Raw genomic sequence first — 144,179 nt, 5'->3', positions numbered from 1 at the left:
TTTGTAACAGTTATATGAGAAATATAAAGAACTGTTATATTTTTATACTTGTTCGAAATATTTATACAATTGTATCTTTACTGGGCAACAACACATTTACAACAACTCTTATAGATTTCGTGCGATTATACACAGTTTAGTCTTTTGCACTGGCTAATCGAATAGTTTTAGAAATTAAACTATCCTAATCGGGACTAGAAAGCGAGCATTGATCATCTTTTAACTTTTATCAAGGTTAATTATGGGGTAAAAGCTGTTAGTAGGACCTAATCGGGGCTAATCGACCCTAAACGAGGCTAATTTCCATGTATAAGTTGCTAATTAGGCTTAATATGGCCTAATTTTAAGCTAAAGTACGCTAATTGGTCTTAATCGAGGTTAATTGGCCCTAATCAAGGCTAATCAACCCTAATCAGGGCTAATTAATATGCGTAAGTCACTAATTAACCTTAATTTAGGCTAATTATGAGCATAAATAAGTTAAACGACCCTAATCAGGGCAAATTATATCACACAAGTCACTAATTAACCTTAACTTAGGCTACTTATGTGCAATATACACTAATCGGCCTTAATAGGAGCTAAACTTCACTAATCGGCCCTAAATGAGGCTAGGTTAAAAATCTGATTTTTTTTTAGTTTTAGCCAAAAAAAATCCATAAAAGTCCCAAAATTTTGCCCTAGGACATTCTGGACCGACTAAGACAACCTCCTGTAGGGGTCCTGGTCGGCTAGAAGCAGTTAGCCCCTCTTGAGTCTTGGTCTTGGTCCCGACCGGCCGGGACAGCTTGGCTTTGGATGTCCTCGATATTTTTTTTAGAGAGCACCCGAGTCGTCCGGGGGAGGAGTCGGCTCCAAGGTGTCTTTGACAGTCCAACCCCTCCATGAGGAGGAGTCGGCTCCAAGGTGTCTTGATCGGAGACTTCTTTCATGGACATTCTAGTTTTGACAGAGACGTCTTTGGTGGATATTCTAGTCTTTACGAGACTCCTTTCGTGGACATTCTAGTCTTCACGAAGCTTCTTTCTGTGGAAGTTATAGTCTTCACGAAACTCATTTTCGTGGAAGTTCTTGTCTTTAATAAACTCATTTCCGTGGAATTTTTAAGCTTCATCGGGAGCATCCCTTGGTTCCAGCTCACGATTTTTTTAGAATCTTCACTAAGGGGCTGCCCATATTGGTTATAGACATCTTTGGATGTTCTTTCGAGGACGTTGTAGTCGGCTCCAACCCTTCCATGTGGAGGAGTCGGCTGAGAGGAGTCTTGGTCGTCCAAGGGACTCCGTCCTAGAGTCCTTGGTCGACCTGGGCTTTCTTGCCTTGACAGAGATTCCTTCTGAGAGTTCTATGGCCTTTCAAGTCCTAGTTCTATGGAAGTTCTTGAACTTCAACCTTCTCGTTATCAAGTCGTGGCTATAGATGGCCATGAACGTTAGTTTAAGAATTAAAGTTTGCTCTTATCATAATATTTTGACTAATCACTATGATTAGCATAATCAACTTGGATTAAAACTAATGCCTTGGCTTTAGCTCCCTTAAACTTTTCTTGGAGGACTGATATGATATCCGATATATTGTATCATTTTATTCATTTATTATGTCCTTTCTTTTCTGTACTTGACCATTTGTTGGCCGTTTTATCGCTATTTTTTCGAATGCTACCTGTTAACGCAAACCGAGAAGTGTTTGTTAGGTATGAACTGCACACAGGGTGTTAGGTCACACACACTTTAGAAGGGGGTTGAATATAGTATTTAGTACAATCAAATCGAATTAAGAACACAAGTATGAAACACAGAATAATCTTATGAATGAAACAGTATTATAATGGAACCGTTCTCTCTCAGTGATGAACAAATATCACGAGAGCTGCTAGGGTTACAATGAATAATATTTTCGATTAAGATAACACTTATAGTGTAAACCCTATGTTGTGTTTATATAGACGCACATTTACAAGATAATCTTCTAATTGATATCGAATATGATTCTGCATCCTAAAATATATCAACTAGTTATCTTTTCTTCCAAGTTTTCTATTCTTCATAGAATTCTTCTCCATGCATATCTCTTTTTATTTTAATCTTTGATCTTCTTTCCTTTCAATTAGCCGCCTTCCTTATCTAAAAGTATCCTTAAGTCCTGATATTATCTCCTGATAAATATCTTCTGATAACTTAAGTTTTGATATCTTAAGTTCTGACTTCAGTATAAGTACTGATTTCCAGTTAAGTCCTGATTTGTCCTGTTAGTTAAAATCTGAAAACTAAACACAAATCATTATTAGACATGACATGACAAATATATCTAACAATCTCCCCCAACTTGTAAATTATCATAATATACAAGTTCAACAGATATTTGATGATGTCAAAAATATTAAGTACAAATGCATGAGAATTTGACTAGATAACTATAAATTACAGTCCTTACAGCTTTACCATCCTTAAAGTCTGATATCAGCTTCAGTCTGTATACACTTTAGAATTTAAGCAGTTGTAGATCTTTGATTTGGCTTCAATTTCCGATCTCTTTGATGTCAGGAGTTGTTCTGTGATAGTTCTTCAAAAGTGTTCTCTGAGCATATTCAAGTTCATTGACCATCCTCCTTTTAGCATTTTTCAGTTCAACTATATCTTCACCAGTTTGAAAGATAGCAGCCCTGAGATCATTTATTTTAGCTTTTCTTATATCCTGATCCAGTCTGATGATATAGGCTTTATCAGACTCTAGATTGAATTCAAGTCCCTTAATACCAGAAAATATAGTGATGATTTTAGCAGTATTAGGCTTTATTTCAACAATATCTCCACTGTGAAATCTGTACTTAGGACAGTACGGGCTGTCAGACTTTACAGAGTAAAGCCTCTTCTGTCTTTGAATATTTGATTTTAAATAACCTGCAGCACCATCTGTTGATCTGTTTTTCATTTGAAGTAGAAATAGAACATGTTCCAGTTCTTCAAAATACTTTAATGGAATAGCATTCTTCCTGATCTGGAATACCCTCCCATCTGTCATAAAGTATAACATGATATCTTCTTTCAAAACAGAGTGGTAAACCATTTGTACAGATTCAAGTTGATTCAATCTTTCAGGAGTTGCTCCTACTCCTGGTTCACTTAAGGAAGTTGGATCATTGGTAGTGTTGTGTATTCTTCTTTCATCAGAACTACCCAATCCTGATTTGTCTCTTGCTTCCTTTCCTTGAACAACTCTTGCTTCAAAACCACTTGATGTAGTCTTCAAAGGTTGAGTCTGTTGAGCTTTTGTGAATCCTGGTAGTAGCATCTTTGAAGGTTTAACATGAGCAATTTCAGAGGTTTCATTTTCTTTATCTTCTGATATCAATCCAACTTGAGCTATGTCAGAGGTTGCTTGCTTCACTGTAATATCATATTTTACTAAGTCCTGATCTTGAACAACATGAGCTCTGTCAAAGGTTGTTTGAATATCCTTTTTCTTCAAAATCAGACTAGTATCTTCATCATTAATTATTTCTTCATGCATGATTGGCATGTATACCTTTACAGGTTCATCAATTTTTGCTTTGTCCTTGGATCTTGGATCTACCTCCACTTGTGATTTGGCTTTGGTTGCCTCAGAATTTGTCTTCTCCTTAATCACAATACCCTTAGGCTTTGGAAGTTTCTTTTCAACAATAGAAGCTTTAGATTTGGATTTGACATTTTCTGCTTTAAGTCTGGCTTCTTCTTCCTTTAGACTTTCAAAGTCCATTCCTGGATTTCTTTAAGAAATAATCTCTTTGAAATTTCTTCATCCAGCTTCTGTAACTTAGGGTCTTGATAGTAAACTGTTATTTCCTTCCCCTTAAGCTTCAATGTCTGCATAAACTTCTGTGATTCTTGACTTTCACCCTGTATAGGAACATCAGGCTTTGTCAGAACTTGTTTACCAGAACTTATTCTTCTATCAACATCAGAGCTTGATCTCTGTGTAGAAGTTTCAGCTATCCTTGATGAAGTCCCTTTGCCTTGACCATGACCTCTACCCTTTTCAGAGTTTTCCTGGTCATCATTTCCATCATCTTTACCCTTCAGTACTTGACTAGATTTGCATTTGGACTTAATCACTTTCTCCCCCTTTTTGGCATCAGCAGGTAGAAGAAGAGAGACAGGTAATTCCACTGAGGATTGGATCTCATTGAGTTGGGTTTGCTGAGAAGCTTGATTCTTTAGAATTTCAGAAATCTGATCTTGTTGCTTCTCCTGAGTCTTTTTAATATACCCAATTCGGTCAAAGGCTGGCTTACAAAATCTGTTCTTTTCCAATTTTACATTCATATCTTGCTGGATCAGTGATTCTTGAATTTTGTTCACCTTGTCATGAGTTATTGAGTGTTGACCTTGAAGGTGCCTGGTACTCAATGCAGTAACTCTAAGCTATGCCTTGAAATCATCATTTATCAGCATTTCATCAGCTTTGGCCAGGTGCTCAACAAGAATTTTTTCAGTAGGAACAAAATTAACTTTGTTCCACTCCTTAGTCTACTCCTTTCCTCTAGGAGTTTCACTCCAAGGTACTGGTGCATCCTCTCTAACAAACTTCTTTGATTTGATCAGCTTTGCATGGAGCTTGTTGAGGTGCATGTCCAGATAGACCAGCTGCATCAGCATCTACATTTGTAGCAGCTCCACCAGTAATTTCAGCATTATCAGCATCGGAACTTACAAACCCTGCAGTATCAGCATCCTCTGATAGAATAATAGTATGTGAGGCTATAGAGGTTTCAACATCATCCTCTAAATTCTGATATGTAACTAAGTTCTGATCAACATCCAAATTTTGATGCCCACTTAATCTCCGATCTTCATCATCTAGATTCAGAACTGGTGTTGTTGGAATATTTGTATTGAAATCAGCATCCAAAAGTGGTGTTGTTGGTGGAGTAACTTTAGTGGGTGGAGCTTCCAAGTATAGAACATCAGGTAAAACCAAGTTGTGAATATCTATTTCATCACTTGTACCTGGATCTTCAGCATGTACTGGATCATTAATAGGAGACACAGGAGGTATGGGCACTTGCTCTGGAATATCCTCTTGTTCTTGAATAGGAGACTTGTGAGCTGATTCAGCAGTGGGAAGTAATTCAATTACGATCGGTACTGTTAGGATCAGAGATTCCTGACCCCCTTCCTTAGCTGCTGCTTCCAGGATTTCTTCAGAGTGTGATGATTCACTTACAGCCCTCCCGGCTCTTTGCTTTTTAAGTCTCTTTACTGAAGTAGAGACTTTGGGGGCTTCATCATCAGAATTTAGCTTTCTAAGCCTTTTGAGGGGCCTAGAACTCCCAGTTTCAGTATCTTTCTGAGAAGTGATCTTCTCAGCTTCTACAACAACATATTCTGATATTGGAACATATTCCTCATTATCTGACTCATCTCTCAGAACTATCCTCCTTCTTTTCTGCTGTGACTGAGGTACTATTTTAGTCCTCTTTGCTCTTGAAGAAGAAGGCTTCACTGGATGTGCTGAAGGTTGTAGTTGAGTTTGAGGTTGGTGAGAGATGGTATGTTCTGATGGCTATTGTGTTGGTTATGATGAGTTGGTGGGTTGAACATCAGGATAGACAGTTGTATAAGTGTGTGGATCAGCATTTACCAAGATTTGTTTTACTGATTGAGGAATTTGTAAGGGTCTCAACACCTGTTTCTTATTATCAGCATTTAACAAATCATTAAAGGCCCTTTTTGCAAGCTTAAAAGGTGAAATTGAATCAGTGGCTAGTTGGGGTTCATCAGCACAACAATAAGTATATATAAGCTGGCAGAATCTAGCAAAGTATACTACATTCCTATCCTCTGTCATCCTATCCCCTATAAAACCTAGCATAGCACTTGCAAAATCAAAATGAGTTTGATGGATAAGGGCATACCCGATTTGCTGACTCATGATGGGAATAACATCAAAGTTGGTGCATTTATTAGCAAATGCCTTGGTGAACCAGCAGCAGCACCATTATCAAAAAGCCCAGTTCGCCAAAATGCCAACACTTGTTTTCTTGAAATAGTTTGAGGTTGGGCCAGAGCATACCCAATCTCACTATTAGATAAGAAATCTTGTACAAAGTGCAGATCTGATGGAGCTTCAGCCTTGTTCAAGATTTTAGAATAGTTATTTGGTACGAACTTGGCTCCATCAACAATTAAATCATTGGGCGCCATCAGAAATAAGTGAGAAATAAGTGTGCCTGAAAGGGGTTTGATGAAATATCTGTATAGAAAACCGTCAGAAAATGTGAGAGAATAAGAAAAAGAGAGAGAATGAATAGAATAGATATGTGAATAAAAGATTTGAAGATCTTTTATCTCTTTTACTTAGACAACCCACGTGACAATAGTTATTGAGAAGTGGAACAGACCTTACACCTGTCAGCCATGCAGCAGTTAAGACAAAAGTTAATGGGCACGGTAAATAAGTAATGATTACTTTGCATGTTCAGTTTTTCTGAAAGAAACTGTTCCAACTAAATAAATGATTATTACTGCTTTATCTCACATAGTCCAATATTCTGAAAAATATAACCGTTCAAGTATTGACTTAAAAGTAAACCAAGTAAATAAATACTGCCACGTCAGCATCAGAACTTGATTATTATCAGAATTTAAAAGTCATCAGAATATGGCTTCTTAACTCGAAAAGTGAATGTTTATTCCTGTAATTCTTCACACAAATACTGATTTGGTTTCAACAGAACTTAATCATCAGAACTTCCATCAGAACTTGTCCTCAGAATTTATGCAACTGACACTTAGACTGTTCATCTAAAACAACATTGATCACCATAGTAATTTTCATCATTCATATGGAGTGTAAATGTGTGCAATAAGCTAAATATCAGACAAAGAGTAAAGTCTGATTCACTTCACTACATCTTAGAAATAAGGCATAACTAAGAACTTTGCTTAAAATCTGTCATTAGTCTAAAGCCTACTATAGAGTGAGTTCATGCATGAGTCCACCTCAACTGTTTTGTGCTCATTTTATGCATCTTTTGAAATTCCATTTTACAGTGGCTTCTCAGTGTAAGTGAGTTATGAATGCTTATCAGAATTTATGTTGTTATCTGAGTATTTCTCCAGTAATCAGAGAATGTGAAAAGTCACCAAGAAAATTTTATTTTGCTTTTCTAATGCATATTACTTAATACCAGCAATGCACTTGGGTCTCCCTTCCACATATATTTTTCTCTAGATCTCAAAAGAGTACCTGATATTTATTTCTTTTCTTTTTCTTTTTCTTTTTCTTTTGATAAGTGAGGCTTATCAACACTTAGTACATCCATAAGGTTTACCAACATCAGAACTTAACAGATAAAAAGCATTATTCTAGTTTTTGACTTAGTAATAAGATACACAAAGTAAACCTAACCAAGCTCAGTATAAGAATTTGCTTGTGTTAAAAGATTTCCACATAAACAATTACTTTAAACATGGGATCTTTAGTATATTAAAAACTACTAGGTCAACATCTAGCACAGTTATCCTCATTGGATTAAATAGTCACAGAAACATTCATATCACTATCAGAGTTTAGAAATTCATATCAAACAACAATCAGCACTTAGAAAATTTCAATTTAAGCACATAATACACAAAGATAGTAATATCTATAAATACTGATCATAAAGTCTGATGTATCAGAACATAAACTAAGCAGATTTAGAGAAAGAACCTGAAACCATTCCAAGTTCATTTACCAATCTTGTAAAAGTAGCTTCACATAGTGGTTTTGTGAAGATATCTGCTAGTTGTTGATCTGTTGGAACAAAGTGCAATTCCACTGTACCCTCCATCACATGTTCCCTTATGAAGTGGTACCTAATGCTGATTTGCTTTGTCATTGAGTGTTGAACTAGATTACCTATCATAGCAATAACACTTGGATTATCACAATAAATAGGGATTTTAAAATATGTTAATCCATAATCCAGTAATTGATTCTGTTAGTCCCTTAACAATATAGCAAGAATTACAGAAGGGGGGTTGAATGGAATTCTTGAACATTTTTCTTGAAATAAAAATGTTCAACTCGATTATAGATATATTTGTTTGATTAGTACAATGCGGAATGTAAACTTAATTGAATCAAAACATAAGTAATTAAAAACAAGAGTCTTTAAAAACTTTCTGGTGGATTTAAACAATTCCACCAGAGATATATATAATATATCGAGAGGACTCTGTGTGCAGAAATGCTCACAGCTGCTTACAAATGGAACTACTGAGAATACAAGAAATGCTAATGATTCTGCTTACAAAGATTTCTCTGTTTTGTGTTTCTCAGCTATCTCAGTTGTTTTTCTATTTGCTACTCTCTTGGTTTATATAATACCAAGATTACAAAGTCAAAACGACTGAACAAATATAAAATCTAACAGTCTTAAGCTTTGCTACTTTTCGTCCTCTATTACCCAGTTAATGGGCTTCCATAGTGTGTTTGTATACATCTCGACGGCTGTGTGTCAGCTTTCACTGTTCAACTGCTGTTTGAATTCTTCATATGATCATCCGTCGACTTTCAGAACATCCGTTGATGATTTAATTGATCATCCGTCGACTGCTATATTAAACATCCGTTGATAGTCATTTGATCATCCGCCGATGGCTTTGTTAATCATCCATCAGTAGCTCTTTTGGCACTTGACTCTATATCACTTATGCAGAATTACAAGACATCATTTATGTACAATTAATCAACCTATTCTGCATATCTAGTGAAAGTCAACATGACTTATATGCTACTACACATTCTATACAAAGGTGCATACATAACTGTGCTACAAACTTATTATTACATAAGCTACTCACTCGATGGATAATAACTTAATCATCCGTCGGGACTATAATGAGTTATCCGTTGGGACTATAATTCTTATCCGTCGAGTGCTACATAATTTCACTAAGTAAAATCTACTTAGATGTTTTGTTTATGAAATCATCAAGTACACAACATATGCACAACAATCTCCCCCAATTTATGTCTACTGGAATTGTAGCCATAAATTAAGAGATACTTGATGATAACAAAACATCCGGAACATATATCTTTAAGGATAAGTAGATAAAACTGAAAGTGCTCCAATTAATTAAAATGAACAAGGTTCGGCTCACAGTCAATTCAAGATGCTCCTCTAGCCTGAGCAGATTTTTCTAGTTCCTTGAAGGTCTGGATCTTCTTCCAAGCTTTCTGTTATTTTCTTCAATTTGATTCTGGAGCTGCCTGTGGAATTCTAGTTCATCAGATTGTGAGAGATCTAGCTTTATTTGCATTTCCAAGAGAGTCTCATTGCTAGAGATACTCAATTGGTCTTCTAATCTGAAGAATCTTCTTACACCCTTGTCATCCATGAATTCCATCAGCCAGTAGGGCCTTAGATGCACTCTTCTCCCTGTGTATGGGATGATTAGAGTCTTTGGGAGTGCATCTTTAGCTCTAACACTCCTCAGCTCTTCAATCTTCTTCAATACTAGTCTTCTTGCAGTTACATTGAACCCAAAGTTTTTCTTGAAGGATGAATACACTTTAATCAGCACAGCTTGGCTTTCTTGAAGAATCCTGTGAAGTGGCCACTGAATCTCCCTTCCTCCTTTGTACTTGAACACCAACCTTTCAGGTAGGTTTCTGTATGCATCAATTGCCCTTACTTTATCCAGTTCATCCAGATAAAGATTTAGATCTGAAAATTCTTTGATGTCACACAAGTACAAGTAGTCTCCCCTGTTGACCTTGGGTTGAGCTTTAACTACTGACTTGGATTTGAGAGGTGACAACTTCACTTTGTTGACTGCCCTTGACTTTGTCCTTTTTGGTTTGCTAAGGATTGGTAAGTTAAAGTCAGGAATTGGTACTTTATCCCACTCTATTGGCTCATCCTTTGGAACAATAGGTTCACCATGTATGTTCCTGTAGGGATCCACCACCCTTATGTCTTCAAATACCACAGAGGGCTTTGATGCTTGAGTTGTAGCTGGAGTGGATTCCTTAGGATATTGATTTTCCAATTCCTTGTCAACAACATCCAGTTTCCTTTTTGTTCTTCTAGCCAATTCTTTCTTCCTTGGGGATTTCTTCTGTTCTTCAATTTTCTTCTTTGATTCAGCAGCTTCAGATGGTTGAGAGGGAATTTGTTGAGAAGAGTTTACAGCCCGTAGCTTGGCCAAGATAGCAATCTGTTCTTTCTTTTGTTTAGACTTCTTTGCATCTAGAGCAGCTTGCCTCTTTTCCTGCTTTAATCTGGCTTTTTCTTCTTTCTTTGCTTGAGCAAATTGTGGATGTCCAGCTACCACACAAATTTCCTTTCCATTTCTGAATATCTTAGCAATTCTCCTTTTTGAAGCTGAATCAGCTGGATCTTTATAGAAGACAATAGATCTTGACAGAAGCTTCTTTTCATCAGGCTTGGGTGTCTCATACACAGTGTCCATAGGGTTCTTCCAAGATGATTTTGGATAATTTGCCCTTGGTTTAAGAATTGTTTCAGCCTTTGTAGACTTGATGCCGGAAGATTGTCCTTTTTCCAGATAGTTCATGCTCATCTCATTCATACTGATTGGCTTGACATGAGAGTGATGGATGGCTAACTGAACTGGCTCCTTGACTAGTTCAAACTTTTTCTATATCTCCTCATCAATCTTATTCCAGTTGATCAAACTCAACTTTCCTTTTTCAGCAACTTTCAAATTTGTTGCTGCTACTTTAATTAGATCTATACCATCTGCAACTGTTGGCTTGAAGACTGTAATTGAAGGTACAATTACTTTACTGATTTGTACTTGAAGTTTCTCCCCCTCAGTTGTTCCTTTCTCCCCCTTACTTGATTCTCTCTCCCCCTTTTTGTTATCATCAAGTTGAGGAGTTAGGCCTTGTGCTTTAGCCAGTTGCATGAGAAGATTTGTCTGAGTCTGTTGATTTTGAAGAAGGATAGCCACTGAATTCTCAATAACTTGAACTCTGTTTTCCATCCTGGCTAGCTTCTTTTCAGAATCTGATTCTCTCCTCAATCTTAGTAATAGATCTTGCATGGTACCATATGGCATTACTGAATCCAGCTTCTCAGAATTATATGTCTTCAAGTCATCTATATCTCTTTTTAGTTCATCCACACTCATATTCTGTCTTAAGTGCTGGATCTTCATGAGATGTAGAGAGTCTAGGTGAGCTTTAAGAATAGCCTTGGTACCAGCATCTGAAGTTTCCTGAAGGGCCTTTTGAATAGCCATCACTTGCTTGACCAAAGACACATCAAATTGTCCTGGTGTAAATTCCTTTGTCCATGCTCATCCAGGTAAATTTAAAACAGAACTTGGGCCTTCATCTCCCCTAAGTTCATGCTTCCATCCAAAGAAACAGAGTCATCATCATTAGAATTTACTCCAAATTCTTCAGATGGCTCACTAGCTTGAGAATGCATCCTATTGACATCAGCTTTATCTCTTTGAAGAGATTCTGAGGTGTGTACTAAATTCAAAGTATGTTCTATCTCCACATTTCCCTGAGCAGCCAACAATTGATAGGCTAACACAAGATGAGTAAAAGTGTCAGCATCCAAGGAAATGTTATCAATTTCAGCTTTGTAATGTTGCTGAAATTGTCTTCCCTTTTCAGAATCATCCACAATCATTGACTCACTAGCAATGGCTGGATCCACCCTTATTTCTCCTGTACCTGCCTTTCTCTCATAATCTCTCTTTTATTGCATCAGGGTTTCACCCTGGCTCCCCACCCTCACACCCTCACCTTCACCTACTAAGGTGGGACTCCTCTCACTCACTTTTTCCAATCCTAAATAAATGGATTGCTGAGATTCACTCTTTTCCTCTCCTTTTGCCTGGGAGCAACCCAGCCTCTCACTCAATGCACTCTCCTCTCTCAGTCCTAAGAGTGACTGTATTACCACTAAATCTGCTGCACTAGAAATAATTGAAGTTTGAAGTTGTGCAGAGACACTCGACGGATAAGTGATATCCATCGGGTGAGTGGTAAAGCTATCCGACGGATAACTGCTGTTAAGCTTATCCGTCGGGATACAATCACTACTCGACGGATGAGCAATATCCATCGAGAGAGTAGAAATGAATGAGGTGGGAAGAGAAACTATTGTTGACTCTGTGTTGATTGAAGTTATTTGAGGCACATATGTCACAATAGTATCTGAAAGAATTGGCAAGTGAGCCAACAAATCATCTAAAAGATGATGCTCACTTGCACTAGATTTTGGCTTCCCCAATAGAGTTAAAGAAGGGGAATCAGGAATTTAAGTGTTTATCATATCCACTTCCAGAGAGTTTGTTGGTGAGTATGGTGTTTCAGAGGCTTCTATTATAAGAGATTTTGGCTATGACTCCACATTTATTGGAGCCACATCAAACTGAATTTGAGAAAGTGCAGGGACTGTGTCTTTAGCACCAGTTTGCACTGTGTGTGTGCCCTGTGCATCCCCAATGGTTTTGGATTTCTTCTTTCTTGTATAAGTTTGGGGTGAGCTTGTGTCCCTAACCCTTTTGGCCTGTGCTCTTGGCTGAGAGCTTTGTTCAATAGCCACATCCTTTTGGGATGATGCAGCCAGAAGTGAGCTTTTGTCCTTTTTAAGCACTGCGGTTTGTTGGGAAACTGCAGTGTGGCTAGGCTGGGATTCACTCAACTCTCCAACCTTATCCTTGGGGTTTCTTTGATGTTCACCCCTTCCCTCACCTAACTGACCCTCCTTCACACTCTCCTCTTTGGCTTTGGTAGATTTTTCAACTGGTACCTTTTGAGAGATACCAGAGGGGGTTTTCTTTGACTTGGATTTAGAAATTACAGTTGTTTTGGCAGCTTTGGTAGGCAACTATTTGGTCATTGTCACAATTGCCATAGCTACTCCTGAACTCAAAGAAATTGAGGAGATTGGAATAGTTGAGGGTATGGATGAACTTACCTCAGGGAAGTAGAACATTAGTACATCCCTATGATGGTTGGCTCTGTTCAAATCTGCAATGATTCTTCTCTCTTGAACCCAACAAGCTAATTTGTTGTTTGGGTTCTCAAGTACAATCTCTTGACAAAGATGGTTAACCAATAGCATAAAAAATCTAGCATAATATACATTATTTCCCCTTTTGGCTAACTCACCTAGTTTAAAACCTAACTCATACAAGACAAGGTCACTGAAATTGTAAAATTTATCTGTAACTAGCATGTATAGCATGTTAAGCATGGAAATGTTCACAGAATCAAAATTACTGATTTTTCCAGAGATAACTTTAGTCACAACATCACACATGAAACTCCATTCCTTCCTAAGACCTAATCTTCTAATATCACTTAGCTTAGTAGTTGGAAGTGCATAATGCATGGAATTAAGCATATTGATAATATTAGTGTCAGTGTGTGGTGAAGTTACATTATCATCAGGAATTTTGAAATATGCTTTTATCACATCACTATTGATATAGAACTCATTACCTTTGATAGTTAGAGTGATGGTTTTGTCAGTAGAGTTGTAGATTGCAGAGGTCCACATCTCTTCAACAACTTCACAGAAAATTGTGGGTGATTCAAGCATGGCATAACTTAACTTGCAGTTCTTCACAAAGTCCATCATCTTGTGATAGTCTTCTGATTGCTGAATACCCTTATTGACCAAAGCAGTGAAGTTGTTCTTCTCGTAAATGAACCCAGTCTGAGACATAATCTTTACTACAGGTGCCATTGTTAGAGAATGAAAGCTTGAAGAGAAAGAGAATATTTGCTTGAGAGAGAATGAAATAAAAGCAGTTGAATTTGAGAATGATAAAAGAAAACAATTGAAATGTAATAAGCTTTTATACTATCTCAAAAACAACGGCTGAAAATAATAAAGAAAAATAAATTACCCAATAGAAATTGCCTAAAATAGCCGTTTAAAAATTAACTGTAAAAATTCCACCCATTATCCGTCGTGTAATGCTTACAAGCTGTAAGTATACTCGATGGATAATGTTCGGGAAATTAACGGTTAAGATTTAGACAATTCGACGGATGAGAATAAACTGTTATCCGTCGAGATTTAAAAGATTCCAGAAAAGTAATTGATTTTTATTTGCAAATAGTATATCGACGGATGACTCAACTCGATGGATAATGGTCATCCGTCGAGATGCAAATTTTGACTTAGCCAAAATTTCATCCATGACTAAAAATCAGCTAAATTTCTGGCTACATTTCAACTTGCAAAATAACTCAGATAAATTCAAGAGTAATTAAGCATACCTAACTCACTTACCAACCTAGAAAAGGTGGATTCATCCAGTGGCTTGGTAAAGATATCTGCAAGTTGCTTCTCACTTGGAAAAAAATGTAACTCTACAGTACCATTCATTACATGTTCCCTTATGAAATGGTACTTGATGTCTATGTGCTTTGTCCTTGAATGTCGCACTGGATTTTCAGTGATGGCAATTGCACTTGTGTTATCACAGAAAATAAGAATCCTCTCAACTTGCAAACCATAGTCTAGCAATTGATATTTCATCCATAAAATCTGTGCACAGCAACTACCAGCAGCAATATATTCAGCTTCAGCTGTAGAAGTAGAAACTGAATTTTGCTTTTTACTGAACCAGGACACAAGCTTGTTTCCTAGAAATTGACAAGTTCCTGTTGTGTTTTTTCTGTCAATTCTGCAACCTGCATAATCTGCATCTGAATAACCAGTTAGATCAAAACCAGAATCTCTAGGATACCGAATGCCAAGTTTTGGTGTTCCCTTGAGATATCTAAAAATTCTCTTAATAGCTATTAAGTGAGACTCTCTAGGATCAGCCTGAAATCTAGCACATAAACATGTAGCAAACATTATATTTGGCCTACTAGCTGTTAAGTACAAAAGTGAGCCAACCATGCCTCTATAGCTTGAAATATCCATAGACTTTTCAGTAGTGTTTAGTTCAAGCTTAGTTGCAGTGGCCATGGGAGTTTTTGCAGATGTGCAATTCATTAGATCAAACTTCTTTAAAAGATCAAAAATATATTTAGTTTGACTAATGAATATTCCATCACTAACTTGCTTAACTTGTAAACCAAGAAAGTAAGTTAGTTCTCCCATCATACTCATTTCATACTTACTTTGCATCAGTTTGGCAAACTTTTTACAAAGTTTCTCATCTGTAGAGCCAAAAATAATATCATCTACATAAATTTGAACAAGTATGCTAGAGCCATTAACATTTCTGAAAAATAAAGTTTTATCTACAGTACCTCTTGTGAAGTGATTTTCCAAAAGGAACTTTGATAAAGTGTCATACCAGGCTCTAGGTGCTTGCTTCAGTCCATAAAGTGCTTTCAGTAGATAATAGACATACTCTGGAAAATTTGGATCTTCAAAGGCAGGAGGTTGACTAACATACACTTCTTCCTCCAAATCTCCATTCAGAAACGCACTTTTGACATCCATTTGATAGACCTTGAAATTGGCATGGGCGGCATAGGCTAAGAAGATTCTGATGGCTTCCAGTCTTGCAACAGGAGCAAATGTTTCATCAAAATCTATTCCTTCTTGCTGGAAATAGCCTTTAGCAACCAATCTGGCTTTGTTCCTTACTACTATACCATTTTTATCCATCTTGTTTATGAATACCCATTTGGTGTCTATTGGATTCTTTCCTTTAGGCTTGGGTACCAGCTTCCATACTTTATTCCTTTCAAATTGGTTTAGCTCCTCCTGCATAGCTAAAATCCAATCAGGATCTAACAAAGCTTCTTCTACCTTCTTTGGTTCTTCCTTTGACAAAAAGCTGTTGTATAGACATTCTTCCTGAGTTGCTCTTCTTGTTTGAACTCTAGAAGAAACATCACCAATAATCAGTTCAAAGGGGTGATCTTTTGTCCATTTCCTTGGTTGAGGTAGATTAGCTCTAGATGAAGAGACCTCAATGTTGTCTTGATGTGTGATTGAGTTTTGATTGCTAGAAACTCCCCCTGAGTTTGTGGATCTTTGATTTGAGAAAGGGGTACTTTCTATGGGTGATCTGCCTTGACTTCCTGCTCCTTTTAATAACCCGACGGATGGTGAATTTTGAGTACCGACGGATGAGGCAGGTTGTCTACCGACGGATAACACAGATTGTCTTCCGACGGATGAAGCATTTTACAACTCGATGGATGTTGAGTTTTGTGCTTCATTGGTGATAGATTTGTCTGCATTATCCTTAGACACTGTTTCTTGATCACTCTCATCATCACTTCCATCACTGACCATCTCAACATTGTCGAATTTGAGGCTCTCATGGTAATCTCCATCTTTCAGTCCTTCAATCTTTTTATCATCAAACACAACATGTATAGATTCCACAACAATGTTGGTTCTTAGATTGTAGACTCTATATGCTTTACCAACAGCATATCCAACAAAAATTCCTTCATCTGCTTTAGCATCAAACTTCCCATTTTGATCAGTTTGATTTCTCAGAATATAGCATTTACAGCCAAAGACATGAAGAAAGTTTAGAGTTGGCTTCTTGTTCTTGAACAATTGATAAGGAGTCATGCATCTTGCTTGATTAATCAGAGAGATGTTCTGAGTGTAACATGCAGTGTTTACAGCTTCAGCCCAGAAATATGTTGGTAATTTTAATTCTTCAAGCATTGTCCTTGCAGCTTAAATAAGAGATCTGTTCTTTCTTTCCACTACTCCATTCTGTTGTGGAGTCCTTGCTGCTGAAAACTCATGCAAGATCCCATTTTCCTCACAAAATGCTCTCATGACATAGTTCTTGAACTCAGTTCCATTGTCACTCCTGATTCTTCTAACTTTGAAATCAGGATGATTGTTAACTTGCCTTATGTGATTGATGATGATTTCACTAGCCTCATCTTTAGACTTTAGGAAATATGTCCAAGAGAACTTTGAGAAATCATCTACAATTACTAGGAAAAATCTTTTCTTTGAAATTGACAATACATTGACTGGTCCAAACAAATCCATGTGAAGCAGTTGCAGAGGCTCTTCAATTGCTGAATCAAGTTTCTTCCTGAATGATGCTTTGATCTGCTTCATTTTTTGGCAGGCATCACACAGTCCATCCTTTGTAAACTCCACTAGAGAAATGCCTCTTACTAGTTCTTTCTTTACCAGCTCATTCATGGTCTTGAAGTTTAAATGGGATAGCTTCTTGTGCCATAGCCAACTTTCATCTTGACTTGCTTTACTGAGAAGACAAGTTACATATTCTGCTTTAGTTGAGTTGAAGTCAGCTAGGTACACATTTCCTCTTCTCACACCAGTGAGAACCACTTTGTTATTTTGATTATTAGTAACAACACAGGCTTCTTTATTGAAGTTTACTGAGTTGCCTTTATCACAAAGCTGGCTGATACTCAACAGATTGTGTTTGAGACCATCCACTAAGGCAACCTATTCAATGATGACATTATCCTTTGAAATCAAGCCATATCCCACAGTATAACCTTTGTTGTCATCTCCAAAAGTGATACTTGGGCCAGCTCTCTCCTTAAACTCTGTGAGCAGGGTAGAATCACCAGTCATGTGTCTTGAACAACCACTATCCAAGTACCAAAGATTCCTTCTGTTTCCTTGCACACATCAAAATCAAATCAAGTTAATTTTGGTACCCAAGTTTCCTTGGGTCCTGCCTTGTTAGCTTTCTTCTTCTGTTTCTTACGTCTTAACTCATTTGACTTAGGAATTTCAGATTCTTCCTTAGTCATTTGGGTTGGGCCTTTGAAACAATTTAATGCAAAAGAATTATCATGCATATTATGGCTAACAGGAAATGACATGCTTGGTGCAAACCTGTTATTCCAGTAAGGCATGATAAATGGCATTTGAGGCATATTGTATGCAGCATAATATGGATTAGGTGCAAATGGCATATTAGCAAACTGTGCATTCATGTTCTGTGTAGGCATAGCATTAACAGGCATGGGAGGCATGGCATTCATGTTAGGAAATTGAGGCAGAACAGACATGGGAGTAGGCATGGCAGATTTGCAATTAGCAGACAAATGATTTACACTACCACACTTGACACAAATTTTTCTAGGGGCATATTTATCAGGTGTATAGTTATTGTGTTTGTTAATCCCTACTTTACCATTCCTATTGTTTTTCTTTTTAGTATCTGTTTTTACCTCTATTTTCTCAAGTCTGTCACTTAACTGTTTGACAGTCATGTGACCAACATTTTCCTTTTTCCCTTTCTTAGCTTGACTTGACTCTCCTGAAACAAAGTTCTTGGAAATAGACCCATACTTATCATTTACCTTGATTAATTTGGCTTTGCCAATGGGTTTGCTTACAGCCGACGGATGAGGATTTTTATCATTCGACGGATAATACTTTTTGTTATCCGACGGATAGTCCTCATCATCCGTCGAGTCTACATCTGTCAGCAACCCATCTACCAAAATAGGTTCTAGTTTCTCTTTATTCTTTTTCCAGGCTTCATCACAAAAAGACTCAATTCATTGAACTTTGGTGATTTGAGCATGAACATCCCTGGATGTTTTCCATGCTTTAATCACCTTTTGTTCACGCTCGAGCCGCTTCTTCAAAATATCTTCCTTTTTCAAGGACTCAGTTAATTCCTCCTTGGCAATCTTACACTCAATTTTTAGTTTCTCAAACTCAACAAACTGAGACTCAAGCATATTATTCCTCTCACTTAAAAACAAGTTGTTTTCTTTGATTTTAGCATTTTCTTCAGTGAGAGACTTAAGTGTAACACGCAAATGATACAATTTTGTAGACATGTCATTTATTGCATCATTACACTCAGCTTTAGATAAATGTGCAAGGTTTGTAGTGATTACCTGATTGCTTGAGGAACTTGTCTCTGTTTTATCAGACTTGGCCATTAGGGCTAGATTGACGTAGCTGACATCTTCATCTTCATCCAAACCATCAGCTGCCCAGTCATTCTCTTGTGTAATAAAAGCCCTTTCCTTTTGTTTGAGTAGATCAAAGTATTTTTGCTTATAATCCACGGACTCAAACCTTTTCTTACTGGAATCTAACTTTCTACACTCATTTGCAAAATGCCCTGCCAAGCCACATTTGAAACATTTGAATTTTGACTTATCCACCATGTTTCTATTTAGCTTGGCTGCTCCAAAGTTCTTCTTAAACTTGAGCTTTACAAATCGTCTTGAAAGAAATGCTAGGTGCTTATCAATGTCCTCCATGTCATCTTGGCTCAATGAATCTTCACTTTCTGCAGCTAGCCCCTTACCCTTATTCTCACAGACTTTTGAAGTTGATTCTACAGCTTCCATCTTCACTTCCTTCTCCTTTTCCAGATCAGTAACTAGTGCAATTGATCCTCCTTTCTTCTTTCCTTTCTCCATTCTTTCATCCTGCTCTATCTCAAGCTCATAGGTCTTCAGAATGCCATACAGTCTCTCCAAAGTAAACTCCTTATAATCTTGTGAGTTTCTCAATGAGACTGTCATTGGTTTCCATTCCTTTGAAAGAGATCTGAGAAATTTTAGATTGGAGTCTTTAGTCTGATAGACTCTTCCATGCAACTTAAGAGCATTTAGTAGTTTTTGGAATCTACTAAAAATGTCAGTGAGTGACTCACTTTCTTCATTGTGAAAATGCTCATATTGCTAAATCAGGAGCTGCATTTTATTTTCTCTTAATTGCTCAGTGCCATCACAAATTATTTATATTGTGTCCCAAACTTCCTTGGCAGTTTTGCAGTTGATGATGTTATCAAACATGTCTGCATCAACACCATTGAACAGAATGTTCATGGCCTTTTTTATCTTTCCTGACTTGTTCAATGTCAGGATCAGACCATTCATGCCTTGGCTTTAGAACAGATGGCTCGTTTCCTGTTGTAGCTCTCATTGGAACATGAGGGCCTCTTTCTATGCAGTCCACATAGGCCTCATCTTGAGAAAACATATGAAGATGCATCTTTACCTTGCAATGATTGTAATTATCTTTATCAAGAAAAGGAATCTTGACTTCAACATCTTTCTTGTTCATCTTGATGAATTGTTTTGATCTTTAAACTCTTTGTAGATTAAGAGCTTGCTCTGATACCAATTGTTAGTCCCTTAACAATATAGCAAGAATTACAGAAGGGGGGTTGAATGGAATTCTTGAACCTTTTTCTTGAAATAAAAATGTTCAACTCGATTATAGATATATTTGTTTTGATTAGCACAATGCGGAATGTAAACTTAATTGAATCAAAACATAAGTAATTAAAAACAAGAGTCTTTAAAAACTTTCTGGTGGATTTAAACAATTCCACCAGAGATATATATAATATATCGAGAGGACTCTGTGTGCAGAAATGCTCACAGCTGCTTACAAATGGAACTACTGAGAATACAGGAAATGCTAATGATTCTGCTTATAAAGATTTCTCTGTTTTGTGTATCTCAGCTATCTCAGTTGTTTTTCTATTTGCTACTCTCTTGGTTTATATAATACCAAGATTACAAAGTCAAAAAGACTGAACAAATATAAAATCTAACAGTCTTAAGCTTTGCTGCTTTTCGTCCTCTATTACCCAGATAATGGGCTTCCATAGTGTGTTTGTATACATCTCGACGGCTGTGTGTCATCTTTCACTGTTCAACTGCTGTTTGAATTCTTCATATGATCATCCGTCGACTTTCAGAACATCCGTTGATGATTTAATTAATCATCCGTCGACTGCTATATTAAACATCCATTGATAGTCATTTGATCATCCGTCGATGGCTTTGTTAATCATCCGTCGATGGCTTTGTTAATCATCCGTCGGTAGCTATTTTGGCACTTGACTCTATATCACTTATGCAGAATTACAAGACATCATTTATGTACAAATAATCAACCTATTCTGCATATCTAGTTAAAGTCAACATGACTTATATGCTACTACAGATTCTATACAAAGGTGCATACATAACTGTGCTACAAACTTATTATTACATAAGCTACTCACTTGATGGATAATAAGTTAATCATCCGTCGGGACTATAATAAGTTATCCGTCGGGACTATAATTCTTATCCGTCGAGTGCTACATAATTTCACTAAGTAAAATCTACTTAGATGTTTTGTTTATGAAATTATCAAGTACACAACATATGCACAACAGATTCTTCATCCAAAGAATCTGTGCACAACAGCTTCCTGCAGTAATGTATTATGCTTCTACAGTTGATGTGGAAATTGACTTTTGTTTCTTTCTAAACCAAGAAACCAATCTGCCTCCAAGAAATTGGCAGCTTTCACTTGTGCTTTTCCTGTCAATTTTGCATCCTGCAAAATCTGCATCTGAGTAACCTATTAGATTAAAGTCTGATTCCCTAGGATACCATAATCCCAGATCAGCTGTACCCTTAAGGTACTTGAAAATTCTTTTCACAACTGTTAAGTGAGGTTCTCTTAGATCTGCTTGAAATCTTGCACAAAGACAGGTAGCATACATGATATCAGGTCTACTTGCAGTTAGATAGAGTAGTGAGTCAATCATACCTCTGTAATCAGTAATATCTACAGATATACCAGTATCCTTATCCAATTTTGTTGCAGTGGCCATAGGGGTGGATGCACTTGAACAGTCTTGCATTCCAAATTTCTTCAACAAATTTCTGGTGTACTTAGATTGACAAATAAAAGTTCCTTCTTCATTCTACTTGACTTGAAGGCCCAGAAAATAGCTAAGTTCTCCCATCATACTCATTTGATATCTTGACTGCATTAGCTTGGCAAACCTTTTACAAAGTCTATCATTTGTAGAACCAAAAATGATATCATCAACATATATCTGCACCAAAAGTAAGTCCTTTCCATGGTTGAGATAGAATAAAGTTTTGTCAATTGTCCCTCTGTTAAATCCACTTTCCAGAAAAAACTGAGCTAATGTCTCATACCATGCTCTTGGAGCTTGCTTAAGGCCATAAAGTGCTTTATCAAGTCTGTAGACATGATGAGGAAAGTTTGAATCTACAAAACCTGGAGGTTGTTCAACTTATACTTCTTCTTCCAATTCTCCATTAAGAAAAGCACTTTTTACATCCATTTGAAAGACTGTAAACTTTTTGTGAGCAACATAAGCCAAAAATATCCTTATGGCTTCCAATCTTACAACTGGTGCAAATGTTTCATCATAATCAATTCCCTCCTGTTGAGAATATCCTTTTGCAACCAGCCTTGCTTTATTCCTTGTAATTATGCCATCACTATCAGTTTTGTTTCCGAACACCCACTTTGTACCAACAACAGATCTGTTCTTTGGTCTTGGCACTAGGGTCAAGACTTTATTTCTTTCAAATTCATTTAACTCTTCCTGCATTGCTTGCACCCAATCAGCATCTTGAAGAGTTTCTTCCACTTTCTTTGGTTCAGTCTGAGAAAGAAAAGAGTGATAGAGACATTCATTTGATGTTGCTATTCTAGTTCTTATACCTGCTTCAGGATCTCCAATAATCAAGTCAGGTGTATGTGCTTTAGTCCACTTCCTTGCAGATGGAAGATTATCTCTAAAACTGGATGCTCCCCTATGATCCATGATGTCTCCATCAACATTTTCTGATGCTCCCCCTGAAATTATGCTCTCTGAGTTGGATCCTTCAGAATTTGAGTTTCTAGAATTATTAGAATTTGGCCCATCAGAACTTGATGAATCAGAATTCGAGTTTCCAGAATTATCAGAATTTGGCCCATCAGAACTTGATGAATCAGAACTTGAAGAGCCTGTTCTAGGCTCTGATTCTTCTTGAGATGTGGTTGTATCTTCAATATGCTCCCCCCTGCACATGTACATTTTCCTTTGACATAGTCACCATAGTTTCAATATCATCAGAGTTTAACCCATCAGAGTTTGCAGTATCATGATTTAGACTGTCAGGATTTAGAGAATCAGACTTTAAAACTTCATTCTCAAATCTCAGCTGATCATGATCATTGAAATCTTCAAGTCCTGTAATCTTCTTATCATCAAAAGAGACATTGATAGATTCCATGACAACCCTTGTTCTTAAATTGTAGACTCTGAAGGCTTTTGTGGAAAGTGGATATCCAACAAAAATTCCTTCATCAGCTTTTAGATCAAATTTGGATAGCTGTTCAGGTTGAGTCTTAAGAACAAAACACTTGCATCCAAATAAATAAAAATACTTCATATTTGGCTTCTTTTTCTTCACCATCTCATATGGTGTCTTTCCATGCTTGTTAATAAGTGTTGCATTCTAAGTAAAACAAGCAGTCTGCACAGCTTCAGACCAAAAGTAGGACGGTAACTTTGCTTCATCAAGCATAGTTCGTGCAGCTTCAATAAGAGTTCTATTCTTTCTTTCAACAACTCCATTTTACTGTGGAGTTCCAGGGGCAGAAAATTCCTGCTTTATTCCATGGCCTTTGCAGAACTCTTCTATAGTCAAATTCTTGAACTCAGTGCCATTATCACTTCTTAAAATTTTCACAGATTCTTTGACCAATTTATTCAGTTGTTTGACATGATCAATCAAGATAGATGCAGTTTTACTTTTTGTGTGCAAAATATACACCCATGTGTATCTAGTAACTCATCTACTATGACCATAGCATATTTCTTCTTTGTAATAGACATGGCATTCACTGGACCAAATAGATCAACATGTAGTAGGTGATAAGGCTCAAGAATTGAAGATTCAGTCTTGCTCTTGAATGAAGATTTTCTTTATTTTGCCTTTTGACAGGAATCACAAAGGCCATCAGGAGCAAATACTGATTTTGGCCGTCCTCTCACAAGATCTTTCTTGACTAGTTCATTTATATTGCTGAAATTTTAAAGAGAGAGTTTCTTGTGCCAATCCCAGCTTTCTTCAATTAATGCTCTACTTAATAGGCAGATTGCAGAACCATCAGAACTTGTTGAAAGCTTGGCTTCATAAATGTTACCATGCCTGTATCCTTTCAGAACAACTTTGCCAGTAGATTTGCTTACAACTTCACAGTGTTCTTCAAAGAAATCCACATGATAACCTCTGTCACAGATTTGACTAACACTCAGTAGATTGTGTTTAAGTCCTGAGACTAGAGCTACTTTTTCAATGATGACATTCCCAAGATTGATATTGCCATATCCCAGAGTTTTTCCCATGTTGACATCTCCATAAGTATCCCAGAGTTTTTCCCATGTTGACATCTCCATAAGAAACACCTGGGCCAGCTCTTTCAACAAAGTCTGATAGCAGGGCTTTATTTCCAGTCATATGTCCTGAACATCCACTGTCCAGAACTAAGATGTTTTTCCTGTTGCCCTACAATCACAAAGACCACTAATGATTAGTTTTAAGGACCCAGACTTGCTTGGATCCTTTGGCCTTATTAAGTTTATTAACATTTGCAGCGGATTTAACATCAGAGTTTATGTTAACATTTTTCTTATCAGAATTTACAGTATCAGACTTTGCATCAGAACTTACACTAGAAGGAATAATGCTAACTATCTTTAAAGAAGGTTTTATTTGATAATAATCATAGTACAAACTATGATATTCCTTACAAGTATAAATGGAATGCCATAAACTACCACAATGAAAACAAGGATTTTGTGGCCTATATCTAACACACTGACTCTTAACTCCTGATTTTGAAGGTATGTAGTTTATGTTTTTATTCTTCCTGCAAAAAGAAGCCAGATGGTTAGAATTTCCACAGTTATAACATTTCTTTCTAGGAGCATTAGGAACAGGCATATAATTATTGCTTTTATTCATACCTTCCTTTCCATTCCTATTTTTCCTAGGTGGCTTTACCTTGTTTACATTCTTAACATCTTTCAGGTTATGCTTAAGCTGCTTCTTTGTCATTAAGCTTATGTTAACTTCAGTTGCCTTATCCTGTTTTGGTTTGTCAGAAGTTAATTTCTCTTTAACTTCTGATTTATCAATATCAGACTTTACAGCTACAAACTTAATAGGATTTACCTTTGGCTTTTGTTTAACAACTATAGGCTCAATTTCTACAGTTCCTTTATTATTCTTATCATCTCCATAACCTAAGCCCTCTTTCCAATTTCCACTATTTAACAAATTCTGAGTTGTTCTGCCAGAGTTATTCCAAGTCCTGATAATCTCTCTTTCCTTTTCTAACTCAGTTTTTAGAGATTCATTCATTTTAAGCACTTAATCTCTAACATAGAAAGCATCATCTCTATCTTTCTGAGTTTGATGGAACATAACTAACTCTTTTTCTAAATAATTATTCCTCTTTTTATAAGCAAGATTTTCAGAAGTTAATCTTTCACATGTTAAAGTTTGATCTCTATAAATAATGAACATGGTTTTAAGATATCTTCTCAACTCAGTAATATCATCAGTATGAAAGGCATAAGTAGTTTGAGGTACCTTTAAATCAACAGTGTCAGAACTACTATCAGCATTTGCCATTAAGGCATAGTTTTCCTCATCTTCAGAATCTGAAGTGTCTGTCCAACTTTTCTTCTTTGTGACAAGAGCCTTGCCTTTGTCACTCTTCACTTTCTTGCAATCAGGAGATATGTGGCCTTTCTCACCATAGTTGTAGCATTTGACATTTGAGTAATCTCCTCTGTCAGACTTTCCTCCTTTGCCTTCAGATTTTATGAAACCTTTCTTATCAGAACTTGCACCTTTCCTGGAAAATTTCTATCCCCTTCTGAATTTCCTGTATGCAATCTTTGTGATTCCTTTCACCATAAGAGCACACAACTTCATCATCTCTTCATCAGCATCCATCTCAGATAGACTTTCAGTTTCTGAATCCTCATCACTATCAGAACTTGATGACTCAGTATCAGACTTTGTGATGAGAGCCTTTCCTTTGCCTTTCTTTGAGACAGCCACTTTAGGGGATTCCTCCTCAGCCTTAAGAGCAACTGTCCTTGACTTTCTCCCATGCCTCTTGCTTCTTTGATCCATCTCAAGTTCATGAGTTTTGAGCATATCATAAATTTCATCAAGAGCATAGTTGTCTCTTATAGTAGTTGCCTTCAAATCCCAACTTTCAGGAAGAGCTAAAAGGAATTTAAGATTAGTATCTTCAAGATCATATTCCTTATCCACCAGTGACAGATCATTCAAGAGTTTGACAAATCTGTCATATAAACCAGTTAATGACTCATCAGGTTTTGAGTTAAAGTGCTCATACTCTTGAGTGAGTATAGTCCTCCTGTTCTTCTTAATTGAATCAGTTCCCTGGCATCTTGTCTCCAAGGCAACCCATATCTCCTTTGCAGTCTTGTAGTTAATTACCCTATTTGACATGACATTATTAATGGCACCATGCAGCAAATGTCTTACCTTTGCATTCTTGGAAATATATGAGATATCTTCAGCTGTATATTCACTTTTCTCCTTTGGTACAGTCTGTGCTGGCTGATCTGCAACTACAACAGAGAGCTTGGTTGGCTTATGTGGTCCTTCATTAATTATGTCAAGGTATTCTGGATCTGTAGCTTCCAGAAACATAGACATCCTCACCTTCCATATGGGATACTCAGAAGGTTTCAGTATGGGAACCCTAATAGTCTCATATCGATTATGGATTTGAGTCTTTGGAGTTTCTTCAGTTTTGGTGGGCTTGGTTGGAGTTTGTGTTTCTTTAGACATGATTGTTTTTGGATCTTTACTGTATGTATGTTAACAGATAGCTCTGATACTACTTGTTAGGTCACACACACTGTAGAAGCGGGTTGAATACAGTGTTTAGTACAATCAAATCGAATTAAGAACACAAGTATGAAACACAGAATAATCTTATTAATGAAACATTATTACAATGGAACTGTTCTCTCTTAGTGATGAACAAATATCACGAGAGCTGCTAGGGTTACAATGAATAATATTTTCGAATAAGATAACACTTTGTTAGGTCACACATACTGTAGAAGGGGGGTTGAATACAGTGTATAGCACAATCAAATCGAATTCAAAGAACACAAGTAACAAAAAACAAACTTTATTAAACTCTGTTACAATGTAGAACTGTCCTCTCTCAGTGATGAACAAAATATCACGAGAGCTGCTAGGGTTACAATGAATAATATTCTCGATAATGATAACACTTATAGTGTAAACCCTATGTCTGTGTTTATATACTACACAGTTACAAGATAATTGCTAATTGATATGGAATATAATTCTGCTTCCTAAAATATATCAATCAAATATCTTTTCTTCCAAGTATTCTATTCTTCATAGAATTCCTTCTTCATGCATATCTCTTCTTGTGTTTATCTTGATCTTCTTTCCTTTCAATCAACCGCCTTCCTTATCTGAAAGTCTCCTTAAGTCCTGATATTATCTCCTGATAAATATCTCCTGATAACTTAAGTTCTGACTTCAGTATAAGTGCTGATTTCCAGTTAAGTACTGATTTGTCCTGTTTAAGTAAGATCTGAAAACTAAACACAAATCATATTAGACATGATATTATCAAATATATCTAACAATCTCCCCCAACTTGTAAATTAGCATAATATACAAGTTTAACAGATATTTGATGATGTCAAAAACATTAAGTACAAATGCATGAGAATTTGACTAGATAACTACAACTTACAGTCCTTAAAGCTTTACCAACTTTAACTTCTAATAACAACTTTAGTCTGTATATACATCAGAATTTGAGCAGTTATAGATCTTGACTTGGCATTAATTTCTGATCTCTTCGATGTTAGGAGTTGTTCTGAGATAGTTCTTTAACAAACATCTCTCAGCATATTTGAGTTCATCAATCATTCTCCTTTTAGCATTCTTCAATTCAACTGTATCTTCACCAATTTAAAAGATAGCAGCCCTGAGATCATTTATTTTAGCTTTCCTTATCTCCCGATCCAGTCTGATTAAATATGCCTTGTCAGACTCAAGATTGAATTCTACAGCCTTATAACCCAGAAAGGTAGTTATAATCTTAGCAGAGTTAGGCTTCATCTCGACAATATCACCCTTGTGATCTCTGTACTTTGGACAATATGTGATGTCAGACTTTACAGAATAAAGCTTCTTTTGTCTCTGAATTTGAATCTTCAAATAATTTGCAACACTATCTGTTAATCTGTTCTTCACTTGAAGTAAGAATAAAGCATGTTCTAATTCCTCAAAATACTTCAGTGGTATCGCATTCTGCCTAATATGGTAAACCCTTCCATCTGTCATGAAATATAACAAGATGTGTTCTTTCAAGAAAGTATGGTAAACCATCTGTACAGATTCGAGCTGATTCAATCTTTCAAGAGTTGCTCTAACACCTGGTTCATTTAAGGAAGTTGGATCATTGGTTGTGTTTTGCACTCTTCTTTCATCAGCACTACCCAATCCAGATTTATCTCTTGCTTCCTTTCCAGTAACCACTCCTGCTTCAAAACCACTTGCTGCAGTCTTCAAAGATTGAGTCTGTTTGGCTTTAGTGAATCCCGGTAGGAGTAGCTTTGAGGATTTAACATGAGCAATGTTAGAGGTTTCCTTTGACTTATCTTCTGATATCAAGCCAACTTGAGCTATGTCAGAGGTTGCTTGCTTCAGTGTCATATCAAAACTTACTATATCTTGACTCTGAACAACTTGAGCCATGTCAGAGGTTGTTTGAGAAATCTTACTTGAAACCAGAGTAAGATTAGCATCTTCATCAGATATTTCTTCATCCAAATTTTTCTTTGCCATTGAACCTTGGATCTATCTGTAATTGTGATTTGGCCTTGGTTGCCACATGATTTGTCCTTTCTTTTATCACAATGCCTTTAGCCATAGGAAGTTTCTTTTCAACAGAAGCTTCAGATTTGGAGATAACTTTTTCTAACTTAAGTATAGCTTCTTCTTCCTTTAGACTCTCAAAGTCCATTCCTGGATTTTCTTTCAGAAATAACTGTCTTGAAATTTCTTCATCAAGTTCCAAAAGTTCATCAGAACTTATCCTTTTACCAGTATCAGAAGTTATTCTTCTCCCAGTATCAGAACTTGTTCTATAACTTGTAGTTCCAGCTTTACTTGATGAATGATCTTTACCTTGACCATGACCTCCACCCATTCCAGAGTTTCCGGGTCATTACCATCATCCTTTCCCTTCAGTGTCTTAACAGGTTTGCATTTGGACTTAATTACCTTCTCCCCCTTTTTGGCATCAGCGTGTAAAAGAAGAGAGACAAGCAATTCCACTGAGGATTGGATCTCATTGAGTTGAGATTGCTGAGAAGCTTGATTTTTCAAAATTTCATCAATCTGAGATTGTTGCTTCTCTTGGGTTTTCTCAATGTAGGCAATTTTGTCAAAGGTAGGTTTGAAAAACATCTTCTTGTCCAGCTTGACAACTGTATCTTGCTGATTCAAGGATTCTTGAATCTTGTCCACCTTGGCCTGAGTTATAGATTGTTGACCTTGAAGGTGCCCTGTACTAAGTGCAGTAACTCTTAGCTGTGTCTTGAAATCATCAATGACTAGCATCTCATCTGTGGCGCCCTCCAAACCTGGGTCAGAAGTTTGGGGTCCACAACACATATACAACATATAAACCTGTATATGAAATATTATTTGCAATGACCCTGCTTTACAAAACCACAGATCACAACAGGTTACAGTATGAAAATAAGCCACAACCTTAACTTTTATTACAATGTACCAAATCCCAATTAATTTAACTTACATCTGATAATGAAATTATTCTTACAATCTTATTATCTCACTACCATATGAAGCTTCTGCTAGCTTGATCCAACTCAAACTGGAATCCTAGCTCGTACTTTGGACTGAGGAACTTCACTATCATCCATATTCTTCTTAACTGTAGAATATATAAAAAGATTCGCAAGAGTGAGCTAACTAGCTCGGCAAGTCATAATAACAATAACTTAGGTTAAACAATGATCAAACGAGATGATTCAAAGGAATCAATTTTCTTGTTAAACAACCAATAAAATTGGATATTCATTTTAAGTTTTTAAAACCAAGGTTAGGTTGCTGATCAGTTACGCACTAACCCCGAGCAAAGAACACATCACTGCTCTAACTACTGGGTCCAAGGAACACATTGGCCTAACTTGACCATCGATATGGTCTGACCACGAATCTGGTCCACATAAAGAAAATTATCCAATTCTAAAGCAGTTCAATATGATAAACAATATAATTCAATAAAACCGGATCATAATCAATAACAATAAAACATTTGTATAAGAGCATGGTGAAAATTTATGGGAACCGAAAGGGTATGTCAAAGTATATAAAAGAAGTGGCCTCCAGCCTGTAGGATAATTGGGTATTAGATGAATAATATTTTTACAAGGTTTTAGTGCTTTGATGTCACAAGGTATGGTTGAGTATAAAAGTTTCTGTATGTGTAAAGAATTATGTTCCAGTGTTTGGTATATGATGGATATATATTTATGGAGCAGCATCGTGTTTGTGTGGTTTAGTATCTGGTAAATCAACAAGAATGGTTCACAAAGAATAAGGCTTACGGCTCAAAGATCAAATGATGTGGCTCAGGTTCAAGGCTGAAGGATTCAAAGTACTTTCAACATAAAATAAAGCTATTTTGAACACTTAACAATATGTTACGAGAAAGTTTAGAAATATTTGCATTATATCTCGAAAAAGGTTTAGAAGTACTTCCCTTATCACAATCGATTCCAATTTCACTTGTATTCGTCAAATGACTCTCTTCAACAACCACTCGTCTACATGTCGATTCCATTTTCTGATCACCTGCTTCCCTTTCCTACGCCTTGCTTACTCTGCTAGGAATCATAAGTATCTATCAATATTTAACTCATACGTTTCTATTCGACATACATTTCTATCTACCCTTCATTTCACCCATTTCTGATTAACGGATTGAAAGTTACGCTATAAACAAGTAATCACCGAACATATAGACCGACAGCCAACTAACAAGTCACATGTAATACATAAGACGTCAAATAATCAATGACATATCATTTATAAAGGAGTCTCGGGTTATAAACAGGCTTTTGGGTATTCAAAATGATTTTTAAAATATTTTTCGGAATTAAAACGGATCGTTGGATCACTTTCACAGTAATAAATAGGGTTCGGTTGGCCAAATCTGGCTTCAAAACAATTTTCTAATAATTATCGAGCCTTAAAAACAATTTAAAATAATAATTTAAAGCTCAAAACTATTTTTCAGAATTGTTAAATTATTTTTAAATAATTAAATATAATTAAATAATTAATTAAAATCAATTAATAATTAATTAAATCAGTTAATCAATTAATGTTTGAATTAATTGACCAATTAATCAATTAAATACTAACTAAAATTAATTAACTAATTAATTTAGATTTATTTTTGAATTAAAAATAATTTTTGGAATTAAAATAATGATTTTTGGAATTAAAATAACCATTTTCGGATTTTTTTTGGAATTAAAAACAATTTTGAAAATAATTTATAAAAAGAAATCCGAATTTTAAAAGAATTCAAAACATGAATCCAGAATTTGCAAAGTTCTGGAAACTTTGGGGGCTAAAGTGCAAAAACAGGATTTCAGAAAATTTTCAGAATTAAAATGGATCGAAACCGGGTCAAACCGGGTCATGAATCCGGGTCACCAAGAACAGAAACGGGTCGCGAAGAACCCAGTTTCCGGTGACCGGAAAATACTCCGGTTAAGCCCGATTCCGACTCTGTTTGATCAGGGTTTTGACGGGAAATTAATCTATACTGTACTCACAACACAGAGACGTTAGCAATTAACACAAACAACCAACCACGTCGATTCTCAGGCGAACAGGAAAAATTCCGGCGAACTCAAACTAAGTCCGGCGAAGTTCGATTTAACCATTACAGAAATCGTTTGATGCTTTACTATGTACCATTCGACTGCAAATCAGGCTACGAACATAATCCAATCATCCAAAACTACTAATAACCCCTGATTCAAAAACGCCTAAATCGAATTGAAAATATTCAAACAATATAAACCCTAATTTCTTCAATCAGAGAATCAAATTTAAAATTGAACATTTTAATTGAACTCCAAATCAAGAGTATAATATACCAAAATCATCAGGAAGAAAAGATCTTTAACATGCAAGCATCAAATCATACAAACAACTTCTCGAACAGAAATTCCTAATTTAAATATCAATAAACTTGAATTAAAATAATTAATTATAGAATCACCTGATGTTTCTGGGTATGTTTTGATGAAAGATTATGATTCTTGATTTTCAGAGCTTCGAATTGAGTATAAGAGCGTCAAAATCTGATATCGATAACGCCTCCGAATTTGTATTTGATTACGAAGAACAGTTTATAATTATAGTATTTTCTCTGTAAAAACTCTGTAATACTGTTTGCAAATGATTTCTGATACAAAATAAAATACGGTAGAGGCTATTTATAATTATGGAAAATTAGTATCCCGTTGGATCATTCCGGATGTAAAACGGTACGTTTATTTATAAAAACTGATCCAAACGGTACCAGTTTTCGGGATAATTATCCAAATCAGTACAATTTGTACTACGGTCTTGGTCTCAACGCCTGGTTACACGTATTACAAGGTGATAATTGTAATAGTTTAATAAAAAGATCCCGTTTATCAAAAATACGAGTTTTATTGATTTACCGAAACGAATAATGTATCGAAAATGTTACGCTGGGACCCGCATAGGACAAACCGTACTCCGGATCGAAAAAGTCGAAACATGGCAAATGCTCGGAATATTACAATTAGGTTAGGAAGGAGTTTTCGGAAGAGTTTCGGGTTATAAAAACGTAAAAATGGATGACGTCGGTTGGTTCCCGATTGTATAAAATAGTTTTTAAATACTCGAAAAACAGATTTTATAAAATCTATATATTTCCTATAAAATCATAAATCATCATAAAAATAAATAGGAAGATATGCCAATTATTTATATTTTATTTTGGACATATAAAAATTAAAATACTCAATTAATATTATTTTTAAACATCCAAACACATTTAACACTTAACAAATATTTCACAGAATAGATACTGAACACATATAATAATTTTCTATTAGCAAAAACAATTACACGATATATCCCGGATATTACATCCTTCCCCCCTTAAAAGTATTTTGTCCTCAGAATCTTTTAAGAAAACAAATGAGGTATTTTTCTCTCATATCTTTTTCTAACTCCCAGGTTGAGTCTTCAACCTTTGGGTTTCTCCACAATACTCTTACTAACTTTACCACTTTATTTCTCAATATTTTCTCTCTTTCTTCTAGAATCTCTATGGGACTCTCTACATATGACAAATCTGCCTGAAGCTCTATTGGCTCCTACTCTAATACATGCTTGGAGTCTGGATTATACTTCCTAAACATCGATACATGAAAAACATTATGAATGTGCTCCATGTGCGGAGGTAACGCCAACTCGTAAGCTACTTTACCAAAGCGCTTTAAAATCTCAAAAGGTCTTGTGCTCGGTTTTCCTTTCTTTCCAAATCTCGTTAATCCCTTCCACGGTGATACTTTTAGTAATACCAAATTCCCTTCTTCGAATTCCATATTTTTCCTTGATTGATCAGCATACTTCCTTTGACGATCTTGTGCTGCTATCAATCTTTTCTGGATAACTTTAACAACTTCCTTTGTCTGCTGCACTAATTCAGGTCCAAGTATTTTGTATTCTCCTACTTCATCCCCATACACTGGAGATCTGCATTTGCATCCATAAAGGGCTTCGTTGGGTGGCATCCCAATACTAGCGTGATAACTGTTGTTGTAAGCAAATTCTACCAGAGGTAAATGCTTGTTCCAACTTCCTTTGAAATCAATATCACAGACACGTAACATGTCTTCGATTGTCTGGATCATTCTTTCACTCTGGCCATCCATCTATGGATGGTAAGCCGTACTCGTATTCAGTTCCGTTCCCAAACATTCTTGAAAATTCTTCCAAAATCTTGAATTAAATCTTGGATCTCGATCGAATACGATGGATACAGGAACCCATGACGAACTACGATTTCTTTTAAGTACATATGAACTGACTTGTCCAGAGAAAATCTTCCATTTATAGACAGAAAATGAGCTGACTTGGTAAGTCTATCCACTATAACCCAAATGGCATCATGATTAGCTTTTGTCCTTGGTAACCTAACTATGAAATCCATGGCGATATGCTCCCACTTCCACTCTGAAACCTCCAATGGCTGTAGCAATCCACTTGGTCTCTGATGCTCTACTTCAACTCTTTGATATGTATAACATCTGCTAATCCATTCCATAATTTCCCTCTTCCTATCTGGCCACCAATAATTTTCCTTTAAATCTCTATACATCTTGGTACTCTCTGAATGGATTGAATACCTTGAATTATGAGCTTTCTGTAAAATTTCATTCTTCAACTCCGTCACTGATGGAATCCAAATTCTAGAAGAAAACCTAAGAATACCTTGATCTTCCTTTTTGCGTGCACAATTCTTCACCTACCAAACTATATCCTGATTCATTACCTCTTCCTGACACTTTCTTATCTTTTCTAACAACTCCGACTAAAAAGTCATACTATACATTCTTACTCCTTTTTGGATCATGAACCCTAACTTTCAATTCCAACTTCTAGAATTCCGTAGGTAATTATTCTGGTACAGTCTCTATGTTCATCCTCTCTCCTTCTTACTTATCTCTTACCACTATATTTATTTTTCCTCGGGAGTTCATACTTAAAACTCTTATGGTCCGTATAGATGTTTTTCCGTACATATCGTATTTCCCAATCTCTCAAAGCAAATATTATTACTGCTAGTCCCAAATTATGAGTAGGATACTTATGCTCATAAGGTTTCGGTTATCTGGATGCATATACAATACTTTATTGTGCCACATCGACACACATCCGATTCCCTTATGAGAAGCATTACTATGAACTATCAAATCTCCTTAATACTTTCCAATTGATACCGACTAATAATAGAACTTCTTACTTTTGATGGTGCTTTTGGTCTTTCTTCATTCATACTATCTTTAAATTTTTCTACTGAATCCCCTTTTTGTCTCCTCCTTACTGACTATCTATGCTAAGAATTATACTTCCTGCCATTAAGGTTTTCACATGGTAAACTTTTCATACCGTTTCTTTCTTCTTTGACTCCTCAGCTATCATTGTATAGGTTGCATGGTTCTTCTTAAGTAACACAAGTACATCTTATCCAGATTCCTCCTTCAAGATTCTACTCATCAAATTTAAATATCACTGGTATATCAGTTCATCCAACTAACATTTCTAGAATTTTATAACAACGGTACTGAGTTCTGAAAATTATCTTTAATATGTCCATAAGTTCAATCTTCACTTGGCAATATACCCAATCTTAAATCAATCTTATGAAAATATTTTGCTTCCTTCATTTGATCAAATAAATCATTGGTGAGGTACCAGATATCTGCTCTTGAGAGTAACCTTGTTGAGCTTTCGCTAGTCAACATATAATCTCACACTTCCATCTTTCTTATTAATAAATCGTGCTGGTGCACTTTAGGGGGTACGCTAGGTCCAGTTGATTTCTCTTCTAATTATCTCATGCGTTTGCTCTGGTAACTTCTTTATTTTATCTGGTGCCATTCTGTGCGGGGCTTTGGATACTGGCTTCATTTCAGGTGCTAAATCAATTATAACTCATTTTCTTTATCTAAAGGAAATATTAGTAACTCGTCTGGAAACATATTTTGAAACTATAAAATCTTCAAGTTCTATGTACTCCTGACTTTTATTTATAATTGCCATAGCGCTTACATCTGGGTCACTATAACCTTAAATCATTCTTAACAAGTTCTTTACCTTCCTTTGCCTTCTAAACTTCTTCATGTTCTCATTTGGCGTCTTCAGAACTATCTTCCATCACGACGGTCTACCTGGGCATCACACTTGAATAGTTAATCCACTCCTTAGAATAGTGTCAAATCCTCTTATCTCAAATGATATCAATTTTTTCACAACTTATTACCAGAAATATCGATTCCGCCATTGGTACTTATTCAATAATTGCACGTTCTTAACTTGCTAGTCCTTTAGTCATAATCTTATCAATTCGACAGGGTAATTAATCTTATCAACAAAACCTTGAGAGATATACGATCAAACTTGTTCCCACATCTTTCAATATTTTAACGCATAAGGTATCCGCAATAATCATCCACGTCATCACATCCATATTTTAAATAACATATTTCTCAGAAAAATCACAAATTCTCGTTCTCGGAGACGTATTCCTTATCGAAGTAGATCCCCTTGACTCTTAGTGCAGCCCTGGCTAGGACTAGTGATTTGTAATTCTTGCCATATGCTCTTGTTTCTCCTTTCCATGCATGAGAGGTAGATGGGACTTTGCCCGCTTGGTGTATAATACGTTGACTTTTGTTTGAAAAACCCTTGCAAGGAACGACTGCCCGACGAAACAACTAGAAGGATTCACAATTTTAATGAACTTAGAGTTGAAAAGAAAGAAGAAGTAATGATTTGAATATGAATGAGACAACCATATTGGTACTTAAGATGGCCAGTCTTTCATACCATATGGCATACATCACATGATTAGGTGGCGTCCCACCCGATTCTTCGTCGTTCTGACAAAGCATCTCACCATAATACTGTTTGTCCTAATCAGAGAGCAAAACTTGAGGGGAACAATTAAATTTGAAAGGAATGCAACGTCCTCCTTTTTGATATCGTCAAAAAGAATTTATTAAGAAAATAAGTTCGTACATTTTTAGGAATTAAAAAGGAATATACGCTGTAATGTTAAGGACAAGAATGATACCATTGGTCACCATCCACATTTCACTTGTATTCATCTTTCGAGCTTGTTCAATCATATCCCAATTATGTTATATAATAACTTTAGAAAGTAGGCTGAAATGCCTTCACAATTAAGTATTATGGTAGATTCTTACTTGTTAAGTCTTGCGTCTGTAACATCATACCTACACGTATAATACTTTAATAATTCGATCATAATGGCGTTCTTATCAGATAACCTTGAGTTTCCTCTTTTTAATTTAGAATAACCATGAATCATTTAACATAACGATCCTTTTATTAATAATATTCTTCTTTTAGAAAAATCTAGAAATCTTCCTAATCTTCTTCGGTCATGCTCAGGCTTCCGTTAAATTAATGAATTCCCTGAACTCTGATAATCCCAGTAATTAGATAAATAGTTACTCCGTATGCTGGTTCTGTTGTCAATCTTATCAAACAATACTTGCACCTTACTATTAGGAATAATCAACTTCTTCATAATCGCAGGTTACCTCGTTCTCCGAATTAGCAATACTAAGTTTGAAACAGCATCCTTCCAGATAATTCGGGTCTTTTAACAAACAAGAAACTCAAGTAGTAACTTGACAACCGATGTTTAAAACTTATTTTATTCCAAAAAGGTTTTTAGAAATTTTTATAAGGGAAAAATCTTTTTCGAAAACTTGTTAAAAATGTTAAAAATCACACATCTAGTTGTCCTTACTGTATGAGTTGGTTGGTGTCCTTCTTATAACCAGATACCAAGTTAAAGAAACGATCACTCAAAGGTCCAATCACTTCCATTTATCTCCTCTCCTTCATTGGGTCTATTACCTTCCTTAATCGATGAAAACTTCAACTGTCGTGGCATATTATCTTATTCGTAGATTTACATCAAGGCTTCCATACTGGTAATACTCCCGTTAACAACTTTGCAATCGCTAGGTGGAATAGACTATCCAATAGTCAACAAGTCAGGTAATGTCACATCATCTTGTTAAAAAATATATCACATCATCATAACACCATTATCTAATTTCAAGAAATCTCCAGATCCGTAATCTCCTCTAACTCTCTCTCTTCAACACTTATCTACTCCATTCCACAAGCTAGTCATGGGTGGCCTAATTACTAATAGCTTCTTGTAACCTGGTAACAGCCATCCTCCGGAACACTTGAATCAACTCCTTCTCACCTTAATTTGTATCTCAATACTCACCATTTATTCCAGCTCCCGAATCCATCCTCATAGATATAATTATTTCATAGAACAAGTTTTAAACTGGGGTATAGAACAGGGTGTAGGGTAAATTGAAAAGACACACTCACAGCCGATGTCTAGTAAAACAAGAATAAACAGATGGAGGTTTCTTAAATAGGTCGTCTCATATCAAGAGGTAATAGAATAGCATGGAATAACTTGGAAAGGTGCAACTGTCTTAACAGAAGGTAATACCATTAATATCGATGCAAGAACAAAGTGCAAATCAAATTTAGAAGAAGATGGCGATCCTCAAACGGAAGGCTCCAAACGATCAGATGATGCAGGGAAAACAGGATTTGACATTGTCGTTGTCTGGAAATCACGTCGCAAGTTAAGAATCCCGAATCACAATACAAACCGTGCCGGAGACCTACTATACAATTGCACTCAACCTCACAACGTCTTATCTTTCTATTTCATATTCCTAGTCCTAACCCTTTACCCAATTAGGCTTGTTTCAGTGAATTATAACCTGTAGCTCTGATACAAAACTGTGGCGCCCTCCAAACCCGGGTCAGAAGTTTGGGGTCTATAACACATATACAACATATAAACTTGTATATGAAATATTATTTGCAATGACCCTGCTTTACATAACCACGGATCGCAACAGGTTAGAGTATGAAAATAAGCCACAACTTTAACTTTTATTACAACGTACCAAATCCCAACTAATTTAACTTACATCTGATAATGAAATTATTCTTACAATCTTATTATCTCACTACTATATGAAGCTTCTGCTAGCTCAATCCAACTCAAACTGGAATCCTAGCTCGTACTTTGGACTGAGGAACTTCACTATCATCCATATTCTTCTTAACTGTAGAATATATAAAAAGATTCGCAAGAGTGAGCTAACTAGCTCAGCAAGTCATAATAACAATAACTGAGGTTAAACAATGATCAAACGAGATTATTCAAAGGAATCAAGTTTCTTGTGAAACAACCAATAGAATTGGATATTCATTTTAAGTTTTTAAAACCAAGGTTAGGATGCTGATCAGTCACGCACTAACCCCGAGCAAAGCACACATCACTGCTCTAACTACTGGATCCAAGGCACACATTAGCCTAACTTGACCATCGATATGGTCTAACCACGAATCTGGTCCACATAAAGAAAACTATCCAATTCTAAAGCAGGTCAATATGATAAACAATATAATTCAATAAAACCGGATCATAATCAATTACAATAAAACATTTGTATAAGAGCATGGTGAAAATTCATGGGAACCGAAAGGGTATATCAAAGTATATAAAAGAAGTGACCTCCAGCCTATAGGATAATCGGGTATTATATGAATAATATTTTTACAAGGTTTTAGTGCTTTGATGTCACAAGGTATGGTTGAGTATAAAAGTTTCTGTATGTGTAAACAATTTTGTTCCAGTGTTTGGTATATGATGGATATATATTTCTGGAGCAGCATCGTGTTTGTGTGGTTTAGTATCTGGTAAATTAACAAGAATAGTTCACAAAGAATAAGGCTTACGGCTCAAAGATCAAATGATGTGGCTCAGATTCAAGGCTAAAGGATTCAAAGTACTTTCAACATAAAACAAAGTTATTTTGAACACTTAACAATATGTTACGAGAAAGTTTAGAAATATTTGCATTATAGCTCGAAAAAGGTTTGGAAGTACTTGCCTTATCACAATCAATTCCAATTTCACTTGTATTCGTCAAATGACTCTCTTCAACAACCACTCGTCTACTTTTCCTATGTCTCGATTATATTTTCTGATCACTTGTTGTATTTTCTACATGTCGATTCCATTTTCTAATCACCTGCTTCCCTTTCCCACGCCTTGCTTACTCTGCTAGGCATCATAAGTATCTATCAATATTTAACTCATACGTTTCTATTCGACATACATTTCTATCTACCCTTCGTTTCACCCAGATCCGATTAACGGATTGAAAGTTACACTATAAACAAGTAATCTCCGAACATATAGACCGACAACCAACTAACAAGTCACATATAACACATAACACGTCAAATAATCAATGTCATATCATTTATAAAGGAGTCTCGGGTTATAAACAAGCTTTTGGGTATTCAAAATAATTTTTAAAATATTTTTCGGAATTAAAACGGGTCGTAGGATCACTTTCAAAGTAATAAACAGGGTTCGGTTGGCCAAATCTGGCTTCAAAACAATTTTCTAATAATTTTTGAGCCTTAAAAACAATTTAAAATAATATTTTAAAGCTCGAAACTATTTTTCAGAATTTTAAATCATTTTTAAATAATTAAATCTAATTAAATAATTAATTAAAATCAATTAATAATTAATTAAATCAATTAATCAATTAATGTTCGAATTAATTGACCAATTAATCAATTAAATATTAACTAAAATTAGTTAACTAATTAATTTAGATTTATTTTTAATTAAAAATAATTTTTGGAATTAAAATAATGATTTTTGGAATTAAAATAACCATTTTCGGATTTTTTTAAATTAAAAAAAATTTTGAAAATAATTTATAAAAAGAAATCCGAATTTTAAAAGAATTCAAAACAGGAATCCAGAATTTGCAAAGTTCTGGAAACTTTGGGGGCTAAAGTGCAAAAACAGGATTTCAGAAAATTTTCAGAATTAAAATGGATCGAAACCGGGTCAAACCGCGTCATGAATCCGGGTCACCAAGAACAGAAACGGGCCGCGAAGAACCCAGTTTCCGGTGACCGAAAAATACTCCGGTTAAGCCCGATTCCGACTCTGTTTGATCAGTGTTTTGACGGGAAATTAATCTATACTGTACTCACAACACAGAGACGTTAGCAATTAACACAAACAACCAACCATGTCGATTCTCATGCGAAAACAGGAAAAATTCCGGCAAACTCAAACTAAGTCCGGCGAAGTTCGATTTAACCATTACAGAAATCGTTTGATGCTTTACTATGTACCATTCGACTGCAAATCAGGCTAGGAACATAATCCAATCATCCAAAACTACTTATAACCCCTGATTCAAAAACGCCTAAATCGAATTAAAAATATTCAAACAATATAAACCCTAATTTCTTCAATCAGAGAATCAAATTTAAAATTAAACATGTTATTGAACTCCAAATCAAGAGTATAATATGCCAAAATCATCAAGAAGAAAAAATCTTTAACATGCAAGCATCAAATCATTCAAACAACTTCTCGAACAGAAATTCCTAATTTAAATATCAATAAATTTGAATTAAAATAATTAATTTTAGAATCACCTGATATTTCTGGGTATGTTTTTATGAAAGATTATGATTCTTGATTTTCAGAGCTTTGAATTGAGTATAAGAGCGTCAAAATCTGATATCGATAACACCTCCGAATTTGTATTTGATTACGAAGAACAATTTATAATTATAGTATTTTCTCTGTAAAAACTCTGTAATACTGTTTACAAATGATTTCTAATACAAAATAAAATACGGTAGAGGCTATTTATAATTATGGAAAATTAATATCCCGTTGGATCATTCCGGATGTAAAACAGTACGTTTATTTATAAAAATTGATCCAAATCGTACCGGTTTTCGGGATAATTATCCAAATCAGTACAATTTGTACTGCGGTCTTGGTCTCAGCACCTGGTTACACGTATTACAAGGTGATAATTGTAATAGTTTAATAAAAATATCTCGTTTATCAAAAATACGAGTTTTATTGATTTACCGAAACAAATAATGTATTGAAAATGTTGCGCCGGGACCCGCACAGGACAAACCGTACTCCGGATCGAAAAAGTCGAAATATGGAAAATGCTCGGAATATTACAATTAGGTTAGGAATTTTCGGAAGAGTTTCGGGTTATAAAAAGTAAAAACGGATGAGGTCGGTTGGTTCCCGATTGTATAAAATAGTTTTTAAATACTCGGAAAAAGATTTTATAAAATCCATATATTTCCTATAAAATCATAAATCATCATAAAAATAAATAGGAAGATATGACAATTATTTATATTTTATTTTGGACATATAAAAATTAAAATACTCAATTAATATTATTTTTAAACATCCAAACACATTTAACACTTAACAAATAATTCACAGAATAGATACTGAACACATATAATAATTTTCTATTAGCAAAAATAATTACACGATATATCCCGGATATTACATCATCAGCTTTTGCCAAGTGCTGAGCAAGAATCTTTTCAGAAGGAACAAAACTGACTGAGTTCCATTCTTTAGTCCACTCCTGTCCTCTAGGAGTTTCAATCCAAGGTACTGGTGCTTCCCCTGTAACAAACTTCTTGACTATCTCAGCTTTTGAAGGAGTTTGTAGAGGTGCATGTCCAGAAGGACCAGCTGCATCAGCATCTGCATGTGTAGCAGCATTACCAGTATCATCAACATTTGCAGCATCAGAACTTACAAAGTCAACATTTTCAGCATCCTCTGATAAAAGAACAGTATAAGAGGCTATGGAGGCTTCAACATCATCCTCTAAGTGCTGATCTCCAACTAAGTTCTGATCAACAGCCATATTCTGATGCTCACCTAAAATCTGATCTTCAGTATCTAGATGCAGAGAAGGTGTTGTAGGCAATTCTGGATTAAAATCAGCATCAGGAATTGGTGTTGTTGGTGGAGTGACTTGAGTTGGTGGAGCTTCTAGATTCAAAACCTGAGGCACTTCCAAGTTATGGATGTCAATTTCATCATTTGGCCCCTGGTTATCAGCATGTACTGGAGATACTGAAGGTGTGGGAATGTGAGTAATTTCTGGCTCATGTAGTGGAGAGAGATGAGTTGCATGAAGATCTAGATCAGCACTAGGAGAATTGTGAGCTTCAACAGGGTCTTGTGAGATCAGAGATTCCTGACCCCCTTCCTTAGCTACTGCTTCCATTCCTTTACCAGAATCTTCAGGCCTTTTTGCCAATGATTTGAATCTTTTAGCTCTTGAGGAGGTTGTAGGAGTTGTATCATCAGAATTACACTTTCTAAGCCTTGTTAGGGGCCTAGAACTCCCAATATCAACAACCTTCTAAGAAGAGACCTTCTCAGCTTCTAAAACAACAGGTTCTGATACAGGAACCTGTTCCTCAACATCTGATTCATCTCACAGAATGAATCTCCTTCTCTTCTGTTGTGTCTGAGGTACTTTCTTAGTCCTCTTAGGTTTGGAAGATGAAGGCTGCACAGTAGGATCTGAAGGTTGAGAAGTTTGAGGTGGTTGAGTGGAGGTGGTAGGTGCTGATGGATGAGGTTCAGATGGTTGAACATCAGGATATAGTGCAGTGTATTTAACTGGATCGTAGGTTATTAAGGCTTGTTTGACAGATAAAGGAACTAAGAGGGGTCTTAACACAGCCTTCTTATTATCAGGAGATAATAAGTCATTAAAAGCTATTTTAGCTAGTCTGAATGATGAAATTAATCCACTAGCAGATTGGGGCTTCTTATCACAACAGAAACTATAGATAAGCTGACAGAATCTAGCAAAATAAACAGTAGTTCTATTTTCTGTCATTCTATCCCCAATAAAACCTAAGACAACACTTGCATAGTCAAAATCAGTTTGATTTATGAGAGCATACCCGATTTGTTGGCTGAATATGGGAATTGCATTAAAATTGAAACATTTGTTTGCAAAAGCCTTGGTTATGCAATCAAAGAATAAACTCCATTCCCTCCTTATGAAGGATCTCTTCAACTGGCCCAGCTTTTCCAATGTCTTCTCATATCCCAGACTGGCCATCATGTTTTGAAGAACTGGCTTTTCAACTGTAAAATAGACACAGTTCTCAGGTAGCTGCAGTGCTTGTCGAACCGTAGACAATGTCACAACATACTCATCCTCCCCTGATGAAAAAATAATACTTGGGGACCCTTGAGCACCACCATCATCATATACACCGCTTCTCCAGAACTCCAGTTTTTGAGTACCAGAGACTGCTTCGGGTTCGGTCAGAGCATACCCAATATCAGAACTAGCAAGAAAGTCCTGAATGAAGTGAAGTCCAGATGGGGCTTCTGACTTGCTAAGAATAGCGGAGAAGTTATTAGGAACAAACGTAGCTTCATCAAAAATTATGTCCTTGGGTGCCATGAGAAATACGTGAGAAAGAAAATTGCCTGTAAGGTGTTTGATAAAACGTCTGTATGAAAAATCGTCAGTAGATTAGAGAGAATAAAAGTAAAAAGAGAGAGATAAAATATGAAAGTAAATAAAAGATTTTACAATCTTTTCTCTCTTTTACTTATACACGGTAAAAAATAGCCGTTTGAGACACCTGTCAGACATGCAGTAGTAAAAGATAATTAATGGGCACGGGTATTCAGTAATCATTACTTATAACATGCAATGTTTCAAGGAGAAAAACCGTTCCGCTTACCAAGTAATCCCATTAATCAAGGACGTTCAGTTTTATTTTAAATTTTAAAACTGTTCCCACTAAATAATTATTATTACTGTTTTACCAATATCCTGTAAAAATATAACCAGTGAGATAATGACCATAAATAACCCAAGTAAATAAATACTGCCACATCAGAATCAGAACTTGATTTGTATCAGAGCTAAAAAGGTCATCAGGATATGGTTAGTATCAGGATTTAAAATATCATCAGAATATAAAACGACTCAGAGACAAAATCTTGCAAAAAGATAAAATTTCATTAATATATTAAGCAAATACATTTCATGAAACTTAAATTACATGCTTAACATTACAAGATTGTCCTAAGCTACAATGTCTAACATCAACAGCTTTAGTCCTAAGCTAAGAAGCCTAATGACTAACTCCTTCTGCTGCTGACGATGAGCACTGCAAGACGGATAATCCGTTCTTGCTGACGGAGATGGCGGAGATGAAGATCTCTTCGGACAGTCAACAAGTCATTTTTAATGATCTCGGGAAATTGAATCCAGAGATTATGAGGAATGTTGTTGATAGGATATGTAGTCGGAATTCCATTTTGAAAAACATGTACAGTTTCAGTGCCATAGTTGTAAAACCAACCAAACTCAACCATTTTTGTTGATATGAAAGAGAAGAGAGAGTGAGTTTGTGAGAAAGTGAGGAATATTTTGGCTGGAATGAAGTGTTGATTTAAATAGCCAATGGAATACCAAGGGACGGGAGGACTGGGCAACAATTCCAAGTAAAAATGATGACCCCTCGACTCCCTAGATTGATAAGTAATAACAACAGCCATTGGAAGCTTAAAACAGGAGTTAATGAGCACATGAAACAAGTAAAAATTAATGTGCATATACGAGTACCACTAACCCAAATTATGTTGACTGTTTATATGTCACCCAAACATATTCCGATTTTAAATATGACTGTTTCAGATTTTAACCACAAATAAGTCAAGTAAAGAATCAGGATTTAATATCAGAACTTAGACTTATATCAGAACTTAACAGTCATCAGAACATGACTCCTTAACTCAAAAAGTGAATGCCTATTTCTATAATTCTTCACACAAATTCTGATTTCGTTTCTTCAGAACTTAATCATCAGAATTTCCATTATAACTTGTCCTCATAATTTATGCAGCTGACACTTAAACTATTCATCTAAACCAACATTTATCACCACAGTAATTTTCATCATTCATATGGAGTGTATGTATGTGCAGTAAGCTAAATATTAGATTAACATTAAAGTCTAATTCACTTGAGTGCATCTTAGAAATAAGGCATAACTAAGAACTTTGCTCAAAATCTGTCATGATTCTGAAGTCTACTTTAGAATGAGTTCATGCATGAGTCCACCTCAACTGTTTTGTGCTCATTTTATGCATCTTTTGAAATTCCATTTTACAGTGGCTTCTCAGTGTAAGTGAGTCACGACTGCTTATCAGAATTTATGCTACTATCAGAGTATTTCTCCAGTAACCATAGAGTGTGAAAAGTCACCAAGAAAATTTTTATTTCACTTTTCTGATGCATATGACTTAATACCAGCAATGCACTTGGGTCTTCCCTTTCACATTTTTACTCTAGATCTCAAAGGAGTACCTGATTTTTATTATTATATTTTTTTTCTTTTCTTTTTTCTTTGAATAAGTGAGGTTTATCAGCACTTGGTACATCCATCAGATTTACTAAAATCAGAACTATAACAGATAAGAAGCTCTATTCTAGTTTTTGACTTAGTAATAAGATACACAAAGTAAACTTCAAGTAAGCTCAATATCAGAATTTGCTTATGTTAAAAGATTTCCACATAAACAGTTACTTCAAACATGGGACTTTAGTATATTAAAGACTACTAGGTCATCATCTAGCACAGTTATCCTTATTGGATTGAATAGTCACAGAAGCATGCATATCACTTTCAGAGTTTAGAAATTAACATCAGACAACAATCAGCACTTATGCAATTTTCAATTTAGGCACATAATACACAAAGATAGTAATATCTATAAATACTGATCATAAAATCTGATGCATCAAAACAAATTAAGCAGATTTAGAGAAAGAACCTGAAAGCATTCCAAGTTCATTTACCAATCTTGTAAAAGTAGCTTCACACAGTGGTTTTGTGAAGATATCTGCTAGTTGTTGATCTGTTGGAACAAAATGCAATTTCACTGTACCTTCATCCACATGTTCCCTAATGAAGTGGTACTTAATGCTGATGTGCTTTGTCATTGAGTGTTGAACTGGATTACCTGTCATAGCAATAGCACTTTGATTATCACAGTAAATAGGGATTTTAAAATATGTCAGCCCATAATCCAGGAACTGATTCTTCATCCAAAGAATTTGTGCACAACAGGTTCCTGCAGCAATGTATTCTGTTTTTGCAGTTGGTATGGAAATTGACTTTTGTTTCTTGCTAAACCAAGAAACCAATCTGCCTCCAAGAAATTGGCAGCTTCCACTTGTGCTTTTCCTGTCTATTTTGCATCCTGCAAAATCTGCATCTCAGTAACCTATTAGTTTAAAGTCTGATTCTCTAGGATACCACAATCCCAGATCATCTGTTCCCTTAAGATACTTGAAAATTCTTTTCACAACTGTTAAGTGAGGTTCGCTTGGATCTGCTTGAAATCTTGCACAAAGACAGGTAGCATACATGATATCAGGTCTACTAGCAGTTAGATAGAGTAGAGAGCCAATCATACCTCTGTAATCAGTAATATCTACTGACTTACCAGTATCCTTATCCAGTTTTATTGCAGTGGCCATGGGAGTGGATGCACTTGAACAATCTTCCATTCCAAATTTCTTCAACAAATTTCTGGTGTACTTGGTTTGACAAATAAAAGTGCCTTCTTCATTCTGCTTGACTTGAAGGCCCAGAAAATAGCTAAGTTCCCCCATCATACTCATTTTTATATCTTGACTGCATCAGTTTGGCAAACTTCTTGCAAAGTCTATCATTTATAGAACCAAAAATGATATCATCAACATATATCTGCACCAAAAGTAAGTCCTTTCCATGGTTGAGGTAGAACAATGTTTTGTCAATAGTTCCTCTATTAAATCCACTTTCCAGAAGAAACTGAGCTAAAGCCTCATACCATGCTCTTGGAGCTTGCTTAAGGCCATAAAGTGCTTTATCAAGCCTGTAGACATGATTTGGAAATTTGGAATCTACAAAGCCTGGAGGTTGTTCAACATATACTTCCTCTTCCAATTCTCCATTGAGAAAAGCACTTTTCACATCCATTTGAAAGACTGTAAACTTTTTATGAACAGTATAAGCCAAAAATATCCTTATGGCTTCCAATCTTACAACTGGTGTAAATGTTTCATCATAATCAATTCCCTCCTGTTGAGAATATCCTTTTGCAACCAGCCTTGCTTTATTCCTTGTAATTATGCCATCACTATCAGTTTTGTTTCTGAACACCCACTTTGTACCAACAACAGATCTGTTCTTTGGTCTTGGCACTAGGGTCTAGACTTTATTTCTTTCAAATTCATTTAACTCTTCCTGCATTGCTTGCACCCAATCAGCATCTTGAAGAGCTTCTTCCACTTTCTTTGGTTCAGTCTAAGAAAGAAAAGAATTATAGAGACATTCATTTGAAGTAGTTATTCTAGTTCTGACACCTGCATCAGGATTTCCAATTATTAAATCAGGTGTATGTGATTTACTCCACTTCCTTGCAGATGGAAGGTTTTCTCTAGAACTGGATGTTCCCCCATGATCCATGCTATCTTCATCAACATTTTTTGATGCTCCCCCTGAAACTATGCTCTCTGAGTTGGATCCTTCAGAATTTGATTTCCAGACTTATCAGAACTTGGCTCATCAGAACTTGATGAATCAAAACTTGAAGAGCCAGTTGTAGGTTCTGATGTTTCTTGAGATGTGGTTGTATCTTCAGTATGCTCCCCTGCACAGGTGCATCTTCCTTTGGCGTAGTTACCATAGTTTCCATAACATCAAAGTTTGCAGTATCAGGATTTAGACTATCAGGATTTTCAGTATCAAAATTTAAATCTTCATTTTCAAATCTTAGCTGATCATGATCATTGAAATCTTCAAGTCCAGTAATCTTCTTATCATCAAAGGAGACATTGATAGATTCCATGACAACCCTTGTTCTTAAATTGTAGACTCTGAAGGCTTTTGTGGAAAGTGGATATCCAACAAAAATTCCTTCATCAGCTTTTAAATCAAATTTGGATAGCTGTTCAGGATGAGTCTTAAGAACAAAACACTTGTATCCAAATACATGAAAATAATTCAGATTTGGCTTCTTTTTCTTCACCATCTCATATGGTGTCTTTCCATGCTTGTTAATGAGTGTTGCATTCTAAGTGAAACAAGCAGTATGCACAGTTTCAACCCAAAAATAGGTTGGTAGCTTTGCTTCATCAAGCATAGTTCGTGCAGCTTCAATAAGAGTTCTATTCTTTCTTTCAACAACTCCATTTTGCTGTGGAGTTCCAGGAGCAGAAAATTCCTGCTTGATTCCATGGTCTTTGCAGAACTCTTCCATGATCAAATTCTTGAACTCAGTGCCATTATCACTTCTTATGATCTTCACAGAATCTTTGACCAATTTATCCAGTTGCTTGACATGATCAATCAAGATAGATACAGTTTCACTTTTTGTGTGCAAGAAATACACCCATGTGTATCTGGTGAACTCATCTACTATGACCATAGCATATTTCTTCTTTGCAATAGACATGACATTCACTGGACCAAATAGATCAACATATAGTAGGTGATAAGGCTCAAGAATTGATTATTCAGTCTTGCTATTGAATTAGGATTTTCTTTGTTTTGCCTTCTGATATGAATCACAAAGGCCATCAGGAGCAAATACTGATTTTGGCAGTCCTCTCACAAGATCTTTCTTGACTAGTTCATTTATGTTGTTGAAATTTAAATGAGAGAGTTTCTTGTGCCAATTCCAGCTTTCTTCAATTGATGCTCTACTTAACAGACAGATTGCAGAACCATCAGTACTTGTTGAAAGCTTGGCTTCATAAATGTTACCATGCCTGTATCCTTTCAGAACAACTTTTCCTGTAGATATGCTTACAACTTCACAATGTTCTTCAAAGAAATCCACATGATAACCTCTGTCACAAATTTGACTAACACTGAGCAGATTGTGTTTAAGTCCTGAGACCAGAGCTACTTTCTCAATGATGACATTTCCAAGATTGATATTGCCATATCCCAGTGTTTTTCCAATGTTGCCATGTACATAAGAAACACTTGGGCCAGCTTTCTCCACAAAGTCTGATAGCAGGGCTTTATTTCCAGTCATATGTCATGAGCATCCACTGTCCAGAACTAGGATATTTTTCCTGTTGCCCTGCAATCACAAAGACCACTAATGATTAGTTTTAAGGACCCAGACTTGCTTGAATCCTTTGGCCTTATTAAGTTTGTTAACATTTACAGCGGATTTAGCATCAGAGTTTTTGTTAACATTTTTCTTATCAGCATTTGCACTATCAGACTTTGTATTAGAACTTACACTAGAAGGAACAATGCTAACTTTCTTTAAAGAAGGTTTTATTTTATAATAATAATAGTACAAACTATGATATTCATTACAAGTATAAATGGAATGCCATAAACTACCATAATAAAAACAAGGATTTTGTGGCCTATATCTAACATACTGACTCTTAACTCCTGACTTTGAAGGTAAGGAGTTTATGTTCTTATTATTCCTGCAAAAAGAAGCCAGATGGTTAGAACTTCCACAGTTATGACATGTTTTTATAGGAGCATTAGGAATAGGCTTTTAATTATTGCTTTTATTCACACCTTCCTTTCCATTCCTATTTTTCCTAGGTGACTTTACCTTATTTACATTCTTAACATCTTTCAGCTTATGCTTAAGCTGCTTCTTTGTCATTAAGCCTATGTTAACTTCAGTTGGCTTTTCCTGTTTTAGTTTGTCAGAAGTTAATTCCTCTTTAACTTCTGATTTCTCAGTATCAGACTTTATAGCTACAAACTTAACAGGTTTTACCTTTGGCTTTTGTTTAACAACTATAGGCTTAATTTCTACAGTTCCTTTATCATTCTTATCATCTCCATAACCTAAGCCCTCTTTCCGGTTTCCACTACTTAACAAATTCTGAGTTATTCTGCCAGAGTTAGTCCAAGTCCTGATAATCTCTCTTTCTCTTTCTAACTCAGTTTTTAGAGATTCATTCATTTTAAGTACTTCATCCCTAACATAGAAAGCATCATCTTTATCTTTCTGAGTTTGATGGAACATGACTAACTCTTTTTCTAAATAATCATTCCTCTTTTTACAAGCAAGATTTTCAGAAGTTAATCTTTCACATGTTAAAGTTTGATCTCTATAACTAATGAACATGATTTTAAGATATCTTCTCAACTCATTAATGTCATCAGTATGAAAGGCATAAGTAGTTTGAGGTACCTTTAACTCAGCAGCTTCAGAACTGCTATCAGCATTTGCCATCAAGGCCAAGTTCTCCTCATTTTCAGAATCTGAAGTGTCTGTCCAGCTTTTCTTCTTTGTGACAAGAGCCTTGCCTTTATCACTCTTCACTTTCTTGCAATTAGGAGATATGTGGCATTTCTCACCACAGTTGTAGCATTTGACATTTGTGTAATCACCTCTATCAGACTTCCCTCCTTTGCCTTCAGATTTTTTGAAGCTCTTCTTATCAGAACTTGCACCTTTCCTGGAAAACTTCTTCCCCTTCCTGAATTTTCTGTATGCAATCCTTGTGATTCCTTTCACCATAAGAGCACACAGCTTCATCATCTCTTCATCAGCATCTATCTCGGGCAAGCTTTCAGTTTCTGAGTCATCATCACTATCAGAACTTGATGACTCAGTATCAGACTTTGTGATGAGCGTTTTTCCCTTGCCTTTCCTTGAGGTAGCTGCTTTGGGGGATTCTTCCTCAGCTTTAAGAGCAACTGTCCTTGACTTTCCTCCTTTCCTCTTGCTTCATTGTTTTATCTCAAGTTCATGAGTCTTGAGCATCCCATAAATTTCATCAAGAGTTGTTTCTTCAAGATTATAGTTGTCTCTTATAATTGTGGCCTTCAAATCCCAACTTTCAGGAAGAGCTAACATGAATTTAAGATTTGAATCTTCAAGATCATACTCCTTATCAACTAGTGACAAATCATTCAAGAGTTTGACAAATCTGTCATATAAATCAGTCAATGACTCATTAGGCTTTGACTCAAAGTGTTCATACTCTTAAGTGAGTATAGTCTTCCTGTTTTTCTTAATCAAATCAGTTCCCTGACATCTTGTCTCCAAGGCATCCCATATCTCATTTACAGTCTTGCAGTTGATTACCCTGTTTAACATTACATTATCAATGGCACTATGCAGCAAGTGTCATACCTTAGCATCCTTAGCAATTGATGCGATATCTTCAGCAGTGTAATCACTCTTCTCCTTTGGTACAGACTTTGCTGCTTCACCTGCAACTGCAACTGCGAGTTTGGTTGGCTTGTGAGGTCCTTCATTGATTCTGTCAAGATATTCTGGATCTGTAGCTTCCAGAAATATAGTCATCCTCACCTTCCATATGGGGTATTCAGATGGTTTCAGTATGGGAACTCTAATAGCCTCATATCGACTATGGATTTGAGTCTTTGGAGGTTCTTCAGTTTTGGTGGGCTTGGTTGGACTTTCTGCTTCAGACATGATTGTTTTTGGATCTTAAAATGTTTGTGTGTTAATAGATAGGCTCTGATACCACTTGTTAGGTTACACACACTGTAGAAGGGGGGTTGAATACAGTGTATAGCACAATCAAATCGAATTCAAAGAACACAAGTAACAGAAAACAAACTTTATTAAACTCTGTTACAATGTAGAACTGTCCTCTCTCAGTGATGAATAAAATATCACGAGAGCTGCTAGGGTTACAATGAATATTATTCTCGATAATGATAACACTTATAGTGTAAACCCTATGTCTGTGTTTATATACTACACAATTACAAGATAATTGCTAATTGATATGGAATATAATTCTGCTTCCTAAAATATATCAATCAGATATCTTTTCTTCCAAGTATTATATTCTTCATAGAATTCCTTCTTCATGCATATCTCTTCTTGCGTTTGTCTTGATCTTCTTTCCTTTCAATCAGTCGCCTTCCTTATCTGAAAGTCTCCTTAAGTCCTGATATTATCTCGTGATAAATATCTCCTGATAACTTAAGTTCTGATAACTTAAGTTCTGACTTCAGTATAAGTGCTGATTTCCAGTTAAGTACTGATTTGTCCTGTTTAAGTAAGATTTGAAAACTAAACATAAATCATATTGGACATGACATTATCAAATATATCTAACACACTTATAGTGTATACCCTATGCTGTGTTTATATAGACACACAGTTACAAGATAATCTTCTACTTGATATCGAATATGATTCTGCATCCTAAAATATATCAACTAGTTATCTTTTCTTCCAAGTATTCTATTCTTCATAGAATTCTTCTCCATGCATATCTCTTCTTGTTTTAGTCTTGATCTTCTTTCCTTTCAATCAGCCGCCTTCCTTATCTGAAAGTATCCTTAAGTCCTGATATTATATCCTGATAAATATCTTCTGATAACTTAAGTTCTGATAACTTAAGTTCTGATATCTTAAGTTCTGACTTCAGTATAAGTACTGATTTCCAGTTAAGTCCTGAGTTGTCCTGTTAGTTAAGATCTGAAAACTAAACACAAATCATTATTAGACATGACATCACAAATATGTCTAACACAGGGGGTGAATTTGTGATTCTTGATTTTTCTTGCTCAAAATTAGGTTATGTGTTTGGCTTACTGTTGAACTTAACAAACTATGTAATATTTGCACTGATAATTAATTTACTGTAAAAGACATAGAAATTGCACTAAAATAGACTAACACATTTTCTAAAGTCCCTTTGTCTATTTCTATTTTAAGTACAACAAATCTGCATACAATCTTCTAGGTTTGTGATCCTCCTTTGTCCAGTTCATCTTAGCCCTTGATCTTGTACTTCTCAAGCTGCTTTTGTAGACTTTCCATTTTAATGATAAAACGGTGTTGACAGATAATCTTAAATCTTCATGGTTGATGTATTCTTTAATTTGAAACTATTATTGAGATCTTCATATTATATAGATATGTCTGTATCGATATGTAGAATGGCTTGTTGATATACCCACTTCTCTACATGTGTAGGTGACTTGTCGATATCTCCACTTCTCTACATGTAGTTTGACTTGCCGTTATCTCCTCTTCTTTATAGGTGTTCTGACTTGTCCACATCTCCACTTTTCTACATGCCAAATTGACTTATCAACATCTCCAATTATCTATAGGCCATATTGACTTCTCTACAAGTGAGGTGAATTCTCTATGGGCCAAATTTACTTCTCGATATACTTCTTAACATTCCTTAATTTGTGACTTCTTGACATTTGACTTAAACAATTTTTCAATCTACAACTTTATTCTTCACCAAATAGTTTATCTTCATTCTAAGGTATGGTCAGTCTTGATCTTCTTCCAGAGATTAATTCCTAGCTTGTTGGCTGTTTACTAAAAAATGCTCCAGTATAGTCTATACAAACATTTTACAGACTCAAGAATATCATATTAGATTACATAAGATTACAAGTTAACTAAATCTTAAGATTGCCAAAGTGACCTAGTCTTGTTATGTTAAGGCATTTCTTACACAACAGTGTTGTGACCTGCTGTAGCAGGTGCCCCTTTTACTATAAAAAAAGATGAGAAGTGTTCATTTTCATACCACCTTCATTTCTCAACTTCTCTCAAATTCCCTTTGTTCAAGAGCTCTCAATTTCTCAAGTTCTTATTCTTGCAAGATGGTCGAGAACCACTTCAACAGGCCTTCCCTCTCTGCTCAGGAGGCAATGAACAAACGTGCTACGATGCAGTCGTTGAAATATATGGCTCTTGTTTCTCCATTTTCTCTTAACCATTTTACGAACAACTTGAAAAGTATGCAAAATGATTAGCTGACAAGTACCCTAGTACTGTAAATCTTAATGCCTTTCAACATAAGAGCGTGCTTAGTCAAGATGATGTCGAGAAGATCAGGTCGAGCTACAATCTCCCTGAGTGTATCAAGGTTTTCAAAGACAAGTCTAATGAGAGGACTTGCAACTTGAGTCGTACTAGGCTGTATGTATACAAGGCGGCCTTGGAGGCTGGGCTGAGGTTTCCTTTACACCCCTCCATTCCTTTACACCCCTATCAGCTTTATCCCAATGAATGGGCATTCATCATCATGTTTATCCTGAGGTGCCACGATCTTGGCATTCCACTTAGTGTTATGATGTGCAGAAGTTTGTTTTTATTGAAGATTTTTTTTTTCTATGCCCGGCTGGGTTCAGATTCAACATAGGTCTCGGGTTCAACATATTGTGAACACTCACTCCCTTCATGATTCAATTCAATAATGAAAGCACAAATTCGTGGTCTTGGAATGAGAGGAAGGCGATTGGGGAGTGTATTTCTGACGCCACTTCAGTTGTCCTGTCGACAGTTCCCACTACATTCTACATCTCACGACTGAAGAACTTTATGCTCGTGACCTCCCTATCGAGGATAATAGCCAAACTCTTTACTGGAGATTTGTCACGGAGACGAAACTTGTGGAGACCGACATTAGAAGCCTCTCTAAAGAGGTATTTATTTTCATTCTATCCTAGACTTGGCCAATTTTATTCTTGTACCAATTCTTTCTTTGTTTTTTTAGCTGTGGAAGCTATGAATGCACAGAATGACAAGGGCAAAATGGTCACTTAGAGGATGGCAATGTAGGATGTTGAACAAGCGAACCGTATTCCCAAGGTCCCTGCATTCCTCGACGCTTCAGGTTCTGTGAATAAAAGAGTCAAGGGCTCATACGAAAACCCCAAGACCCCCTTTAAGCCTTTATGGGGCATCTCCACCCAGGACTCAATGTTTGGGAGCCCAGCTCCTGCCTTGGAGTAGTCTAAGCATTGCATCACACCTCCAGATCTCTTCCATGTCTCATCAGGTGAGAAGCTTCTTGAAGCAGAGATGCTTGGGGCTCACGCCTTATATCAGGTACTCTTAACTTGTAAAAATTTTATTCGAGAGCACCCTAGTAGGCCAAAGGTCACCATTTTTTAGGAGGTCAGCCCCCCCTGGTCGGCCGAGGCCTCTACCTTGAGGGATTTGTTGTCCTAAACCATTTTTGTGGATTTCATGGAGTTAGTTTTTATAACGTCTCTTTTTTTTTCTTTCTTTCTAGGCCAATGACTACTTCACTGCATCCTCTATCCAGAGTATTAAGATGGGGGGTGATTATGCAGCCTTACAAGTCTCGATGGAGAAGCTGGAGGTGTCTTTCAAGGACTGGGAGTCCAGGACACACAAGGCGGAAGAAAAAGCTACTCTCTTCAAGAAGAAGCACGCCAAAGCGATCAGGAGGAGAAAAATGGAATGGAGCACTCATGTAGATCAGTATCATGACTTTGAGGAGGTTCGCCAACTGATAGATTATCACGATGACTAGATCCCGTCAACCTGTCAATTGGGTGGAATATGGGTGTCAAGGATGTTCATATCAAGTATCTGGACATAGTTTATCCGAGCCTTCTCTCTTGCCCTTGGACGGCTTCTATGGTCACCCCTTCTGGTCAGGCATCCGGATCTGCACCCGAGGTTGCTCGCCAGCACTCTAGGTCCAACTCGAGCCGCGAATACTCCGCCACCAATGGGAAAGCTCCTTCAGAAAACCCCAACTGCAAGGGACCTCTCTATGTGAAGATCTGTGAGCCAGTGTTAGGGAGCAGTGGCTCTTCTTTCATGTCCGGCTCAGATGAAGATGATGAGGAGGAGGATGAAAATGAGGAGCACAAGGTCACTTAGAGAGTAGACAATCATGAGGAGGAGGATTCTTCAAATGATTGATTATGATGGCCTTGCATGGATTTATATGCCTCTTGTGGCTTTTTAATTTATAACTTCATTTATTTTCAGCCCTTTCTGAGCTTTGAACTCCTTGCTTTGTAACATAAGTGTCCTTCGGGACTGATTTCTGATCCTTCGGGATCTTATCTTATTTTTATGCATCATTAGTTCTATTCCATAACTGTCTTTTATTTTCAGAATTTGGTCCTTCAGGACTTGCATTCATTAGATGCTCGTACTTAAAATAAATTGATAGACAAAATGATAGAAATGAACTTTCATAAATAGGTGATATCTTTGGAAAATGGGTCCAACCCTTACAAAAAATGGTTTCGTCGACCTACTTTCTATTTCAACTGCTAAGTACTAGAAACATGTTCTTAACGTCCTAAATATAATAAACCTTTTGATTCGAAACGTGCCAAGTGCGAGGCACTTTATCACCATTCATGGCCTCTAACTTTTAGGATCCTCATCCTAATGTCTTCTTGACATTATAAGGTCCTTCCTAGTTAGGGGCTAGATTTCTTCTCTCTCCCACTCATGATGCCTCAATATTTCTCAAGACCAAGTCTCCTTACTGAAAGAACCTTTCTTTAACCCTTCTATTATATTAGAGGGATGCTCTTCGTTGATGCTCCGTATTTCCGGCATTGGATTCATCTCTAACCTCATCAATGATATCAATAATGAACCTCATGCCTTCTTCGGTGGTCTCCGGTTCGTAAGCTTTGACCCTAGGCAATCCATGGGTGATCTCTACGGGTACCACAGCTTCGGCTCCATAAGCCAACATTAATGGGGTAGCTTCAATTGTCACTTTGCAGGTGGTACGATATGCCCAGAGTATATGCAGTAGTTCATTCACCCAAGTGTTCTTTGAGCGTTCGACCCTCTTTCAAAGTCCATCAAGAATAATCCGATTAGAAACTTCCGCCAGTCAGTTTGCCTTTGGATGTGCAACCGAGGTGAATCGAAGCTCTACACTATCATCATTACAATACTCCTTGAACTATGCATTATCAACTGTCACCCATTATCCGTGACAAGGATGCATGGAATTCCAAACCTGCATATCATATTTTCCCACATAAATTGGGAAATGAGTTGGGTGGTTATCTTGGCTAGTGCCTTAGCCTCAATCCACTTTGTGATGTAGTCTATGACCACCACGATGACTTTCCCCTATCCCGATGCTATAAAAAACATAACAATTACATCCATTCCCAACATTGCAAAAGGGATAGGCGTGTTGATAGATTTAAGCCTCTTTGGGGGCTATCTTACTATGGGAGCGTGCCTCTGGAATCTGGTGCATTTCTTTACATAAGCCTTGGTATCGGCTAACATTATTGGCCAGTGGAATCCCAGTCGGATTATCTTATGAGCGAGGACCCTGCCCCCAGGTGCTGATCATAAATTCCTTCATGGGCTTCTTTAAGTACCTCCTCTGCTTCAAGAGGTCTCAAGAACTACAAGTATGGAATGACCAAAGATCTTTTGTAAAGAAGGCCTTTGATCAAAGAATAACTCAATGCCCTCACCGACAACTTGTGTGCCTTTCTAGGCATCATCAGGGAGCCATCCAGTCTCTAGGTGAGCCTTAATCGAATCAATCCAACAACTCGCCACACCGATTGGTGCTATGAAGTTTATGACATGTATGGTAGAGGTTATCATGACTTGAAAGTAGATACTTTTTGGGTAGTTCTCGACATCTGACGAGGCTGATAGGTCCCGTGTATGGGTAAGATAAGCTAGAAGGGAATTGAATAGCTTATCACCTTTTTAAAATTTAGAGCTTAGCTTTTTGAAAATTTCTTTTCTCTTCTTTTACTTTAACTATTTATATGCAAGTGTATTAAGTGCGGAATATAAAGATATGAAAAGAAGATAGACGAGACAATCGATTTTATCTTGGTTCGCGGTGGATGACTGCTCAATCAGAGTCCACTCACCCCTAGTCCAATCCTCGAGCTCCTACCAGGACTCGAGATTTTCTCTACTATAAAGTTACCTCTTTATAGCAGGCGGAGAAGCCTTTACAACTAACCACTTTCTATTTATCTTAGATCATTACACACATGTAACCTCCTCAAAATAAAATAGCTAAACTATATTACAAGAACTATCTCGGAGCGAAACAACCTAGTCACCTCCTCAAGCGCTTGCAATCTTTTTTGTAGCCTAAGTACTTCTACTTATTTATTGATCTTGGATCTTAGGTCTTAGATCTTGGGTCTTCACGGTGCAAAGGTGACTAACTCCCCATTAATATGCCTAAGCCTTAGTATTAGAACAAGGAACACCTCATTTCACTATCACGTCACAACAAAGAAAAGAATACAAGCTACCACCTTAACCTGTTTAAGATAAAAAAAAAGAATCAAACGTTATTACTCGTTAAGCTGGTGCATAAAATATTATAAAGGTTATCGGGATGTGTCACACGAAGGACAAATCACACAAATAAATGCAAGACAAGTAAGTAAATATGAATGCACTATAATGTTCTATTCGGCCGAATATAAACAAGGTAATGCCAAATAGAATTGATAACTCGTGGGATGACATCGAGTTACTATAATATTGCTCTTTACGTCCTTTGAAATATGAAATCTTAAAAGGACTATTATATACAATACTATAACTTGTTATAAGTACTTGATAAATAGATTTAAATTATCAAAAGCCGACCAAAGCGACTAATATTATAATTCGACTAAATGTGTTAAATCAAATGCTTTTCTGTCTCGTTTCTTTAAGTTCTTTCAAATAATGTTAGGTAATGAATACAACACAGGGGGTGAATGTGTTTTGGTTCTTTTTAAGGCTTTTTCCAAGTTAATTTCTTGTTTAACAAAGTAGATAAGAAATGCAACAATAAAATGTTAACTGAAAATAAACAGTGCACATAATATTTTAAAACTCACTTAATTTTGTATTAACTTTAAGCTAGTATCTTGCTACAAATTCTGGGTTCTTTGTAAGTAAAGAATTCAGCTTCTTACGTGAGAGAGTTACAAGAAATTTTAGATCTATTTAATATAATTAAAAGAAAAGGACCGGTGTTTAGTTTAAAGATTAGTAAAGACAGGTTTACAGCATGCAATAGAATGTACTAAACCTTAATAAAAGTAATCTCTAAAGCTTTCCATTTTGGCCTAGTGTATCTTTGCAAATCCTATGAATCTGTGACTTTCCTTTGTCAGTTAATCTTGGCCTTTGATCTTGCACTCTTCAAGCTACTTTTGTAGACTTTTCAATCTAACTGATTAGATCATTTGATGTTTGATAATCTTGAATATTGAACTTGTCTACATTCTGTACTTGAGCTTCAAATCGAGATCTCCAGTTTGTTGTATATAGAACTGACATCTCAATAAGTATAATGGCTTATCGAGATCTCTTAGTTCTCGACAAGTGTTTTGACTTGTCGAGGTCTCTGAGTTCTCTATAAGTAAACTTGACTTGTCGATGTCTCTGAGTTCTCGAATGTGAACTTGACTTGTCGAGTTCTCCAAATCTCTGCATGTAGAATTGACTTATCGATATCTCTGAGATCTCTATAGGCATTTTGACTTGTCGATATCTCTAAGATCTCTAATGAGAAAACTAACTTGTCGATATCTTCAATCTGCATATCTTCATTTTGGCTTGTCGATATCTCTGAGACTTCTCGATAAGTTATTCTTGGCTTCTCGATAAGTCATTCTGGAGTTCTCGAATGACTTCTCTATATGACTTGATCTATGACTTGTAGTTATCTTGACTTAGAATTTTTTTTCTTAAAACAAATTTATTCCACTCCAAGCTTCTTCATAATTTCTCTAAGGCATGAACAATATTTTGGCATGTCTTGCACAACAATCTCCCCCAATTTGTGAGAAGATTGCTTATCACAAATTTATGACTGGTAACAAGACTAACCTCAAGTTATAATGAACAATAGAACATTACATAGAAAATAGATAAAAATACAACTTTTATACATTAAGTGATTACTTTGAGTTTGAAGATACATTCATCATACAAATTTCTAATAGCCTGTTTCTTTTCTAATGAGGTCTTTTAAGTCTACAAGTACTTCCAGTTCCTCTATTATTGGTGTCCATCTTAGAGCTTCTACAAGCTTGAGCCACTCATATAATGAATAACTATTCAAGTCACCAACTCTAATTCTTGAGAATCTGCCAACCTTGATGTTTAGAAAATGTCCATCCTTGGTAATTCTGCTCATCCCCTTTGCCTTTAGTTCTTCAGATTATTGTATAAAAATTTATATCTCCTCAATATACTTTATTTCCCTCTCCTCTCTTTCAGCCTTTTCTCTTGCTCTTCTTTCTTCCCTTACTATCAACCATACAACCAATACATACCTCCATGCCATTGTACCAGTATCCTTATCCTTCAGTAAGCTTATTACCCTCTTAATCTCTGTGGTTGAAAATATATCTATTAAATTTCTACCAAGTAAAGTGTATGATCCATCTCTATAGTAGATTCTAACTTCCCTCAATGATACAAACCAAACTTTGACCATTTCTTCTGCTAATTGTTGAAAGTGGTCTTCATCTGTGATGCACCAGTTCAATGGTAGAAAATCTTTTTGATTAAAGCAGTTTCAGATGGCCCCTTCAGTAACTTGCATTTTCTTTGGTTTTCTTCCAACAGATTTGTAATGGGTTTTGCCTGGTGGCTTAAAATAAGGTAGGTTTGAGATTTTCTTTAGAAAAGTTTGGCTTGAGGTGATTGGTATTTTCAGTATGGTGTTAGTAGTGTGTTTGTACAAGAATTTAGGCTTAGAGGTTAGAAGTGGTAAAGTGTTTGAGTTTGTTGGCTTAGAGGTTTGAGTTTGATTTATTTGGATTTGTAGGGTATCTTTCTGTGGTTTTAAACCATCCCCCTTCTTCTTCCTTCTTCTCTCTTCTCCTCTTTTCTTATAATATCCCTCTCTCTCATCCTGCTTCTTTTCTTTGCTACCAGTTGCCTTGGAGGACTGACTTGGATTTGAGCCAGAAGGTTTTTGATCGACTTTATTCTGCTCATTATCATCTAAATCATCTTTATTAAATTGATTTTTGAGCAACTTGGCTTCAGGATCTCTCAAGTATCTCCCCAAAATATTTATCATCTCCATATCTTCATCTGTCTTATTCTTCCTGGTCTTCAATCCATTTTCTAGGGTCATTATAAGCTTCTTGTGTGCCATGACACAATGTCTAGGAACAAGAAAGTTCTTGAGTTCCTTGGTGTTTGGACATATGTAAGCCACTCCTTTGTATGGATAGATATATTCTTCTGGGAAAATAGTTTCTTGAGATTTTTGTAGTTCCCTAAGTAAGAGAGTGTCTTTACTGATTACTCTATTGACTTTGTCAATGAAGATATCCAATTCAGATGCCCTTCTTGGTGTAGGAAAATTAAGGGACACTTGTATGCATCTGTCTACACCTGAATCATTGATGTTTATCATAACTCTCTTTCCTGAAAATTACCCTTGGTCACCAAAATAACCCTTATGAAGGTTATGGTCTTGTTCAAAGCCATCTTGTAAGTGATGAAGTTGTTGTTGAGAGAAGACCTGAGAGCCTTTAGCAGATCTTCAAAATCATTGCTTAGACTAGGTCCCTCAGCTGCTTTAATAAGTCTCTCCATTCCAACATCAACTTCAACTATTTGAGATTTTCCTTTATTAGCAACTTGAGCTTGAGCTTGAACAAATGTAGATGTTTGGGATAATTTTAGTAACCTAGCCTCTATCTCCCCCTTAGTCTTATTGGAAGGCATGATAAGAGTTGTAGGGATTTCAGGCCTCATAGCTTCTAGAAGTGCAGGCAATTGAATATTTAGTGCACCCATGATGGCCACCAAAGACACATAATTCTACATTTGTAGATGCTTGTGGGAGTCCACCAAGGATTGAATATCAGCCTGCTGACTTTGAACCATTGATGTGAGTTGGGAGACTTGAGTTGTTAGAGACTCATTGGCTGATTGTAGATTGGATACTTATTTTTGAAGAGCTTAGATCTGCAAGTTTGTTGATGTAGAGATGGGTTGTTGAGAGCTTGAGGAGAGGGAGGTTCCAAAAGTGCCTTGAATAGCTTCTTTTATTCCTTCCATCAAAAGAATTGAAGGCTCATATCTGCTTTGATGAAGTTGGTTCAACTTGAGTTTGGTGTCAGTAGAATTTGCAATGCGCTGTTGAACCACCTCATGCAGAGCCACAAAAGATTGTCTTAGATTTTTGATATTTGTATCTACTAAACTCATATCAAATCTTGCCATTTGGTCAACAAAATGTTGGAATCTCTATTGGATCTTGATTTGAGAAGGAATAATTTCATCCATCTTCTCCCTTACCATCTTCCTGATCTTGTCTTGATGACCAGTCAGAGTAAATTCTAGTGCTTTACCAAATAGGTGAAAATCTTTGATTTGAGCCTTGTAGACTTCATTGACTGCATCATAAACTTCTTGTGGAGTCAAGACCTTGGCATTACTCCCAAAAATTGTAACATATTCCTCCCTGACTCTTGCCAAGACCTGATCCATCTCCAGTGTGAAGTCATTAGACAACCAGGCATCCATATTGCGATCGTGCTCAGTTTCATTCACTATTTCTGCTTTTACTTTTCAACATCTTCATTATAACTAGGCAGAATTGTTTGATAGTCATTATTTGTCATGTCTAAAGTGAGCAGATGATGTGAGATGTTGGAAATACCTGAATTTTGATCAACCAAAAGATCATCCACATTGCTTGGTTGATATTGAGCATTTTCCAACCACTGTTAGATTGGGTGAGATGGTTGTTGTGAAGGGTTGGATGTTGAAGGTTGTTCATTTAGATTTGAGGTGGAAGGTAAGATTTGAGTAGAACCACATGTGTCAGATGTCACAGTTTGACTCACAGTCTGAGTTGTGGTTATGACAGTTTGTTGTTCTCCACTTGTGATGGGAACCTCCATTGGAATTGAAGAGGATTTAACTAGGTTACTGTCATGTACTCTAGTCTCAAACCCTTGCTCATTTTGCAGTCAGCTTGCACTTGAATGTGCTAAACTTGCCTCCTATATAGCAGGATCATTGGCAATTGAATTCCTAGCTTCAATTATGAGTGCAATCTCAGCTAGGATTTTGAGGGGAGTTATTCGCCCAACAGGAACCTCCAATTGAATTGGAGAGGATTTAGATAGCTCCCCCTCAGGAGTACTACCCTCAAACCTAACAACCCATGAAGATTGATTTGCACATGAAGGTGCATTTGTAATTACCATAGGGTCTTCAGTAAAAAATGATGAAACCCCTATATTTGTGATGGTGTCATCAAGGTCTACCCCAGCTTGTAGCCTCTCACCAACTAAATGTGGTTCCTGGGTGGTGAGCATAGTTTCTTGAATCATGTCACTTAATGTTGGCAACTCTTAAGAATCATATTCAAGAGTTTGAATATATGAAGAAGAAATTTGAGATATAAGATTTTGAATGTCAGTGTTAAGTTTTGGCAGCTCCCCTTGAATGAATAAGGGAGCTTCAAGATATGTGCTCTCTTTGTGTGTGTCATCTTTATTTCTCATTTCATACACTTGAATTTGTTCAAGTGATGGTACAAACTCTTTACAAGGTGCATTAGGGTGGATGTTTTGTTCAATAGAGACACCCTGTTGAGAGGATGCCTCCAGAGTCTGTTTTAATCCCTGTTTTACAACTACATCCTTTTGGGATGATGCAGAGGTGGCTTGAATGGTCAACTTAGTTTGTTTTACCTTCTGTGGTTTTCTGACCAAGGGTGACTTTTTTCTGTTTTATCCTCACCACTCTCAGTAACTATAGCTAATGGTGCATGCTTTCTCTTCTTTTTACTCACTTCACCCTTTTGAGATGATGAAGTGGTAGGTTTTCTAGCTTCTAATGGTACAGAAGAAAGGGTCTCGGCATTGGAAGGACCGTGTTGGTGTTCCTGTGTTTGTTCTTCCACAGGTTCAGGAACCATTGTTGCACTAGATGTTGATGTAATTTGAGACTTCATATCAGGCATGGGGTAAGGGTAAGTCTTGAATCTCTCCAACATAAAAGGAGTGATTCTAAGACTTACAGGTACCATATTCTTTGTAGTAAGTGATCCAATTAGAATTTTGGGCACTTGCTTATAATTGTCTATTAATGGTCTATTAATACCATTAAGTAAATGAATGTCCTTAACCTTATGATTTAAAGTAGTCATTATAAACCTAAGAAAGAATATTTCTTAACCTCTTGTATATAACGACTCGTGTATTTTTATTTTTTGTTTTATACTTGGAGGTGTAATAAAAATTTAAGTAAATAAATAAAAGTTGTGTATTGATTTTGGCAGCGGTTACTGATTGTTATTTAATTATTTATGCTTTGTTGATATGTGGGATTGGAATTATGTGATTTATTGGTGAGTTATATGATTTTATTTCGCTTGTAAAAGTGATTTTATTGTAATTTTAATTCCATAAATATTTGGGTTATCTTTAAAAATTTGTTTTCTAATTTTATAATTTCAATAATTATTTTTAGGACTTTATAAAATTTAGAAATCAATATTCTGTTAATTATTCATTTTTAAATGATCTTCTGAGTGTGTTAAATGCTAAAATCCATATTTAATTATGGGAATCTTTAAAAAATTATGAAACTTATATTTTATTAAGTTCGTATTATTCTAAGAATTTTAAAATTATTTTGGAAATTTTCAAAAATCGTTTTAAGCGCGTGTTGTTTCGTTATCGGTCAAAAAGCGGGTATAAAGCGTACCTTAAAAATTGTTTAAAAATTTCGAAATTTACATTTTTATTTACTTCGGGATATTTGTAATATTTTAGCGCTATTTTCGTAATTTTCGGAGGTTGTTTTATTCGCACTTTATTCCGTTAATTTCGAATTTCAGGGGAAAAATAGACTATCAACCCTTCATATTTATCCCAAACTCTACGTGTCAGCATTTCAGTAAATTAGTACTACGTGTTGCAATTGTAGTACAGGAGGAAAAAAAATTAATAAAAACAAAAACACACCCCCCACCCCCTGTTCTCCCCGGCTTCACTCCACCATATCTCGATTGTCTCTCTCTCTAACAATCTCTCGGTTTCTCTCTCTCCTTATTCCTCCGTTTTCTTTCCTTCTTCTTCCTTTTTCCCGTCTTCTTCCTCCTTTCTCCATTTGTTTCTTGCTCGGCTGCGTTGTTTCTGTCACCGTTTTTCGGTATCTTTTCCGGCTACTCGGTTCTTGCTTCTTTGATACATGCATATGCACTTGTGTGTATATATCGTATGTATGTGTTACTTGTGTGAGTATATGTGTGTGGCTGTGTTTGCTGTTGTTGCTCTGATTTGGTGGATTTCGGCAACACGTGATTTACACGCGTGTGTGCGTGTGTTGTGCGCAGTCTGTGTGAAATTCTGTTATTAATTTACTAATTAATTTTAATTCTTTCCTTGTTATGCAGGAATTGTTTGATGAATATCCGTGATATTATTAATAATTCGTGCAGGAAATATTTTGGAATAATCGGTAGAATTTATTTGGATACCCGAATATTTTCGGGCACCAATAAATTTTGCCGCCGTACCGCGATGACTCGTTACGAGCGGACGGTGGACGGTGATGACGATGTTCCGAGTCCTAAATTTTATAAATAAATAAAATGATTTTTCGTAAAATATTTTCGGACTTAAATAATTAATTGTGATTGGTGTTGGGATGTAAGTTGTATAAAAGGATGAAGTAATATTGTGAATTGTGTGATTGATGACGTCGATTGTAATCGACGGGTAGTTTTATAAATAAATAAGACGTTGTCAAAATTTCCTAAAAATATATTCAAAAATATACATAATTATATTTTACATATTACCCTTAACAATATTTCCGACTACGTGACTATGTGATTACGGGTTTATGTGTATAATAATGATACGAGTCGAGTTATCGGATTGAGTTGTTAGAATTTAAGGATATCAAGCATGTCGATGTAACTGATTAGGATACTTTGTATTTGTAGATTCCGAGCGAATTTTCCCAGGATTAAAGTCAGCGTGAAAGCTACTTAGGGTTTGTAAAGCGTTGCAAGGCAAGTACCCCTGACCATTCTTTTATGGTTCAGTGCATATGAATAGGTAATTGCTTTATTCTCGTAATGGAACAGAAACGTTTTAAGTTACGTATCCCTATATATGAAAATGTTGTTTAAAATTGTGTTTTGGGGAAAAGTAACTTCTGAAAACACCTATCTCTAAATGTGATTTAATTAGAAAGAGAATTTGAATAGTATGCTGTGTCAGAATTGATTTTTGAAAAGAGATAGGTAAAAGTGATGATTTTGAAAACCGGATTAAAACGATCAGATATGGGATACAATGGGGCCAGAGTAGGCCTATTGAGTTGGCGTAAGAGGCTAATTCGGTTGCGCACACTGTATAACCGATTAGTCCAGCAGGTCAGAGACCTAGCTAGTCTCTGAGTTCCGGAACAGGTAATTGAAATGGCAGTTTGAGCCATGAATAAGATGGCAGTTGGAGAGCCGTCTAGTGTTGATAGCCTGATCAGCTGTCTTCACATATCCATTATGTATCTGATTTGGATTTTGTGATTTCCGTAAGAGTACGGGTAGTTGATACAGTGACTTTATAAGAGTGACTAGCATGCTAAAATTGGACTCTGGTGTTTTTATAGCACACTGCTACGTTGTTTTAATGAAGTATGCTAGTTAGTGATATCCAGTTTTTCTCTAACTTTTGTTGTATAATGTTGATATCATGAGTATAGTTTTGTTCCTATTATTGTTGCATTACTGATTTATCTTGTTATTCATATTTTGGTACTGCTGAGCGGTTATGCTCACCCTTGCAAACTGTTATATATATTTCGTAGATGCCTAGAAGATCAGTCAGACCGACCTATGTTCCCGCCCCTACTGGACCCGGCTCCTCTGAGGTAGTTTGTATCAGGCCATGAGGTCTGAGGAGTTGCTGAATAAAGTTAGTGTGTTTTATATGTTGAATAAAGAGTTTGTAATAATGAGAACCTGAATTATACTTGAACCTGGATCGGATCTTGGTTCGGGGTCGAGTTAGTATATTTTAATAATAATTCTGTTGTTTATATTTTTGGTAATTGTTTTTAGTGACATCAACTCCTGACCCCGAGGTTGAGGCCGTCACATTGTAGCTAGTGGCATTGTGAGCCTGGTGCTCAGTTCTTCAAGGATCAGCAACCCCGCATTCAAGTATTTGTTGTAGGCTATGAAGTGCACCAGCTTCTAGACAACACTTTATATGTTGTCATAGCCTGTCTTTCTGCAGGTGAAGGCACTTATGATTGAGTCAAATAAGAAAGACTACTCTCTCCTCAGATATTTTTTCTTGAGACTGGCCAGATTGATCTTCTCATTATAGTTGATAAAATCCATGAAATCATACAGATCCTGTTGAGTGGGAACCTCCACCGTGTTCTCAGTAGGGATGCCCAACGATGCATTCACATCTTGCTCATTGAACTCGATTTATTGGCATCCAATAGAGTAATTCACCAATATAGATACACCATTATCATGCATAACTGTCCTCACTACAGCTATTGTCCAAAACTTATGCAGAACATCTAAGTAGAGGATTGGGTTAGCAGTCAAAGCTCCTGCAAGATAGGACTCAAATATAAATTTCACAAACCCCTTGAAAATGTCAAGAGCTTGGTTAGCATCTGTGAAAGCAAGGTAGTTAGTTCCATTATTGGAGATTACAGCTCTTTCATTTTTTAGTGCCATTATGGATGAGTAAAGGTGAATGGGTAAAAAAATTAGAGAGAAATAACTTGAAACGAGAGAGAAATCGATTTAGATTTGAAAAATTAGGTCACTTAGAGTTCTCGAAGGCGTAAAGAGGTGTATGTCGAGATGTCTAGGTATTTATAGTAAAAGTGAATGACTTGTCGAGAACTAAAAATGGACGTTTGGAATTTGCTTATCGAGAAGTCATATTTTTGAAATTAGATACATATCGATATGTCATTTTATTGACTCTTATAGAGAACTAAAAATGACTTATCGAGATATCTAATAAATACCCAGTTTGTCATGAATGGACTAAGTTTTTCTAATTTATATTTGAATAAATCAAAATAAAATCAGAATAAATTTACCAAAAGTATTTCACTAAAATAATTTATTAATTCAAATTATTTTAGTTCTAAGTTATTGATAGGTCTAAAATATACTTGTAGAGAACTCTGTGAGTTAACACCTGTAGAGAACTCTACAATGACTTATCGATAAGTCATAATGAAACTTATCGAGAAGTCCTTCGAGAAGTCAGAAAAATAACTTATCGAGAACTCACTCAAGAACTGTCAAAATGGTTTGTCGAGAAGTCAATTAGACTTATCGAGAACTCAGTTCTCTATATACTTTTGTTGTTTTTGATTCTGCCTTGTGTTAATTTCATATATTGAAAATGAAAATCAACATTTAGGCAGTTTTCTTAGAATTGAAAAATTTCAAGATAAATTTGAATTTTGAAAATAAATATACAAATATTTCTGAAATATTTATAAATCATATTTCAGTTAATTTCCCAATTAAATCAAATTAATTTTGATTCATTTAGAAATTAATCCGCTGTAAAACATTTGGCTGAGTTCTTGCCTTTAGGATGAAGAATTTAACATTCCAATTTCACCAACAAGTCTGGTGAAAGTTGCTTCATCCAAAGGTTTAGTAAAAATATCTGCTAATTGTTTTTCTGTTGGAAAAAAAATAGCTCAATGGTACCATTTGCATCATGTCTCTAATAAAATGGTACCTTACATCAATGTGCTTGTCCTAGAGTGATTAACTGGATTAGCCACAATGGATATAGCACTAGTGTTATCACACATGATAGGAATTTTGTTCAACACTAGAACATAATCCAATAGCTGATTTCTAACCCAAAGCACTTGAGCACAGCAACTTCCTGCAGCCATGTATTCAGCCTCTGATATAGAAGTTAACACAGATTGTTGCTTCTTGCTATACCAGGAGACAAGTCTTTGTCCTAGAAATTGATAGCTCCCACTTGTACTCTTTATGTCAACCATGCATCCAGCAAAATATGCATTTATGTATCCAACAGTTTCAAAACCTGTTCCCTTAGGATACGATAATCCCAAGTTTGGAGTCCCCTTTAGATATCTGAAAATTCTCTTAACAACTATCAAATGTGATTCTTTTGGATTGGCTTGAAATCTTACACACAGACATGTTGCAAACATGATATCTGGTCTACTTGCAGTTAAGTATAGCAAAGATCCAATCATTCCTCTATAGCTTGAAATATCTACACTTTTGCCCTTTTTTATCTTCATTCAACTTTGTAGCTGTAGACATAGGTGTAGATGCAGGTGAACAATCAACCATACCAAACTTCTTCAATAAATCCTTGACATACTTAGTTTGGATGATGAAGATTCCATCACTTCTTTGACTGACTTGAACTCCAAGAAAGTAACTCAATTCCCCCATCATACTCATTTCATATTCACTCTGCATAAGCTTAGAGAATCTTTGACAAAGCTTTTCATTAGTAGATCCAAAGATGGTATCATCTACATAAATCTGAACTAGGATCATATCACCACCATGTAGCTTGTAGAAGAGTGTCTTGTCTATTGTTCCTCTAGTGAATCCATGTTTCAGTAGAAATACTGACAGTGTGTCATACTAGGCTCCAGGTGCTTTTTTTAGTCCATAGAGAGCCTTGAGCAACTTATATACAAAATTTCAAAATTCTGGATCTTCAAATTTAGGTAGCTGTTGCACATAAATTTCTTCTTCCAACTCACCATTAAGGAAGACACTCTTGACATCCATTTGATACACTTTAAAATTTGAGTGTGCAGCAAATGCAAAAAAAATTCTTATTACTTTAAGTCTTTCAACTGGAGCAAAAGTTTCATCATAATCAATTGCTTCTTCCTGTGAGTATCCTTTTAGAACCAACTTTGTTTTATTTCTGGTTATAATCCCATTTTCATCCATTTTGTTCATGAACACCCACTTAGTTCCAATTACACTTATGTTATTTGGTGCAGGAACCAATTCCCAAACTTTGTTTCTTTTAAACTGATTTAGCTCCTCTTGCATAACAGATATCCAATCAAGATCAAGTAGAGCTTCTTTATTTTTCTTTGGCTCAACTTGTGAAAGAAAACATGCATGTAGATATTCATTTGTAGTTGCGCTTCTAGTCCTTACCCCAACAGTTGGATCACCAATAATAGCTTCTCTAGTGTGACTTCTATCCCACTTTCTGATGTGAGTTTGTTGACTTGAGCTTTCTGCATTTCCTTCACCATTGGCATGACTTGCAGAACCTTATTTTCTTTCTCCCCCTGAGTTTGTGCTATCAAATTCAGGTACATGAGATGAGCTTCCATTCTCATGATTTACTTGATCAATAGACTCTTCATCAATTTTGTGATTTGTGTTGACTTCAGCTTCATCCTCAGAATCACTATCAATTTTGAGATTTTCAAATTGTAGGGTCTCAGCTTCATTTTCACTAAGGCATTCCAAGCCTGGACATTTGTCATCATCAAAAGTAACATCTGTGCTTTCCATAATTTTCTTCTGTTTAATCTCATAGACTTCGTATGCAGTTCTCTCCAATAAATATCCAAGAAAAATTGCCTCAAAAACTTTAGAGTCAAATTTTTCCGCATATTCAGAGTTGTCCTTTAGAACATAGAACTTGCTTCCAAATACATGAAGATACTTTACAGTAGGCTTACTTTGATAAGATTGAGTATGGTGATTTGCCAAGATTCTTGTTGATGAGATATATGTTTTGAGTGTAGCATGCAGTGTTGACAACTTCTTCCCAAAAAATAGTTGGCAAATTGGCATCTTGCAGCATTGTTCTAGCATCCTCTACTAGTGTTCTGTTCTTTCTCTCAACTACCCCATTTTGCTGAGGTGTTCATGCAGCTGAGAACTCCTAAACAATGCCCTTGTCTTTACAAAATTCAGTTAAGGTTGCATTCCTAAATTATGTGCCATTGTCACTCATCAATCTTTTCATACATTCTTGATCTTTAGCCTGCTTCTCAATCTTCTTGTTCTGTTTAATTATGATGTATGGGGTTTCATCTTTTGGGTGCATAAATTCTACCCATGTGTACCTTGAGTAGTCATCGACCATCACAAGTGCATACTTCTTTCTTGAAATTGACAAGACATTAATTGGTCCAAATAAATCCATGTCAATAAGTTGCAAAGGTACACTTATGGAATTCACAGTTTTACTCTTGTGACTTGATCTCTTTATTTTTCCTTTTGACAAGCATCATAGACCTCATCTTGAGAAAACTCCAGGTTTGGCATATCTCTCACTAACTCCTTCTTGAATAGAGTATTTATTGCTTTAAAATTCAAGTGAGACAACTTCGTATGCCATAGCTTGCTTTGCTCTACAAAGGTCTTAGTGTAGAAGCAACAAATTTCATCCTCATTTGCGAAGTCCAAATAAGCTTCCCTTCCTTTCTCCTTTCAGAGTAAATTCACCAGTATTTTTGCTGATAAAAATGCATTCTTCTTTGTCAAATGAAACCTTGAATCCTTTGTCTGCAAATTGACTAACACTAAGAAGATTCACTTCAAGACCAGCTACCAGTGCTACATCTTCAAAGACAATATTTTAAGAAATAATCTTTCCATATCCCAATGTGAACCCCTTGCTGTTGTCTCCAAAGGTTACTAATGGGCCAGCCTTCTCCTCAAATTGTGATAGCAGGGCATATCACGTGTCATATGTCTTGAGCATCCACTGTCTATGATCCATAAGACTTTCTTCCATTTGCCCTATACGCAATGAGTTTAGGTGTGTTTAGCAACCCAAGCAGTGTTGGGTACTTTTCTCTTGTTAACAGATTTGATAGAGGTAGAGTTTGATGATTCGGAAAGAATAGAATTTATTGAATGATGTGCATTGTCCTTTTTAGCTGAAGACTCAATATTGATTTCCTTAAGATCAACTCTCATCTTGTGGCAACTTGTCATTACTTTCATGTTGCAAGGTATGCAATCAAACTTGTCACAGAATGAGTAGGGATCTTCAGTTTTTGCTTCATTGTACTTGCATGGTCCCACTCCTGGCGTACTAAAAACCTTTTTACAAAGGTGAGTTAGATGATTAACAGAGCCACATCTTTGATATTGTTTTCTTGGAACATCTGCAGCAAATGCAAAGTTATTACTTTTGTTTACCCCTACTTCCTCATTTCTGTTTTTCTTCTTCTTTCCTGCATTCTTAGTTTTGACTTCCTTCATTGGTTTCTTGGGTGTTTGATCCACCATGGGCTTCTTCTCAGCTTTATGAGTTGTAGTTAATTTTGTGCATTTCTTCTCTTTGTCTTCTTCAGTAAGTTCTTTCTTTATCAACAACCCAAATTCACTAAAATTTGCTTTACATGCTTTGAACAAAGGTGCATCCACTTTCCTCAGCATAACTGGGGCATCTTCATCTACTTTGGTTTTGCCTCTGTTGTAATATCCGGGATATATCGTGTAATTATTTTTGCTAATAAATAATTATTATGCATGTTCAGTATCTATTTTGTGAATTATTTGTTAAGTGTTAAATGTGTTTGGATGTTTAAAAATAATATCAATCGAGTATTTTAATTTTTATATGTCCAAAATAAAATATAGATAATTGTCATATCTTCCTAATTATTTTTATGTTGATTTATGAATTTATAGAAATCATATGAATTTTATAAAATCTTTTTCCGGGTATTCAAAATCTATTTTATAAAAACGGGAACCAACCGACGTCATCCGTTGTTACATTTTTAGAATCCGAAACTCTTTCGAGAACTCCTTCCTAATCTAATTGTAATATTCTGAGCATTTTCCATGTTTTGACTTTTTTGATTCGGCGTACGGTTTGTCCTGCGCGGGTCCCGGCGCAACATTTTCGATACAATATTCATTTCGGTAAATCAATAAAACTCATATTTTTGAGAAACAGGAGCTTTTTTATTAAACTATTACAATTATCATCTCGTAGTACGTGTAACCAGGCGCTGAGACCAAGACCGCAGTACAAATTGTACTGATTTGGATAATTATCTCGAAAACCGGTACCGTTTGGATCAGTTTTTATAAATAAACGTACCATTTTATATCCGGAATGATCCAACGGGATACTAATTTCCCATAAATATAAATAGCCTCTACCGTATTTTATTTTGTATCAGAAATCATTTGCAAACAGTATTTACAGAATTTTTACAGAGAAAATACTATAATTATATTATGTTCTTCATAATCAAACACAAATTCGGAGGCGTTATCGATATCCGATTTTGGCGTACATATACTCAAAACGAAGCTACTGAAATCTAGAATCCAAATCTTCCATCAATTTCAACCTAGAAACATCAGGTGATTTCCTATTTAATTATTTATATTTGAATTTCTTGGTATTTAAATTATGAATTTTTGTACGGATGATTGTTTGATTGATTTGATGATTGTATGTTGTAGAGCTTGTTTTCCTGATCATTTTGGTATATTATACTTCAAATTTGGAGTTCAATAACATGTTTAATTTTAAGTTTGATTCTCTGATTGAAGAAATTAAGGTTTATGAATGCTATGAATGTTTCCAATTGATTTTAGGCGTTTATTCGTTAGGGGTTATTAGATTAAATGGTTTACATCAACAGATAGATCGTGGAATAAGGAATTGTTTGGTATATGCATGACTGACAGACGATAGCCAAAGAGCCCTCATCGGAAAAGGAGGTCGGGCGGCGGCGGATTTTTCCGTCCGTTCTCCCGGCCAATCCGCTATGTTTTTGAATGTTTTGATGCCACCAAATGATTCTTGCATGTCTGTAGTATATCCCCCGTAATTTAATCGTAGTTCTGGGCACAGTTGGGAGCCGCCGGAAAAGCTCCATGGCGGCGACCATGGAGTTCCGGTCGGCCGGGTGAAGGAGATGGGGGAGGGGGTGGTTAAATTGCACTTTGGTCCCCCTGGTTTACACAGTTCTGCATTTCAGTCACTGGAATTTCCGAAAATTATAATAAGTGGATTTCTGTTTTAGTTATTTTCAGAAATCATATTTTTAATTAGTTTATTTTTCGAAAATTGTTTTAATTATTTTAAAAAGGATTTAAAAATTGATATTTTTAATTCTAAAAATTATTTTTAATTCAAAAATAAATCTGAATTAGTTAGTTAATTAATTTCAATTAATTTTTAATTGATTAATTGGTCAATTAATTCAAAAATTAATTGATTAATTGATTTAATTAATTATTAATTGATTTTAATTAGTTATTTAATTAGATTAATTTATTTAAAAATGATTTAAAAATTCCGAAAAATAGTTTCGAGCTTTAAAATATTATTTTAAATTATTTTCAAGGCTCGATAATTATTATAAAATTGTTTCGAAGCCAGAATTGGCCAACCGAACCTTGTTTATTACTCTGAAATTGATCCAACGACCCGTTTTAATTCTGGAAAATGTTTTAAAAATCATTTTAAATACCCGAAAGCCTGTTTATGACCCGAGACTTCTTTATAAATGATATGTCATTGATTATTTGATGTGTTATGTGTTATATGTGACTTGTTGGTTGACTGTCGGTCTATATGTTCGGTGATTACTTGTTTATAGCGTAACTTTTAATCCGTTAATCGGATTTAGGTAAAACGAAGGGTAGATAAAAATGTATGTCGAATAGAATCGTATGAGTTAAATATTAATAGATACTTATGATGCCTAGCATAGTAAGCAAGGTGTAAGAAAGAGAAGCAGGTGATCAGGAAAATAGAATTTACATGTAGAAAATACAGCAAGTGATCAGAGGATAGAAGCGAGGTATAGAAGAAGCCGACGAGTGATTGTTGAAGGGGGTCATTAGACAAGTACAAGTGAAGTTGAAATTGATTATGATAAGGCAAGTACTTCTAAACCTTTCTTGAGATATATTGCAAATATTTCTAAATTCTCTTGTGATATATTATGAATATTCAAAATAGCTCTGTTTTATACTGTAAGCACTTTGAATCCTTCAGCCTTGAACCTGAGCCACATCATTTGATCTTTGAGCCGTAAGCCTTATTCTTTGTGAACCATTTCTTGTTGATTTACCAAATATTAAACCACACAAATACGATACTATACCACAAATATATAACCATTATATACCAAACACTGGAACAAAATTGTTTTAAACATACAGAAACTTTTATACTCAACCATACCTTATGATATCAAAGTACTAAAACCTTGTCAAAACACTATTCATCTAATACCCGATTATCCTACCGGCTGGAGGCCACTTCTTTTATGTATTTTGACATACCCTTTCGGTAACCATGAATTTTTACCATGCTTTTATACAAATGTTCTATTGTTACTGATTATGATCAGGTTTTATTGAATTTTGTTGTTTATCATATTGAACTGCTTTAGAATTGGATAGTTTTCTTTGTGTGGACCAGATTCGTGGTCAAACCATATCGATGGTCAAGTTAGGCCAATGTGTGCCTTGGATCCAGTAGTCAGAGTAATGTTGTGTGCTTTGCTCGGGGTTAGTGTGTGACTGATCAGCAGCCTAACCTTGGTTTTAAAAACTTAAAATGAATATCCGATTCTATTGGTTGTTTAACAAGAAATTTGATTCCTTTGAATCATCTCTTTTATTATTGTTTAACCACAGTTATTGATAATATGACTTGTTGAGCTAGTTAGCTCACTCTTGCGAATCTTTTTATGTATTCTACAGTTAAAAAGGATATGGTTAATAGCGAGGTTTCCCAGTTCAATGTTCGAGCTAGGATTCCAGGTTATGATTGATCGAGCTAGCAGGAGCTTATTGCAGTAGTAAGATAGTAAGATTGTAAGAATAATTTCATATCAGTTGTAAATGAAATTAGTTGGGATTTGATATGTTGTAATAAAAGTTAAGGTTGTGGCTTGTGTTCATACTTTAACCTGTTGCGATCCGTGGTTATGTAAAGCAGGGTCATTGCAAATAATATTTTATATGCAGGTTTATATATTAAGTATACGTTGTGGACCCCAAACTTCTGACCCGGGTTTGGAGGGCGCCACATCTGTCACCTTCAACCTTTTTGTTGATGTTCAAAGCATCATAATCCAAGCCAATAGCTATATTTGCACATGGCTTATTCTTTCCATGGTACTGACCTACTAACTGAGATGCATTCCTGAATGATTCCAGTTTCACCTCATTCTTCTCAATCTTCTCTCTTAACACAGCTTCAATCTCATAGGTACACTTCAGTTTGTTCTTTAGATACTCATTTTCTTGCTTGATTGCCTCAAGCTCCACAAGTAAGATCTCAAACTCCTGTTTCTTACTCTCAAGCTTCTCATTAGCCTTAGTTAGCTTACTGACCTCCTCAGTAGCTACTACCATGCTAGTGTGGATATGAAACATTTCTATGCTCATCTTTTTAAAAGTCTCCTTATATTGAATTTCATTTAAATCAATAGTGGTAAGAGTTGGTACCTAAGCTTTTGACGAGGATAACTCTCTTTGTTCCAAGGCCATGAGTGCATAGTTTCCTACTTCCTCATCATCATCATTGTCTGTGTTAGGTCACATACACACTGTAGAGGGGGTGAATACAGTGTATAGTACACTCAAATCGAACTTTAAGAACTTAAGTAACAGAAAACAAACTTTATTGAAACAATAAACTCTGTTACAGTATGGAACTGTTACCTCTCAGTGATGAACAAATATCACGAGAGCTGCTAGGGTTACAATAAATAATCTTCTCTAATAATGATAACACTTATAGTGTAAACCCTATGTCTGTGTTTATATACTACACAGTTACAAGATAATCGCTAATTGATATGGAATATAATTCTGCTTCCTAAAATATATCAATCAGATATCTTTTCTTCCAAGTATTCCATTCTTCACGGAATTCCTTCTTCATGCATATCTCTTCTTATGTTTATCTCAATCTTCTTTCCTTTAATCAGCTACTGTCCTTATCTGATTATCCTTCAGCACTTAAGTTCTGATATCTATCTTCTGATGATTATCTCCTGATAACATACGTACTGATATCCTTAAGTCCTGACTTCCAGTATAAGTACTGATCAACAGTTAAGTACTGATTTATCCTGTTCAGTAAGATCTGAAAGCTAAACATAAAACATATTAGCCATGACATTATCAAATATATCTAACAATCTCCCCCAACTTGTAAATTAACATAATATACAAGTTTAACAGATATTTGATGATGTCAAAAACATTAAGTACAAATGTATGAGAATTAGACTAGATAACTACAACTTACAGTCCTTAAAGTTTTTACCAATTTCAACTTCTGATAACAACTTCAGTCTGTATAAATATCAGAATTTAAGCAGTTGTAGATCTTCAACTTGGCTTCTTCATTTTCTGATCTCTCTGATGTCAGGAGTTGTTCTGAGATAGTTCTTCAACAAACATTTCTCAGCATATCTTAGTTCATCAATCATTCTCCTTTTAACATCTTTAAGCTCTGCAGTATCTTCACCAGTTTGAAAGATTGCAGCTCTGAGATCATTGATCTTTGCTTTTCTCAACTCCTGATCTAGTCTTATAACATAAGCTTTGTCAGACTCTAGATTGAATTCAAGTCCCTTAATACCAAGATACGTTCTGATCTGTGCAGTATTAGGCTTCATATCAACAATATCACCATTGTGATCTCTGTACTTTGGAACATATATGCTGTCAGACTTAACAGAATAAAGCCTTTTCTGTCTCTGAATCTGTTCTTTTAAGTAGTTTGCAGCAGTCCCTGTTATTCTGTCATCCACTTGAAGTAAGAAAAGTACATGCTCCAATTCTTCAAAATACTTCAATGGAATGGCATTTTGTCTTATATGATAAACCTACCATCTGTCATGAAATACAACATAATGTATTCTTTCAAGTAGGTATGGTAAACCATCTGTACAGATTCCAGTTGATTCAATCTCTCAGGAGTTGCTCCAATACCTGGTTCACTCAAGGAAGTTGGATCATTGGTATTGTTGTGTACTCTTCTTTCATCAGCACTTCCCAATCCAGTTTTATCTCTAGCTTCCTTTCCAGTAACTACTCTTGCTTCAAAACCACTTGCAGTAGTCTTCAAAGATTGTGTCTGTTTTGCTTTAGTGAATCCTGGTAGGAGTGTCTTTGATCTATTTTCTGATATCAAGTTAACTTGAGCTCTGTCAGAGGTTACTTGCTTCTTCTGAATATCAGAACTTACAATTTCTTGATTCTGAACAATTTAAGCCATGTCAGAGGTTGTTTTAAGAATTTTTCTTGAAGTCAGAGCAAGATCATCTTTTTCATCAGCAATTTCTTCTTCCTCAGGAGGTACATAAGCCTTGATAGGTTCACCAACATTTTCTTTACCCTTGGATCTTGGATCTATCTGTGGTTGTGATCTAGCCAATGTTGCTTCAGTATGTGTCCTTTCTTTGATCACAATGCCTTTGAGTTTTGGAAGTGACTTATTACCAGAAGCTTCAGATTTAGATGTGACTTTCTCTGATTTAAGTCTGGCTTCTTCTTCCTTTAAACTTTCCAAGTCCATTCCTGGATTTTCTTGAAGAAATAACTGTCTTGACATTTCTTCATCAAGATCTAGAAGTTCATCAGAACTTATCCTTTTACCAGCAGCAGAACTTATTCTTTTCCCAGTATCAGAACTTGTCATGTGACTAGCTTGTCTTGATGTAAACCTTCTACCTTGACTATGACCGCTACCCATTCCAGAGTATCCTTGATCATCATTTCCATTATCCTTTCCTTGCAGTGTCTTGTTAGTTTTGCATTTGGACTTAATTACCTTCTCCCCCTTTTTGGCATCAGCAGGTAGTAAAAGAGAGATAAGTAATTCCACTGAGGATTGGATTTCAGTAAGTTGAGATTGCTGAGAAGCTTGATTTGTCAGAATGTCATCAATCTGAGCTTGTTGTTTCTCTTGAGTTTTCTCAATATAAGCAATCCTGTCAATGGTAGGTTGAAAGAACTTTTTCTTATCAATTTTCCAAACTTGTTCTTGTTTGATAAAGTTCTCCTGAATCTTGTGTAGCTCTGCATGAGTAGTTGAATGAAGACCTTGTAGATGTTTAGTACTCAATGCAGTGACTCTAAGCTGGGTTTTAAAATCATCAAAATTTAACATTTCATCAGCTTTAGTCAAGTGCTCAGCAAGATGTAATGCATTTGGAACACATGAAACTGAGTTCCATTCCTTAGTCCACTCCTGACCTGTAGGAGTTTCACTCCAAGGTACTGGTGCATCCCTGATAACAAACTCCTTTACCAGTTCAGACTGAGGAAGAGTCAGTTGAGGAGTATGTCCTGAAGGACCTGCTTCATCAACATCTACAGTTGGAGCAGCTTCACCAGTATCTCCAGCATTTGCAGCATCAGAACTTAAAGAATCAGTATCTTCTGATAAGACAACAGTGTGAGTAGCAATGGAAGCTTCAGCATCCTCTAATTGCTGATCTGATACTAAGTTCTGATCAATAGCCATATCCTGATGCTCACCTAAAGTCTGATCATCAGCATCTTGATGCAGAGAAGGTGTTGTTGATAACTCTGGAGTTTGAATAGCATCAGTAACAGGTGTTGTGAAAGGATTATTTGCTGTTGGAGCTTCTAAGAAAAGTATTTCAGGCACAACCAGGTTCTGAATATCAATTTCAGCACTTGTGCCTGGATCAACAAGAGACACAGATGGTGAGTTAGCCTTGTCAGATACAGCTTCCTGAGATGGAGTTGATGGAGAAGAAGTGACTGGAGCAAATTCCTTGTCTTGTGAGATCAGAGATTCCTGATCCCCTTCCTTAGCTGCTTCCTCTTCATCATCTGAAACTGGCCTTTGCGCCCTCTGTTTCTTGTACTTCCTTATTGATTTGGATTCCTTGGGAGTTTCAGGAACTATCATTCGTCTAAGCCTCTTGAGAAGCCTAGAACCCCCAATTGCAGAATCCTTCTGAGAAACCTCTTTCTCAGCTTCAGAAACAACAGGTTCTCGAGAAGAAACCTGTTCCTCAGACTCAGATTCATCTCTCAATACAATCCTCCTTCTCTTTTGAGATATTTGAGGAATAGTTTTTGTCCTCTTTGGCTTGGAGGATGAGGGTTGAACAGTCTGTGAAGTAGAGAGATAGGATTTGAGATAATTCCTGAGGGTAGGTTGAGTAGAATGAGTGGTAGGTGCTGAGGATGATGGTTTTTGGGTGTTTGTGGTTGGTTGGAAATAAGTATCAGGATCAGCATTTACTAGGATCTGTTTTACAGACTGAGGAATCTGTAATGGTCTAACCACTTTTTTCTTAGTATCAGCATTTACCAGATCATTAAAATATCGTTTTGCAACTCTAAAAGGTGGGGTTGAGGAACTGACTAATTGAGGTTCATCAGTACAAAAAGTATATAGAAGTTGACAGAATCTAGCAAAATAGACAATATTTCTATTCTCTGTCATCCTATCCCCAATAAAACCAATTATTTCAGTTGCAAAATCAAAATGAGTTTGATAAATAATAGCATACCCTATGTGCTGACTCAGAATTGGGATAGCATCAAAATTCGAACATTTGTTCCCAAAAGCTTTGGTGATGCAGTCAAAGAAGAAACTCCATTCTCTTCTGATATTAGCCCTTTTTAACTGCCCAAGCTTTGCCAAACTCTTTTCATATCCCAAATCAGCCATTAACTCCTGAAGTGCTGATTCCTCTGGAGTTTAAAAAGTACAATTTTCTGGGAGATGTAGAGCTTTGCGTATTGTACCAGGAGTGACTACATAAGATGAATCACCCACTTCAAAAACAATACTGGGAGTGCCATGTTTACCACCATCATCAAAGTGCCCAGTCCGCCAAAACGTCAGAACTTATTGACTCGAAAAGACTTCAGGCTGTGTTAATGCATACCCAATCTCATTGTGTGCAAGAAGATCTTGCACAAAATATAAAGAAAATAAAAGATTAAAGAAATCTTCTCTCTGTTGTACTTATACTCTGAACAAAAATATTACCGTTGGACACCTGTCAGACATGCAGTAATAACGGACAGTTACTGGGCTCGAGAAAACAGGAATCATTACTTACCCAGTTGCCTAGTTTCAAGGAAAAACCGTTCCATTTATCAAGAGAAACAGTTTTAAATCAAAATTTAAACCGTTAGCACTGATTGAATTATTTTTCACAGTATCATTGATATTCTGAAAATACATCACATGAAAATGACCAAGATAAATTAGATATGTAAGTGCTGAAAATGAATCAGAACTTAATATAAAACAAAAGTTATATGGTCATCAGAATATCAATCAGGATTTATCAACACAAGATAAAATAACTCAGAGACAAAATCTTGAAGTAAAAACAATTTTCATTAATATATCAAGACAATACATTTATGAAATGGAAATTACATCAATACTTATACAAGATTTTCCCTAAGCTTCTAATCCTAACATCAACAGCCTTAGTCCTAGCTAAGAAGCCTGACAAAGCTGATGATGAAGAAAAACAGGAAGAAGACGAGATTAAGTCATCTTCTTCTTCCTACTCTCGACAAACAGAATGGCGAGTCTGATGATTCGCTCTTGTTGGCGGAGAGTTTCCAGCCTTTCCTCCTCCAATCGCTCCAGATGGCGATGGTAGTCCATATAGAAGAACAGGAGGCGTGTCAGTACCTCATGTGGGACAGAGTCCCATATCTCCTCAGGAATGGCTGTGACATGCCATTCCTGTTGCCACTCGGCACAACTTAGCTCCATGTTGAAGGTTTGGTAGTTCAAAAACATGTTGTATCTGACCATTGTGTTTTTGAAAGAAAAAGGAGGATAAGTGTGTGAGAAGAATGTGATGGAAAGACTGATGTGAAGTGGTTGCTTATATAGACAAGAGAATGCCAGGAGACGCAAAGAAATTGAATGCTGACAGGTAGAATTAATTCTACCTCGTCTCCCTAGACTTTGAAAAAGAATAACAGTCATTGGAAAGAGGAATCATGTTTTAAAACGCACAGGAAACAAGAAACAGTGGACTGTTCAAGGACGAATACCATTAATCCTAATCATAGTGACTATTAATCTTCCACTTCAACATATTCTAGTTCGAACTGAGACTGTTATTAAATTTTATTCACAGATAAGCCAAGTAAAGGATTAGACTGAGAAATCAGAACTTAGACCTATACCAGAACTTAACAGTCATCAGAACATAATTTCTGAACTCGAAAAAAGAATGCCCATCTTAGTAAATACTCATACAAGGTCTGAGTTATAGACTTCAGAACTTAATCATTAGAACATGTAACTAGAACTTGTCCTCAGAATTAGTGCAATGTGACACAATGACTGTTTATCTAAAATAACATAGACCACCACAGAAATTTTTATCATTCAGATGGAGTGGTTAGTGTGTGCATTAAGCGAAATAACAGACAAAGAGTAAAGTCTGATTCAGTTCAGTACATCTTAGAAATAAGACATAACTAAAATTTTGCTAAGGAGCTGTCATTGTCCTGAAACCTACTGATGAATGAGTTTATGCTTGAGTCCATCTCAACTATTTTGTGCTAATTTTATGCATCTTTTGAAATTCTATTTTACAGTGGCTTCTCAGTGTAAGTGAGTCACGACTGTTTATCAGAATTTATGCTATTATCAGAGTATTTTTCCAGTAATCATAGAGTGTGAAAAGTCACCAAGAAAATATTTTGCTTTTCTAATGCATATTTACTTAATACCAGCAATGCACTTGGGTCGTCCCTTCCACATTTTTACTCTAGATCTCAAAGGAGTACCTGATTTTATTCTTTGATCTTTTTGCTTTTTCTTTTGATAAGTGAGGTTTATCAGCACTTAGTACATTCAGCAGTTTTACTAGTATCAGAACTTAACAGATGAGTAGCACTATTCTAATTTGTGACTTAGTAATAAGATATACAAAGTAAACTTAACTAAGCTCAATTATCAGAATTTGCTAGTGTCATAAGATTTCCACTGAAATAATTACTTCTTACATGGAATCATTTGTTTATTGAAGACTACTAGGTCAGTATCTAGCACAGTTATCCTCATAGGATTGAATAGGTACTAGAACAGACATATCACTTATCAGAGTTTAGAAACATATATCAGACAACAGTCAGTACTTAAAGACATTTATCAATTAAGCACAGAATATACAATGAGATTAATTCTGTAAATACTGAGCATAAAGTCTGATAACACAGAACAAGTCTAAGCAGATTTAGAGAAAGAACCTGAAACCATTCCAAGTTCATTTACCAATCTTGTAAAAGTAGCTTCACACAGTGGTTTTGTGAAGATATCTGCCAGTTGTTGATCTGTGGGAACAAAATGCAATTCCACTGTACCTTCATCCACATGTTCCCTGATGAAGTGGTACCTGATGCTGATGTGCTTTGTCATAGAGTGTTGAACTGGATTACCTGTCATAGCAATAGCACTTTGATTATCACAGTAAATAGGGATTTTGAAATATATTAACCCATAATCCAGTAACTGATTCTTCATCCAAAGAATCTGTGCACAACAGCTTCCTGCAGCAATATACTCTGCTTCTGCAGTTGATGTGGAAATTGACTTTTGTTTCTTGCTGTACCAAGAAACCAATCTGCCTCCAAGAAATTGGCAGCTTCCACTTGTGCTTTTCCTGTCAATTTTGCACCCTGCAAAATCTGCATCTGAGTAACCTATTAGTTTAAAATCTGATTCTCTAGGATACCATAATCCCAGAGCAGCTGTTCCTTTAAGATACTTAAAGATTCTTTTTACAGCTGTTAAGTGAGGTTCTCTTGGATCTGCTTGAAATCTTGCACAAAGACAGGTAGCATACATGATATCAGGTCTACTAGCAGTTAGATAGAGTAGAGAGCCAATCATACCTCTGTAGTCAGTAATATCTACTGATTTACCGGTATCCTTATCCAGTTTTGTAGCAGTGGCCATTGGAGTGGATGCACTTGAACAATCTTGCATTCCAAATTTCTTCAGCAAGTTTCTGGTGTACTTGGTTTGACAAATAAAAGTGCCTTCCTCATTCTGCTTGACTTGAAGGCCCAGAAAATAGCTAAGTTCCCCCATCATACTCATCTGATATCTTGACTGCATTAGTTTGGCAAACTTCTTGCAAAGTTTGTCATTTGTAGATCCAAAAATGATATCATCAACATAAATCTGGACCAGAAGTAAGTCCTTTCCATGGTTGAGGTAGAACAGTGTTTTGTCTATTGTTCCTCTGTTGAATCCACTTTCCAAAAGAAACTGAGCTAAAGTCTCATACCATGCTCTAGGAGCTTGCTTAAGTCCATAAAGTGCTTTATCAAGCCTGTAGACATAATCTGGATGTTTGGTATCTACAAAACCTGGAGGTTGTTCAACATATACCTCTTCCTCCAATTCTCCATTGAGAAAAGCACTTTTCACATCCATTTGAAAGACAGTAAACTTTTTGTGAGCAGCATAAGCCAAAAATATCCTTATGGCTTCTAACCTAGCAACTGGTGCAAATGTTTCATCATAATCAATTCCCTCCTGTTGAGAATATCCTTTTGCAACCAGCCTTGCCTTATTCCTTGTAATTATGCCATCACTGTCAGTTTTGTTTCTGAATACCCACTTTGTACCAACAACAGATCTATTCTTTGGTCTTGGCACTAGGGTCCAGACTTTGTTTCTTTCAAATTCATTCAACTCTTCCTGCATTGCTTGCACCCAATCAGCATCTTGAAGAGCTTCTTCCACTTTCTTTGGCTCAGTCTGAGAGAGAAAAGAATTGTAAAGACATTCATTTGAAGTACCTGTTCTAGTTCTGACACCTGCATCAGGATTTCTAATTATCAAATCAGGTGTATGTGATTTTGTCCACTTCCTTGCAGATGGAAGGTTTTCTCTAGAACTGGATGCTCCCCCATGATCCATGCTATCTTCATTTTCATTTTCTGATGCTCCCCCTGAAACTATGTTCTCTGAGTTGGATTCTTCAGTATTTAGATTTTCAGCACTATCAGAACTTGGCTTATCAGAACTTGACGAATCAGAACTTGAAGAGCCAGATGTATGTTCTGATGTTTCTTGAACTGTGGTAGGATCTTGAGTATGCTCCCCCTGCATAGGTGCATCTTCCTTTGACGTAGTCTCCACAGTTTCAATAACATCAGAGTTTAATCCATCAGAGTTTACAGTATCAGGACTTAGACTATCAGGATTTTCTGTATCAGAATTTGAGTCTTCATTTTCAAATCTCAGCTGATCATGGTCAATGAAATCTTCAAGACTAGTAATCTTTTTGTCATCAAAAGAGACATTGATAGATTCGGATATCCAACAAAGATTCCTTCATCAGCTTTTAGATCAAACTTTGATAGCTGTTCAGGATGAGTCTTGAGAACAAAACACTTGCATCCAAATACATGAAAATATTTCAGATTTGGCTTCTTTTTCTTCACCATCTCATATGGTGTTTTTCCATGCTTGTTAATGAGTGTTGCATTTTGAGTAAAACAAGCAGTCTGCACAGCTTCAGCCCAGAAATAGGTTGGAAGCTTTGCTTCTTCAAGCATTGTACGTGCAGCTTCAATGAGAGTTCTATTCTTCCTTTCAACAACTCCATTTTGCTGTGGAGTTCCAGGAGCAGAAAATTCCTGCTTTATTCCATGGCTTTTGCAGAACTCTTCCATTATCAAATTCTTGAACTCAGTGCCATTATCACTCCTTAAAATTTTCACAGAATTTTTGACCATTTTATCCAGCTGTTTGACATGATCAATCAAGATAGATGCAGTTTCACTTTTTGTGTGCAAGAAATACACCCATGTGTATCTGGTGAACTCATCCACTATGACCAACGCATACTTCTTCTTTGCAATAGACATGACATTTACTGGACCAAATAAATCAACATGTATTAGATGATAAGGCTCAAGAATTGATGATTCAGTCTTGCTCTTGAATGAAGATTTTCTTTGTTTGGCTTTCTGACATGAATCACAAAGACCATCAGGAGCAAATACTGTGTTTGGCAATCCTCTCACAAGATCTTTCTTGACCAGTTCATTTATATTATTGAAATTTAAATGAGAGAGTTTCTTATGCCAATTCCAGCTTTCTTCAATTGATGCTCTACTCATCAGACAGATTGCAGAACCATCAGTACTTGTTGAAAGCTTAGCTTCATAAATGTTACCACGCCTGTATCCTTTCAGAACAACTTTGCCTTTAGATTTACTCACAATTTCACAGTGTTCTTCAAAGAAATCAACATGATAACCTCTGTCACATATTTGACTTATACTCAGTAGGTTGTGTTTAAGTCCTGAGACCAGAGCTACTTGTTTAATTATGACATTTCCAAGATTGATATTGCCATATCCCAATGTTTTTCCAATGTTGCCATCTCCATAAGAAACACTTGGGCCAGCTTTCTCCACAAAGTCTGATAGCAGGGCCTTATTTCCAGTCATATGTCCTGAACATCCACTGTCCAGAACTAGAATATTTTTCCTGTTGCCCTGCAATCACAAAGACCACTAATTATTAGTTTTAAGGACCCAGACTTGCTTGGATCCTTTGGCCTTATTAAGTTTGTTAACATTTGCAGCGGATTTAGCATCAGAGTTTATGTTAACATTTTTCTTATCAGAACTTACACTATCAGACTTTGAATCAGAATTTACACTAGAAGGAACAATGGAAACTTTCTTCAAAGAAGGTTTTATTTGATAATAATCATAGTACAAACTATGATATTCCTTACAAGTATAAATGGAATGCCATAAACTACCACAATGAAAACAAGGATTTTGTGGTTTGTATCTAACAGACTGACTCTTAACTCCTGATTTTGAAGGTAAGGAGTTAATATTCTTATTCTTCCTGCAAAAAGAAGCCAGATGGTTAGAACTTCCACAGTTATGACATGTTTTCCTAGGAGCATCAGGAACAGGTTTATAATCATTGCTTTTATTCACACCTTCCTTTCCATTCCTATTTTTCCTAGGTGATTTTACCTTGTTTGCATTCTTGACATCTTTCAGCTTATGTTTAAGCTGCTTCTTCGTCATTAAGCCTATGTTCACTTCAGCTGTCTTTTCCTGTTTTAGTTTGTCAGAAGTTGATTCCTTTGTAACTTCTGATTTTTCATTTTCAGACTTTACAGTTACAAACTTAACAGGTTTTAACTTTGGCTTTTGCTTATCAACAGACTTAATTTCTTCAGTTCCTTTATCTTTCTTATCTTCTCCATAACCTAAGCCCTCTTTCCAGTTTCCACTACTTAGCAAATTTTGAGTTGTTTTGCCAGAGTTAGTCCAAGTCCTGATAATCTCTCTTTCCTTTTCTAACTCAGTTTTTAGAGATTCATTTAATTTTAGCACTTCATTCCTAACATAAAAAGCATCATCTCTATCCTTCTGAGTTTGATGGAACATGACTAACTCTTTTTCTAAGAAATCATTCCTTTTCTTAAATGCAAGATTTTCAGAAGTTAATCTTTCACATGTTAAAGTTTGATCTCTATAGCTAACAAACATGGTTCTAAGATATCTTCTCAACTCATTAATATCATCAGTATGAAAAGCATAAGTAGTCTGAGGTACCTTTGTTTCAGCAGCTTCAGAACTGCTCTCAGCACTTTCTTTATCAGCATTTGCCATCAATGTATAGTTCTCCTCACTTTCAGAGTCTGAGGTGTCTGTCCAGCATTTCTGCTTTGTGACAAGAGCCTTGCCTTTGTCACCCTTTACCTTCTTGCAGTCAGGAGATATGTGGCCTTTCTCACCACAGTTATAGCATTTAACATTGGTGTAATCTCCTCTGTCAGACTTTCCTCCTCTGCCTTCAGATCTTCTGAAATTCTTTTTATCAGAACTTATGCCTTTCCTGGAAAACTTCTTTCCCTTCCTGAACTTCCTGTATGCAATCTTTGTGATTCCTTTCACCATAAGAGCACACAGCTTCATCATCTCCTCATCAGCATCAGTCTCAGGCAAGCTTTCAGAATCTGAGTCATCATCACTCTCAGAACTTGATGACTCAGTATCAGACTTTATGAAAAGAGCTTTACCCTTGTCTTTCTTTGAGGAAGCTGCTTTGGGGAATTCTTCTTCAGCCTTAAGAGCAACTGTCCTTGACTTTCCTCCTTTCCTCTTGCTTCTTTGTTCCATCTCCAGCTCATGAGTCTTGAGCATTCCATAGATTTCGTCAAGAGTTGTTTCATCAAGATTGTAGTTGTCTCTTATTGTCGTTGCCTTCAAATCCCAGCATTCAGGAAGAGCTAACAGGAACTTAAGGTTTGAATCTTCAATATCATACTCTTTATCAACCAATGACAAATCATTCAAAAGTTTGACAAATCTATCATATAAATCATTCAATGACTCATTAGCCTTTGAGTCAAAGTGTTCATACTCTTGAGTGAGTATTGTCTTCCTGTTCTTCTTAATTGTGTCAGTTCCCTGACACCTTGTTTCCAGAGCATCCCATATCTCCTTAGCAGTCTTGCAGTTGATTACCCTGTTTGACATTACATTATCAATGGCACTATGCAGTAAGTGTCGTACCTTAGCATCCTTAGCAATTGATGTTATGTCTTCAGCAGTATAATCACTCTTCTCCTTTGGTACGGTCTTTGCTGCTTCACCTGCAACTGCAACAGCGAGCTTGGTTGGTTTGTGAGGGCCTTCCTTGATTCTATCAAGGTATTCTGGATCTGTTGCTTCCAGGAACATGGTCATCCTTACCTTCCATATGGGATATTCAGATGGTCTCAGTATGGGAACTCTGATGGTCTCATACCGACTCTGAATTTGTGTCTTTGGTGGTTCCTCAGTTTTGGTAGGCTTAGTTGGAGTTTTTGTGTCCGACATGATTGTGTTTGGATCTTTAACTGTATGTATGTTAACAGATAGGCTCTGATACCAATTGTTAGGTCACACACACACTGTAGAGGGGGTGAATACAGTGTATAGTACACTCAAATCGAACTTTAAGAACTTAAGTAACAGAAAACAAACTTTATTGAAACAATAAACTCTGTTACAGTATGGAACTGTTACCTCTCAGTGATGAACAAATATCACGAGAGCTGCTAGGGTTACAATAAATAATCTTCTCTAATAATGATAACACTTATAGTGTAAACCCTATGTCTGTGTTTATATACTACACAGTTACAAGATAATCGCTAATTGATATGGAATATAATTCTGCTTCCTAAAATATATCAATCAGATATCTTTTCTTCCAAGTATTCCATTCTTCACGGAATTCCTTCTTCATGCATATCTCTTCTTATGTTTATCTCAATCTTCTTTCCTTTAATCAGCTACTGTCCTTATCTGATTATCCTTCAGCACTTAAGTTCTGATATCTATCTTCTGATGATTATCTCCTGATAACATACGTACTGATATCCTTAAGTCCTGACTTCCAGTATAAGTACTGATCAACAGTTAAGTACTGATTTATCCTGTTCAGTAAGATCTGAAAGCTAAACATAAAACATATTAGCCATGACATTATCAAATATATCTAACAGTCTGAATCATCCCAACTCTTTTTCTCTGTAATATAAGCTTTTCCCTGTTGCTTTCTTAGAAGAGCCTCATACTTTGCCTCCAATTCAAGATACGCCTTGTCCTTCTTCACCTTTTTAGGCTTTCTGCATTTTATATCAAAATGACCCAATTCATCACAATTGAAGAACCTGATCTTTGACATGTCTACAGATCCTGTTTTGTAGCCATCTTTGCTTCTAGAATTGAACTGTGTCTTTCCCTTCCCGTTGTTTTCTTTGTTGGATGTTTGTCCCTTATTTCTGAAGAACTTTGGCTTCTTCACTCTAATGTTAGAGAATTTCCTTGCTAAGTGAGCCATGGACTGATCTAACTCATCCAAGGTGCAGAATTCGCCCTTATCAAGTTCAAGAATAACTTGCTTCTGTGGTTCCTTATTCTTTTGCTCACTACTTGAAGCAACTGGAGTCTGGACTTCTAACTCATCATCAGATGACTGACTGTCATTTACAATTAGGGCACTAGAACCATCTACAATGTGTCCCTGACCATCTCTCAAAGATTTTCTTTGAATCATTTCCAGTTTATATGTTTTTATAATGCCATACAAAAACTTCCAATGTCATCCTGCTCAAGTCTCTCCCTTCTCTTATTGCTAAAATCTTCTGTTCTAAGTGGCCAGGAAGGGTGAACAAAAATTTCAAGTTAACCTCCTCAGCTTCATAGTATTTGTCATGAAACTACAAGTCATTTATTAATTTGTTGAATCTTTCAAAAATCTCAGTTATACTCTCATTTATTTTAGCCATAAAACCCTCATATTGAGAAACCAAAATCCTCCTTTGATTTGACCTAACCTCCTCTGTTCCCTCACTTAGAATCTCTATTTGCTCCCAGATCTATTTGGTTGTGTCACGGTTGATAATGTTGTTGTACATTACTTGTCAAGTGACTCTATTAAAATCAGTTACAAGCCACTATCCAGAGAGACTTTTTCTTTTTCAGGTATAATGTACATTGAGGGATCTTTAGGTGTATAATGAGCTGGGATGACCATGTCCCCATCTATAGATTCCTCAACTCTTACCATGGGAGTGAAAGGACCATTCTTGAGAATCTGAACATTTAATGGGTTGGCCATCTTTATAAACAACAGCATCTTCTTCTTCTTCCATAGTGTGTAATTAGTTTTGTCAAAGGCTGGGATTTTAATACTGCTAATCTTCAGTGTATTCATTCTTCCAAGATCTTTAATCTACTTGCTTTTATATTTTGCTCTGATACCAATTGTTAGGTAATGAATACAATACAGGGGGGCGAATGTGTTTTGGTTCTTTTTAAGGATCCTTCAAAGTTAATTGCTTAGTTAACAAAGTAGATAAGAAATGCAGCAATATTATGTTAACTGAAAATAAATAGTGCACACAATATTTAAAAACTCAATTAATTTTGTATTAAAATTAAGCTAGTATCTTGCTACAAATTATGGGTTCTTTGTATGTAAAGAACTCAGTTTCTTCCTTGAGAGAGTTACAAGAAATTCTAGATCTATTTGGTATAATTAAAAGAAAAGGACTAGTGTTTACTGTATATATTAGTACACAAAGGATTACACAGCATGCAATATAATGTACTAAACCTTACTAAAAGTAATCTCTAAAGCTTTCCATTTTTGGCCTAGTGTATCTTTGCAAATCCTGTGAATCTGTGACTTTCCTTTGTCAGTTAATCATGGCGTTTAATCTTGCACACTTCAAGCTTCTTTTGTAGACTTTTCAATCTAATTGATTAGATCGTTTGATGTTTGGTAATCTTAAATATTTAACTTGTCTGCATTTTGTACTTGAGCTTTATATCGAGATCTCTAGTTTGTTGTATAGAGAACTGACATCTCGATAAGTATAATGGCTTATCGAGATCTCTTAGTTCTCGATAAGTGTTTTGACTTATCGAGGTCTCCGAGTTTTCTATAAGTAAACTTGACTTATCGAGGTCTCTGAGTTCTCGAATGTGAACTTGACTTGTCGAGGTCTCCAAATCTCTGCATGTATAATTGACTTGTCGATATCTCTGAGATCTCTATAGGCATTTTGACTTGTCGATATCACTGAGATCTCTAATGAGACTTGTCAATATCTCCAATCTGCATATCTTCATTTTGGCTTGTCGATATCTCTGAGACTTCTTGATAAGTTATTCTTGACTTCTCGATAAGTCATTCTGAAGTTCTCGAATGACTTCTCTATATGACTTGATCTGTGACTTGTAGATATCTTGACTTAAATTTTTTTTCTTAAAATAGATTTATTCAACTCCAAGCTTCTTCATAATTTCTCTAAAGCATGATCTTCTTGATCTTCTTCCAGAGTTTATTCTTAGGCTTGAGACTCTTTACAGAAAAATACTCCAGTCTAATCTTTTATATTTTTACAGACTCAAGTGATACAATACAAAATACAAATTTAGATTATCATACAACTAATTCTTAGGGCTGTCAATTTGACTTAGTCTTGTTATATTACAGGCATATCTTGCACAACAAATGATAAATTCAAAATAGGGTCAAGGACTTAATAACACAAGACTATAGCTAGCTAAGTGCACTTGATAAATTATTCAAACAAGCAAGGAGAAACCGATGTACTTAACCTTGGAGTCGGACTTGCTTAGTTTGGTCGAACAAATTTTGAACTTGTTTTAATCAAGTTCGAGTGGTCAAGCTTGTTAGATTGTTGTTCAAGGTATTCACTTGAGAATCAAGAATAAATTAAAAAATCCAAGTCCAAGCTTACACTATATTTTTATTTACAAAAACCAAGATTATAATCACTTAAGGTAGATACGAGTTTTAGGGACGTTGCTTTGAATCAAAAATCGTTTAGTTGCCTTTTTCACTTCGAGCTTCTTGATTTGAGTACAAGGACTTATGATAAGTAGATCAAAGCTACAAAACTCTTCTCAAGCTTTAACTAAGACTTCAAAACTTACTAAGCTAATAAATAAAAAATATGTAAGTTTTATGCCAAAGTACACGAAACTTGTAACAATAAAGTGTAAAAAGGACAGATCTAGCAAGTATGGGTTCAAATAAACTTAATATACTCAAAATAATCTACTTATGACTCTTGACCTTACATAGGATCAAGTCCCTCAATATAGTCAAGTGGACGACAAGAGATACCAGAAGGATTCGAAGCCGAAAATACAAAAAATGATCCCCAGGAAAAGTCATTGAAAAATGGCCGGAAAAAGGGGATTACTGAATTTTAAAGGCTCAAATGGATAAAAAAAAAGCAGAAATATTATGGTATAAGGGATGTTCAAAGAAGGTTCCAAGTGGGTGTATGTTTGGTTGAGAAAAGGCGATGAAAACTAAGCCAAAATCAAGTTAAAAACATGAACTAAAGATGACTGGAACTTAATAAAAAAATTTGCTATTCAAGAGCAGTTCAAGAGTGTTTTCATCAGAAATAGGTTGTCTCACCAAGAGCTTGAAAGAATGAGCGGTTTAGATGCCTTTTTATAGCAAAAAATGTGTACTTTTTACCTTTAAAACTAAGCACAACAATTTAAAAAGAAAAGGCAAGTACAAGGGATGAGTTTCTAGGCTAACCAAATTCAAATTTGAAGATAAAAAGTGGTTTGGACGTTTTTATCTATTATGGATAAAAAACTAGAGTATATTATTTGTTGTATTTATTGCTAGGGTTAGAGAGCTCAAGGTCTTTTAATGGTTGCTCTCGTGTTTCGTGACTTAACTCTGCCTTTACGAGATGCCTACGTATCTTTGTGAACTAGAGAATCAAGCCAAAAAATGTAGTTCTGATTTATGGGATGAGCCCCTTTATATAGATGTTGAGAGTCTTTGAATTGGACTAGAGTTAGGAGACTTGTTGAACAAGTTCTCAGTCCTTGGATAGACTTTGAAGTCCTAGAATAAAGGAATCAGATTCCTAGTTGGTGTAAGTGCCCTTGAGCCTATCTTTTATAGAATTATATCATTGTTAGGACTCATTTAATGAGCTGGTAATCCTCCCTATTTTTAATTATGAAATTAATAAATAACCAGAGCTTTGGGGCCTCATTAATTGGGCTTTGTTAATGGACCATATCATGCCTAATTAATTCGACATTAATTATATTTCTAGGCTAATTTTAAGCCCATATCATTTGCCCCCCAACTTTTGTGAAACCTTACAAATATTTCGCAGAAGTTAAAGTTATACCTTTTCTGGTTATCATTTTTATCGTAAAGTGTGGAGCGACCTACACATTTACAACGATTTGCCTTACTCGAGGCTTCAGCATATACTTATAGGAAACTTTTTACAATTTTCCATATATGTTTTCGTACCTACTCCTATTTTTAGGAATTTTCTGATATTTTCACTTATTTTTCCGGGACTTTTTCGTGTCTCCAAATAGTTTTTGCGAATTTTCCTAATAATTTAGGAATTTTTTATGTACTTACAAATACTTTTCCTAAATTTTTAGTAATTTTTCCCTACCTTGGGTATTTTTCTAGATTTTTCCTAATATTTTAGGAATTTTTTTCGCACCTTCTAGTATTTTTCTTGATTTTTTCTAATATTTTAGGAATTTTTTCCTACCTCCGGGTATTTTTCTGAATTTTTCCTAATATTTTAGTAATTTTTTCCTACCTCCGGGTATTTTTCTGAATTTTTCCTAATATTTAGGATTTTTTAATACCTACAGGTATTTTTTCTTAAAATTTTAGGAATTTTTTATACCAACAGGTATTTTTCCTAAAATTTTAGAAATTTCTTTATACCAATGCGTATTTTTTCTTAAAATTTTAAGAATTATTTTATACCAACGAGTACTTTTTCCTAATATTTTAGATATTATTTTATACCAACGGGTAGTTTTTCTTAAAATTTTAGGAATTATTTTATACCAACGGGTACTTTTTCCTAATATTTTAGAAATTATTTTATACCAACGGGTATTTTTTCTTAAAATTTTAGGAATTATTTTATACCAACAGGTATTTTTCCTAATATTTTAGAACTTATTTTATACCAACGGGTATTTTTTCTTAAAATTTTAGGAATTATTTTATACCAATAGGTATTTTTCCTAATATTTTAGAAATTATTTTATACCAACGGGTATTTTTTCTTAAAATTTTAGAAATTATTTTATACCAACGGATATATTTTCTTAAAATTTTAGGAATTATTTTATACCAACGGGTACTTTTTCCTAATATTTTAGAAATTATTTTACAGAAACGAGTATTTTTCTTAAAATTTTAAGAATTATTTTTGATAGGGATAAATAAATCCTGATTTTATTAATAATGGGCTGCTGGACCCAATAATAAGATGTATAATATTCAGACCAGAAAGGTTAAGCCTGACGGACCAGATCAGGCCTGGTGGAATAAAAAAAGGCCCAAAAAGCCCTGATTATTAATTAATTTCGTAATTAATTAATAAGGGAGAAATCAGATGTTGAAAAGAGTCCCGATGAGGATATAAGTCCTTAAAGATTAGCCTCAAGGGGACCTAAAAGGATAAGGAATCAGCTTCCTACTTCCTAGGACTCCTAAGTCTATCCTAATTCAGAGGCTTATCCACCAAGTCTCCTATACCAAGTCCAATTCAAGGACTCCCACATCTATATAAGGGGTCTCACCCCCACCAATCAGAACTACGTTTTTTGACTTGATCCTTGGTAATCAGCAAGGTACGTAGGCATCTTGTTAAGGCAGATTGAGTCACGAAACACAAGAGCAGTCAAACCGAGCCTCGAAGCTCACGTTCCTTAGTATTAAATACAGCAATTATATATAGTAGTTTTAATCCATAACATTTGGCGCCGTCTGTGGGACCTACGCAACAACAACCATGGCGAGAACACGGAGAACAACCAGCACTTTGGAGGAGGGAACACCATCAGGGACAACCCAGGTGATTTCATCAACCGTGGAGGTTCCTCCCCATTCAACTTATGCAACTACTCAGGGGGAAGCCCAGACAGGGGCAACTCATCCTCAGCCACAAGGGACAACTCCCCCGACTGTTCAAGGTACGAATCCTCAAGTTCAACAAATACATATACCTGTGAATTCTCGACCCGTCGGGTATGAATACTCAACTATTGTTACTACTAACCCCCCTTATGGGATGCCTCTTCACCCTGAGATTGGAGGAAGTGGATATGCTGGGCGAAGCGAAGCACGAGGGCGGTCGCCCCCCTATATACGAGGTTTGGATCCTATCCCTGAGGATCGGGAATTTTCTGGTCCATACACTGAGAGAGACTCCGAATCTTCGGATGATGAAGTGGCCCCGAGAAGGAGGCGTCCTGGAAAAGAGCCAATGCCCGAAGGAAGGCAACGCCCCCAAAGCACCCCAGGGGCGAATCCCCAAGAAGTGCAGGAAAAGATCAGGGCTCATGAGGCTGAAATCCAAAGGCTGAGGCGTGATTTGGAGGCTTACCAAGCCACCAGACCCCACATACCTCCTAGGGGGAGAAATCCTCCTCCTATCATAGACCTGGATGGTCCGGTAAGAAGAAGGGCTGCTGTCCCAAGAACTGATCCAAGCAATCTCCTTCCCCTTGGAGATCCTGATGATCCAACTCCACCCTTCACAGAAGAGATAATGAATGCCCATATCTCAAGAAAATTTAAGATGCCCACTATCAAAGCCTATGATGGCACGGGAGACCCCGCTAATCATGTTAGGACATTCTCTAATGCACTGCTGCTGCAACCCGTGAATGATGCTATAAAATGTCGGGCCTTCCCTCAAACCCTGTCGGGTATGGCTCAAAGATGGTACAGTCGCCTACCCCCAAATTCTATTGGATCATTCAGAGAATTAAGTCAGGCTTTTATTAAGCAATTCATCAGTGGAAGAGTCCATGAGAAAAGTTCAGCATCTCTTATGAGTCTTGTGCAGGGAGCTAAAGAATCCTTAAGAGATTACCTAAATCGTTTTACAAAGGAGGCTTTAAAAGTCCCAGACCTTGATGATAAGGTAGCCATGATAGCGCTGCAACAAGGAACTAGGGATGAGTTTTTCAAGATGTCTTTGGCCAAACGACCCCCTGAGAGCATGTTGCAGCTCCAAGAGAGGGCAGGGAAGTATATCAAGGTTGAAGAGAGTATGAGGAAGACCGTAGTAAGTAATGAGCCCACTGGAGGCAAGAAACGAAAAACTGATTTGGAGTACATCGCTAAGGATAAGTATCCTAGAACTGAACAAAACCCTGATTCAACCCCCAAGAAGGGAGGACCTGGGCAAAAGTTCACTGAATATGCTAAGCTGAATGCCCCCAGAAGTCAGATTTTGATGGAGATTGAGAAAGACAGAGATATTCGCTGGCCTAAGCCCTTGAAGGCTGATCCCGCCAAGCTAGATAAGGGCAAGTATTGCAGGTTTCACAAAGATGTTGGCCATGACACCGATGAGTGTAGGCAGTTGAAAGATGAAATTGAGTTTTTGATTCGAAAAGGAAGGCTGAACAAGTATACTGGAGATGGAGGAGACAGAAACAATAATGGAAGGAAGAACTTTGAAGATCGTAGGAGGGACCAAGATGATCAGGGGCGGAATCCCCAACCTAGAGGACCAGTTATAAACACCATTTATGGAGGGCCGAGACCTCGAGGGCCTGTAATAAACACGATCTTTGGAGGTCCAACTGCTGCTGGATTGTCCAAAAATTCCAGAAAGGCATATACTAGAGAGGTTATGCATATTGTTGGAGAAGCCCCGAAGAGGGCCAGGACAGAAGTAACATTGGCTTTTGATGATTCCGACCTAGAGGGTGTGAAGTTTCCCCATGACGACCCGCTGGTCATAACGCCGATAATAGGAAATAGCCCGGTTAAGAGGGTCCTTGTGGATAATGGTGCTTCTGTGGATATCTTGCTCCACGACACCTTTCTAAGGATGGGGTATAACGACTCCCAGTTGACACCAACCGACATGCCGATATATGGATTTGCTGGAGTAGAATGTCCTGTGGAAGGGATAATTAAATTACCAACCACCATAGGTACGGAGCCAAGGCAAGCAACGCAGATGCTGGATTTTGTGGTGGTAAAGGCTAGTTCAACTTATAATGCTATCATGGGGAGAACAGGGATACATGCCTTCAAGGCAGTCCCCTCTTCCTACCATTCAGTCATGAAGTTTCCCACCCGAAATGGGATTGGAGAAGAGAGGGGAGATCAAAAAATGGCTAGAAGCTGTTATGTGGCCTCTTTGAGGGCAGATGGAGTCGGGGGGCAGGTTCTTCCTATTGAAGATATGGATGTTCGAGAAAATGATGAGAATAGAGGAAGGCCAGCAGAAGAATTGGTTTCGGTTCCTTTAGATCCCAAGAATCCTGGGAGGATGACTTTCATTGGAGCTACATTAGAGGAGCCCCTTAGAGGGAAGTTAGTGAAATTTTTGCAAGAAAATAGTGATGTGTTTGCATGGTCAGCAGCTGATATGCCAGGCATAGACCCGGGGTTAATTACCCACAAGTTAAACGTGGATCCAAGCCGGAAGACAGTGAAACAAAAGAAAAGAAATTTTGCCCCGGAAAGACAAGAGGCTATAAAGCAGGAAGTGGAAAAGCTCTTAGAGGCTGGTTTCATTGAGGAGATTCAATTTCCGGAGTGGTTAGCAAACCCTGTAATGGTGAAGAAGGCTAATGGAAAGTGGAGGATGTGTATAGACTTCACCGATCTGAATGATGCATGCCCCAAAGACTGTTTTCCGCTGCCTAGAATTGATACTTTGATTGATGCCACCGCTGGACATGAGATGCTGAGTTTCATGGATGGATTTAGCGGATACAACCAGATCAAAATGCATAAGGATGACATTCCAAAGGTATCATTTATCACTGACTTTGGTGTTTATTGTTATCTTGTTATGGCGTTTGGTCTCAAGAATGCAGGAGCCACCTATCAAAGGTTGGTGAATAAAATTTTTAAGGATCTTATTGGGAAGACTATGGAAGTCTATGTTGATGACATGCTAGTCAAGAGTCTAGTAAAGATTGATCATATAACCCATTTGAGGGAAGCTTTTGAGGTCCTGAGGTACCACAAGATGATGTTGAATCCCACGAAGTGTGCCTTCGGAGTAGGATCTGGAAAATTCTTGGGATTGATGGTCTCAAAGAGGGGAATTGAGGCTAACCCCGATAAAATAAAGGCAATCCTGGACATGGAACCCCCAAAAACTGTCAAGGATGTTCAGAAACTCACAGGAAGGGTTGCTGCGCTAGGGCGATTCATCTCCAAGTCAGGAGACAAGTGTTTGTCATTCTTCAAGTCATTAAAGAACATTAAAAACTTTGTATGGAGTGAGGAAAATCAGAAGGCATTTGAAGAGTTAAAGAAGTATATGGGCCAGGCCCCGTTGTTGGCCAAGCCAGTTTTGGGTGAAGTTTTATTCTTGTACTTGGCTGTTTCAGAAAGCGCCTTGAGCGCGGTGTTGGTTAAGGAGGAACTGAAAGTCCAGAAACCCGTATACTATGTCAGCAAAATTTTGCATGGTGCTGAGTTGAATTATTCAGCCATTGAGAAATTCGCTTTAGCCTTGGTGATGGCTTCAAGAAAGCTGCGTCCTTATTTTCAAGCTCACCAAATTGAAGTGCTAACAAATCAGCCACTGAGAAATATCATTCACAGTCCCAAGGCAAGTGGGAGACTAATTAAGTGGGCAATAGAGTTGGGAGAGTTCGATCTCAAGTATAAGCCACGTATGGCCATAAAAGCCCAGGCACTAGCTGACTTCGTGGTGGAATGTACCATACCCAACCAAGAAGTCGGGGGGCAGGAAGATACCACACCTCAAGAAAAGGGAGTCGACAATGGGGACAAGGAGAAAGAATATTGGGTTCTCTATTTTGATGGAGCATCAAAAACAAATTCCAGTGGAGCAGGGTTGGTTTTGCAAAGCCCTGATGGATTCTTAATTGAGTATGCCATGAAGCTAGACTTCCCAACCACAAACAATGAGGCAGAGTATGAAGCCCTGATTGCTGGCCTTGGTCTAGCTGGGACACTTAGAGTCGAAAACTTAAAGGTCCGTGGAGACTCGAAGTTGATCATATCCTAGGTAAAGGGAGAATTTGAAGCAAAGGATGATACGATGGCAAAGTATGTTCGCCTAGTAAGGGCTGTGATGACCCAATTTAATGAATGCCATGTTGAACACATTCCAAGGGAAGAAAATGCTAAAGCAGATGCGCTATCAAAGTTTGCTTCATCTGAGATTGAAAAAAGTTCAGGAAGTGTGTACTTCCGTGTTTTGAAGACACGAAGCATAGATGTTAAACTTATGGCTCCCGTAGGCTTGGGGACGTCATGGATTGATCCCATCAAGGCTCACATTCAGACCGGTTGGTTGCCAAGCGATACAATTGAGGCACGGAAGTTAACTGTTCGAGCACTAAGGTACTCTTTGATACATGGGATTCTATATAAAAGATCTTTCGTGGTTCCTTACTTGAGGTGTCTCAGGCCCGATGAGGCACGCTTGGCTCTTGAGGAAGTGCATGAAGGCATTTGTGGGCAACACTTGGGGGGCAGGGCCTTGGCTCATAAGATAACTCGTTTAGGCTTCTATTGGCCAGAAATGATGGCTGATGCCAAAGAATATGTAAAGAAGTGTGATCGTTGTCAAAAGCATGCACCAGTCGCCAGACAACCCCCCGAGATGCTGACCTCTATCAACTCACCTATTCCCTTTGCTATGTGGGGGATGGATATTCTAGGGCCTTTTCCTATGGCCACAGCACAAAGGAAGTTTCTGATTGTAGCCATTGATTATTTCACCAAGTGGATCGAAGCCAAACCTTTGGCCAAAATCACAACTAAGCAGGTTGCACAATTCCTGTGGGAAAATATTATGTGCCGATATGGAATTCCCCGTATCCTCGTCACTGACAATGGAACGCAATTCAATAATGAGGAATTCAAGAAGTACTGTGAAGAAAATGAAATTGAGTTACGGTTCACCTCTGTCGCTCACCCACAAGCTAATGGGCAAGCAGAAGTTGCAAATCGAATAATTCTGGACGGATTAAAGAAGAGGATCGAGAAGTCAAGAAATAATTGGGTGGATGAGATACTTCCCATATTATGGGCATATAGGACTACCTGTAGAGTCACGACAGGTGCGACCCCTTTCATGTTGGCATATGGGGCAGAAGCAGTAGTTCCCGTGGAGATATCACATTCTTCTCCAAGGATTCAGGCTTTTGATGAGAAAGAAAATGAGGAAGGGCAGAAGCTAGCCCTGGATTTAATCGATGAAGTGCGAGATAAAGCACATGCAAAGATAGTAGAATATCAGAAAAAAGCTTCATTCTACTACAACCTAAGGGTTAAAGAAAGGTTTTTTAAACAAGGCGATCTAGTCTTGAGGAAGATAGAAGCATCTGGTGTAGGACAAAAAGGGAAGCTTGCCCCAAATTGGGAAGGGCCGTACAGAGTCAAGAGTGTTCAAGGTAGAGGAACCTACAAGCTCGAGACTGTGGATGGTTTTGAAGTCCCGAGGACCTGGCACGCACAAAACCTGAAGGTTTACTACGTGTAAGATAGGCGAAGTACGATTCTCACTTGTCATTATGGCAAGTAGGTTTAAAAGCACCTGGAAGCTTTGCTTGCGTAGGATTTTATATTCCAGTAGAATTTACATTGTCAAGTTATTATTGATTAGGGTCGAACCCATGCTATGTAAGGTTTTGAAAAACCAGACTTCATGTTAAAGAGTTTTAAGTTATTTCTATCTAAAGGATGTTTAAACACACATTAAGACTATAATGATAAGAGGCCGAAGGAGCAACATACAAAATTTAACCCCAAAGGGTAACAACTTCTGATAAAAATAAAGTTCATAAAGAAGATATACAAAAAAATTAGGCCTTGGAAGGTTGAGATTCTTCAGAACCACTATCCGACGACTCCTCGGAAGTTTCAGTCGTCTCTTCAGAAGTCTCAGTCGAACCCTCCGAAGTCCCTGTGGAAGTTCCCTCTGCAGGAGATGATGGCTGTTGAGGCACTACTTTTGAAGGTTCTTCCACCCTTGCCTTCTTAGTAGCAGGCTCGAGTTCCTCCTCAGAAGAATCTTCCTCTTCTCCATCCCTGATCATGCCAGCAAGCTTCTCAGTAACGCCTCCAAGCTCTGGAACCCGCACAGGGCAGGGAAAGGGCGACTGCTCAAGGATCTCGGGAAACTCATCCTGGATAGCCTCCACAGCAGCGTCCCAACCCTCCTTGTAGCTGACTGGGTGAAGAAGGGCGTCATGCTCCACCATCAGGTCTTTGAATTCTTGGGTATCCATCCAGCCGTCAAAGGCTTTGTCCTTCTGCGCCTTCAAGATTACGTTTTCAGCCCGGGCCGTCTCCAGGTCAGAAGTGGAAGAAGCCAATTGAGCTTCAAGGGCCTCAATTTTTTGGTTGGCCTCCTCCAACTTCTTGTTGGCATCTTCCAGGCCAACCTTCCAAGCCTTAGCTTGGTGAATTGCCCCTTGAAAATGGGCGTTAGCCTGCAAGAGAAATAGCAAAACTTTAGAAAAGAAGCATGAAAAGAAAAGTGTAAAAGGCATAAGTAAAGTGCGTACTGTCGCCAGGGCTTGGGCTCCAAAAAGCTCGTTCCCCTCTAAGTCCTGTTGGAGGACAAAGTCTTGATAGTCCACCGGAGAGATGGAATGTTTGGACCATTCCTTGGACAGGGCTGTGCTGCCCAATATTGAGTCCTTGCCCCGGATCCCCCAGGCAGGTTGAAAATAGGCCCCTGGCCTCTGCTTGGTGCGCAAAACCTGGCTGGGACCTTCCTCATTTGGCTCCATAGCCTGAAGGAGGAACTCAGGGAAGCGATCACCAAGCCTAGGATCTTTGAAAATCTTCCCAGCCCTCTTCATCCTGGTCGTTTCCAGGTCCTTTGGCTTCGTAGCCTCCTCAATCTTCTCAGCCACTGCGGCAAGCAAAGTCAGTTGAAAACTAATGGAATAAAAATGCAGGAAATAAAGTAGATGAAGGTAGGAACTTACTTTTCTTATGAACGGGCGAGAGGCCGCGTTCTACCAGGACAGTCTCCCGGATAAGATCCCAAGAATGGGAGGTGCCGTTGTCTTGCGTCAGGAGGTTGAAACCTCTAGCCTCCTCCTCAGACAAAGCTATGTCATTTGGGCTCCCATCCACGGCAATCCCAAAAGAAGATCGAAATAGGGAACCCCAGTCTCCACCCTCCCAAACTATAAACAAAAAATCCTTCTTCCACCCCAAATTGTTGTCAGGGATGGATTTCCCATTCACAATATGGGGGATAGTGGGGCGTTGGTTGATAGAAACCCAACCCGGACTTTTATCGGGGCTGTTCTTGAACTGGAAAATCTTCCTGAAAACAGCAACAGATGTGGGGATGCTGTGCTTGGCGCATTGCGACAGATAGCATAGGATCAACCTCCAGGAATTGGGGGGAAGCTGGCAAGGGCTGATGCCTACATCAGCCAAAAGTAAAGGAATGAATGGATGAAAAGGGAGTCTAATACCTGCCCTTAGAGTATCCCTATAGACGCATAGCGCGTCCTTCTTCCACTGACAGGCCCTGTCGGCCGGACCTGCAAGAACCAGCTTAAAAGGTTCTTTGATTCTGAAGCAGCCGCTCAACTTTTCCAGCTCCTTGGGATCCCGTAAGGCGCTGATATGATCGTGTGCGTCCAGATGCGCATCAGACGGATACTCGTCCCCTCGAGTGTTGATCATGTCGATTAAGGAAGTATACCTCGATCGAATAGGAAAATCATTGGACTTTCTAGCCACGTTCATCTTGGCCAAACGAGTCATTCTTTTGTCAGCCATCTGAAAAAAGGTATGAGGCACGTAAATAGGCTGTCTTAAAATGGCACACAATGGAAAAATGAACAAAAAACAAAGGGAGAAATCTTACCTGAAAAAGCACTCCCGAGAAAGGCTTTGAGCTCCGACTTGCTGTTATTGCTCTGAGAATCTTAGCAGGAGAATGAAGAAGAAAACAAAGAAATGAGGAAGTGAGGAGTAGTGACCTTTCCTCATTCCTTTATATAGGAGGAAAAAGAAGTTGAAGGGACAAAAAGCCCATTAAGAACAAAGGCCCATGAGAAAAAGCCCAGGAAAAAGCATCTTCCAGAATATTCCTAGGAATTCTAGGGCATTCTAAACAGGGTGTGATAAAGCCCAGTAAAGAGGCCCAGTAATATTTGATAAAGCCCAATAAAGAGGCCCAGTAATATTTGATAAAGCCCAATAAAGAGGCCCAGTAATATTTGATAAAGCCCAATAAAGAGGCCCAGTAATATTTGATAAAGCCCAATAAAGAGGCCCAGTAATATTTGATAAAGCCCAATAGAGAAATCCAGGCCCAAATCCAATTAGGATTTGGAAAATTCAGTTTTAGCCTTAAAAAATATAAGGCCCAAATTAAAAGATGTAAGACCAGAATTCAGGTCGAAATCCAGGTCGTGAATCCTGCTCAAAAACTTTCGAGCAGACACCCGAAAATAACGGAGAAAAAAGACCAGGATTCAGGTCGAAATCCAGGTCGTGAATCCTGCTCAAAAACTTTCGAGCAGACACCCGAAAATAACGGAGAAAAAAGACCAGGATTCAGGTCGAAATCCAGGTCGTGAATCCTGCTCAAAAACTTTCGAGCAGACACCCGAAAATAACGGAGAAAAAAGACCAGGATTCAGGTCGAAATCCAGGTCGTGATCCCTGCTCGAAATTTTTTCGACTAGATTCACGAAAAAAGCGGAAAAAATAGAACTGAATTGAGGTCGAAACTTCGACTAGGAATGAGGTCGAATTAGACAAGCATTTTACAGAAATAAGGATTAAAAATCCAGGTCGAATTTCGACTAGGATCCTGGTCGAAATCCAGGTCGTGAATCCTAGTCGAAATTCTTCGACCAGGAATCAAGAAAACCAAAGAATTTTCGACCAGGATCCAGGTCGAAATTTCGACTAGGATCCAGGTCGAAATCCTAGTCGAAGGGCTCAAAATCAGAAACTAAAAGTGGGGAATTGACGACCTAGATCCAGGTCGAAATTTCGACTAGGATCCTGGTCGAAGTCCAGGTCGTGGATCCTAGTCGAAATCCTTCGACCAGGATGATAAGGCTGACCCCTATTTTCGACTAGGATCCAGGTCGAAATTTCGACTAGGATCCTGGTCGAAAAAAGGGCTGGAAATTTGAAAATTCCAGAAAATAAGGAAAAATCCCAGAAAAATTAGGGAAAATTCCAGAAAATAAGGAAAAATCCCAGAAAAATTAGGGAAAATTCCAGAAAATAAGGAAAAATCCCAGAAAAATTAGGGAAAATTCCAGAAAATGAGGAAAAATCCCAGAAAAATTAGGGAAAAATCCAGAAATTAGGGAAAAAATCCCGGAAATAAGGGAAAAATTCCTGGAAATCAAAATAATTCCTGAATAAAAGGAAAAACTCGTTGTAAACGTGTAGGTCGCTCCACACTTTACGCAAGAACGAAACCCTGTAAGGGAATGAATAGACTTAACTTCTGTGAAACCTAATCAATGTTTCCCAAAAGTTGGGGGGCAAATGATAGGGATAAATAAATCCTGATTTTATTAATAATGGGCTGCTGGACCCAATAATAAGATGTATAATATTCAGACCAGAAAGGTTAAGCCTGACGGACCAGATCAGGCCTGGTGGAATAAAAAAAGGCCCAAAAAGCCCTGATTATTAATTAATTTCGTAATTAATTAATAAGGGAGAAATCAGATGTTGAAAAGAGTCCCGATGAGGATATAAGTCCTTAAAGATTAGCCTCAAGGGGACCTAAAAGGATAAGGAATCAGCTTCCTACTTCCTAGGACTCCTAAGTCTATCCTAATTCAGAGGCTTATCCACCAAGTCTCCTATACCAAGTCCAATTCAAGGACTCCCACATCTATATAAGGGGTCTCACCCCCACCAATCAGAACTACGTTTTTTGACTTGATCCTTGGTAATCAGCAAGGTACGTAGGCATCTTGTTAAGGCAGATTGAGTCACGAAACACAAGAGCAGTCAAACCGAGCCTCGAAGCTCACGTTCCTTAGTATTAAATACAGCAATTATATATAGTAGTTTTAATCCATAACAATTTTATACCAACGGGTATTTTTTCCTAATATTTTAGAAATTATTTTATATCAAGAGATACTTTTTCTTAAAATTTTTGAAATTATTTTATACCAACAGGTACTTTTTTCTAATTTTTTAAAAAAATTTAATCATATTTTCATATTTACCCATTTTTTAATTAATAAAATAATTAAAAAATGTGCTGAGGGGCACCACCATCCTAGGCGTGTGTTACCCCCGCCTAGGAGGTGCTTTCTTATCCAGGCCTAGAAAGGCAGCATGTTTGGCATTGTTATTGTTGTTGTTTTGCATTCTTTTTTTTGTCTTTTTCTTCATCAATTTTTTTGCCTTTTTTTCATCAATTTTTTTTGTCTTTTTCTTCATCAATTTTTTTGTTTTTTTTATCACATCCCCTTTTTTTCTTTTTTTTTATAAAATTACGAACTCTCGTCATAATTTATTGTGTCCACGGACATATTTATTTTGTGTAATTGTGCATAATATAACTAATTGGATAGAAAATAATATTAAAAATTATTTTCTATTATTTCCAATTAATTCTATTTTTAAATTCCTTAATTTTTAAGAAATTTATATATGAAATTACGAATTTACTCGTAATTTTTTGTTGTCATCAAACATTAATTTATGCATTCGTGCATTAGATAATATTCTCTATTTTGAGAATTTTGTATTCCTTTATTCTAATAATTTCCTCCCTTTTCTTTTTCTATTTTCATAAATAATTTGATTGTGCAACTCCATCCTAGGCGTGGGTTACCCCCGCCTAGGAAATAACTTTCTTTCTGAGCCTATGAATAATATCTAACTAGCGTAGCTGGAGTCCGATCCATCAATCCTAGACACGGATTACCCCGCCTAGGAGGCAATGTGACAAACACGACCAAATTTTTTGTTTCCCTGGCATTGAAAGAAGGCCTTCGTGGCCGAATCCTTCCTAGGCATGGGTTACCCCCGCCTAGGAGGTATGTTAAAAAACACGTATAGAAACCTTGCTTCCTGAGCGTTACTCGAATGCTTTATTGGCTAAAGCCTTCCTAGGAGTGGGCTACCCACGCCTAGGAGGCATATTGTTGAACATGGGAAAAATTCGACCTCTTGGGTATTGGTTGAGCTTTAACTTACTTCATTTTATTTCTCCTTTTTTCTTTTAATAAGAAAAGGGTACCTTCATTCAATCATGAATCCTAGGCGTGGGTTACCCCCCGCCTAGGAGACGGTATTGTAACGACGGTTAGGAATGGCGCTACCTAGGCGCTGTGGGTTTCAAACCTAATTGTATTTTACCAATATCTATGTTATCAACTCATAATTTGAGTTTTTACGTGTTGAGGCTATAAGGTCTTCTGATGAGTGACCATCGCGGCCTTGCATGGCTTTATATGCCTGCTATGGCTCTTTATTTTGCTTTTATCTGCTTTCGGTCCTTTATGGACTTTGAACATTTTCAGTGTGCATCCTAGTTGTCCTTGATGACTCCACTTGTGATCTTTCGGGATCTTCTATCTTTATGCATATATCTTTTATTTTCGGCGATTGGTCTTTCAGGACTTGCATTCGTTAGATGCTCGCTCATAAATAAATTGATAGATAAGATGATAAACTTGCATAAGTAGATAATATCCTGAAATATGGGTGCAACCCTTACATTGAATAGAAATTGGTTTCATCGACCTTATTTCTACTTGTTAGATGCATTCACGCTATGGGGCTTTATATATTGCAAGCCCAAAAAAAGTCGAGGAATTCTTAGGGTTACAAGCCTTCTTTTTTCACGTATCAAACATTCACTTATGTCACTTGAACTCTTCAGGTACAAGATATTCTGGTATACAATCGTTACCCGAGTTTAATTTAACTGCACTTGAATGACTACGACACCTATGAGCCTCTAATTTGGACAAAACTTGGGCTCTTCGGGCCTTCAACAACTTTTATTTTTATTTCCTTGCATACTATTTCAGTACTTGGCAAATTTTTGTGCTTGCCACATATTTGCTTTTCTATCATACACAATAAACCTTAAAGTTTATGATATAGCAAGGCTTTGGCATTTTCTCATCATTCATGGTTTCCAAATCAAAATTGCCCTCTCCGATTATGGCTAGTCTTTTCTTTACATCCAACTCCGGATGCCTCAACCTTCCTCAAGACTAAGTCTCCTTCCTGAAAGACACTTTCTCTAACCCTTCTATTATAGTAGAGGGAGGCTCTTCATTGACGCTCTATATTACAAGCTTTATCTTCATCCATGACCTCATCAATTAGGTTGAAGGCTAGCCTTATGCATTCTGTGTTAGTCTCTGGCTCGTAAGCTCCAACTCTTGGTTATGCATGTGTAATTTCCAGCAGCACCACTATCTCAGCTCCATAAGATAGGAAACAACTCGTCCACCAACGCGTTCCTCGAGGGTTCGACCCTTTTCTTAAGTCCGTCAAGGATAATTGGCTTGCGGATGAGCTACGGAGGTAAACCGTAACTCGATCTCATTCTCCTCGCAATACTTCCTGAACTCTTCATTATAGAACTGTGTTCCATTATCGATGACTAGGATGCGGGGAATTCCATATCTGTACATGATACTTTCCCACAGGCTTTGTTCAGCCTGTTTAGTTGTGATCTTGGCTAAAGGTTTAGCTTCAATCCACTTAGTAAAATAATCAATAGCTACAATCAGGAACTTCCTCTGAGTCATGGCCATGGGGAAGGCCCAAGTATATCCATTCCCCACATGCCAACGGGGATGGGAGAGTTGATGGAAGTCAGTATCTCAGGGGGTTATCGAACAACTGGTGCATATTTCTGACAACGATCACACTTCTTCACATATTCTTTGGCATCGGCCATCATCTCTGGCCAATAAAAGCCTAAAGGGGTTAACTTATGAGCCAGTGCTCTGCCCCCCAAGTGTTGTGCACAAATACTTTCATGTACTTTTTTTAGGGCCAAATGTGCATCATCAGCCTGAGACATCTTAAGTAAGGAACCATATAAGATCTTTTATACAGAATTCCATCAATCAAGGAATATCTCAATGCTCAAACAGTCAATTTCCGTGCTTCAGTCACATCATTTGGCAACCAACCGATTTGAATATGGGCCTTAATGGGATCTATCCATGATGTCCCCAGCCCTATAGGGCTACAAGCTTAATATCAATGCTCCGTGTTTTTAAAACGCGGAAGTATACACTTCCTGAACATTTTTTCTATCTCTGATGAAGCGAACTTAGACAACGCATCCGCCTTAGCATTTTCCTCCCGTGGGATGTGCTCAATATGGCATTCATCGAACTGAGTCATCACAACCCTTATCAGGCAGACATACTTAGCCATTATATCATCCCTTACGTCAAACGCTCCCTTGATCTGGGATATAACCAACTTCGAGTCTCCACAGGATTTTAAGTTCTTGACTCTCAATGTCCCTGCCAGGCCGAGGCCAGCTATCAGAGCTTCATATTCTACTTCATTGTTTGTAGTTGGGAAGTCTAGCTTCATAGCATATTCAATCAAGAATCCATCTGGGCTTTGTAATACAAGCCCTGCTCCACTTGAATTTGTTTTTGATGCTCCATCAAAATAAAGAACCTAATATTCCTTCTATTTAACTCCCTCTTCTTTGTCTCCTCCATTACTTTCCGTGTCTTGGGGTATAGTCTCTTCCTCACTTGAATTTATTTTTGATGCTCCATCAAAATAAAGAACCTAATATTCCTTCTCTTTAACTCCTTCTTCTTTGTCTCCTCTATTACTTTCTGTGTCTTGGGGTATAGTCTCTTCCTGCCCCCCGACTTCTTGGTTGGGTATGGTACACTCCACCAAGAAGTCAGCTAATGCCTGAGCTTTTATTACCGTCCGTGGCTTGTATTTGATGTCAAATTCTCCCAGCTCTATTGCCCATTTAATCAGCCTCCCACTAGCTTTGGAACTATGAATGATGTTTCTCAACGGCTGACTAGTTAACACTTCAATTTTATGAGCTTGGAAATAGGGACGCAACTTTCTTGAAGCCATCACCAGGTCTAGAGCAAACTTTTCAATAGTTGAATAATTCAATTCAGCTCCATGCAGAATCTTACTGACATAATATACGGGTTTCTGAACTTTAAGTTCCTCTTTAACCAATATAGCGCTCAAGGTGTTTCCTGAAATAGCCAAGTATAAATACAAGGTTTCATTCAGAGCCGGCTTGGCCAACAACGAAGCCTGAACCATTGTTAGGAATATGTGTATTAGTTTGATGATAAGTTAAATAAAACACTTAAGTAAAAATCTAGTGTTTGTAGCCTCAACGGATAAGACCATTTTGGCTATCCGTTGAAGGAGTAGCTTTACTTAGAAATAAGTTTAGTATTGTAGCACATTTCATTCTCTGAGTTGTAATTCTTAGACGTTGTGGGAAATTATCAGTCATGTTGACTACTAGTGGATATGCAAATAAGAGGGTTAATTGTAAATATTTCATGCCTTGTAATTTTGCATAAGTGAAGTAGTATCAACTGATATTAAAGGCCTTCAACAGATGAGAAACAAAGCTTTAACGGATGTCTCTAAAGCTTCAACGAATAACATCCATCAACGGATGAGTGCTTCAATAGATAAAGTTTCAACTGCTAATGCATCAACGGATAAAGCTTCAACGGATAAAGCTTCAACGGATAAAGTCATCAACGGATGAAAGCTTCAACGGATGCTTAGTTCAATAGCAGTTGATAGTGACAATTCATAAGCTGACAGAGGCACATGGGTTGACAGAGACAAACTGGAATGTGGCAGCCTCTAGGAGGAATCAAGAAAATGCAGCATTTCCATTCTGGTGCAAACAAGGAAGTATTCAAAGATTCACAGCTAAACCTAAATTGCATTGGATAGAGAAATGAAGAAGAAATATGTGAAGAATCTTTTAATTGTATTTTACAGTTTTGTCTTCACTTGCAAACTTGGTGATATATAAACCAAGTAGCAGCTAGTAATTAGGTGGTGAATTTTCCAGAGCTGTTTAGAAAAATCCAGAGAGAAAATCATCTAGTTTGTACTAGGACGCAGCTGTGATTTAATTCTTTGAATCACAGATTTTCTGAAATAACACATCTCTGGTGGAACAACCAATCCACCAGAAAAGTTTTTAAGTTCTTTGTGTTCTTTATATTTCTGTTTGAATATATATCTGTCTGTATTAGCTTCAAGCAATTCACACATATTTGTTCACTAAAACACTTAGCCTTAGAAACTGCTCAAAACTTGAAAAAGTTTTGAGATTTACATTCAACCCCCCTTCTGTAAATCTCATTGTTAGTCCACTAGGAATAACAATTGGTATCAGAGCCATCTCTTAACATACAAAGAGTTTAAAGATCTATTCTGCTAACATCATGAGTAAGAAGGATATTGGTGTAAAGATTTCAATCCTGGAAAGAGATAACTATCATCACTGGAAAGTGAAGATGCATTTACATCTTCTCTCTCAAGATGAAAGCTACATCAACTGCATTGAAAATGGTCCTCACATCCCTCACAAGGTGGCCACAGCTGCTACCGCAATATTTGTTGTTGGACAGTCTATTCCCAAGCCAAAAGCAGAATGGACTGTTGAAGATATTGAAGAGGTTCACAAGGACAAGAAAGCCATGAACATTCTGTTTAATGGCCTAGATCAAGATATGTTTGACAATGTCATTAACAGCCAAACTGCTAAGGAAATTTGGGATACTGTGCAACTTATCTGTGAAGGTACTGAGCAAGTTAGAGAAAACAAAATGCAGCTTCTCATTTAACAGTATGAATATTTTCATTTTGAAGAAGGAGAATCATTGAATGATACCTTCAACAGATTTCAGAAACTGTTGAATGGATTGAAGCTGTATGGCAGAGTGTACCAAGTCAAGGACTCCAATTTAAAATTTCTGAGGTCTCTACTATAGGAATGGAAGCCTATGACTGTTTCTCTAATAAATTCTCAAGATTATAAGGACTTCACACTTGAAAGATTATATGGAATTTTGAAGACCTATGAACTTGAGATGGAGCAAGATGAGCTGTTGGAAAAGGGAAAGAGAAAAGGAGGATCAGTTGCACTTGTAGCTGACAATGAGAAGATTGAAGCCAGGAATGAGGAAAAGACAATGCCAAATCTCAAAATTAGCACAAGCAAATCAGAATCAAGCAAGGGAAAGGAGCAAGTAGCTGAGGATGAAGACAATTCCAGTCAAGATGACTCTGATGATGTTGATGAACATCTCGCTTTTCTGTTCAGGAGGTTTGCAAAGATGAAATTCAGGAAAAATGCAAAATTCACTAAGTCAAATAAGAACATGGTGGTCAAATCTAAGTTCAAATGTTATAAATGTGGCTTAAGTGGACACTTTGCAAATGAGTGCAGAAAACCATCCTCTGGTAAGAAGAAATTTGAGCAAGTTGATTACAAAAAGAAATATTTCGATTTGCTCAAACAAAAGAAAAGAGCTTTTCTGACTCAAGATGATTGGGCATCAGATGGAGTCAATGAAGATGATGATATGGAATATGTCAACCTAGCCCTGATGGCTAATTTTGATGAAAATGAAACTAGTTCATCAAGCAACCAGGGAAAAAGAAGGAATCTATGGTACTTGGACAGTGGTTGTTCAAGACATATGACGAGAGATTTCACCCTGCTCGCAGAGTTCAAGGAGAGAGCTGGCCCTAGCATAACCTTTGGAGATGACAGCAAAGGGTTCGCTATGGGATATGGTTTGATTTCAAAAGAAAATGTCATCATTGATGAAATTGCATTAGTTGATGGTCTCAAACACAATCTATTGAGCATCAGTCAACTATGTGACAGAGGGAATACTGTTTCCTTCAATTCTGAAGCCTGTGTTGTCACAAGTAAGAAGGACAACAAAGTGGTTCTAACTGGAGTTAGAAAAGGGAATGTGTACTTAGCTGACTTCAACTCTACAGATTCAGAATCAATTACTTGTCTTCTCAGCAAAGCAAGTCCAGATGAAAGTTGGCTATGGCACAAGAAGCTGTCCCATTTGAATTTCAAAACAATGAATGATCTAGTCAAAAAGGACTTAGTCAGAGGAATCCCTCTAGTGGAATTCACAAGGGATGGACTGTGTGATGCTTGTCAGAAAGGAAAGCAAAAGAAAGCATCATTCAGTAAGAAGCTTGAATCAGTAATTGATGAACCATTACAACTACTACACATGGATCTTTTTGGACCAGTCAATGTATTGTCAATTTCAAGGAAAAGATATTGCCTAGTGATTGTAGATGATTTCTCAAAGTTTTCATGGGCTTATTTCCTTGGATCAAAGGATGAAGCTAGTGAAATCATTATCAATCATATCAAGCAAGTCAACAATCATCCAGATTTCAAAGTAAGGAATATCAGAAGTGACAATGGAACTGAGTTCAAGAATACAACCATGAAGTTGTTTTGTGAAGAAAATGGGATCATGCATGAGTTCTCAGCTCCAAGGACTCCACAACAAAATGGTGTGGTGGAAAGGAAGAACAGATCATTAATTGAAGCTGCAAGAACAATGCTTGAAGAGTCAAAACTCCCAACATACTTTTGGGCTGAGGCTATTAACTGTGCATGTTACACTCAGAATATTTCTCTAATTTATCAGGCAAAAGGCATGACTCCCTATCAATTGTTCAAGAGAAGAAAACTAACTTTAAACTTTCTGCATGTCTTTGGTTGCAAATGCTACATTCTAAGGAATCAACCTGATCACAAAGGGAAGTTTGATGCAAAGGCTGATGAAGGAATATTTGTTGGTTATTCTGCTGGAAAATCATATAGAGAGTCTACAATCTAAGAACCAACATTGTCATGGAATCTGTGCATGTTGTGTTTGATGTTAAAAAGATTGATGGACTAACAGATGAGGGACATCATGAAGGACTCAAATTTGACAACATTGAGATATATTGTGATGATAGTGAAGATGAGAATGATGGAGAAGGCATCTCGAAAAGAATTCAAAATCTGCCTTTGGATAATACACAGAATGCTGCATCTGTTGAAAGTCATAATTTAGCTTCCATTGATAGAAGCGATGCAGCATCCATTGAAAGACAAAGTGCATCATCCGTTGAAGTTTATAATGAAGCATCCGTTGATCATAGTCTATCAATGGATAATCATTTCACTTCATCAATTGATAGAACTCCCAATTCCTTTCAAAGGATCAGCAACTCAGGGGGAGTTTCAACCAATCAACATTTTATCTCACATCATGACAATACTGAGGCAACCTCATCTAGAGCTAATCTACCACCTCAAAGGAAATGGACCAAGAATCACCCTTCTGAACTGATCATTGGTGATGCTACATCTAAAGTGCAAACTAGAAGGGCTACTCAAGATGAATGTCTGTATAGTAGCTTTCTATCACAGGAGGAACCTAAGAGAGTGGAAGAAGCTCTATTGGATCCAGATTGGATTTTAGCAATGCAAGAGGAGCTAAACCAATTTGAAAGGAACAAAGTATGGAAGCTGGTACCCAAGCCAAAGAACAAGAGTTCTATTGACACAAAATGGGTATTCAGAAACAAGATGGATGAAAATGGCATTGTCATAAGGAATAAAGCCAGATTGGTTGCTAAAGGCTATTCTCAACAAGAGGGAATAGATTTTGATGAGATCTTTGCTCCAGTTGCCAGACTTGAAGCCATCAGAATCTTTCTAGCCTATGCAGCCCATGCCAATTTCAAGGTCTATCAAATGGATGTCAAGAGTGCATTTCTGAATGGGGAATTGGAGGAAGAAGTTTATGTAAGCCAACCTCCAGGATTTGAAGATCCAAATTTTCCATACTATGTGTATTATCTGTTGAAAGCACTCTATGGACTAAAGCAAGCACCTAGAGCCTGGTATGAGACTTTGTCAAAATTTCTTCTAGATAATCACTTCACAAGAGGTACTGTTGACAAAACTCTTTTCTTTAGAAATATTAATGGCTCTACAATACTTGTTCAAATTTATGTAGATGATATTATATTTGGTTCTACAGATGATAAGCTTTGTAAAAAATTTTGCTAAGTTAATACAAAGTAAATATGAAATAAGCATGATGGGAGAGCTAACTTATTTTCTTGGTTTACAAGTTAAACAAGTTAGTGGTGGAATTTTCATTAGTCAAACTAAATATATTTATGATCTTTTAAAGAAGTTTGACTTAATGGATTGTTCATCTGCAAAAACTCTCATGGCCACTGCCACCAAGCTTGAATTAAACAAGGCTGAAAAGTCCGTAGACATTTCAAGTTATAGAGGCATGGTTGGCTCACTTTTATATTTAACTGCTAGTAGACCTGATATAATATTTTCTACATGTCTCTGTGCTAGATTTTAAGCTGACCCTAAAGAGTCTCACTTAGTGGCTATTAAAAGGATTTTCAGATATCTCAAAGGGACTCCAAATCTAGGAATTTGGTACCCTAGAGAGTCTGGTTTTGATCTAATTGGCTACTCAGATGCAGATTATGCAGGTTGCAAAATAGACAGGAAAAGCACAACTGGCACCTGTCAATTTCTAGGGAATAAGCTTGTGTCATGGTTCAGCAAGAAGCAAAATTCTGTTTCAACATCAACAGCTGAAGCTGAGTACATTGCTGCTGGTAGTTGCTGTGCACAGATACTGTGGATGAGGAATCAACTATTTTACTATGGACTAACTGTTGACAAAATTCCTATATTCTGTGACAACACAAGTGCCATTGCCATTACTGAAAATCCAGTGCAGCACTCAAGAACCAAGCATATTGACATCAAATACCACTTCATAAGGGAACATGTGATGAAAGGTACAGTGGAACTTCATTTTGTCCCAAGTGAAAAGCAGATTGCAGACATATTTACCAAGCCACTTGATGAATCAACATTCACAAGATTAGTAAGTGAGCTAGGTATGCTTAATTATTCATAAATTCATGTCCTCATTATAATCTGCTTTGAAGCCTGAAATAAATTTGTGGCAAGAACAAAGTTGGCTTTAAGTAAAGTTTATTCTGTCAATGGATATTCCCTATCTGTTGAAAGCCAAAATTGTTCTATCAACGGATGTTCATTATCCGTTGAAAGACAAATACATTTCTGGTAATTTTATCCTTCAACGGATAAAAATAGTGTTAATCTTCAACGGATAACTGTTTACCTAATCCGTTGAAGTGTCACATCAGTTACTTTAAGTGAGTCATGGTCGTTGATTCGTTTACTTAACCGTTGATACATATATACACAGTTGTATGTATTTGTATTAAAGGCAGTTTTCAGAATTACTATAGTTTTCTTTATTCTCAAACGGTTGTAATTTACTTAAAAGTATTATTTAATCATTCTATTTACGTTTTAATTCGAGAAAGTATAAAAGCCCATTGAATTCTTATTTTCACTTTACGCTTTCTTGCAATTTTTTACTCTCTTTCTCTCCCAAAACTCTCAATCTTTTCTCTGCAACCTCTACTCACAACAATGGCACCAGTAGTCAAGATTATGTCTCAGTCTGGCTTTGTTTACGAAAAGAACAATTTTGTAGCCTTGGTGGAAAAGAATGAAGCCCACTCAGATTATCACAAGATGATGGACTTCATCAAGAACTGCAAACTAAGTTATGCAATGCTGGAAGCCCCAACTATCTATTGTGAGGTAATTGAGGAGATTTGGACAACTGCAGAGTTCAACTCCACAGATATGACCATTACTTTCTCTCTCAAAGGTAAGGATTACTGTATTAACTGAGATGATATACAGTCTTGCTTTAAGCTACCTGAGAATAATGCCATGACACCACACACTGATAATGATGTATCTGTTATATAAGATTCCATAGGCTATTCTTTTGATTCTTCTAGTTTAGGGAGCATTAGAAGAAAGGGCCTTAGGAAAGAATGGAGTTTTCTTGGAGATGCCTTTATCAAGGTTTTCTCTGGGAAGATTAGCAATTTTGATGCCATAACTTCATCTCTTGTTAATATGCTCTATATGCTAGTTTCTGATAGGTACTTTATTTTTAGCAACTATGTCATGCTAGAATTAGGTTCCAGGTTAGGTAACAAAGCTAATAGACCTCATAACATCTACTATGCTAGATTCTTTATGTTATTGGCTAACCATGTTGCTGAAGGTTTGGTCATAACTAATGAGAGCAATAAACTCAAATGCTGGGCATAAGAGAAAAGGGTTCTTGCAGACCTTTTGAGAATTAACCTCAACAGCCAGGTGTCATTGGTATATTTACCAATAATGAGTGCACCTCAGGTAAGTGAGGTAAATACTTCTGCAACTCCTACCTCTTCCAACCCCATTGTTTCTTTGCCTTCTAGTGTGGCAATGGAATCTGTGTCTTTGTCCCAACAGATTCCTACCAAAGCCACCAAACCTAAAATTCCAAAACACAAGTCAAAGAAAACCACCTCTGTTGTTTCTCAAAAGACAACAGTTGTAACAACTACCATAAACCCTGAAGGGAGTGAACAGGGTGTGAGTAGTGAGGGGAGGGGTGAACATCAAGAAACCCCCCAGGATAAGGTGAGAGAGGTGAGTGGTACCCTAGCCAGCCAAGCCACAGTTTCTCAAAAGACTGTGGTGGTTCAAAAGGAGTCAAATACATCCCTAGTTGCATCCTCCCAAAAGGATGCAGCTATTGAAAATAGTCCCCAACCAGGGACACAGAACAAAAGAGGGAGGGACACTGAAGCCACACATTCACCTATCAAAGCCTTTTCAAGAAGAAAGAAGGCTAAAACCCTAGTTTCAACATAGGGGGCACACACTGCACAGATACATCCACCTGTATCTTTGCCTTCTCAAATTCAGCTTGATGTGGCTCAAGCAAATGTGGAGTCACAGCCCCATTCTCTCATAATAGACACACATCAATCACCAAATTCTCCATCACTATCTCTGGATGTGGATATGATATTCACATCAATTCCTGATTCTCCCTCTTTAAAACTCAGGGAGGAGCCCCACTCAAATCCTGGTGATCATCATCTTTTAGATGATTTGTTGGATCATCAGCCAATTCTTTCAGACTTAGTTGAAGAATATGTGTCACCTCACTTAAAATCAATTCACACAGATTTAACAATTATGTCACTTTCAATATCTACATCTTTTCCTTCTTCAACGGATATCTCTCATCCGTTGACAAGTGGTTGTTCTTCGACGGATAAGCTTAATAGCAGTTATCCGTTGATATCATCAGTTTCCACTTCAACGGATACTCCCTATTCGTTGATGGTCTCTACACATATAACTGAATCAATTCCAAGTGTAGAAGACATGGTTACTGTACAATCACTTCTAGGATTGAGGGAAGGGAGTGATAATTTGAGTGAGAGTCTAGGTTGCTCCCAGGCAAAAGGAGAGGTTGAGAGTCAAAATATGCATGTTATTTCTTCCAGCATGGCAAAAGTGAGTGAGGGGAGTGCCATCTTAGTAGGTGAGGGTGAGGGTGTGTGTGAGCCAGGGGGAGCCCCTGATGCAAGAATATAGAGAAAATGAGGGAAAAGCAGGTACATAAGCTATAAGGGTGGATCCAGCCATTGCTAGTGAGTCAATGATTGTGGATGATGCTGAAAAAGGGAAGACAATTTCAGCAACATTACAAAGCTGAAATTGATAACATTTCCTTGGATGCTGACACTTTTACTCATCCTGTTTCATCCTATCAACTGTTGGCTACTCAGGGCAATGTGGAGGCAGAGCAGACTTTGAACATAGTGCACACTTCAGAATCTCTTCAAAGAGATAAAGCTGCTGTTAATAGGATGCCTTCTCAAGCTGGTGAGCCATCTGAAGAATTTGAAGTAAATTCTAATTATGATGACTCTATTTCTTTGGATGGGAGCATGAACTTAGGGGGAGATGCAGGCCCAAGTTCTGTTCCAGATTTACCTGAATGGGCATGGACAAAGAAATCTACACCAGGACAGTTTGGTGTAGCTTTGGTCAAGCAGGTTATGGCTATTCGAAAGGCCCTTCAGGACACTTCAGATGTTGGTACCAAGGCTATTCTTCAAGCTCATCTAGACTCTCTGCATCTCTTGCAGTTGCAGCATATCAGACAGAATTTGAGTGTGGATGAACTCAAAAAGGATATTGCTGATCTGAAATCCTACAATTCTGAGAAGTTGGATTCAGTCATGCCTTATGGTACAATGCAAGATTTGTTGCTGAGATTGAGGAGAGAATCTGATGCTGACAAGAGACTGGCCAAGTTGGAAAACAGAGTTCAAGTCATTGAAGACTCTGTGGTCACCATTCTTCAAAATCAACAATCTCAGACAAGTCTACTATTGCAGCTGGCAAAAGTACAAGGATTGACCCCTATCCTTTATAATAACAAAAAGGAGGAGAATAAAGGGGAAAGGGAAGGAGAGCCATCAACAAAAGTTCAAATATCTAAAGTGCTAGTTCCTGCCATCACTACTTCTCCAACACTTCAAATCAAAAGAAAGCTTGATGGAATTGATCTAATCCAGATAGCAGCAGCTGAGATGAAAGTCAAAGAGCAAAGGAGGAAAATTGATGAAAGGATGCAACAAATTTTTGGTTCTATAACTTCAAAATCACAATCTGTGAAGCATAACACAAAGGTGGAGCCAATCATTATGGAGCTCAAGCCAGTAGGGAGGAATAAGGTTGGAGAGACTTCTTCCAAGAATCTGAAACATATGGTTCTCAAGCCCAACAACAGATCCAACAAGGACTCTACAAAGAACCCTCTAAGCCTTGCTCAGTTGAAAGGAGTGGATTTTCCTCTTTCAAAGCCTGATGAAGACAAGGTTTTGGGTGGTAATATCATGAAGCACAAGGAGACCAAGGATGTGGTTGAAAGAATGAACATGGATATTATCTTTAGAGAGGGAAAGAGTATCTGTATGATACAAGGACATCCCAAATTCTCAATAGCCAAGAGGGAAGAAGCCAGAAGGTTGAAAGAAGAAGCTAAAAACCTAAATGCTGACAAAAGAGCACAAGAAAAGCTAGAAAAACAGCTAAAGTCAAGTCAAGCTGAAGAAAAGAAAGAAATTGAAGACAAGGGTGAAGATGTAGGTATGGGGGACATGCTTAATGATGATATGGAAGAAAGAAGCAAGGAAAGAAAGGAATGGCAGAAAGGGAATAGAAAGAAGGCCAATGCAAAAAGGAAGATTGTAGATGAAACTGAAGAAACCCAATCAAAATCCAAACCACTACCTTCTATTCCTGAACCCATTGTGCCTGACCCCTTCATAAACATCCATGGTGAAACAATCACTCCTAAAGAGGAACCAATTGATTGGGACACCATCAAATTGCCCACTTTCTTAACCACTTCTCCACCATCAAAGAAACAGAAAAGAAAAATCAAATCAACACCTCCTCTAACCTCAATCAATATCACTCAGAAGCCTAAGCCTAAGCCACAAGCCTCAAAAGATAATTATGTTCACATTTGTGACATAAAAGAATTTACAGACATTGAACTCTATCTGGATGAGCTGGAGGAAGTAAGGGGAATAGATGCCTACAGACAGCTTCCAGAAAGACTAGTGTTTAAATATAAAGAAAGTGGGGAAAGGACTTGGCCTCTTTACAGAATTCTGAATGAAGGCTATTCTACCTTGGTTAGAGTCTACTCAGCTATAAAAAGGGATTCTGGCTTTACCAGGACTGCCAAAACTGAGATTCTCAACAAGATTGCCAGCATAAGGAAAACTTGGTGGGAGCCCAATGCCTTGCCTAGAACATTACTCATCCCAGAGAGAGAAATTACAGTTCATAAATCACCTCATTGGTTGATGGAGTTCAGAGACAATAAAGGAGTCAGAAGATTTTTCAGACTTGAAGATCAACTCAAGATTGCCAGTAATGAAACTCTCAAGGATATGCAATCTAAGTTGGACATCAATGAAGAAGATGAAGCTGAATTCTACAGACAACTCCAACTCCAAATAGAGGAGAATGACAGGAGGCTAGGGAAGAAAACAAGGGATCAAAGGAAAAGAAATTAATCTACTCAGGCTAAAGGAGCACCCTTGAAAATAATGTAATTCTTCAATTCTATCTCAGTATACACATTTTTGCAGCACTTTTGAATTTCTACTTTATTTCAGTTCATATGTTTGATAAGTGTTTTGTTATCATCAAGTTAAACCCAAATTTATGCCTACAGTTCTAGTAGACATAAATAGGGGGAGATTGTTAGGAATATGTGTATTAGTTTGATGATAAGTTAAACAAAACACTTAAGTAGAAATCTAGTGTTTGTAGCCTCAACGGATAAGACCATTTTGGTTATCCGTTGAAGGAGTAGCTTTACTTAGAAATAAGTTTAGTATTGTAGCACATTTCATTCTCTGTATTTAAGTTGTAATTCTTAGACGTTGTGGGAAATTATCAGTCATGTTGACTACTAGTGGATATGCAAATAGGAGGGCTAATTATAAATATTTCATGCCTTGTAATTTTGTATAAGTGAAGTAGTATCAACTGATATTAAAGGCCTTCAACGGATGAGAAACAAAGCTTCAACGGATGACTCTAAAGCTTCAACGGATAACATCCATCAACGGATGAGTGCTTCAATGGATAAAGCTTCAACTGCTAATGCATCAACGGATAAAGCTTCAATGAATAAAGCTTCAACGGATAAAGTCATCAACGGATGAAAGCTTCAACGGATGCTTAGTTCAATAGCAGTTGATAGTGACAATTCATAAGCTGACAGAGGCACATGGGTTGACAGAGACAAACTGGAATGTGGCAGCCTCTAGGAGGAATCAAGAAAATGTAGCATTTCCATTCTGGTGCAAACAAGGAAGTATTCAAAGATTCACAGCTAAATCTAAATTGCATTGGATAGAGAAATGAAGAAGAAACATGTGAAGAATCTTTTAATTGTATTTTACAGTTTTGTCTTCACTTGTAAACTTGGTGATATTTAAACCAAGTAGCAGCTAGTAATTAGGTGGTGAATTTTCCAGAGCTGTTTAGAAAAATCCAGAGAGAAAATCATCTAGTTTATACTAGGACGCAGCTGTGATTTAATTCTTTAAATCACATATTTTCTGAAATAACACATCTCTGGTGGAACAACAAATCCACCAGAAAAGTTTTTAAGTTCTTTGTGTTCTTTACATTTGTGTTTGAATATATATATATATATCTGTATTAGCTTCAAGCAATTCACACACATTTGTTCACTAAAACATTTAGCCTTAGAAACTGCTCAAAACTTGAAAAAGTTTTGAGATTTACATTCAACCCCCTTCTGTAAATCTCATTGTTAGTCCACTGGGAATAACAACCATATATTTCTTTAATTCTTCGAATGCCTGCTGGCTTTCCTCAGTCCATACAAAATCTTTAACCTTCTCTAACAATTAAAGAAGGGCAAGCACTTGTCTCCGGATTTGGAGATGAAACGTCCTAGAGCTGCAACCCTTCCGGTGAGTTTCTGAACATCCTTTATGGAATGCGGTGGTTCCATATCTAGGATAGCCTTTATTTTATCAGGATTAACCTCGATTCCCCTCTTGGAGACCATCAGGCCTAAAAACTTTCCGGATCCCACTCCGAAAGCACACTTTGCTGGATTTAACATTATTTTGTTGATACCTTAATACCTCAAAAGCTTGCCTCAAATGGGTTATATGATCGGCTTTTAACAAACTCTTAACTAACATGTCATCAACATAAACTTCCATAGTTTTTCTAATAAGGTTCTTGAAAATCTTATTTACCAACCTTTGATAGGTAGTTGCTGCATTCTTGAGACCAAACGCCATAACAAGAAAGCAAAATACACCAAAGTCAGTGATGAATGATACCTTAGGGATGTCATCCTTATGCATCTTGATCTGGTTATACCCACTGAATCCATCCATGAAGCTCAGCTTCTCATGACCAGCAGTAGCATGTATCAATGTATTTATCCTCGACAACGGGAAACAATCTTTTGGGCATGCATTATTTAGATCAGTGAAGTTCACACACATTCTCCACTTTCCATTAGCCTTCTTTATCATTACAGGGTTTTCTAACCATTCCGAAAACTGTATCTCTTCAATAAAACCAGCCTCTAAGAGCTTCTCTACTTCTTGTTTAATGGATTCTTGCCTCTCTGAAGCACAGCTTCTTTTCTTTTGCTTTACAGTCTTTCGATTTGGATCCATGTTCAATTTGTGGGTGATCAATTCTGGGTCTATGCCAGGCATATCGGCTGCTGACCAAGCAAACACATCACTATTCTCTTGCCAAAATCTGACCAACTTTCCTATAAGGGGATTCTCCAACGATGCTCCAATGAAAGTTACCTTTTCAGGGTCTTTGGGAGCCAATGGGATCAGGGCCAAGTCCTCAGCTGGCTTTCCTCTCTTCTCGTCATTTTCATGGATATCCAAATCTTCAATGGGCAATACCTGCCCCCCAACTCCATTAGCCCTAAGAGAGGCTACATAAAAACTCCTTTCCATCTTTTGATCTCCTCTTTCTTCTCCAATCTCGTTTCGGGTGGGAAATTTTATTACTGAATGGTAAGAAGAGGGGACTGCCTTAAAGGCATGTATTCCCGTTCTTCCCATTATTGCTTTATAAGTTGACCCAGCCTTTACCACGACAAAGTCCAACATCTGGGTTGCTTATCTTGGTTCCTGCCCTATAGTTAGGGGCAACTTGATTATTCCCTCTATGGGGCACTCGACTCCAGCAAAACCATATATCGACATATCAGTTGGGGTTACTTGAGAATCATTGTAACCCATCCTTAAAAAGGTATCATGGAGTAAGATGTCCACTAAAGCTCCATTATTTACGAGGACCCTTTTCACCGGGTTGTTCCCTATTATTGATATTATAACCAGAGGATCATCATGAGGAAATTTTACACCCTCTAAGTCGAAATCATCAAAAGTCATTGTTACTCCTGTCTTGGCCCTCTTCGGGGCTTCTCCGACAATATGCATTACTTCTCTAGTGTATGCATTTCTTGAGTTTTGAGACGAACCCGCAGCGGTTGGTCCTCTGAAGATCGTATTTATGACTGGTCTCCGGGGTCGCGGACTTCCAAAGATTGTGTTAATCACCGACCCCCTAGGTTGGGGATTTCGTCCATGATCATTCGGATCTCTTTTGCGATTATCAAAGTTCCTTCTTCCATTATTATTCATATCTGCTCCGTCTCCGGTATACTTGCTTAGCCTTCCCTTTCGAATAAGGAATTCTATTTCATCTTTTAGTTGCCTACACTCATCGGTGTCATGACCATCGTCCTTGTGAAATCTACAATACTTGCTTTTATCTAGCTTAGTAGGATCATCTTTCAGGGGTTTAGGCCAACGGACTTCCCTATCTCTTTCAATTTCCATCAAGATCTGACTTCTAGGAGCGTTCAATTTAGCATATTCGGTGAACTTTTGTCCAGGTCCTCCCTTCTTCGGGGTTGAATCAATATTTTGCTCAGCTCTAGGATACTTGTCCTTAGCATTATATTCCAGATCAGTTTTTCGCTTCTTACCACCAGGAGACTCAGTATTCACCACTGTCTTCCTCATGTTTTCCTCCATTTTGATATACTTCCCGGCCCTATCTTAGAGCTGCAACATGCTCTCAGGGGGGCGCTTGGCTAAAAACATCCTGAAAAACTCATCTCTAGTTCCTTGCTGAAGTGCTATCATAGCTACTTTGTCATCAAGATCTGGGATCTTCAAGGCTTCTTTAGTGAAGCAATTCAGATATCTCTCAAAGACTCCTTAGCTCCTGCACAATGCTCATAAGGGACGCTGAACTTTTTTCATACACTCTCCCATTGATGAATTATTTGATAAAAGCTTGACTTAGATCTCTAAAGGACCCAATCAAATTCGGGGGCAAGCGGCTATACCATCTTTGTGCCATCCCTGACAGGGTTTGAGGAAAGGCCCGACACTTGATAGCATCATTCATGAGCTGCAACAACAGTGCATTAAAGAATGTCCTAACATGATTAGCGAGATCTCCAGTGCCATCATAGGCTTTGATGGTAGGTATCTTAAACTTCCTTGAGATGTGGGCATCCATTATCTCCTCAGTGAATGGTGGAGTTGGATCATCAGGATCTCCTAGTGGTAGGAGATCACTTAGGTCAGCCCTTGGGATAACAGCCCTTCTCGGTATTGGACCATCCAGGTCTATAATTGGAGGAGGGTTTCTCCTCCTTGGAGGCAGTGGGGGCCTTAGTTGCACCTCCTGATCGAGCTTCAACCTTTGGATCTCAGCTTCATGAGCCCTAATCCTCTCTTGTAATCCCTGGGTATTAGCTCCTTGAGAGGTTCTGGGGCGTCGACTTGCATCGACCATTGGTTCTTTAACAACACGCCTCCTCCTAGGAGCCACATCATCTTCCGAAGATTCGAAGTCCCTTTCAGTATATGGCCCAGAAAATTCTTGGTCTTCCGGAATAGGAGCCAAACCACGTATGTAGGGGGTGTTTGGCCCCGTGCTTTGCTCTGTCCTGCATGTCCACTTCCTCCAACCTCAGGATATAAGGGCATCCCATAGGGGGGATTAGTACTAACAATAGTTGAATATTCGTACCTTACGGGTTGAGGGTTCACAGGTGCATGTACCTGTTATAATTGGGGATCCGCCCCTTGAGAAGCCGGGGGCTTCATCCTTTGATGAGCCGGGGGCTTCATCCCTTGATGAGCCGGGGGATTCGTCCCTTGTGGCTGAAGCTCGGTTACCCCTATCGGGGTTCTTGCATAGGACGAGTGTGGGGGTATCTCCACTGTTGATGAAATCATTTGAGTTCCAGTTGGTGTTCCTTCAGGGGCGCTGTTTCCACTCTGTGTTCTCGTCGTGGTTGTTGTTATACTTTCCCACAGACGGCGCCAAATGTTATGGATAAAAAACTAGAGTATATTCACTGTTATATTTATTGCTAGGGTTCGAGAGCTCAAGGCCTTTAATGGCCGCTCTCGTGTTTCGTGACTTAACTCTGCCTTTACGAGATGCCTACGTATCTCTGTGAATTAGAGAATCAAGCCAAAAAATATAGTTCTGATTGATGGGTGAGCCCCTTTATATAGATGTTGAGAGTTTTTGAATTGGACTAGAGTTAGGAGACTTGTTGAACAAGTTCTCAGTCCTTGGATAGACTTTGATGTCCTAGAATAAAGGAATCAGATTCCTAGTTGGTGTAAGTGCCCTTGAGGCTATCTTTTATAGAATTATATCATTGTTAGGACTCATTTAATGAGCTGGTAATCCTCCCTATTTATTAATCACGAAATTAATAAATAACCAGGGCTTTGGGGCCTCATTAATTGGGCTTCGTTAATGGACCATATCAGGCCTAATTAATTTGACATTAATTATATTTCTAGGCTAATTTTAAGCCCATATCATTATCATTTTTGAAATGAATAAAAACTGAACAGTGCAATTATCGACAACCGAAAATGCGTTTTTCAACGAAAATCGAAAAATCATTCAAAAATTATGAAACCTTTTATTACTTTCTTGTTGTCTTGACTTGTTATAGAACGTCTTTTGTGGATCCTCTGGAAATGGTCCCATATGAATAAGGAAAAAGTTTCATCATGATATTCATTTCCCTTCTATGACTTATAATTGAGCGATAAATCAATTACGTATCGATTTAGGGGTCCCGGAAAAGAGTCACCCAAAATTTATGAAATTAATTACATGGTATAAGGAAAGATACAAGTGAAAATCCTAAGTTTTAAGTCTAAAATATATCAAGAGAATATTTTAGGATTTTTCGAATGTTAAAACAGCCTTCCGGAGTGACCAAAATGCACATTTGTATTTACCGACGAGTTAGAGAAAAATTTTGTCTTCTGAAATATTCAAACATAATATTCCATATAAAATTGAGACTATAAGATCCGAGTAATAATTAAGTTTGAATTAAAAATAATTTTATCCGGAGAAATTAGAATTTATGGTTTTTTTGGAATAAAATCAATTTTATCTATCGGCAGGGATTTTGACAATATATTTTGAACATAACTATATAATAAATATATTCAAAATATTTGAGAGTAAAAAATTTGGGTATGACACGCTTTTAAATAATTTGGTCAGTTTTGTCTCGTAAAAGCGGTGTTTGAATTTTCTTAGAAAATGTGCCTTTAGCCTTTGCCTATGTTTATTTGACATAAACAACCTAGTATAGAATATATCTTTAGGTTGATATATCAGTTGCCCAGTAAAGAAACAATTGTTTAAGGGGGGGTTGGATACAATTGTATAAATGTTTCGAACAAGTAATAAAATATAACAGCTTTTTATATATCTGATAAAAAAACTGTTACAAAATCCTCTCAAGAAATACTGATGTTCTTGAGAGCTGCTAGGTCGAATGATCCTCGAGTGTGATACTTCTAAGAGATGACCTAAACTGTGTTTATATACTACACAACTACAACAGATTAATCTAAGATATGCATTGTCAAAAACTAACTGAAACTGATACATATCTGAAACTAAACAGATAAAGTCCTATAACTCAGACGTAACAGATATCTGCTTCACATTATAAGGAACAGAACAAATCCTATAATGCTAACTTTCTTCAAATACTGATGTCATACAAATGCTGATGACATACCAAATCCTGACGGTATATCAGATCCTGATGACATCCGAACAGCGAGATCCTGAGCTTCTTCTGATCATTGAGAATTCAATATATAACAATCTCGCCCAATTTATGCTTAATGCAATGAAGCATAAATTCCATTCTCAATGATGCCAAAACAAATCTATAAAGTGTACAAGGAGTAAAGTTTACTTCAGTATCTTCGGATAACTGACAGTTGTTCCAAGAAAGTTCTTTAATCTTTCTTCCTCCTTATCTCGTAGGACTTTAACAAGCTTTTTCTTCAACTCTCTCTTCTCTTCAGTGTCTTCTCCAAGCTGATAGATAGTTGATCTTAACTTAGAAATTGAGCTTTTGCTTATCTCAAGATCACCAATCAACATGAAGCTTAAACTGACATCTTCATGATCAGGACTGAAGGATAACTGAGGACTGTTGAGAAGAACTTGTAGCACTGCAGCTCCCTTTTTCATCTGCATTTCTTGACCAGTATAAGTTCTGTACTCAGGAACATAATCACCATTATATTTATCATCTTTTGTCATGACTCTTCTTCTGATCATTTCAAGTATCATAGAAGACCAGTTTCTGGTGACTTTGTTCTCAAATCTAAGAAGATAGTGAATGTATTTCAATTCTATCACAGTCTTCATTAAGAGTTGCTGCAACGTAAAGCTTTTTACTTTACCATCTCTGAAGAAGTACAGAATCCCTTCTCTGATATCATTATCATTTATCTTTCTATGAACAATCTTCACAACTTCAACTTTCTCAAGATGTGAAGGAGAAATTCTTACACCAAGATTTTCAGTCAGAGTATCTGTATCCAGCAAATCAGATTCTAAGATCTCCATACTGGAATGACCAATGCCTCCTCCGGTTCTAGATTTGATAAGTTTCAGTTTTTTATTGTATACCACCCAAGAAGGCTTCTTGATGGACTTATCAACATCTTCTTGTTTTGAGATAGAATCTCTTAACCCAGCTGACACAAATTCAACATGCTTGAACCCTTTAGAATAATTGAATACATGGATGTCTTTCCATCTTCTATTCTTCTTGCCGAGAGGAGCATAGTTTGAAGACAAATCATCAGTCTTCCCTTCTACTTTATGTCATAGCTCCCTCTTTGATTTTAAAACTTTCTGCAAATATTCTTTGCATGTTTGATTAGCTTCCCTTCTTTTAATCTTTTTTTTTCATCAGCCTCTGAAATATGAGGAGTGATTACTAGAGAAGGAGCTGACTCATTTAATGCTTTGATCACCTTTTCATCAGAGTTAAAATCAGTTATCAGGTTCACAGCATCAGGATCTGCTTTTACCTTAGGATTTGTGTCTGCATCAGGAGTTACATTCTGATTTGTTGTATGAGCTTGATCAATGTCAGTGGCTGATCTTTTCTTCCTTTGTATAATCAACTCTTCTGGCTTCTGAACTTCTTTATCTTCTTCATTTCCTTGTACAGGAACATAACCTTCTCTGGATAGAAAATTCAGAAAAGTAGAGTTGAATACAGTCACTTGCCTTGATTCAGAAGTTCTTCCACCTCTTCCTCTCCCTCTTCCTCTTGCAGATCTACCACCTCTTTTTCCTCTTCCTTTAGAAGTGTTAGCTTCAGCTTCAATTTGAGCCAAAAGCTCCTTTTGTTGCATAACTGCTTCTTCAGGTGTTAGATAAGGAAATTATTCAGTTATATACCCAAGAGAACTCCTAGCATTCTTTTGCTCAAACTTCTTGTCTTTGTAGTACAAGACAATCTATTTACCTGTTTCCTTATATCTGTAAGGAAAGATAATGCCTTTAGTTTCTGCTGAATTTGAGATTGTAATATCATCATCCTCAGGAGCACCAGCAGTAGTCATGTGCTTGGCTTTATAAGCACCAGTAGACTTCCTTTGTCCTGAAGAATCATTCTTCTTAGAATGTTAAAGTTGTTGAGCAGTAGAAATAATTTGAACATCTGTAACTGGATTATTCTTATCACCATCATCATCAATATCTTTATCTTTTGTCTGAATAGAATCTGGTGTACATTTTGTTGCAATGATTGCATCCACTCGTGACAGTATCTCCTGATGAGTTTGCTTTTCCTAGAGTAGTTGAACAGAGTCTGCAAGAAGATCACTCTGAGCAATATTAACAATGATTTGTGTAGCCTCAGTACTATATCTTCCCTTTGAGAAGATGGTTCTTGTGTGACTGGATGTGTTGCAGTTGCTAAATCCCTTTGAGACCTAGGTTCTTGTGTACTAACATCCTTGTCAAGAGGCTGAGTCTTCTTCTTCTTTCGTATATATCCAACTACTTCTTCCCTTCTTCTTTTCAACTGGCTCTGTGAAATTTTCTTGTTTTCAGCAGTTGCTTCAATTACTAGAAGCTTGTCAAGCAGAGCACTAACATCAGTAGTTGGCTCCTTGATTCCAGTAGTGTCAATCAAGTCATTGGGATTTTGATCAATGGACTTCTTGATTTTTGACAGGGACCCTATTGGCATATGATCATATGATTCAGAATCTTCTTGAATGATCAGTCTTCTTTTCCTGATTGGAAAGCAGTCTTCTTTCTTCTCACTCTCACTCAGTGAGACTTGTTTAGCTTTCAGTCCAGATGTAACTGATTTCTTAAACAGCCTTTTCTTTGTTACAACTGATGTCTTTTGAGAGACAACAGAGGAGGCTAATTTAGAGGCTTGTTGTGTTTGCTGTTTGGAAGAAGAAATGCTTGGGTTAGAAACAAGATGGGTGATTTCTTGAGTCGTAGCATCATGAACTATGACAGAGGTGCCAACATCAGGATTTGCAGGCACTTGTGTAGGAGTAGGTCTATTTCTTAACAAAAATTGCCTGACCTCTCTAGGAAGAAAGGGTGGTCCTGAAAAGTTATTCTTTTCATCCCGTTTTATATGATCAGTGATTGCTTTCTCAGAAATTTGAAAAACAGGGAGTAATTCATCATCATCAAAAATATCATTAGGGCATAGAAAATTGAAAATTAGTTGTAAAAACCTAGTATACCCTATTACTCCTGAAGCATCTGCTCTCCTAGCAATTATGAACTGTAATATAGTATTACCATAATCAAAATTACCAGAGTTAAGAAGAGAGTACCCAATTCTCAGGGAAGTGGATGGAAGAGCATCAAATTTTTTGTCTTATTCAAGAAACATATACTGATGCAGTCAAAGAAAAAATTACACTCTCTTTTCAGTTTGGTCCTACCCAGTTTTCCAATGGTTGTGATTTCTCCTTGATAGCCTAAAGTCCTTAGCATATCAAACAGTGCTCATTGGTATGAGTATCAAGAGCACCATCAAGAGCAGGTAATCTCAAGGCTTGAAGCAGAATGTCAGCATCAACTTCATATCTTTGGCCCTTATACTCAAAAGAAAAGCCAGTATGTGTTGAATTTACACACTTGTATGAAGAAGGTAACCTAGCAAATTTGACTTCAAATAGGAAACAATTACTGAGTAATTGATTTTGACGGTGGAGGAAATTGCGGAAGTAGATACAAAATGCATATAGTTATATCAAGACACAACCGTAGAAATTTTTTTATCTGATAATCCACCATTAATCATTAATTAAGTGAGATACTTAATTGCAACAATAAAGCTTACTCAGAGATTGATTAACACTAATAGTATGAATTAGAACGTGCTGACCTGTCGTCAGGATTTGAGACCTTTCTTCTATCAGGATTTGACTAACTCGGGATATGTCGATTCAAATTAAACATTTGTTTGTCAAAGCATCACAAATTATTAGCAACCATAATTTTAATCAAAACATTCATCAAGAAATACAGTTCAAGTAGATGAAGTAAAGATTAACAGGCTTCAATGAAAACATTCACATGCATATAATACGAGATAAACAAAGACTAAATCTTGCAATCAAAAGAAATTTCATTAATATATCAAAAGAGTACATTTCATGAAATTTGTAGATTACATGAAAAAGATTACAATATAATCCTAGTCTAAGATGGTGAACAACCTTGGTCTAAGAGGGAAAACTATCGATTAGTTCTTCCTGCTGTTGACAACTAGCACTGCAAGACGGATGATCCATTCTCGCTGAAGAAGAGCCTATCTCCGTTCTTCTTCCAGGCGATCTAGATGGAGTTGATAGTCCATCTCAAAGAAAAAGAGATTTGTTCGAACCTCTTGTGGAAACAAGTTCCATATCTCATCAAGAATGGCAGTGACGTGCCATTCCTATTCCCAGTCACCACAACTGAACTCGACGTTGAAGTTTTCATAGTTCATAAACATGTTTACAAGAACCATTTTTATGAAGGAAGAAATTAATGATGATTAAAAGAGAGAGAATAGTTTTGTGTGAGAATAGAAGACAATATGTCTGAGATGAAATGACGGTTAAATAGCCAATGGAATATCAAGGGACTAGAGGACTGATTAATGATTAAGTGTAGAGTTAACTTAATGAATTAATCAAAAGATTTATTTTTATGGCGCTTCTCCCTAGACCGATGTGTAATGATGACAGTGATATATTTATTCGGACATGCACAATTAGCAAATAAATTCACTTAATTTATCATGCATATAAAATAGAATACATCAAATATTTCTGGCTTAATATCTAAGAACACGGCATTTAGGACATATCAGGATTTGATCTATATACATCAGGATTTGATCAAATAGAGAAAATGAAATAAAAATTTACTTGTCCCAGTTAACCATACCAAGTTCATTCACAAGTTTTGTAAATGTTGCTTCAGGAAATGGCTTTATGAAAATATCAGCCAACTGCTGATTAGTAGGAACAAAATGAAGCTCTATGGTTCCTTCCATGACATGCTCTCTTATGAAGTGATATATGATACTGATGTGCTTTGTAAGAGAGTGTTGCACCGGATTTCCTGTCATAGCAATAGCACTTTAATTATCACAATAAATAGGAATTTTTTAGAATGATAATCCATAGTCCATGAGTTGATTTCTCATCCATAACAACTGAGCACAGCAACTCCCAGCTGCAATATATTCAGCCTCAGCAATTGAAGTAGAAATAGATTTCTGCTTCTTGCTGAACCATGAGACTAATCTGCCTCCCAAGAACTGACAGCTTCTTGATGTACTTTTCCTGTCTAATTTTGCATCCAGCAAAATCAACATCTGAATAACCACATAATGCAAAATCAGCTTCTCTTGCATACCAAAGTCCAAAAGAAATAGTACCCTTGAGGTATCTGAAAATTCTCTTTACTGCAATAAGATATGGCTCCCTTGGATTTGCCTGAAATCTTACACACAAACAAGTGGCAAACATAATGTCTGGCTTGCTAGCAGTTAGGTATAACATAGATCCAATCATACCTCTGTAGGTTGTCACATCAACTGTTGTACCTTCATTTGGATCAAGTTTTGTAGCAGTTTCCATAGGATTACTTGCAGTTGCACTTTCTTGCATATTAAACCTCTTCAGTAGATTTCTTGTGTACTTGGACTGATTGATATAGATGCCATTATCAGTCTGTTTAATTTGCAAGCCTAGGAAGTAACTAATCTCTCCCATCATACTCAATTGATATCTTGATTACATCAACTTTGAAAACTTATCACACAGTGTTTGATTAGTTGATCCAAAAATGATATCATCAACATAAATTTGAACTAAAAGCAAATCTTCACCTTTATTCTGATAAAATAGGGTTTTATCTATTGTACCTCTTTTGAATCCACTTTCAAGTAGAAACTGAGCAAGGGTATCATACCATGCTCTAGGTGTTTGCTTCAGTTCATAGAGTGCGTTTTCAAGTCTGTAAACATAGTCAGGATGTTTAGGATCCACAAATCCTGGTGGTTGTTCAACATAGACTTTTTCTTCAAGTTATCCATTGAGAAATGCACTCTTGACATCCATTTGGAAGACTTTGAACTTCTTGTGAGCAGCATATGCCAAGAAGATTCTGATTGCTTCCAACCTAGCAACAGGAGCAAATGTCTCATCATAGTCAATACCTTCCTGTTGGGAATATCCTTTTGCCACCAATCTTGCCTTGTTTCTGATGATTGTTCCATCAGATTTAGTCTTATTTCTAAAGACCAGCTTTATGCCCACAATTGACCTGTTCTTAGGTCTAGGCACCAGCTTCCACACTTCATTTCTTTTGAACTCATTTAATTCTTCTTGCATAGCCATGACCTAATTTGCATCCTTGAATGCATCTTCTACTTTCTTCGGCTCTTTTTTTGAAAGTAGATTATGATATAAACATTCATTCTAAGTTGTACTTCTTGTCTTTACACCATCATCAGGATTTCCAATGATCAAATCAGGAGTATGATCCTTAGTCCATTTTCTGGCACTGGGAAGTGTCCTTCTGGAACTAGATGCTCCCCCTGAATTGGATACCTCATCAAATGCATTTGAGGCCCCCCTGTATCCGTTGGGTCATTTCCTGATGAAATATTGAGACTTGACTCATGTTCTTCTGATATTGAATCAGCATTGGATTGAGAATAACTTTGAGATGATTCTTCAGTGTTAGCATCATCAGCTGACCTTTGATGTTGCTCCCCCTCAACTTGTGCAGGCTCATTGATTATCTTTAAAATCTGCAGGAGTGTCAGGATTTGGATCATCGTGATTTGACAGTTCATTAGAGTTTGATCCAGATTCCAACAATGCTTTTTCATTTGCAAAGATTAAACTTTCATGAGTGTCTTCTTCAAAACCAAGAATCTTCTTATCATCAAAAGATACATTGATGGAGACTACTACAGTGTGTGTTCTTAGATTGAACACTTTCTAAGCTTTTGATGGTGAGTATCCAATAAAGGTTCCTTCATCAGCCTTTAATTCAAACTTTCCAAGCTGATCAGTATGAGTTCTCAAAACAAAGCACTTACATCCAAATACATGAAGATGTTTAAGACTGGGCTTCTTTTCTTTTAACATTTGATAAGGAGTAACACCATGTCTATTTATCAGAGTGACATTTTGAGTATAACATGTTGTGTTTACTGCTTCAGCCCAGAAGTAAGTGGGTAGTTTTGCTTCTTCTAGCAGAGTTCTGCCAACTTCAATTAAGGTTCCGTTTTTTCTCTCAACAACACCATTTTGCTGAGGTGTACCAGGAGCTGAGAATTGTTGCTCTATGCCTTTGTACTTCCAGAATTCCTCCATCTTTGAGTTCTTGAATTCAGTGTTATTATCACTTCTCAGGATTTTCACTTTGTGAGTAGATTCATTTTCAATTTGCCTTATGTGGTCCAGAAGAATTTCTGGAGCTTCATCTTTCCTGTGTAGAAAATAGACCCATGTATATCTAGTGAAATCATCAACACTTACAATTGTGTACGTTTTCTTATTGATGGACATTATGTTCACTGGTCCAAAAAGGTCCATGTGCAGCATGTGATATGTCTCAGAGATAGAGAATTCTGTTTTGTTTTTGAAAGACACTCTTCTTTGTTTAGACTTTTGGCAAGCATCACTTGAGTATAGCATGTTTGGCAATCCTCTTACAAGCTCCTTCTTGGCAAGTTCATTGATTGAGTTGAATTTGAGATGTGAGAGCTTCTTATGCCAGTTCCAGCTCTCATCTACTGATGCCTTAGAGATAAGGCAAGTAACTTCCTTTTTAAGACTTTCATGTAGCCTTGCTTCATAAATGTTACCATGTCTGTATCCTATCAAGACAATTTTCTTTGACTTGTTATGAACAACTTCGCAGTGTGAGTCATATAATACAACATGATAACCTCTGTCAGTGATTTGACTGATGCTCAGAAGATTATACTTCAGTCCTTCCATCAGAGCTACATTCTCTATTGCTACCTTTCCAATTATCAAGTTGCCATATCCCAAAGTATGTCCTACATTTCCATCTCCATAAGATACATCTGGGTCATCCTTCTTCTCAAATTCTGACAGCAGGGATTTATTTCCAGTCATGTGTCCTGAACATCCACTATCCAAGATAAGTGTATTTTTCTTGTTACCCTGCAATCAGAAGAATAATTAATTGGAAGGAATTTTAAGGACCCACACTTGTTGGGCCCTCTTTTTGGACAACTTAAGCCTTTGTGTGTCATGAGTACATTTGAAAATCTTTCCTTTGTCAAGATTTGTCTTGTCAGAAGCAAGTTTAGTAAAATCAATAGAATTAATAACACAAGCAACTTTATTAAACTTAGGCAAAGGTCCATAGTAATTGTGATACAACTTGTGATAAGACCTACAAGTATAAATCGAATGCCAACTACTACCACAATGAAAACAAGGATTTTGTGGTTTATAAAATACTGATCTACCCCTAACATCAGACTCAGGAATAGCAGTTTTCCTTTTTTTAATCCTCCTGCAATCAATAGTAAGATGATTAGTATTTCCACAGTTAAAACAAGTTTTCCTAGGAGCATTGGGAACAACCTTGTAATTTGAATCCTTAGAAATACCTTGCTTATCATTCCTGTTTCTTTTACGACTCTTTACTTGAGGTTTGTCAGTAACCTCATATATTTTCTTTTTCAATTGTCTTGCTGAAAAAAGTCCTATATTCTTTTCTTTCTTAACAGACTTAATGGTTTCCTTGCTTTTCTTTCTTTGAGTTTTATCACTTACTAGTTTTTCTTGTGATACTGATGTTGAACCCTTTTCAAAAGTGGATTTTGAAAGAGATATGTCCTAAGTCCAATCATGTATGAGGATTTAGGAATAATTTTTATGTAATTTGTTTTGATTTCATTGATATTAATAAAAGGCTTGTTTTGTTTTTATTGCGGGCTCTATCTATTTAAATGTTTAAATAAGATATACCACAGTTTAGAGTAAAGCTTTTTATGGATTGTGATGAGATCATAATAATGAGACCTAAAAGATGATAACTCTAAACTTAAATAGTTCCTGGTCGTAGGATTACTAACTGGTAATTAATAATCCGCAAAGATCGGTACATACTATGATTGCTTCATTATGAAGGATGTTTATTCTCATAGACATTTGTGTGGTGACACTGTAGCTAGTATGTAGGTGCTTATTATAGAATAAGTTCACTGAACATGACTCACACAGCTGAACAACTGATGGAGTTCACTCACGTGTCAGCAGTTGTTCACATAGTGATAGTTGTACGAGTATCCTTAGACTTGAGGTCATCATAGTCATCTTGTGTACACTGAACTAGGCTTTCGTTTAGTTCTTAGTCTCAAAGGACAATTATAAGGGCTCTACTGGGTATAGGAATTTGTACACGAATATAGTGTATGATCAATAAAGGATCTACCCCTTCCAGTGTAGGAAGAGAATGTTCAATGCTGATCCACTTATGTTAGTTCAGGTTTCTCTGGCCAGAGTGAATGAAATTAGAAAGGAGTTTCTAATTTACATTAAATAAAGCTAAGCATAGTGAATGGGAAAGCAAGTGATTAAATAAGATAGGCTTGACACAAGTTCCATACCTTGTATTTAATCGTGACATTACAGGGTAGAAGGAATTAATTGTACGGTAACTACTCACTGAATAGGTTCTTGGTATTCTAAGCAGTGAATTCGTATTATCCGGGTAGTCGCGATATGCTGAGAAGTATCCCTCACGATGTAGAATAAATATGATTAATTAATTAATCATATTTAATGAATTAGAGAATTTATATAAATAATGATAAAATAGTTTTATTATTATTTATTTCTACTACCGGCTTAATATTGAACCTACAGGGTCACACCATAAAAGAGAATGATTTAATGGTGGAGGAATTAATTAATAATGGCTGATTATTTATGAAATAAATAATTAATTGGAAAATTTAATAATTGATTAAATGAGATTTAATTTATTATAAATTAATTAAGAAAAGGTTCTTAATATTATTAATTAAGAATTTAATTTTTGGAAATTAAATCAAGTGAGAGAATTATTTCTAAAGAGTTTAGAAAAATGATTAATAATTAAAAGGTGTTTTAATTATTAGTGAGAATAATAAAGGGTTAATAATAATAATATTTTATGGAAAAATTTTCAGCTGAAAATTTTGCCTAAAAATATAATATTATAAACACTATTTTTGCCTAAAACCAAAAAGATTTACAAAACCCTAATTCTCTCCATCTCCTCCTCCTTCATTACATCGTTTTTTTGGTGGATACCGGTGGAGTGCTTCACACTTGAGGAGCAGCTGCTAAGGATCTCCGTTCATCGTTCTTGGATCGCTATTAAAGACCTCCATCTTTCCATTAACGTAAAGCTTCTTAAGGTAAACATACTGAACTACGAATTAAATATTATTTTTTCGCATGGATCCTGCGGAGGGTTTCGGTTTTTTTCAAGACTAAATTTACGTTTTCGCTGCGTTTATGTGCTAAAAACCCTTCAATGGCATCAGAGCTACTTGCGAAAAGTTTTTAATTCGTTTATGCGTTTAACTGTTTTCGATATATGAGCATGTACGTGATTCGCCATGATTTGATGTTGATATAATATGCTTATATATGTATGGTTTTGAATATATGATATTCATGTGAGTTGTATAATCATAAGATGATTATGTAATATGTATATATACTGATATATACATGATTTAATGTTTGTTCTAATTATGAGAATCATATTAGATACGGATTCTGAATTGGCTGCTGCAGATTTGCTGAAATCTGGGTCTGGTGTCCGATTTACACAAACGAATACCCTATACCATAGGTAAACGAGCGTCTGAACAAAACTGATAGCTATAGCTATCAACGACTCGTCTGTAAGGCGTTTGACGTCGTTTACTACCCGTAAACAGTGATTCTTATTTTTCTGATTTGATTCTGATTTTTCTGATTTTTGTCATATTTTCTTTTTATGATTAGATCATGGATAATATGATATGTTAAGATCAGATTATGTGTTTTAACATGCTTTTATGTGTTGTATGATCATGGTGGATGGTTATGGCCTTTCGGCCTTAGTGTAATGGTTTTGGTTTTGGTTTTAAATACGACTTGCATGTCGTCAATCTTTGTAATCATAAATATCAAATGTAACTCGAGTTATTCTTGTAAGTTCATTAGATTAGTTTTACTTTCAATCATATAATGTAATTGAAGACTCAAGAAGGCTATCCAATGGAGGTGATACAAAGAAAAAGACGAGGCATACAAGAAGTCTAAACAAAGAAGAAGACTTATGTAATAAGTAGTTGTATTTATTTGCATCACCATATTAGATTGACCTTGATCTTTATCATGAGCTTGATAAAGATCACATAGGATGGGGCCATAACCAAATACATTTACTTTATTGCACTTTACATTTACTTGTTTATTTAATTTTATATATGAGATATATGCCTATGTTTACCATGCAATGATAGATTTAGGTGAACTTAAATCAATATAAGGCGTGCTCTAGAAAATCTAGAATAGGAATCGTTTCTTGCCTTAACAATAAATATTATGAATACGATCATGAGATTCTTGTGTTTATGAAACACGTAATTGAATATGAATTTTCAATATTGAGAGAAAGGATGATTCTGTCAACAACAAATTTCTATCTGTAAGAAAGGGTTATTAAGTGACGCCTCTTGACAATGCTCCACCCGATCTGGGAATCATCTGATTATCGATTATTGATTTGAAATATTTAATTTAAAAGGAAGAATCTCTTTATAATATGATTATGATTGTAACGTAATATAATCCCTCTAAAATTAAATAATATCAAGTAGTAATTGGTCAATGACACAACGGGCTTGTGTTGGTCATAGCCTTCCAACATGGTAGAAAGTGGTTCTTATTTTTAAATCATTATCGTTTCGTGCTACAGCCGAGGGCTTTGATTTCGAAATAAGAAATACCTGTCTATTACATAGAGATGTGTACATTGAATTAGAATCTAAAGGTCGGTACGTGCTACAGCCGTAGGTCGTTGGAGACTGATTCAACTGTACGAAATGTTGGGTTAGACTTGACTTAGAATATTGAGTTTGTCGTGCCACAGCCGTGACTCAATTATTCAACAGGCTAAACTTATATTAGGGAATAACATAAGATGTAATTGACAAGAGTTGTCTGCCGATTGAACATCACATGACGTTTCGTGCCACAGCCGAGGTTGTGTGATGGAATGTAGGATCCCTATTCCCACTAGCATTATGAATGCTTAATTTTCACTCAGGGGGTTAAAAAAATTAGATAAACTAGTGGGAGACACTTATGAATAAAGACCTGATTCATATAGTGTTTTGAAATGAAATTGAATATTTGCTAAGTGTTGTTATGTGTTTATCATTTACAGATTTACTATATTCGTCATGTCTTCTACACTATCACTCCGGAGCATACTAGATACTCACAAGTTGACTGGTCCTAATTTAGTTGTTTGTTTTCACTGTAACAAGTTGGGGCACTGGAAGAGGAACTATAAGGTTTACCTTGCAGAATTGAAGAAAAAGAAGAAGGGTAGTAAGACAACCGCTTCTGATTCAGGCATGTTCATGATCGAAGTTAATATGTCACTGGGTCAAATTTCTACTTGGGTATTAGATACCCCTGTGGTTCTCATATTTGCAATTCGTTGCAAGGAGTAAAGGGAAGTAGGACTCTTGAAAAAGATGAGGTGATTCTACGTATGGGCAATAGAGCAAGGGTTGCGGCTATATCTATAAGATCATTTAGTTTACATATGCCTACGGGAAGACTATTATTTTAAATAATTGTTATTACGTTCCCTCTATTGTGAGGAATATTGTTTCTATTCCTATGTTGGATGTGGATGGTTTTATTATTAAGAATAATGAATGTTCAATCGTTAGAGATAATGTTCTTTTTGGACGTGGTATTTTAAATAATAGTCTGCATGTATGTGACGTAGAGCATGATTTACTTCAGATTGAACAAACTAATAAAAGAAAATGAGATGATGAAAATTTGACCTATTTATGGCACTGTAGGCTAGGTCATATTAGTGAAAATAGACTGCGAACATTGCATAAGGAAGGGTTACTTGACCCTTTTGATTTTGAATCATATCCTACATGCGAGTCTTGTCTATGGGTAAAATGACCAAATCTCCATTTAGTGGACATGAAGAGAGGGCTGCAGATTTGCTAGGATTGGTACACACAGATGTATGTGGACCAATGTCTACGCAAGCCATGGGTGGATTTTCGTACTTCATTACTTTCATAGATGATAGATCTAGATTCGGATATGTGTATTTGATGAAACACAAGTCTGAAGCCTTTGAAAAGTTCAAAGAATATAAACATGAAGTGGAGAAACAAACCAAACACAGTATTATAACTCTTCGATCAGATCGAGGTGGTGAATACTTGAATGGAGAGTTTCCAGATTATCTCAAAGAAAATGGTATAGTCTCCCAGTGGACTCCTCCATATACTCCATAGTTAAATGGGGTATCTGAAAGGAGAAATCGAACTTTGTTAGACATGGTTCGGTCTATGATGAGCTATGCGAATCTTCCAGTATTCCTATGGGGTTATGCATTGGAAACCTCAACATATTTACTGAATAAGGTGCCTTCCAAATATGTTCTTCAAACATCATATGAGATATGGAAAGAAAGGAAACTGAGTCTTAAACACATTAAGATTTGGGGATGTCCAGCTTATGTCAAGAAAGTTAACCCAGATAAGCTGGAATCTCGATCCGTAAAATGTAATTTTGTGGGATATCCTAAAGAGACTTTGGGGTATTACTTTTACACCGATCATCGGATGTTTGTCTCCAGACATGCTACCTTCTTGGAAAAGGAGTTAATCCTTGAAGGAAACAGTGGGAGCAAAATTGAATTTGATGAAGTTCAAGAAGCACAAACTACTACGGATCAAGTGGAAACACCTGTTCAGACTGAACAACCTGCTGTGGAACAGCCCATTCGTAGGACCAAGAGAGTGTCTCGTCAACCAGAGAGGTATTATGGCCTTGTCATTGAGAATGACAATGAGTTGTCAATCATTGATGATGACAACCATGTGACCTATAATGAGGCTATGAGTAGTGTTGACTCAGAGAAATGGCATAGTGCCATGAAATCCGAAATGGAATCTATGTATACCAACCAAGTATGGACTCTGGTTGAGGCGCCTGAAGGTGTTAAGCCTATAGGGTGCAAGTGGGTATACAAAAGAAAGATTGGAGCAGATGGGCAGGTGGAGACCTATAAGGCCAGGCTTGTGGCAAAAGGATTCAAACAAAGGCAAGGGATAGACTTTGATAAAACTTTTTCTCCTGTAGCCCTGTTAAAATCAATTCGGATTATGCTTGCGATTGTTGCTTACTACGACTATGAGATCTGGCAAATGGACGTGAAAACGGTCTTCCTCAATGGGGAACTTGAGGAGGAAGTGTATATGACACAGTCAGAGGGTTTTCTTTCCAAGGGAAATGAACACCTGGTATGTAAGCTGCTGCGAACCATATATGGTTTAAGGCAAGCTTCTCGTAGATGGAACATCCGTTTTGATGAGACAATCAAAGAGTTTAATTTTTTCAAAAACATAGATGAACCATGTGTCTACAAGAAGGTTAGTGGGAGCGCGGTAACATTTCTTGTATTGTATGTGGATGACATACTACTTATAGGAAATGATATACCGATGCTACAATCAGTCAAAGTATGGCTATCAAAGAACTTCACCATGAAGGACTTGGGAGAAGCATCCTACATTCTCGGTATGAAGATCTATAGAGATAGATCTAGAAGAATGATAGGTCTTACCCAGGGTGCATACATCCAGAAAGTGCTTAAAAGGTTTAGCATGGAAAACTCCAAAAGAGGTCTCATACCGATGAGCCATGGAGTGTCCCTTTCCGAAAAAATGTCTCCTAAGACACCTGAGGAAAGAGAGTGTATGAGTAAGATTCCTTATGCTTCAGCAATAGGATCTATCATGTACGCGATGTTGTGTATAAGGCCTGATGTTGCTTATTCAATTAGTGTGACGAGCAGATATCAGTCCAATCCAGGTGAAGACCACTGGAAAGTAGTGAAAAACATCCTTAAGTACTTGCGAAGTACTCAGGACATTTTTCTTGTTTTTGGTGGTGAATCTGAGTTGAAAATAGAGGGTTATACTGACTCTAGTTTTCAATCAGAAAGTGATAGCAAATCCATGTCAGGGTACGTGTTTACTCTGAATGGTGGTGCAATTCAGATTGTTGAAAGAGGAGATGTCAATGTCGAGAGAGTTGACACACATAACAACGTAGCAGACCCACCCACAAAGCCACTTTCTCAGAGTCACTTTGATCGTCATAAAGATAAGATGGGTATTAGATACCAGAGTGATTGGCTTTAGTACAAGTGGGAGATTGAAAGAGATATGTCCTAAGTCCAATCATGTATGAGGATTTAGGAATAACTTTTATGTAATCTGTTTTGATTTCATTGATATTAATAAAAGTTTTGTTTTGTTTTTATTACGGGCTCTATCTATTTAAATGTTTAAATAAGATATACCACAGTTTAGAGTAAAGCTTTTTATGGATTGTGATGAGATCATAATAATGAGACCTAAAAGATGATAACTCTAAACTTAAATAGTTCCTGGTCATAGGATTACTAACTGATAATTAATAATCCGCAAAGATCGGTACATACTATGCTTGCTTCATTATGAAGGATGTCTGTTCTCATAGACATTTGTGTGGTGACACTATAGCTAGTATGTAGGTGCTTATTATAGAATAAGTTCACTGAACATGACTCACACAGCTGAACAACTGACGGAGTTCACTCACGTGTCAGCAGTTGTTCACATAGTGATAGTTGTACAAGTATTCTTAGACTTGAGGTCATCATAGTCATCTTGTGTACACTGAACTATAATTTGGTTTAGTTCTTAGTCTCAAGGGACAATTATAAGGGCTCTACTGGGTATAGGAATTTGTACACGAATATAGTGTATGATCAATAAAGGATCTACCCCTTCCAGTATAGGAAGAGAATGTTCAATGCTGATCCACTTATGTTAGTTCAGGAATCTCTGGCCAGAGTGAATGAAATTAGAAAGGAGTTTCTAATTTACAATAAATAGAACTAAGCATAGTGAATGGGAAAGCAAGTGATTAAATAAGATAGGCTTGACACAAGTTTCATGCCATGTATTTAATTGTGACATTACAGGGTAGTAGGAATTAATTGTACGGTAACTACTCACTAAATAGGTTCTTGGTATTCTAAGCAGTGAATTCGTATTATCCGGATAGTCGCGATATGCTGAGAAGTATCCCTCACGATGTAGAATAAATATGATTAATTAATTAATCATATTTAATGAATTAGAGAATTTATATAAATAATGATAAAATAGTTTTATTATTATTTATTTCTACTACCGGCTTAATATTGAACCTACAGGGTCACACCATAAAAGGGAATGATTTAATGGTGGAGGAATTAATTAATAATGGCTGATAATTATTTATTTATGAAATAAATAATTAATTGGAAAATTTAATAATTGATTAAATGAGATTTAATTGATTATAAATTAATTTAGAAA

The sequence above is a fragment of the Apium graveolens genome, chromosome 8 (genome assembly GCF_009905375.1).
Source record: "Apium graveolens cultivar Ventura chromosome 8, ASM990537v1, whole genome shotgun sequence".
Classification (NCBI taxonomy): domain Eukaryota; kingdom Viridiplantae; phylum Streptophyta; class Magnoliopsida; order Apiales; family Apiaceae; genus Apium; species Apium graveolens.
Note: the sequence above shows the minus strand (reverse complement) of the source record.